A 127,495-nucleotide genomic window follows, 5' to 3' on the forward strand; every position below is an offset into this window, starting at 1 on the left:
CACGTCAGCTGGCACAGAGGACTGGCAGCGGGCGAGGGGGGGGATGTGTGCAGGCTGCTGACCTGCCTGCCTCTGCTTCCTGCCTCTGCCTCCTGCTGCCTCTTCCCCTCTGCCTCCCACAGCCTGCCATGACCCCTTCCCACCTCCTGCAAGCCCTCACAGCCTCCCTGCCCGTGCCTGCTGGCAGTCATGCCCCATCTCATGCTGTTGAGGCAGCTCCCACAGGAGGGGGAGGTGAACTCCGGGAAGGTCTGGGTGCCTCAGGACATCCCTGATGCTCCTTATCCATGGGTCCTTCTGCCGGGGGTCTCCCCATGGTACCCACCTCTGCACACACCACGGCACCCGCTGGTATCACAGAGCAAACAGCCTGGACACCCTGGGCCACATCCTCGGCCTCAGTTCCTGCCAGGCAGGTACAGGACCTCAGGAACTCACGCTCCCACCAGCCCTTCCCCAAACGTGACTCTGCCGTGGTGGTGCCTGGCCCTGCTTCAGCTGCTCCTGGGGCTGGATCCTGCCGTGTCCAGCGGGCTCCAGCTCAGCCGGCCGGTGCCGGACCGCGGCTGTTTGCGGTGTCGCCGCTGTGTTTGCGGTGTCGCCGCCGTGTTTACAGTGCACACAGCCGCCGTTTGCTCCCGGGGGCCGAGCGGTGGCGGTGGGCACGGCATGGGCACAGCGAGCAGCGTGGCTGCTCTCTGCTGGCAGCGCTGGGCAGGCCCTGCCGTGTCCCTGTCCCTGTCCCTGCAGGGTGCTGCGGCTGTGCCCACGTCCTTCCCCCTCCATCCGCTCACACAGAATCCTTCTGAACACCGGCACAGCCCTGGAGCCCTCCCAGCCCTTTCCGTCAGCCCTGACACTGGCAGCCCCTTATTTCCCCACTCTGGATTTGCTCAGCAGTGCCACATCCTTCCCCAGAGCATGTCCCCATATCCTCTTTCCCAGGAGGAGCTGCCAGGGGCTGTGTCACCTCTCCTGCCATGGGCACAGCATCCTTGCACAGATACTGCCACAGCTCTCCCGGGCTGGCTCTGCCACCCCCTCACCAGCGCCTTGCAGAGTGCAGACAGGGCTGTGAGCACACGAACATCCCTGTCCACCCAGGTCACCTGCAGGAGGCAGGTGGGTTCCCGGGTCCCTGGCCCACGTGGGCAGCTGGACGCGGCAGGACACAGCCATACTGGGACCTGTGGGGCTGGCCCTGCTGTTTTGGGATGCTTGTTTTGGGCTTGGCTCCTGTGTATTGGTTTATGGCCAGTTTAAACCAGTTCACAGCTGTTATAAGGTGTGGGATGAGTGGGATCCTGTGAGTGCTGGAGGGGAGCTCACGCCTGTGGCTGCCCGTGCTGGTGGCCATGCGAGCCCACATGGCCGGGACGGGTGGCCCGGCTCTCCGGGCAGCAGACAGCTGCTCACAGCCCAGACTGGAGCGCAGCAACCCCGGAGCTCCCTCCCAGGCTTTCGGCTGCAGCATCTTCCCCTCCAGCACGGCCACAGCGGCCCGGCGAGCCGGTGCCGCCCTGCAGCGGGAGGAGAGGGGGGACATCACCTGCCCGCTGCTCTTCATCCAGCTCAACCAGCTCCTCAGCACCCCGGAGGGGCTCGAGTGGAGGGAGATGGCCAGGTAGGCACACCTGCGAGAGCCAGGCTGCTGGCCCACGCTTTGGGAGCCCAGGGCATGTCCCAGCCTCAGCCCCAAGGCAGGGCTCTGCCCCGCCAGTGCCCAGCTGGGCTAATTTAATTTCATGGCAGAGGGCAGGATGTCAGGCGGGTCAGGCTCAGCGCCCTTCCTCCTGCTCCTCTCTGTTGCCTCTCCAAGGCTGCAGGGGCTGCACCGGGGCTGGGATGTCCCCATGGCACCCCCTCCACCCCCGGCAGGGGCACAGGGACAAGGGCCACGGCAGTCTGGGGACAGCAATGGCTTTTCACCCGGGCTCGGAGTGTGTGTGGGACCGAAGCCGCCGGGCTGCGGCTCTCCCGGCAGCCAGCCCCGCACGCTGCCCCCGGCAGGAGCCCGCAGCGCCGGCCACGCTCTGCCCGGGCAGCGCCCACCCACGGGGACAAAGGGAAGCTCTGTGTGTGCCCCGCGTTGAAATATTTGGCACGGCCCGAGCGTGAAAACATCTCAAGACACTTCTGTTCTGACTCCAGCAAGTGTTGCTAATGGCAGAGCCGCCCCCAGCCCAGCTGGGGGAATGACGGGCTGGGAGCAGCCCTGCAGAGAATGGCAGGGGGTGCCGGGGGGTGACAGATGGGACACGAGCCAGCACCGTGCAATGGCAGCCCAGCAAGGTGAGTGTGTCCTGGGCTGCACCACGGGCAGCAGCCTGAGCAGGGGGTGCTCCCCTGTGCTCTGCTCTGCTCTGGGGAGACCCCCCTGGGGCACCACATCCAGCTCCTGTTGAAGCACATCCAAAGGAAACCATGGAAATGATTCAAAGGCTGGAACAGCTCTGCTATGGAGACAGGATGAGAGAGGTGGGGTGTTGTTTAACCTGGAGAAGTCAAAGCTCAGGGGAGACCTCAGAGCCTCTTCCAGTGCCTATAGGGGTGCAAGAGAGCTGGAGAGGGACTTCGGACAAGGGACTGGAGTGGCAGCACAAGCAGGAATGTCTTCCCACTGCCGGAGATCAGTGTTAGATGGGATATTGGGAAAAAATTCTTCCCTGTGAGGGCGGTGAGGCACAGGGTGCCCAGAGCAGCTGTGGCTGCCCCATCCCTGGAATTGTCCAAGGCCAGGCTGGAGGGGGCTTGGAGCAAACTGGGATAGTGGAAGGTGTCCCTGCCCATGGTGGAGGGCCTGGAATAAGGTGAGTTTTAAAGTCCCTTCAAACCTGAACTATCCTGTCACCTCATTATGAATGGATCAGACCTTGGAGAGGTGAGGTCTGCAGGAATGGTGACATGACCATCTTGTCTGCCTGGCTGCCCCTACACCATGAACCAACTGCAGGCCCCTCTGAGCCACCCAAACCCCTCCCTGCCAGTGCCAGCCCCAGGCTAAGCTCAAAGATAGACCCAGGCTTTAGCTCCCACTGCTGGCACGGGGCCTGCCCTGTCACTGACCCCCTACATCTCCCTGGGCAGGTGGATCAGGTTTGAGGAGAAGGTGGAGGATGGTGGGGAGCGCTGGAGTGCCCCCCATGTCCCAGCTCTGCCCCTGCACAGCCTGTTCCAGCTGAGGACATGCCTGCAGAAGGGGACACTGCTCCTGGATCTGGATGCCACCAGTTTCAAGGAAATAATTGGTACATGAGGAATGCAAAGGTCATCTCCTGGGATGGGCTGGTCACCAGAGAGGGACAGGCCACCAAGAGGTGCCTATAGGACAGCACGATGGGTGACAGCTGGGTACCTGTAGGGGCTCTCTGCTACTCCAGCTAAGGGGACATGGGCAGTGAACCAGGGGCACTCAGAGCTGTCCCTGTCCCTGATGCAGACAAAGCACTTTGTGAGGAAGCAGAGCTGCAGCCTGCACTGAGGGAGCGCCTGGCAGTCCTCCTGCTCCTCCAGCCACAGCACCAGCCCACAAAATCCCTGCTGCAGCTCCTTGCTGAGCTTGGTGTGTCTCCCTGCCGAGGTAGGAACCAGCTGTCCCACCAGGCATCCTCCCACTGCCTCCAGCCTGGGGTTGTGCCCATGCTGGCTGCTCACCTGCACATGGATTTTGCTGCTTCCTCTCTTTCTTTGCAGGGAAAGGCAAAGGCAGGTCCGAGCCCAGAACCCAGGTCTCCAAAACACCTCTTAAGGAGCAGGTACAGCAGCATGGAGCTGGGCTGGGAGCAGCTACTGCATCCTAAATGCCCAGCCACAGCATCCTGAGTGCCCAGCTGCTGCATCCCTTTCCTTTCAGCTCAGGAACAGATTCAAGAAGAAGGTCCCACCGGGGGCTGAGGCAGCCCACGTTGCTGTCGGGGAAGTTGAATTCCTGGAAAAGCCCTTCACTGCCTTCATTCGCCTCAGGCAGGGGGTGTCCCTTGGCTCACTGGCTGAGGTTTCTCTTCCAAGCAGGTAACAGAGCATGGCCGATGGCTCTGTGCCCTCCCCCATCCCTGTCTCCCCATTTTCCCCCACACCAGACAAGGCTTGGCTTGTCCAAAGCGAAGGGAATGGCACCCAGTCCTAGAATCCTCTCACTGCTTCCCCTCCTGCTTCTCCCAGCTCCTTAGGAGCACTGCAGAACGGGCTGAGTGTGGAGCATCTGCTGGGGAGCCTGGAAGGGACACCCCCAGGGTCATTCCCACTGGGCTCTGCATTCCCTGTCCTCAGCTGGCTCTGGATGCTCTCCACCTACTGCCGGCAGCGGGATGCGGGTTTTCAGGAGACTCCTGTCCTCCCGCTGCTCTCCTGAGTGCTGAGATGGGGTGGGCGGAGAGGAGCAGGGCAGGAGGTCCCCATGGTTCCCCCGTGGTCAGGAATGCATCCCCCAAAGCCGTGAGGGGAAATGGACAGTGAAGGTACCCCGGGCAGTGTGCCTGCCTTCAGCTGGGGACTGCCTGTGGAAGTGCGCTGAGGAGGCAGGCGGGGATCAGAGGGACATTGCCACCTCCTGGTCACTCTGCCCAGAGCACCCGGCCCCAGGAGCTGGGAGGAGCAGGACAGACACCCAGCCACCTCTGCTCTCTCCTCCGCGGGAGTTGGGGGTCAAATCCCCGGCAATGCCCCAGGGTCTCGAGGCATACCCTCCTGCCCTGCACTTTCCTGACCGGAGGGCAGGGAGACCTTGCCCCTGCCATCCCTTTGCCCAGGGTGCCCATCCCCTTTGCTGGCCATGCCAGGCTGTCCCACAGGTGCAGCCACTGCCTCAGGGCTGTCTCTCATCCAGATCCATCTCTAGGGTCTTAAGGTTTTTCCATCACCTTGATGCACCAATCCCATGTGGCACCTGTCACCTCTTGTCCCTTTGGAGCCAGCTCCAGAGGCCTCCAGCACCTGGGGGTTCTCTCAAGTCCCACTTGCATGGCCAGAAGAGTTTCCCTGCCCCCTCTGTGGGGGTTTGCTCAGGGTACAGTCACTGGAACTGCTTGATAATCTCAGGCTTTCAGGACTGTAACCATTCCTGCCAGCTTTGGAAAGGTGTGGAGGATTTGTGTGGATTGTCCCTCTGGAGATTTTGTACCATACTCTCAATTTTGGGATTTTACCATATCTTATCAAGGGCTCTGAGCTCTCTTTCCAGTCTCCTCCCATGTCCCCAGAGCCCTGTCAAACCTGCTGCCTGTGCTGCTGGCAAACTCTCCTTCCCTAACACACCAGCATCCTGCCTGCGAGCAACATTGCCAGGAAAACGATGCCACAGACACCTCCAGCTGAGGATTCCTCCTCCTCTGCCCCAAAGACCTGTTCCCCCACACCTCCCAGTCTGATTTCTGCAGGCCCTTGTGATCCAGCCAGGCTCCTGGTGTCCCATGGTCATTGTGAGGTTGCCATGCAGTGGCAGCAGATATTTCACACACGTGTCTTGTGTTCTGTCCCCAACCCCACTTTTAGGGTGGCAGAAGCCCCCAGACCTTCCCAGCCCCCATCCCCACAGTCCCCCCCTGAGAGAGGCATCCCCTGGAGGGCAGAGGGCTGCTCTGGAGATGTCCTCTCTTGCCACAGGTTCCTCTTCATCCTGCTGGGCCCTCCCAGACTGAAAGCCTACCACGAGGTTGGCAGGGCCATGGCCACCCTGCTGACAGATGAGGTGAGCCTGGCACAGCACCCACAGGGTGCTGGGTGCCATCCCACAGGGATGGGATGGGCCTGGAATAGGGACACCAGGACTCCTCTGCAGGCTGCAGTGGAGGGCAGAGGATGGGGCAAGCTGGTGGCACCCCTTGCCCAAGATAAAAAACCAAAAGCTTGGGTGGGTTTGCAGGATGTAGGGCCCCTGTTGTCCTGAAGAGGGTGGGTTTGTTTCCTGGTGATGGCTGCAGGCTGGGAGGAAGTTTCCAAGTGGATGAATGCAGGGACATGGTGGTTAAACTACAGCATCTCCCCACAGCTGTTCCAAAGAGTTGCCCGGCAGGCTGAGCGCCGAGAGGACCTCATGGCAGGGATGGAGGCGTTCCTGGATGAGCTGGTTGTGCTTCCTCCTGGCAAATGGGACCCTGGGGCCCGAATTCCTCCACCGAGCCATCTGCCAGCTCCACGCAGAAGGTGGGCTGGAGGGAGGCACCCCAACCCCTGCCAGCCCCTCTGCAGGCTCCTGCAGGGTCACTTCTGTCTGTGACACTGGAACCTCCATCTCTATGGGATGGAGCTGCCCAGGAGCCAGGGGGTCCTCCCAGCCAAGCCCCTCCACAGGTCCCTGTTTTGGTCCCCCTGCTGTCCCACCTGGCAGTGGGTGGCAAATCCCCTCCAAAGGGAGCTGATGGGAACACTGGGATGCAGCTCTTACATGAGAAATTCAACTTCTGAGCAGGACACCCTAGGCTCTGCCCAGCTCCTCCACTAAAACCAGTCCTGCAAGGGCTGGCTCCAGAGCTTGCCAGAGGAAATCATGGTTGAGTTGGAAAAAAGCTTAGAGGATCATCATCTGCCATATCTCTTTCTTTCCTGATCTTTCTCCTTTCCATTATCAGGGGATACACAGGCCCTGTTTGCACCCCTGTCCTCTCTCCATTCTCCCTTTCCTGTCCCAGTGTCCCCTAAATGCAGCTGGGTCCTGAGGGTCCCAACCTGCAGCCTATTGTCTCAGGCTCTTCTCTGCCACAGGACTGCTGTGGACCCACTGGACCAGCAGCCCCATGGAAATGGGGACATGACAGCAGCTGGGGACAGAGCCAGCCCAGGGCACCCACGCTCTGGGGAGGAGCTGGAGAGGACAGGCAGGTCAGTGTCTGCCAGGGCACTGGGAGGTGCAGCAGGTGCTGCATTTGGGGCAGGTCACTGGTTTCTCATGGGGCCACCATGTCCAAATCCGTCTGGGTTCCTGTACCCAGGGGAAGGGACAATCCCTTGCTGTGGGGATTCTCTGTGGGGTCTGCTCTGACACCTCCCTCCCCACCCCAGGCTTTTTGGGGGGCTGCTGCGAGACATCCAGAGGAAGGCACCGTGGTATGGCAGTGACTTCACCGATGCCCTGCACCCCCAGTGCCTCTCAGCAGTGCTCTACATCTACCTGGCCACAGTCACCAATGCCATCACCTTCGGGGGCATGCTGGGGGATGCAACTGCGAACATGCAGGTCAGTGTGGCCTGGGGGGCCTGGTACCAACCCTGCTCAGCCCAGAGAGCCCCTGGATGCCCAGCTCCTACCAGCATCCCCAGGACATCCTGAGCATTGTCTGAATTCTGCCTCCTTCCCCCGTGGTCCCCAGCACCAACCCTGTATTCTGTGCTGTTGTGGGAGGCAGGCCCACAACCCTCCTCCCTGCCATGTGCCTGGCACCTGGCACCCCTTCCCTGCATTTCAGGGGGTGCTGGAGAGCTTCCTGGGCACAGCCTTTGCTGGTTTCATCTTCTGCCTCTTTTCGGGCCAACCCCTGACCATCCTGAGCAGCACCGGCCCCGTGCTTGTCTTTGAGCGCCTCCTCTTCTCCTTCAGCCAGTGAGTTCAGCGCCAGGGACGGATCCTCAGCCCCTGTGCCCCAGCTGGAGCATGGGCCACCATCTCTCCAGGCAGGGGTCACTGGCAAGGCTTTGAGTCACCCTTTCCCCCAGGGATCACAGCCTGGACTACCTGGAGTTCCGCCTCTGGATTGGGCTCTGGGTGGCTTTTTTTGGAGTGGTGCTGGTGGCCACCGAGGCCAGTCACCTGGTGGGGCACTTCACCCGCTTCACTGAGGAAGGCTTCTGCGCCCTCATCAGCCTCATATTCATCTATGACTCCCTGAAGAAGATGCTGAGCCTGGCAGATGCCTTCCCCATCAACTGGCACTACCGGCTGGACAACGTCACCTCCTACAGCTGCACCTGCAACTTGTCCAGCCCTGGTGAGCCCCAGCAGCCGTGGGCTGGCTGGCTGGGTGGGGAGCAGGAAGCTGCTGCCCCAGGATGCCACTGGGAACCTGTTTCCTGGCTGGAGGAGGCTGTTTAATACCATCCTTGCCTGCGTGACCATATTGCAGCGTCCTCCACTTCCCTCCATAGTCTGTCCATCTATTCCTGAATCAGACAGGGCAGTACATGGATGTAGGACAGCCTTGGCCCATCTCCTGTGCCTCCAGGATGGGGGATGCCAGAGGCTGGAAAGGGGCACCTGGATGGGTTCACTCTGCCATTTCCAGCCCAGTCTGTAAATCAGGGGCTGTTTGCTGGGGCTTGAAGTCATGACCCTGGAAATGAAATGACCCACACTGACCCTGGAAATGGAACCTGCACCATGTGCCAAAAACACCAGTGCTGGCCAGCATGGGATCAATGGTGCCTCTGAGTGGTGCTTTAGCCATGCCCTTCATAGGGACATCCCCCCCTTGGTGCTCCCTGGGCATCAACCAGCCCCAGGGCCTCAGAGGTCCATGGGACCCCATCCAGCACCCTGAGCCCTCAGGAAGAGCCTGAGTACCCGGCCTGATGACAGCATCATCCCAGTCATCCTGATGAAACCAGTACCAATCTGCCCCCTGTCACTTTGCAGGTCACATCTCTGCAGGGAATGACACACTGCTGCCCTCACCCCTGGCCTGGCAGGTACAGCCCCTGCTCCCAGGCTGCTCCCAAGGTGTCCATGTGTGACCCCTCCTCACCACCCATTTTGCCCCTGCAGCCTCCTGCCACCCCAGCAGGGCTGAGCAGGACCCAGTGCCTGGATCTAGGTGGGCATCTCCTGGGCACCAGCTGCCAGTACGTGCCCGATGTCACCCTCATCTCCTTCCTGCTCTTTGGGGGCACCTTCCTCCTCTGCACCGCCCTCAAGCGATTCAGGAGCAGCCGCTACTTCCCCGTGGGGGTGAGCATCTTTCAGCCACCCCAGTGCCATGGCACCTGTCCCACTGCTGTGGGGATGGCTCTGGGTGCTGCACTCTGCCCCCAGTCCTGCCAGCCTGGCCAAGGCCTCTCCCCCTGCAGGTGCGGAAGCTGGTGAGCGACTTCGCCGTCATCCTGGCCATCCTGGCCTCCTGTGCTGTGGATGCTCTCCTGGGCCTGGAGACCCCCAAGCTCCTTGTCCCCAGCGAGCTGAAGGTGCCAGCAGGGTGGGCACAGCACTGTCATGGTGTGGGTTTGTGCCCACCATGGCAGCCACCCCACTGTGCTGTCACTGTCCTTCTCATCCCTGGCTCCAGCCCTACAGGGGCGCAGGCTGCACCCCAGCAATGAGAAAGGGTTGAACACAGCTGATCCCATCCCATGCACTATAAATAACCTGGCTCAGAGCTGCACTGTACAGATCACTCTGGAGCAAGAGCCACAAGCTCAGCTCCAGGCTTGGGCTACTCACCCTGGGTGTGGAGCAGGGCTGGCAGTGCCCCAGAGCAGCCAGGGCTCACCACCACCTCCTTGGGCTCCCCATCATCGCTGCCCAATGCCACCTCTTCCACTTGCTGGCACAGGCACATGCCCAGCTCCTGCCTTGTGGTGCCCAAGAACAACACCCTGCTCTGTCACAGCCAGGTTGTCCTTGTGGGGGGCTGGTGGGTCAGTAATATCCCCAGGGTGAGTGAGGATGCTCTTCCACCTCTGAGATGTGGCATCCCTGGGTGCCTGTAGGGCTCCAGCCTGGGCACCTGGGGCTGGTCCCATCACCCCACTGCACTGCACACCCCACATGTGGGTGGCAGCTGCCATGACCCTTCTGCTCTCCACAGCCCACAAACCCAGCACGGGGCTGGATCGTGTTCCCCTTTGGAGCCAACCCATGGTGGGTGTGCCTGCTGTCTGCAGTGCCTGCAGTCCTTGTCACCATCCTCATTTTCATGGACCAGCAGATCACAGCTGTCATTCTTAACCGCAGGGAGTACAAGCTGCAGGTGAGCAGGGGACAGGGAGAAGGCAGCACCAGCCAGTGAGGGAGGACCCAGGTCCTGGCTGGGGAGAAACCAGGGGAAAGCAGAACCCCAAATGGCCAGGGAAGTGGGAAGATGCCCCCAGCCCTGCTGCCTTTTCCGCTGCAGAAAGGAGCAGGCTTCCACCTGGACCTCCTCTGTGTCTCCCTCCTGATGGTTGTCACCTCTGTCACCGGCCTCCCCTGGTATGTGTCAGCCACTGTCATCTCCCTGGCACACATGGACAGCCTGAGGAAGGAGAGTGCAACCTCAGCCCCTGGAGAGCACCCCGAGTTCCTGGGCATCAGGTGAACAACCAGCCTGAGCTGAACCCTTTCCCTATGGCCATGAAAACTGCACAGAGCAGAGAGCCTGGAGCCAGGAGGGCAGGTAAGGGGTGGGCTCCCAAGGCACCTGTGACACCTGTGACACCTGTGCTGCCACCCACAGGGAGCAGAGGCTGACAGGCTTGGCTGTCTTCATCCTGATGGGAGTCTCTGTCTTCATGGCCCCCGTGCTCAAGGTAGGAAGCCTGGCTGGGGTGGCCATACCCTGCAAGGCTGGAGGCTCCTCACCCTGAGCCCTAGAAGCAGCACAGGAAGCCTGTGTGGCAGGCAGGGAGCTGTGCCCTGTGTGGGTATGGACTGCACCAAGGGCTTGTGTCCAGTGCCACAGGAGGGCTGGCACACAAGGCACTGTGGCTCCATGTCACCTGCCCATCCTCCCCATGTGCACTGGGGTCCTTGTGCTCCCCAAACACACCCCAGCACTGCCTCTCCACACTGCCACGTGGATGATCTGGCTGCTGCTGGCTTTCACCTGCTGCCACTGCCATGCTGGGAAAAACCCCTCCAGTGGCCCTGCATTACCTGTGGGCAGACAGGAGGTCTCTTTTCCTCCACCTCTTTCCTCACCTCCCAAGGTGAGGGAAGATAGAGGGTCCTCCCAGCATCCTCACCTCCCAGCTGGATTTGATGGAAGAACTGTTAGATGGATCAGGAATTGGCTGGATGGGCATGTCCAGAGATTCACAGTCAGTAGCCCAGAGTCCACATGAAAATTAGTAACAAGTGGTGTCTTCCAAGTGGACAAATACTGTTAAATATCTCCATCAAAGACATAGACAACAAGATGGAGCACATTTGCAGATGGCACCAAGCTGAGGTGCAGTGACACCCCTGGGGGCTGAGATGCCATCCAAAGGGACCATGCAGGATGTGGCTCATGTGAACCCCAAGTACTGCTGCCAATAAGGCCAGGCTGGGCTGGAATAAAGGAGGCACAGCCTGTGGACACACACAGAGGTTTTACAGGAGAGGCCTCTGAGCAGGCACAGACCCCAGGACTGCCCTGCTGATGCCCCTCCCCACTGCCTTGCAGCACATCCCTATGCCGGTGCTGTACGGGGTGTTCCTGCACATGGGGGTGACGGCCCTGAACAGCATCCAGGTGAGGGGGGGAGGGCTGCACGGGGAGGGGGTGCTTTGGTTTTGGTGCTTTTGGGTGGGGAGGAGGGGCTGTGCTCAGCAACAGCTGCCACTGCACAGCAGAGCCTGGATTTCAGCTCTCCGCGGTGCACAGAGCTGTCTCCCACCAGGCCCAGGACAAGGAGGGAGAGGAGGGACCTTTCCAGGGCAAAGAAAGGGGAAAAGGAGGCCTCTGGGATGCTGAGCAGCAGGAGAGACTTGTGCACTGCTGGATCAGGTGGTTTGGGAGAAATTGAACCAGTGGATAACACAGACTTGCTCTCAAAGCCACAGGGAACTCCTCACCTGGGAGCTGCAGACAGAGCTGGGACAGGACAATCCTTTGGTTCTGGTGTTGTTGCTCATGTAGCAGTTCTCTTCTTTTCCCAAGAAACCAACAGAGGGGAAAAAAATCCCTATTCCAGAATTATCTACACCACTTTTTCCTCTAAATAGTACAGTTTCCTTGCAATTACCCTGCTCTAGATGACAGGCTGGGAAACTCCCACCCTCCCTCTGCTTGGGAAACCCAGAGTTGTGCTCTGGAGGAGGCTGCAGCAGTTTCCTGTGAAGTAAGGGGGATCAAGGGGCGTCATCTCTCAGTTAACCCTGTGAGGGGCAACTAGACTCCTTTCTGTCCTTTCTAGAGGTCTGCTTGGAAAGTGCTCCCCTGGCCTGGGGTGACAGTGGCCCCATGTCTTGCAGACAAACTCACTGGCCCAGGCATCAGCTGGGGCTCAGCACAGAGGGCAGGAGGGCTGAATGGTGGTGAAACCCCATCCTGCCGGCCCTAATCTCAACAGGGATGGGGTGAGAGCTGCCCAGGTGTGACCCAGCTGCCATCCCCTCCCTGCAGCTCACGGCCCGTGTGCAGCTGCTCCTGATGCCAGCTAAGCACCAGCCAGACCTGGCCTACCTGCGCCACGTGCCCCTGCGGTGGGTGCACCTCTTCACCGCCATCCAGCTGCTCTGCCTGGCCCTGCTCTGGCTCCTCAAGTCCACCGTGGCCGCTATCATTTTCCCAGTGATGGTATGACCCCCCTGGAACCGGCGGCACTGCTTTGGGCTGGCTGCTGCCCACCCTGGGCATCATCGGGCCTGGCACGGTCCTTTGGGAGGGAACATGAGCGGGGGCTTTGCCACCAGCCTTCACCCCCTGCTCTGGGGCTTGGGGCTGTCACCAGGGGCTGAGTGACACTGTAGGGCCGGGGGGGTGACAGGCCAGCGCCCTGGCATCTCCGGGGGTGCCAGAGGTGTGTGACAGAGGGACGCTGGCTGTCCCCCGGCCCCAGCGGTGCTGACCCGAGCCTGGCCCGGCCCCAGCGGTGCTGACCCGAGCCTGGCCCGGCTGCAGCTGCTGGCGCTGGTGGGCATCCGCAAGGGGCTGGAGCGCATCTTCTCCCCGCACGACCTGAGCTGGCTGGACGGGCCCGCGCCGGGAGCGGCGGGGACACAGCCCCGGGAGCGGCCGGAGCAGGGGGGCACAGCCGAGGAGGTCGGTGCTGTCCTGGAAGCCTCGCTCGGCCACAGCCGCCCCGGGGTCGAACCGCTGGCGCGGGGGCGCCCTTGTGGGCGCGGTGCGGGCCCTGTAACCTCTGCTCCCCCCACAGTGCGAGCCGATGCAGCGCCCGGGAGCGCAGATCAATCTGTCCGTGAACTAGGCCGGGCGGGCCGGGGCAGCGGGGCCATCGCTCCGGGCCGGGGCTGCGGCACCGAGACCTCCGGGAGTGGCCGAGACCCCTGAGGGGACCGAGACCCCCGGGCCACGTGGCCGTGCGGTGACGTCACAGTGGGCGTGGCCGCTGGAGCGGAGAGCCAGGGCGCCCAGCCTATGGCGGCCCGCTCCCGTGAGGGGGCGGGGCCATGGGGAAACCGTGCCCTTCGCTTTGATTGGCAGCTCCGTGACCCAATCGCCGCTCGGGACAGGCGGGCGTGTGACGGTGCCTCGCGCTGACGGAGTCCTTCAGATGGGTTCGAAGGGGAGGCGGGTCCAGGGCATTTAGAAGCCAATCGAAAGACGCCAGACGCCGTGCGTTATGAGCGATGTACCTTTTGGCCAATCAAAACCGTGATTCCTGAATGCGCTTTGATCGACAGCTCGCTCGCCCCATTGGCGCCCGCAGCTCCGCCGAGGCAGATGATTGATGTCCCAGAGAGCCAATCATAGCTCGGAAAGTTCAGGAAGCGAGGCCGGGCGAGCGGGGCGGGGCGGCGCACTCTTACCGCCTCGGCGTGCGCTCTCAGGGCAGCATGCTGGGAGCGCGTGACGCGCCCTTGAGTGGCGGGCGCGACGGCCAATAGCGCGCCGCCCTCGGCCGAGCGCGCCCAATAGGCGTGCGCGGAGCGGCGGGGGGGCGGCGCGGCGGCCGCGGCCGGGTAGGGTGTGAGAAGTTAGTGGCGCTGCCGCGGTGCCGTGAGGGGACGGAGACGGCCGGGCCCGGACCAGCGCGATGCTCACGGACGGCACCGCCGCCGCTGCCGCCGACGAGGAGATCGACTCGGTCGCGCCCCGCGCGCCGCCCGCCGCTGCCGAGCCGCCCGCCGCGGCCGGGCCCTCCCCGCTGGGCCTGCGGGCCGTGCGCCTCTTCGGGGAGGCCGGGCCCGGCGGGCCGGGAGGCCCCGGCGCGCCCGCGGCCGGTGAGGCCGCCCTCGACTTCAAGCTGGCGGCCGCCGTGCTGCGGAGCGGGGGCGGCGGCGGCTCCGGCAGCGACGAGGACGAGGTGTCCGAGGTGAGCGATCCTGGCCCGCCCTCCTTCCCCTCCGCCGCTTCCTGACAGGCCCGGCCGGGGCCCGCCCGCCCTCCCGCTCGCCGCGCCGGCCGCACCGCACCCGCTCGTCCCGGGCCTCCCGCCGCCATGGGCGGGTCCCGGCGGCCCCGCACGGCAGCGCGGCCCGCGGCCGGGGAGGAGGCAGCGGCCGCGGGGGTCTCGCCCCGCCGCGCCTCCCGGCGGCCCGGGAAGGGCCGGGGGCGGCCGGGCCCAGTGCGCGCCGCGGCCCCGGAGCGGGGTGAGGATGTGACCCGGCCTCACGGAGCCGCTTCCACCTGGGAGCGGGCTTGGAGGGGGAGGCGAGATCTGCACCCGGCGGAGAACAAAGTGAAGCGTCAGCCCCACTATTGCTGCCCTGCACTCGGGATGCTCAGACACGGATCAATTCCTGTACATATAGCTGTACACACACACGCTTTTATGCAATAGAAATATTTCTTAGCCAACAAAATGGAAGAGGGTAGTCGAGGTGTCTTCCTTTGATCTTCCAAACCTGCGAAGAGGTTTAAAGGGAGGGTGTGGAGGAGGGACGGGGGCCTTATCCCAAGCCAAATGGAGCGTTGTTGGACCTGTAAACTGGCATTTAATGCTGCTTTATGTAGCCTAGGGAGAGAAGGTAAATGAGGGCTTTTATCTGTCATTGCCGTACCAAAGGGTGAATCTTCGTTCCTTAGTAGTCTCTTAGCAAAAGATGGGATCCCAGCTGGATCCCAGCCCTTATATATCTTTAGTGGAAAGCAGGAGAAAGTGGCTGCTCACTGCTTGCAGGCTTTTCCCAGTTCCTCTGGGCTTCTGCAGGAGGAAGAAAACAGCCAAGGTGATACATACCATTTTTAATTTGGAGGGCAAGCCAGTGTACTTAGGATGTGTCCTTGTTCCTTCTGGAGAGATGAAAGGAGAGGAGCCTGCACTCATCCTCCTGTGGCTAAATTTTTTGCCTTCTATTGATGTCCATCTTTTGTCCAGCCCTCCTGAAACCTGAGCCAGGTCTTATCTGAATAAAAAAAAAAGTGATAAAACTGGGGCAGTTCCACATTTGCTCATGACTACCTAAGCTACATTACAAGTGGTGCTAACAGCAGGACATTTAAACTCAGAATCTAATGGTCAGGCAGATGAGCAGTTGTATGTGAACATTCCTGGTGTGATTGATGTCCTGGACATCCATCATCAGTCCCATATGGAATCAGGTGTTCCAGGCCATACCTGTGTGGGGGAGCTGGAAGATCTACCATGGATAGAGCAGGACACAAGTCATCAACGAGTGTCTGCTCTCCAGGAGGTCTTGTATGTCACATTTCAATGTATCTTTGAAGATACAAAGCAGTAGCTACAGAATCTGGGAGATGATGGCAAGTGGGCTGTATCAGGGTGTTGGTGGCTCTTTACAAGGTGAGCAGAGTCCTACTTGGAAAGCTTATCCCTTTTGAACCCACCCCATGATTTAAGGGATGTGAAGATTGGATAACTAGGATGTTTACTAAGCACTCTTTTGACTAATAGCAAGTATTAAGAAAGACAGCCTATTATAAATAATGTGTCTGGGAGGTTGCCATCGAGGTCAAAAAAATAAAGGTTCCCAAACAGCTCCTTAAGTTAAATGATTCATTTAAAAAAACTTGGGGGAAAATTCATTATTTAAAATACAGACTAGAAGAAATTAATTGGAATTAAAAGAGTTGAAGTTTTCCAGCACACATGGAGAGGAGGTGGGCTAATCTCAAAGCTGAAATTGCCTGGGGAGTTCTCCTGTCCTGTGTTTCTGGTTGTGGAGAGTTACCTGGGAAAAGTTGGGTGGGAGGAATGTGCCTAGGCTGGGAGCACCAAGGGGAGAATTTCTTTTTCTTCTTCTTTTTTTTTTTTCCTGAGAGCTAAGGAAGCACCTGTTGTCAGTGGTGGGTGTCTCTCTTTGTTTGGTTTTCTTTTTTGAGCAAAGCAAAGGCAGTTAAGGTGCAGGGATGGAGCAGTGAATTCTTGAACAGCACTGCTTTGAGAAGCCAGTCAGGCACTGTTTGGACTGTGGTCCTGTGCCATGAGTCACTGATTTGGGAGTATGCCTTCAGCTATTACCAGTGGGTGGAATTAGTGAGAACTAAAAGGGAGAATTAAAAATGAAACAAAAAAAAAAGTGAGTTTTTGTCATGCTGCCTTGATCTGTTCTGTCTATTTTTGAGGCCATAAAAATAATGGTACAAAATTCTGTGGACTCTGCTATGTGTCTGCAGTGGTATTTAGGTTTTGTATCCTTGTATTGGTAGAGTTTAATATGCTAAAATAATTGGACTGGTCAAAATGGCAAATTAGTTAGAAAACCATCAGGGAAGTGCAGGACAAGGAGTATAATGAAGCATTTATCTAGAGAATGAAAAGAGCAATATATTTTAACCTTTTTCAAAATATATTGCATTTCTTAGATCAGATCTCCCAGCACTTTCCAGAGGAGAGAAGTGTCCCTATTTTACAGGTGAAGAGGGGGTGCCCCATTTATCCTGGCTTGCAGAACTGGGAGAAAATTGAACCTTTCTGCTTTCCTAGCTCCGTGCCTGCCCATGGCAGTGACCAATCTCTTGGTTGGGAAACCAAGGACTGAAGTGGATCCTGTACAGATGAGTTGTATCAGGTCCACAAGGTGCAATTTGAATGCAGCTGTGCAGAATATTTTCTAGAATTACCAGTTAAAATTATCCCATGCAAATAGAAACAATTGCAAGCTGCAGCACGTCTCTGGGCACGGAGGGCTGAGGCCAGGAGCTCTGTGCTGTTCCTGTGTAAATCTCCCTGCTCTGGGTCTGGGTGCTCAGAGAAGCTTCACCACTGGCTGAGGAATGAGTTGGTTTTAACCTCAGTGCAAATAGTTGCTTAGTTGCCTTCTAAGCTTGATCAGGGTGTGAACACAGCCTGCAACTCGTTTAGAGTGAGATTTTTGGTGTGACTTGAAGTGTATTATTACCACTCCTTGTGAATTTTGCTGGTACTTCCAGCAGTGCCAAAGGCACAAGCGTTGAGCAGCCTCCTCCAGCCTGCCTCTGAGGGCTGTAGGTCAAGGTGAGGGTGTGCTGGGGGGGCAGTGCTCATTACTGCATGTCCATGGGGGCTTTGGTGGCCACACAAAGTGCAGGTTCTCATCAAAAACCCTCCCAGCAGCAAAGTGTGGCAGCAGGAGTGGAGGCAGGTGATCGGTGTGGCTGTGTGGGTGCTCAGGACAGTTTGCTGAGCTGTTGTAAATCAAGCAGCAGAAGCTGGCCCTGCTGACAGAAGTACCAGGGGATCTGGGAGCTCGGTTCAGCCAGTGGCTTTTGGCACTGAGTGTACAAATGTAGCAAATCTCTCCTGTTCTGTAATTCAGGGCTTGGGAGGCCTTCAGTGACAACTGGAGCTCGCCCAGCCCTTGGCTATGGAGTCAGCTCAGCTCGGTTCCCTCTCCTGAGCTGCTCGCCTTACTTAAGCCTGTACCTATTGCATAAGCCTCTGGGGATATTTACATAAAGCATAATTAAAAATCAGACATAACATACCTCCTACAAGCAGTAGGATGAGTAGTTGAATGGCATGCACTCCAGAGCAGTTCAGTACCTGGAGATTTTGGCTGGGGCCCCCTCCCTGCAACCTAAAGTCTCATATTTTTTAAACTAGGTTTGAAATTCAGAGTAAATATTCAGATTACAATTGTTGTCTATTACAGTCATTGCTGCATTGTTAAACCTTCCTAACATGGATCTGCTTTGTAGATGGTGTGCACAATGCAACTTTTGACTTCTGAGGCTAACATAATGCTCAGACACTTTAATTTTCATTGTTTTAGAAACAATGTAAATTTTCAGCATTTAGTAAATTTAGCAGCATTTTCTTTACCATAAGGAATAGAAATTCCTTATGGTAAAGAAAATAGAAAAGGTGGATGCAAGTTCAGGTAGATAGTATTTAGCAGAAAAAGCTTTTCTCTGAAAAATGTAGGTTTCAGTTTAGCAGTTGATGTTTTTCTTTTGTCAGGCTCTTTCAAAGTTGAGAAGGTAAGAGATGGGGAAAAAAAGTAAAATTTTCTTCCAGGAATTATTCAGTGACTAGGAAACATCAAGGGGTAACATGTTCAGGTTTCCAGAAGTGTTGAGGTGACTCTTCAGGATGCACAGAGCTGGTTAGTAGGGTGTTCATTTATTCCCAGTCTGATTAAGCATCTAACTTCCAGAAAAATCATGGTGGGGATCTCAGGAACTTTGCCAGCGTGGTAACCAGGAACAAGCAGCATTTCTGTGTGCATGTATGGTTAATCCTATTCAATAACATTTTACAGTGAGCTCCTTTCTAAGGTTTCTTGCAGAACTTGGGTCTCCCTTTAGTGCAGCTTGACCCATTTGAGTGCATGACCTAAAATAAATGTCAGCAACTGTTTTCTAATGATAGGTGTAGAAAGTAAAGATGTGAAATACTACTGTATGATTACATAAATATGCAGTGCAACCCCTTGGTAAGGAGAGATTTGCCAAATTTAGCAGAACATCTATATTTAGGTACAAATTTGCACATTGGTTTCACCAGTCAACTAGTTACAGTCTGGTGGGGAGTGGGAAGGGTTTGTTTGAGCATTAATGCTGAATCATTAATTCTTGTGTTCTGATTTAAATTGGGGCTGCCCAGCTGCTCCCCCATGGGCTCAGTATTGGGCAGCTCTTCTGTGTCCTTGCCCTGCCTTGGAGGGTGCTGAAATCCAGCTGTAAGCACAGCTGGATGGTGCCATGGGAACATTGTCCTCTGCTCAGGGCTCAGACCATCCCTGCAGTGATCACTTGACAGAAGGGTCAGTGTGGAGGGAAGGGGAGTACACAGGGACTCCTTTTTCTGTGCGTGTGCGGCCTGGCCTTCAAAGTGGGAGCAGCTCCAGGACTGAACTGGGGTTTGTTGGAGTCCACAGTGGGGCTCAGACCCTGCAGGTGAGGAGAGCTTCCATCTTAGTAGGTAATTTTGAGTTCTTGTAACATCTATGATGATTCCTTTAAAATATTAAGCTGTTATTGGAGTAAAAATAATTCTTGGATTTAAAACAGAGCAAGTCTTGACTTACATGGAAGAAGGAACCTTAGGTTTCTTTCCCACTGAAAACTTCATGAAACAGGAAAAATAACTCCTGCATCCTGTTTGAGGAGCTTTGTGGCACTGTTCAGGTGAAGCTCTGAGGCCTCACTCTTGGCAGGGTGCTTTAATTTCTCTCCTGCAGACACTTTCTTCCCTAGCAGCAGCCCATGGGCCATGCAAACCCCAACCAAACCTTGTCCTGGTGGGAATGGCCTTCTGCTGCAATGGGACTGTGAGCAAACCTCAGAAATCAGTCATTTGTGCAAGAACTTCATTAATATAGGAGGTTTTTGCACAGTGCCCGGCCTCAGAGGTTGTCTCAAATAGAAACTTTCTTACTGGTACCTCCAGTGACCTTGGTGTGTGATAAACTAAAGATTACTTTAACTGTGAAATGATACAAATATTTCTTTTTTTGTAGCAACAGACTGCAGTAACAAGGTTGCAGCCTTTGTGCTATAAACCCAAAGCTGCTGCCTCTGACAAAGGGAGGTGCAGGTGAATTAATATTTGGATTTAGGGGTTAATTTAATTAGGATGGCATGCAATAGTCCTTATTATACACAGATATGTATTGTAATAGAACACAGATAGTTTGGTTTTTTTTTTTCCTTAACAAGTAGTTTTCCCTTTTTATTGTCAAAGTGCAGAGGTTTGATTTTGCATAGTTTTGGAGGAATGCTGAGCAAGTGAAATTTATGGAACTGCATTTTACTCTTGCAACTCATTACTTAAGAATTTTTGTCTTATGTAATGTTGATTGTTTAGAAGTTTTATAAAATATTAGAAAATTTTCTTCTTTTTTGCAGTATTGTGTATTTTCTGCTGAAGTGCAGATAGAAAACACTTACTATGATAAAACATAAATAAAAGAATTGGTCCTGTGCTGGATCCTGTTTTTTTCCTGCTTTTTGTGAGATGAGACCCTTTATTCACTTTGGTCCTTCGCTTTCAAGAGGCAACTGATATATTTTTCAAAATTCTTTTCATCTTTAGCTCTTCCAAAGCATCCCAGAATGTGTAAGGGAAGGTGCTGTAGACTGAGGGGTTACTCCCAGTTGAATTATGATGATTTGTTTGTCCAAATGCTGGTGGTGGCTGAGAAGAGACAAATGTGGCCAGGAGAGCTTTTCAAAAGTACCTTCCTGCACACCCACCCTGCAGGAAGAAAATACTCCCAAATAAAAGAAAAATAGGATATTTTATTGAGTGCTGGACAGTGGGCCAACAGAAAGTCATCTCAGATGTTTTTACCATTTCATGTGTTAGCACTAGGTTTTAGCTAGGTGCCTAATTTATTCTCCCTTGCATTCAGTTAAGCATAGGGATTATTAATTAACTAGGATTTTCTTCTAGGAAAATCCCTAAACCTGTTGAACTTTCCCCTTTCCAAAATCATGAATTAAACCAACAGTGTCACATGGCAGGCAGGTAGTAAGTCAGTCACATTTCAAAGCAAGGGAAGAGAGGAGATCAGCATTTGGGGCTGAATGTTCTGCTCCCAAACTGATCCTTGGTCATGGTGGCTGCTGAGCATCACCTCTCTAGAGTATGTACTCCTCCACAGCCTGAAAGGGAGCCAGGGAAAAAGGGAGTTTGGCATTTAGGATTTCTTAGGATAAATCCAACAGCTTAGATAAATATCTCTCTTTTAATTGTTTTTATAAAATAGTTACATTTTTAAGCCCTTGCACTGCCATATCTTGAATTTTCAGTGGTTGTAGCTTAGGCAGGGCTCTGTGATAGTTTCTCTGGAATGAGTAAGTGATGGCTCAGGAGTTGCATTGGGGTTTCTGCTGCTTTGGCAGTGGGACACACAGCCTGAAAGGGACCCAGGGGAAAAGGGGGGCTCATGTGGAAGTTTGGCATTTAGGATTTCTTAGGATAAATCCAACAGCTTAGATAAATGTCTCTGTCATAGTTGTTTTTATCAAATAGTTACATTTTTAAGCCCTTGCACTGCCATATCTTGAATTTTCAGTGGATCACAGCTTAGGCAGGGCTCTGTGATAGTTTCTCTGACATGACTAAGGGATGGCTCAGGAGTTGCACTGGGGTTTCTGCTGCTTTGGCAGTGGGACAGCATGCACAGACCTGTTTATCCAGGCCTTGAAAAGAATTGCTGCCACCAGCTTGGGCTCTGAGAGGGGCAGAAAGGCCAGGGTGATTTTCAGTTTGCTATAAGCCTCTTGATAACTTAATTAGTCGCTTTAAATGCTGAGATTCCTCTGTCTGAAATGTATAGGTTGGCCTGGAAACAGATTATTGAATTACTATTGTATTCAAGTTCCACTTGTATGATTTTTTTTTCTATTTAGGCATTGTCCCCTTGGATTGAAAAGAGATCTTTAAAGGTCATTTCCAAGAAAGTGGCTTAGAATGTTTCCCATCTTGGTTGGGTGTGAGCTTTTACGTCAGTAAACAAATGCATCTATTTATCTTCTGCCTTAAAAGTTGCCTTCACTTTGGTTTAATGCCTGGGATTTAATACTTGAGCAAGGAAAGCCATGGCTAAATTGATGCAACAATTCTGGTTTATATTCTAATAAATCAAATACTGAATTACACCAGCTGTTTTTTGGCTTGAGGTGAGGAAAGAAGAGGGGCTCTTTTTGTGGGAATATTAGATAAAAAACCAGGTGAGGAGGGAATCCTAGAGCCCATGGGAAGATGGAGCACTCAGAACATGATTTAAAGTGGACTGAGATAGAATATGTGAAAATAAGGAGTGCTTAGTGCAAGTGGTGCTTGTTTTAGTCAAGTTTCCTGGTCTCCATTCCAAGGTTTTCTTTGGTATAAAGTCAAGAATTGGCACTTGATTTGCTGGGATTGATGTGAATTTTGAATAAGCTTCGGTTGTCAGTTCCAGTTCTGTCCGTGACAGTTCCTTGCTGCAAAAGATTGGTTTGTACATGGGGAAAATACAGTCATAATTATTTTTGTTTATCAGACATTGAATATGTCTGGCTTAACAGTGTTTTGGGTTATTTCAGTAGTTACTGAGATGAGTAAATCTTTCTTTTCTGCTATACAGAGAAACTTTGTGACATTGCCAGTTGAGAGGAGTCAACATGTGTGTTGTGTGCCTTCATTCTGTGAGGGTTAACAGGGTGCAATCATGTTGCTTATTGTTGTGAAACAGTGCTTTAATAAAAATAAATGGTAGTGATGTGTTTCTGGCAGATCCACAGATCAGACAGCTCTTTCAGAGGCTTGTATAGGGTGTAGTTTGTGCTGTTCAGAACTGCTTCAATGGCATAGTGTCAGTTGTCTTTTTAAGATAGAATTCAGGTAAGTGCTTAAATTGACATGAACCATTTGACAGCTGCTTGTCCAGGAGTGTCTGCTTATGGTTCAGTGTGAGTGCAAGAAAATTGAGAACCAGGATCAGCAATCTCTGGAAAGGATGAGTAGTAGCATAAAACGTTAATTCTGATTTATTGTTTTAGCTGCATGTTTCAAATAACAGCTGTCATTTTGAGAACTGGCTGGTGACTTGGGGTGCCAGGCTTGAGACCCTGTGGTGAAACAGCCATAAAGATGTCAGTCCTTGCTCACTGCCTGCTGCCTCTCCCATCATTTTAGGCAGCTCCTGTGGTAACACATCAAGGACATTAGATGCTGTTCTCATGGCCCACACTGTGTGTGTGAGGGCTTTTCCTTTCCTGCAGCAGCAAATCTTGAGGCTGTGTCCACCTGTATTTACCCTGTATCTATAGCAGCATCTGCAACATGAACCTGTGCTCTGAAATGAGCTCATCACAGCCCAGATCCTGTAGCTGCTTGTTTGGTAATTGTTTAATATCTCTGGGAATAAAGGCTGTCCTTTAGATAATCCTGCCTCCAGTCAGGCAGTCAGCTTCCTGCTGCAATCAGAGCTAAACAGATTTGCACCCCTTCTCTCCCCACCCTCCCACTGTAATGCCCTGCCTGTGGAGCTGCTGCTGCTGCAGGTGTGAGCACTGACAGCTCCACTTAAAGGTGGGGCCATGGGCAGCTTTATGGCCTCACAGGGAGCTGCCATCATCTAATGCCTTTCTGCTCCCAGAAGAATGATCTTCCAGCTTGTCAGACTCCTTTTAAGTCCATGAAATTCATAAAGTGGTAAAAAATTATTTGTTTTCTCCCTTTTTGATGTGTTAGTGTGACAGCTGCCTGACCTGTCACAAGGTGAGCAGTGACTGGAATGATGCTCCAGGTGCTTTATGCTCCCCATTGAGGTGGTGGTGTCCCCCAGCACCCTGTACCCCCCAGGCTGGCAGGGTTCTGTGTCATCACAGCATCCTTGGTGCTGGATAATGCTCTCCTGGTGGCTTTTGTCTTCTTGGGCTGGAACTTTTATTTTTTAATGGAAGAAACTGCCTTCAGAAATGACAGCTCTAGCCAAACAGAGTGGATATGGTTTTATATAATTAATTATGTCTGAATTGATGTTCCCATTGATTCTATGTTGTTTCTAGGTACTGACTCTAGAGTACTTCCCTGAAATGTTTATTTTCTTTCTGTAGCTTTGAAATGCCAAGAAAGGACAGTGTCCTGAGACCCCACTGAAAGGTTTTGTGAAAATACCCACATTAGTGTGTGATTTTTCCTCTTCCTTTACTCCATCTCTTGAAACTGAAATGGCTGTGCAGGAAAGTACCTTAAGCAGGTGCAAAGATGTTTGGCTGGGTTGTCAGGGGAAGAATTGAAAGGTGCATTCTCTGGTAAATCAAAACCAGGATTTTTGTTGGAGTTAAGTCCACACCAAGGGGGTTGTGCTGCACTTAATTGTTGCAGGGAGCATCTGAGAGTGTCGTGTCAGGGACAAAGTCCTTCACTTTACTTTCTCCTTGGAATGATTGTTTGTAATGGTTTTGATAGCTGACATCCTTTATATGTAGAATTTACAGGGATTTGATGTTAAATTTTAAATACAAACTAAAATTCATTCTTAGTGCTACATCCTGTCACTATTCCCCAAAAATTTTAGGGCAGGATTGCAAGTATTAATCCAATATTGGTATTCAGTTTAATAAAGAATATGACAATATAAACTGTTAGAGGTTGGGGTTTTCTGAAAAATCCACAAGAACTTTCTCTGCTGCATTTCTTCTAATGCAGCACTGCACATGCTGTTAATTATGGAGTGAAAATGTCCAAATAGAATTATAGAAGTAATTAGAATGGTTTCCTAACACAAAAGAGAAATCCAGGCAGTCATTTATTTGCATAAAAAATAGGAGTTTAGGAGTCCCAGTCAAGAGCTTGGGTCCTTATTATTTGTAAATACTTCACAAACAGAGCAATGAGTATTGTTACCCCAAAAGAAGTGTTCATAGCTCAGTAGGTTCAAGTTCAAGGAAATAATTTAACAGCACCTTTCTCTTTCCTATCAACACTTTTTGTGAAGATGGCCTTCCCAGGAGCACTAATGTGGCAGAAGTGGAAGGGGAAGGCAGAAGGAGCTGTCTCTGCTGCTGCCCTTGCCTGCAGGAGGAAGAGAGAGCAGTGCTACCTACAGCCCCCCAGGAAGCTTCTCCATCCTGTGCAGCCTGTCAGGAGCAGGCTGTTTGTGAGCAGGTCCAGGCTATTCTGGGCAAAGCACTTTGCAGTAGTGCAACATAAGGGAGCTCAGTTTAGATTTAATATTAGAAATGTGTTGTAACCCTGCACGTCATGTCCAGCTGACCAGAATCACCAGTGTCAGTGGGGATGGTGGTGCTGCAGAGTCCCTGTGCATCCCCTGAGCTGCACAAACTCAGTGCTGGGGGTAACACACAAACCCTGATGGGGCTGAGGCCACATGGCTGCAATGTGGCTGCTCTGGAGGAGGCTCCAGGGCTGTAACTGGATCTGCAGAGCTGCCAGGCTGCTGCAGTCCTTGGCAGCACTTCAGGAGAGGGCCATGGCTGCTGTGGGAGAGCAGGAGGCACTGGGGTGGGTGAGCCCTGCCCTCCTGTCCCCTGCAGCTTCTGGGGTTTGGGCTGGGAAGGTGAAATTGGTTTGGCAGTTAGAATAATGTCTGGAATCCTTGTGTTCCTAATGAGCCTTCCCAAGTAAGATGCTTATTAACTGCCCAAAGCAGCTAGCAAAATAATCCAAAAATAGCACAGTGACTGGTTACTCTATCACTTTGCTGCAGATCTGATTAGGATAGAACAGAGTGCCTAAATTTTGCCACATGAGCAGTGCATTATGTCTTCCAGGAATGCTAATGTGAAATATGCTTGGATTTTTTACTTGCTTGTTTTGATTTTTAATGCAGTTATTTTTTGTTTTAAAAGCCAGATTTGTTTAATATGTTTGCAATAGTTTGATATTTCAAAAAAAATATTATAATACATGATTATTGTAGGTCACTTCCATTCACAAGAGACATCTGATCAATTAGGTAATTTCTCACTCTGCTATTAGTGATAGGATATCCAACTGTTCATTCTCTCTAGCTTTGTCTTAGTGTGTGAGAAATTGCATTGATTTACAGAAATGTCAGACATTCTGACTTGAAAATACATTGAAGTTTATTCTGGGAGACTGGCAGTGGTGCAACTATTTTAACATTTTGCATATGGATTTTCAGTATTTTCACACTCAAGATATATTTTTATTGTGGGTATGTTATTAAGCTCTTATTAAAACTCAAAATAAAACCTAAAAATTGATGCTTAACATGTGCAGTAATAATGAAAGCATCTGCCTTCCTATGATACAAAACTGTGATGAAAGTATTGTATATGAAGCAAGAATTTTTGAGATATTTTAATTGTGCAAAGTCTCTGGAAGTACAGTTGCTGATGTAAAGAAGAGCTGAAAGGCAGGAAGAGTTCATAAGAGTGGTGAAAAGAGCAGACTACACCAGTACTACCCAACTTGTATTCTTAAGTAAAATCTGTGTGTAATTTACTCTAATTAGTAGTGTTTGCACAATCATTGTTAAAAATACAGACTTATTTTGAGGTCCTGTAAGCAAAATGTATTCCCTATTGGGGAGACAGAGGTTCCTTGGAAGCTGAATATTTGAATGGTGAATTAACACTGATTTAGGCTCAAGATGTGGATCGTTGCCTATAAAATCCAGTAAATAGATCCCAGTGAGCTTGTGCTGGCAGCAGTCAGGGAGAAAATGGTCCATATCTTTCCCAAAGTGTCAAAACCATGAAGTTTTAGAATTTGCAGCAGGACAGCTTCTGGCAGGTTGCTGCAAGGCTGCTGTGCTTCCCTTGGCTGAGGAGAGCCCTGAGGCTTGCCAGGAGCCACTGAGTGTTTCTGCAGTGTTTGTTGTTCTCAAGTGCAGTTGCTTCAGTGGGAGGTGACATTTTTACTCCTTTTGGTATGTCCTCAAAAGGGAGGACTGCTGGTAAATGTAGTGGTGTAGCTGACAATGAAAAATGTCCATAAGAATCTAATAAAGTTTCTTGTATCTGGTTCTCAGCTGTATATAATGAATGGTCATGTGGACACAGTGGGAATTTCTGCCCTTCACCAAATCACACAAACATTTTGCAATAGGAATAATATTTCCATCATATTAATGCCTTGTGTAGTCTTATGGGAAAAAAATGAAAAACCCTGAAGTACTCATGTAGGTAAGGGTGAATTTTCCCAGAAATCAGTTTTGCATCAGAACTCATGAAAGCAGAGAGTCCTTAAGCTGGCTATGGACTAACCTGGAATTTGAGTTCTGCTGAGGGGACTCTTACTGTAGGGATACATTTTGCTGTGTAAATAGCTCTTCTTTGTTTGTAGTAAAAATATGTATCACTGGTTTAGGTCACTGATTTTCTTCTTGTTTAATGTTCAACTCTGTTGCAATGACAGTTTGTTATTTTAGGACCGTTGGTTGCACTAACGTAGAAATCTTGCTTCTCTGAGCCCCAAATGAGAGCCTGCTGCCTTACCTTCAATATTTGTGTCTGGCACACAAGATCTGGCTGGCTGGGGTCACAAATATCCACTGAGATGTGAGCCTCATGTTCAGTGTTCCTCAAAAGTCATACTTGCTCGTATTCCCATGATATTCCAATGTGAGCATTTCCCTGGCACCCAGGGCTGGCTGGGACACCAGGGATAGTGTTACAGCCATTTCCATATCAAAAAGGGGAAGAAACGAACGAACCCAAGTTGCTCTTGAATAGCAAAGCTTTGTGCTTCTCCCAGACCCTGTTAACGTTGTTCACACAATGGAGCACTTAATGAATTTGCAGATGGCCTGATTTGATAATTTTTTTTAAAGTATAAATTTTCCTTTTCCAGGGGAAAACGAGGTGGTAGTTTTCTGCTGGGGTGAGAAAAATAGGGGGAAGTATTTTGGGGAAAACTGAAAAAGGGAGATGAGACTGGGATATGAAGTGGGAGAGGGCAGCAGTGGCTGAATAACAGGAATGTCTCATTTCTACAGCAAATCTAAGGCACCGATAGTGTTGGTACAGATAACAGATAACATCTACTTATAAAATAATGTTTTTGTCTTAAAATACTCCTGAAAATAGAGGAAATTATGTCTGAGCTTGGGAGATTCTGAAATGTAGCTGTGCTCTCTTTAGAGTGTGAGTCAGGTATCCTCCTTGTTTACTCTGGCAAGCTGTCATAGAACTGCAGTGTGTTGTGTTGAGTAATTCCATGGGCTTGTGTTTGGAGGTCACGTGGGGCACTGGTGGGACAGCATTATTGCTGCTTGGTTGGAATACCTGCCTGCCTAATCCTGCTGCAGATCTGTTCTTGTCCAGAAAGCAGAGCAGGCTGGGGTAAAGCTGAGTGCCAGCTTGGAAACAGATGTTTTGCTGTTGAGTTTTGGTCAATTCTTGTGTTCCTGCTCAAAATAAATAAAATCTTTGTGCTACCTCTGTTGAAATGACTTTTAAAAGAGAAAAAAAAGGCATCTGGTGAAAACATTCCATCTTTCCCTGGCACTCAGATAGGTCCAGCTGTACCACAATCATTACTGGTGGCTTTTATTAATAACATGGTAGATGAGCTTCTGGTGACAAAGATGTTACAGCCTGCTTGGGTGGTTAACTGTGCAAACATGCATAATAACACTTATTCTGTATTTTATCTGAGTTGAGTGTTTTAAATTGTAATTTTTGCAATTTTTTTATGCAGGGTTTTTGTATTTTGTTACTTTAATTACCTCTTCAATCAGTTGACCAGATGTTTTTTGTAGTTTTGTTCTTGGCAGTTAAAACACAATTAGTACAGTTAGATTATTTTAGTGGGATTTTTTGGGGTAGTATTCTAGATTTACTTTAAAGCTTCAAAAATGGTAAAATTGGTTTTTCTAACTTTGCAAACAGGTCGAATCATTTATTTTGGACCAAGAAGATCTTGATAACCCAGTGCTCAAAACCACATCGGAGCTGTTCTTATCGAGTGCTGCTGAAGGTGCAGACTTGAGAACTGTGGATCCAGAAACACAAGCAAGACTTGAAGCCTTACTGGAGGCAGCAGGTACTTCCCTTGTCTAGTTCTTTTTCTGAACCTTTTTGTACACAGAGCTGGCAGCACATAAATTTTGACACTAGTGAAATGTTCAGGAGTCTGGAAATTTCCCATGATGAGCAGATCATGGAAAAGAAGCTCATAACTCCTGCAAGGGTTGCAGGTTGCTTAGTGCACTCTTTCTGTACATACAGAGTTAGAAAAATTAATTTGAATTAATTGGTATTTCATATAATTGAGATTACATGTTACAAGAGGGAGAATTAATAGTGAGAGAATAGAGGGAAGTAGACTTGCTAAAATGGCTTTTTTTCCTGCTGCTTTGGTCAATATATAATTATTAATTCATTACTCCAGAAATTTACAGGTAAAATACTTTTTTCTCTGATTTTACTTTCACAAAAGCATTTTTGCATTCTGTAGTTCTGAGGTATCACTGTTGGAAAATACATATTAAACATTCCTGGTTTGGAACAGACCTGATGAACATAGTTGTTTCTACATTTATTAGCTTAAGAGTGAAAGCTGGACTAATTCAAATCCTCCTACAATTTGTGACTGGGATATTTGTAATGGATTTGGAAATTATTTGTTAGTTTCAAAATTCCAAGGACAAAAAGATATAAAAGCCCTGCTTTGAACCAAGTCACATTTGATCATCATGGGTGTACACTCAGATTTGTAGTGGTGTGCTGAAATTGGAGTTTTCCCACCTTACTTTGGAACACTTAAGGAGCTACATAAAATAGCACTTATTTGCAGGTGTGTAGATGCTAAACTGTGTACAGTCTTAAAGGAGAATTTTATTCTAAAGAAGCAAAAGGGGCAGAGATTTGGGATCTGGGTTCTCTTCGCATTTTGTATTTGAAAAAAACTCAGCTTAGAACACAGCACAGCTTTTGTCAGCAGGAAGTTGCAGCAGCCTATCTGCTGTCACTCTTGAGGACCAAACTTTGTTTTGTGGGGAAGACAGGCTGTTCCTGGGATGCTACATGCACTGAGGGAATTTGAATAATTTACTCCCTTTAAAGCACTTTGAAAAATGCAAATCAGTTCCTCTCATGTACCTGGTGGCTGCTGTGTCCCAAAGCCCATTTTTGGCTTTATAAATTGCTGGTGTTATGGGGCAGTGCTGGGGCTGCAGTGCTCACAGGGATCTCACAGTATTTGGCATATCCAGGAGGTGCCTTTGCTGCTTGTAGCACCTGTGAGAATGCTGAACTCAGATTTCTAAGCACTAGTTTGGTATTTGTCCCCAGGATTACATAATTTGTTTTTTAGCTGAGGTTTCCATGTCTTGGTTTTCCCCAAGTACATGAGCAGAGAGGAAGGAATCTGGAAAGAAGAGCAAATTAAAAAGGAGCATTTTTGTTTGAGGCCTTCATCTCCCTCTCTAGAAAGACTGGACAAAATTAATGCCACTTGATGAATGTGTGAGATCAGAAGAGTGAAAATACTCTGGGGAAAGTTCTCTAGTTAAGCTATACTTGTATTTCCCACTCCATTGGAGTACTAAAAATAACAGGCTAACCTAAAGAAGATGCTGTGAATCTGGTAGTTCATTAATAAAAGCAATAATTTGACAGTGATCAAAAAATAAGTTAGTGGTTTTTGGGAGATGTTCTAATATCTTCACTGGGTTTATCTGGCTGGTTTGGCTGAAAATACCCTTTTTAACCCTGAGTGAGCTTCTAGGCTTCCATCATGACAGCCTAGTATTGAACCTTTGTATTCTTTTGCAATTTGGCAAAAGCAAGTGATTTCTGCTGTTCTTTTAGCTACAGTTCAGTCCTCAGCATTAAGGATAGCTTGGAAAAGTAGGAGGCAGAACTATGGCTCAAACACATTTAAAGCCCTGTCTGTAGTTTCCAGGCCTTGGTTGTAATGATCCCCCTGTGAGGGGCTTGATTCCACCTTACAGCCTAGAAAAAAATCAATTTTGTGTTCAGTGTCTGGATTTCTTAGGGTTTCTCACGTGCCAGGTTTGTGGATGTGTCATTAGGATCCTAATGAGTGTGACTTGCAGAACAAGTTTTGCTCATTCATCTTGAATCCTTTAATGCTCCAATCTCACATGGCCCTGTTGTTTATTAGCTCAGGAAGGTGAGTTCTAGCAACTGCAGCCATGTGGGATATTGTTCTTCAAAGTACTTGTGCAGAAGTGCTTTTCAGCCATTGTGTACTGTGGGATTTGTAGGGGCTGTGTTTTGTTTGTGAGGAGCTGTCCTGATTTGAGAGCTGCTGCACAAGAAGTCAGAGGTTATTTGAACTGCTGCAAGATGTTTCTGTAGGTTGTATTTACCCACCAGGAGAGTGCTGGATATTTTTTCACTGGCTTGTTTGACTTGCTTACTCTGTTTCAAGGATTGTGGATGTTGAAGGTGAGAGCCTTAAGCCAAATTTCCAGCAAGAGGGTTGTGTCTCACCCCCCTTGGCATAGCAGCAATTACACACATGTACATATCCATGTGCACCCAAAGATTCTTGTTTTTCTCTAAAAACCTGCCTGATTAGCTTCAATTTAGACAACCATACTTTATTCTATGAAAAAACAGGCACTTTATTAATGAACAACTACCTTTAAACGGCTGTCAGTGTTTGTATTATTTCACAAAAAGTAGTTCTACAATCTGAAGGCCAAGAGACCATTGTAAATATCAGTTGTTTCCACCTTCAGAAACTGAAGATAAATTAAAACAACTGAATTGTGTTGTGTGGCAAGTTTTAACCTAAACAAAGTCTTGTATATCTTCCTTCAGTTTAACTCCTATTAGTAGAGAAGGCATTTATAGGTAAAATAACCTATGGAATGAGAACCATCCTGCTTGGAGGATGTTTCCATTTTTCAAGCTGCAATTAAACAGATTATTAGTATTCTGAGAGTGGAGTCCTGTTCTGCACTAGAAACATTTCTCTCCACTGTTAATTAGGGTACTGTGGATTTCTTAAAATAATATTTCAGCTCTGAAGAGTCGTGATTCTTGTGTGGATCTTCAGAAAGAAAGTGTCAAATGCCCTTTTTAGGGGCAGAATTTGACAGCTGGAGATGAGAGCTCTTTGCTACTGGGAATGAATAGTTTGAGTGTTGAAAGCTCTTGTTCTTCTTGGTGAGTTCTTTGTGGGTCCTCAAGATGTGTTGGTGAAAGGGCAAAGTGGGATAATTCCAACAGGTTAAACCAGTTTCATTTTCTGTTCCCAACTTGTATTGGCATCAGGAAGGGGAAATGACTCTCTTGTGTTGTGCAGTGTCTTTCTGCAGGTTGTTTTTTGAGGATAGAGAAAGGTGTTGGTTCAGGCACATGGCCAAATAAAAATCCTGGGTCCCCATTTGGTGTATTCTGCAGCAAAAGCACAGATTTCTATAGAAAGTTGTGAAATGTCAAAATGTTAATCCCTGCAGTTAAAATACCCTGTTGATAGTGTTTCAGCATGGCTTGGCTGAGTTTTCTGGGAAGTGAAATAGAGTGTTACTGAACTGCTTTTTGACTTGAGGAAATAGCTTGAGTGCCTGTGTCCCTTCCAGCAGAGATTTTAAGTGTGTTCCTTCTCAATCTGAATGTTGAAACACTCTGACAATGAAGCATCAAAAAAAAAAGATGCAGAAGAAAGTGGTAAAGAAACTTCAGCTGCCTTTGGGGGACATGATGTTCCTTTATCTACACAGGGAGTAGTTCTGCAAGCAGTGAGTTCTTCAGGACTCCCACTATTGTTTGCAAAAAGGCTTGTGAGGAAAATATTTAGAGAGGGAAAATGTTGAGCCAAAGGTTTGTTTAATGAAACATGTGAATAGTCCATTTTTATGTTCAAGCAGTGAGCAGTTATCCTTCTTTTCTGATGAAATACTGTATTAAAGGTAGCTGGAGACCCTCACAAATGGTTTGGTGTTTTTGGGACTTTTAGGGATTAATTGTAGTGTAAATGGTGAAAGAGAACTCGAGTTCTAACAATGTTTTTGTTTATACCTGTGAATTTCAGTAGTTCATTCAGCCATGATGGCCTGATACTGCTCTTTGGAAAAGCTGCTAGGGTGGTGGGGGGAATAGGTTGTGTATTTTGGAACTGGGAAAGGCAAAAAGTGGAAATGATCACCTGCATTGCAGAAATACAGAACACAGATCATAATATGAATGAGCCCAGATGAAATCTGCCTGCTTTAGGATCAACTGAAAGGTTAGAGTAGATTCAGCAATGGTGGAATTGAGTGCTTTCCCCTGTATATTTATATTTCTATTTACTCACTTGCCAACCTATTGACCAAACCTGCCTTTTTTTCTCTCTTGTGATGTGATCTAACCCATTCATTATTCACTAACAACAGGGGTTACCAGGGAGTGAGCTGTGGTCTAAAAGAACAGTGCCAGAGAGGCACAGCTTGCTTTCATCCTGCATCTGAGGGAATCCTCAGAAAGTGACAGAGACTGGGCTAGAAATTCTTTGATCATGTTCTTTGATTCATATTTATGATGAATAAGATTCATGTGTGAACTTGGTGTTTCTTTTCTTGGGGCTGATGAGTAACTAAGCTGTGATTTAAATGAGGGTGGGCATTAGAAACTTAATGTCTGAAGGGTTGTCCAAGCTCCACTTGAAGTTATAGAAGTGGGGATGTGCAAGAAACAGATTCCTGTTTGTCATTTTATTGGTTGCACCTCTGTGCTTGTGGAATACAGCAAAGGCATATCTAGATCTGTATTGGTGTTTTGAATTAAAGAAAGAGAAGCAGGGTCTTTTTTGGGGGAGGGGAATCAAAGAGGATTGCTGGAATTTGAGCAAAGATGTAACTTTATTGTAAAAACATTGCAAAATCAAGTTTGAAGTGTATTTAACCTCCTTCAACATGGCCAAAATCTTACCTTAGTCCAGTTATTGTGACTGATTGTAAACCAAGAAAGGCTTTTCACCATAATTTGGTCTGATCTGAAATACTTGGTGTTACATGGGCATGGGATACAGACCAAATAAGGGAAACAGTTTTCACTAGGACAGTTTGAACAGGCTCCACTGTAGGTGTTTCTGTAGAGATCAAAGCAGCCCTGCCACTGAAATCACCCCTGCCTTGTTCACTGCAAAGCTTCTGCCTTTTGAGATACTGGCACATTACAATGATTTACTCATTTTCTTTCCTCATCATCTAAAGATTCCTTCAGGGAAGGAATATATGGTATGTGAAACACAGACATTTGTTGTGCTTTTGAGTAAGTTGGATAAACTCAATTGAGTGCATGTAATTGAATTATTAATATTATATCTCTCTGAGATTTTGCATGATTTAAGTATTTTTTCTATTCTAGTAGGCTTTTAGATTAGAAAAAGTCTAGTCTAATCCTGCTCTTAGTCAAATTAACTTCCATGCTTTGACAGTGTGTTAAATGTAGCAGCTTCATATTTTTTAGCTGTTTTCCAGATGGATTTTGCTGTGAAGAACAAACTCATTGTCATAACACTTAAATTGCTGCCTTTAGATATCAGATGGCTGTTACCTTACCAGCACTGAAAGCTTTACTTCTGGAATTCTTTGGCAAAGATGATTTTAACCTTTCTTCAGAGGGGATGGGGAGTGGGAAGAGATGAGACAAAAACTTACCAGTTTTATTTTGTGAAGTATAAAAATTGACTAGGGTTCTCCTCAATCTCTCAAGTTGCCTACATAATTATATATATCTGTGTAAGTATGTCAGAGGTAGTCATAAGTAATCAGTAAATTCTTCATGATTGTACCATAAAAAGTTTGTGCAATCCTCCTTTTAACAAGATTTTTTTCAGTTCTGAATATAGTTTTTATTAACTTCTCCTTTCTGTTTCCCTTCTGCTGTATTTTATTTTTCATGCAAGCTGGATTCTTCTGTAAGGTGAAACACCCTTTGCTCTCTAGTTCCAATATGGGAAACAAATTATTGCTGCTTAAAAACTTTTTTCCATTCAGTATTGATTTCAGGACTTCTTCTTATATTAGTACTTGGAGTAGCTTCAGCCAAAAGGAATGTGGGGAGAGTTTGGGCAGGAGAAAAGCAGCAGTGCTTTACTGCCAATCCTGTGTAGTGCAGAGTTCTCTTTGCTCTGTGTCTCTGCCTCCTCTCAGCAGGTGGATGTGGTGCTGTCCTTGGCATGCTGGGAGGGAGGGAAGCAGAGATTGGAGCTGTGGGAAATGAAGCAGTTTCTGCTTTTGGAAGTTGGAGTTCACCAGAGAGTGACTCTTCTGAAATGTGTCAGGAGAGAGTGAGGAGGTAGACAAGCCTCAATTTCTTGTATCTTCTGCAAGAAGAGTCTTAGTAGTTTATTTAAAAAACCTCAATTACACTGACTTGAAATCTGCGTTTGCTTTTTTTTATTGTCTGCATTTGTCAGTCATGTAGTTTCCTTAGCACATGGTGATAAAATCACAGTTTAGAAGTGTTCAAAAGAGAGTTTGAATATTGGCTGGATGCTTTGAGGTGTGCAGATGATTGGATCTGAATCAGTTTTTCAGATTTCCCTTTTTGGCTTTTTTTTTAATGTTCTGTATCTTAATATTCAAACATGGTGGCAGTAACCAGTGCCAGGCACTTGCTCCATACTGGACTAACTGGTAGGTCAGGTCAGGAGTGTGGATGTGGAGCCACACCTCCTGGAGCTGGGGAAGTGTCCTGTGGGGAGTCACTGCAGTGGAGCAGGGCTGATTGCTGCCAAAACACTCTGGGTCATGTGCTGGGTCTGGGGACACCTCCTGGGGTGGGCTGTGACACATCTGTCTGTAACACTTCTGGCAGTTCTGTAATCCTAGCAAATATTTGGGGTCTTTTAAAGTGTCAGAAGTAACTGAGATTTACTGAGTCGTCAGTCACAGTGGTCACAAGGGTTGCAGGATGAAGAGAGAGGCGAGAATGTTGACCTCATTCTCAGAAGGCTTGATTTATTATTTTGTGATACATATTACATTATAACTATACTAAAAAGAAATAGTTGGTTCTCAGGTTCTCAGAAGCTAGCTAAGCTAAGAATAGAAAAGGAATGAGTAACAAAGGTCTGTGTCCCAGCAGAGAGTGAGACCCAGCTCTGCCGTGAGTGGTCAGTAAATCCAAACATCCACCCGAGACCAATCACGCATCCACCTGTTGCATTCCACAGCAGCAGATAACCATTGGTTACACTTTGTTGCTGAAACTTCTCAGCTTCAGCAGGAAAAATCTTAACCAAAAGATTTTAATAAAAAGATGTCTGTGACAGTCGTCAATACTTTGCAGTGTAACACATAAATTGGTTGATTTTTTAAAACTGTTTGCTCAACTTTGACAAAATGTTACTGTTGTATGTTCAGGAAGTAATTATAAGCAAGTTTCTAAGAAAACAAATGGTAATAAAGTATATACATAGCACAAATGATTAAGTCCTGCTTATTTATAGAAAGTCAAGCTAGTTTTCATGAGATTAATGCAAAACAAAATATGTGAAATATACTGCCACTTACCTTTGATTCTACTTATGGAAACAAGTGGCTTTTTTTACAGTGAGGTATGAGCATCTTACTTTCCTGCTATAAATTATTTTGTGCTGTTTCACAGGCCTTACTTTGAAAGCTAGAACTTAAATCTCTAAATTTAAAATGAGCTGTAATATATTAAACATCTTGCACAAAAAGACAGGTTATATTCTTTGTGGATATGAATTATTTAAATACTTGAAGATTCAATACATACTAGGATATGATAAAAAAATATTGCATTGCATAAAGTTATCCTGGTTATATTCATCAGGAAAGTAGTTGCAGTGGGAGCAAAATGCACAGTGCAGATCTTCTGGGACTTTTCCCCCTGTGTAATAAAACTTGCCTCCAAACCAAGAATTGTTAACTTGTCATTTAGGCATCACCTTTCTCTGAAATTCTGCACAGCTTCTTAAAAGTTTTTCAAAACTTTGGCTGAAAAAAAATCTCTGTAGATTCAGTTTTATCTTCTTCTCTGCCTTCTCCTCAGGCAGATTCAGCTGTGCTTGTGCCATTCCTGCTGGGTGGCTTTAGGAACTGGTTAGACAGAGAATCTCCAGTGCTGGAAGCTCGAGAGCATGCCAAGCCCACTGCAGTCCTTGGCATCAGAAGGTTTTTTGGATTGCCAGTCCTGAGTTTTATGTACTGAAATCTGTAACTCAAGGGTGAAGGGAACACTGAGCTGCTTCCTTTGGAAGAGCTTTGTGAGGGAAGGAAGAAATATGGAATAAAGCAGTGAGTGGTTTTTGGTGGTTCTGACTCTTGTTTAATGCAGCTCATGTTCAGTGCTCCAGTGCAGCCATCCTTAGAGCTGATTTGCAGACTGATATCACCCTCAGTTTTTGATTGTTTTTCTAAATAGCAGCCAGCCTTTCTCTGCCCTTAACTCATGTTCTTCAGACTTTCATCTGTTCTTGTTCTCTCTGGAGTCTCTGTATGTGATCTCTGCTCTTCATAACTTTTTGCCCCAAATGAGTGGTGTTCCTGAAGCTGAACTCTATTGATGCATGGAGGGAGGAGTGTTATTTCATCTGTCCTGCAAGCTGTGTTTTGTTTATACATCTCCATTTGTTGTCTGCCTTTTGCCTTTGGTTTGCAAGCTGAATTTGTCTTTAAATCTACCACTACTTTTCTGAAGAGCTATAACAAATTAGTCCATATTTGTGCATTTGATTATTCCTGTGTGTGCAGTTGACTATTCCTGTGTATGTCTGTGTATGTATTTTTTTTCTGACATTTTTCAACACATTCTGTGTTGAATGTGTCCTTTAAAAAAAACCTTCTCAACTCAGAATCATTATAAAGGCTAAAATTGTGTCTTTGCTTTCAAAGAATTAGTTGGCTTTTGAGTAGCAAGAATGTTCTAACCAATCTGGCCTGACTTCCAGCTGGCTTTGTCTAAAACCAAGGAAGCAGCATGTTTTGGAAGTCTCTGGAGGGAAAGTAGGAATATTTGCTAATGAGAAAAGGATAAACTTGCACTGTGGCTGTGCTTTTGGCTATCAGCCTTCACTTAGAGCAAGAGCACCCAGTACCTGATTCTCCCCAGCAACAGACACACAGCAAGAGATAGAACAATTTTATTCTAGTCTTTACACACATTAAGAGCAAAGACCTGGGGGTAATAGTGAAAGAAGTTTGCTGTGGTAGAACCTTAATTGGCTGGACTTTTCCATTCTCACTGTTGGAAGCAGCTCCCTCCATTGGATTCCTGCTTGTTGCAGTTTCTCTGTGCACTTCCCAGTGCTCTGAAGAAGCCCAGTAGAACTTGCTCTGTGTGGTGCCACATGTTGGATTCTGTGACCTCAGATGAACAAAATATCCCATTTGAAGCACCAAAGCTTCAGAGACATGGAGTAGGTGAAAAATGCATCCCTTCCCTTTTGTTTTTAAAACTGCAAGAGGATGCTGCAAAAAATAAATAGATGGGATGACCTCCCTGGGATGTTCTTGTAGAGGGGTGTTAGCAGTAGATGGGTGTGTTCTTTCTTCAAGTTGGGTCAATATTGGGTAAAGTTGGGTAAAATAAATTCCATATTTTCTTTCTAAAGACTGTAGTATCCTGATTTTTGGTAGTTTGATACTCCAATCTACTGTGAATTCTTGAAGGTTTTCCTTTCAGGATCTTTTGTTATGCAGCATGTATGTAATGACAGCAGTACACTGAAAGGCTGTGGATTATTTTAGGCAGAGGAGAGGGTTTCATGAAGAGTTTCTCAAATGTTCAGTTTGAGACATCAATTTACACACTAGTCTGTGCTATACACCATTAGTGTGGTGATTGTTGTTTTTAAGAAGTGGTGCACTTGATCACTCTCTGAAAATACTCAGTGTTTTGGCTTGCTCTGCCATACATAATTAGCATAAACTAGGGGCTAAAACTCTGTGGGCTTCTTTGTTAGCTCAGTGATTTTACTGGCACTCAATTTGCTCTTAGATCTTTGCTTGAAAATGTAATAGCATTTTAAAGTGTCTTTATATCCAGTCAGTCACTGGGTACTGTACTGAGTCAGAGTTGCTTTGTGGTTCAGGAAGGCAGTTGCAGCCCATTGGGGCTCAGTTTGCCCCTGACTGCCACAGACTTTGAGAAGAGTTCAAGTGGGCTGTTTGTCTATAAATAGCACTCCAAGGTTACTTGAGTTCTTGCCTTCCTGCATCTCTGTTGTGCAGGGGGGGTCATATCCTGGAGTCAGTCTCCACAGGGGTGTGATACTTTCCCTTCCTTTAGGTTACTCAAAAAGCAAATCTGCTGTCTACCCCTTGTCCCACTAAATAGGTGGGAGTGTCTGTAAGGTAATTGTTTTCAAGGGACAGAAGCCCTAAAGAGGATGAGACATGAAATACTGAGCTGTGAAATCAATAACAGTTCTGTGCTCCTTTTCTCAGTGTGAATATTTTTTCTGTTGATATTTCTCAGGGATATGTGAGGTTTTCTTTGCTCCCTATCCTCCCACAGTGGGCAGTGCCATTTCCACGTTCCTCCTTCCCTTGTTAGTAGCAGTCTTAGCTCTTTGACATGTATCTTTCAGATTCTTGGAGCCAAGCAATTGTCACACTTGAAATGAGGAAACATTTCTCTCTGATAAGCCATGAAAGGAAGAACCAGGAAATTAAGAATAATTGCCAACCATTAGCTGTGATATTTTTCTGTAAAATAATTAAATAATTGGTACATCTTTCCACATTTATGACACAAAGTAAAAATGTGTAGCTTTCTTTACAGAGGTCATAAGTTCTGCTTCTGGATCATTTAGCAAGTTGCATCACTTGCAAGTTTGCATCACTTCCATAAATGCATCCCATGCAAAACCAGGACAGCACCTTTGTAGCTGTATGGGTAAATATTGTATGCACTACAATCTTAGCTTAAATTCCCCAGGAGTGACTTAGGGGTTTAAAACTACTTCATATAAGCACCCAGAAGCGATCAGATTCTTCCTTCTCTTCCTTGCCATAGAGGAGTGTCTGAGCTGATGTCCAAAGCTCAGAATTTGAGCAGAGCTGTGATTCTGGCAGGGCACTGGCTGGGTGACAGCAGCTCCCTGTGCTCAGTGCAGGGATGGACTGGAGTGCTCTGGGATGTGCTGGGTTATGCTGGGATGTGCTGGAGTGCTCTGGGGATGTGCTGAGGTGCAGTGGGATTCTCTGGAGTGCTCTGGGATGTGCACTGGGGTGGGCTGGGATATGCTGGGTTATGCTGGGATGTGCTGGAGTGCTCTGGGGATGTGCTGAGGTGCAGTGGGATTCTCTGGAGTGCTCTGGGATGTGCACTGGGGTGGGCTGGGATATGCTGGGTTATGCTGGGATGTGCTGGAGTGCTCTGGGGATGTGCTGAGGTGCAGTGGGATTCTCTGGAGTGCTCTGGGATGTGCACTGGGGTGGGCTGGGATGCTCTGAGGTGCACTGGGATATGCTGGAGTGCACTGGGATGCTCTGGAGCCTGCTGGGATGTGCTGGGGTGCACTGGGATGTGCTGGGATGCTCTGGAGCATGCTGGGGTGCGCTGGGATATGCTGGGGTGCAGTGGGATTCTCTGGGGTACGCTGGGATGTGCTGGGGTGCTCTGGGATGCACTAGGGTGCACTGGGATGTGCTGAGGTGCTCTGGGATGTGCTGGGGTGCTTTGGGATGTGCTGGGGTGCAGTGGGGTGCTTTGGGATGTGCTGGGGTGCACTGGGATGCTCTGGTATGTGTGCTGGGGTGCTCTGGGATGTGTGCTGGGGTGCTCTGGAGTGTTCTGGGGCGCACTGGGGATGCTCTGGAGTGTTCTGGGGTGCACTGGGGGTGTTCTGGAGTGTGCTGGGGTGCCCTGGGATGCTCTGGAGTGTGCTGGGGTGCACTAGGAACCTCTGGGATTCTCTGGAGTGCACTGGGATATGCTGGGATGCACTAGGATTCTCTGGGGTGCACTGGGATGTGTGCTGGGATGCTCTGGGGTGCACTGGGGTGCTCTGGGATGTGTGTGCTCACACTGCTGGGCAGGCTGGGGGCAGGTGACTGGCCTGCTCAGGGATGTGCTGACTCTGCTGTTTAACTGTGTCCTGTTCACAGCCAGACAAAGGCAGGCGAACAATTCCGGCCGTGGCTGAGGTTTTCCCTTAGCTAATCACAGCCAGGCTGGTGAGCAGCACACAACCAGAACAGCATTTGTTTTAAGTGTATAAGTATAAAATGGAGTTGAATACTCTCTGGTGTGGAAGGTGTGGAGGGTTTGTGGCAGGAGAAGATAACAAGGAAGGGAGGACTGATAAGGGAAAAGGCATTGGGCACCCCAAGTAGTTTTCTGTGGTTTTGCTGCTGTGGCAAATGATTCTGGGTGTGTATTGCTGGCTTTTATCTGTGTTAAGGGTGAAAAAAAAATCCCTGACTTGGTCATTCAAAAAAATTTTAAACAAAGTGCTAAGCTCGTATTTTAACTGTGATATCCAGTGTAACTCCCATTTAATCCCAGCAAAGCACCAAAACAAATTCAGATTTTTCAGAGTCACGTAGATAAACCACTGTTTAATCCCATTCTTTTCCTTTATAATTTGAATTAAAGTTATTACTGTGTTTTAAATACCTTTCTCAAATCTTATATTTTCTTGCAAACAAAAACAAGTTGGGAAGAAGGTCTTAGTTGCCAGTGGGCAAGAGTGCTTTTTCTATTAAAAAAATAAAAACCAAACCACAACAAACCAGGCTGGTGGAAATAGTTATTGTCAGACAGAACTGGCAGTTGATTTCACTGTAATATTGCTTCTGTCCTGATTGCAGTTGTGCTTTAAAACACAAGGTAAGCCAAGAGTCAGAGTTCCTCCCAGATGGTCCCCCACAGTGAGATGGGTGGAAAAGCTGTTTGCTACTGAAGAACATCTGTAATCATGACACCAGAGTAATTCATGATGCTTCCATACAAACTACATGCAATATGTGTGGGATCAAAGTGCCTTTGTTTGAGTGATCAGCACGATTTTCTGCACATATGTGATGAGTGTGTCTGGAAATCCTCTTCCTGTAAGGGGTCAGCAGTCTTGGGGCTTGCATCTGGGAACTTGTTGCCTTGTAGTAAGGCAAATGTTTCTCTGATAGAGATTTAATAGAAAAGAAAAACAAACTTTAAAAAGTGAAAGGTTACATTTCTTTATAAAGATCCTGGATTAGGGAGCAAACATTTGGAACAAACATTGTGGATGAGTGACAGGAAGGTGTGTGAGGTGGGTGGGATGGTTTGGTGGCTGTTTGCTGTCCTAGTCAGGCAGTAATCTGCTGTTCCTTCCTGCATGGTTTTCTCTCCTCTCGCCAGTTCTGGTGCTGCCTAGAAAGACCTTTTGCTGGTCAGATTATCCTGGGTTGAGAGAAAACTCCTCCTCTTTTCCCCAGTGTGAGGGCAGTGGGGGAAACATGGGGAGAGGAGGAGCACAAACTCATCCTTCTGGAAGTGGCCAAGTGTTAGATTGGCACAAAAAAGCTCATGTCATTTTAGCTTTAGAAAAGTGTTCATACCTGGGAGAAAATGGATGCCTAATGAAAGCCTGGAAAAATCAAACTGACAGAAAAATTGAGAGTTCTGCTGTAGCAAAGTCTGGCATGGTCAGGATTTTAAATAAGATGAAGAGGTAGTTATGTGGATAAATTTTCTGGTGTTATTCTGTCCTATTTGACCTCTCATATGTTAACAAATCTCTGCTAAGAGGTTTAAACCAATCTTTTATTTCAATGTTCTAATTCAAAATATGTCTGGTATTTCATATCTGTCAAATAACTATATTCTTCCTTGCATTCTGAAAACAAAGGAATGGGGTGGATTGGGTTGGCAGAGAGAAATTAAATGAAATTTCAGACTATTTGGGAAGATTGGGATTTTTCTAGAAACATCTGTAAGTCTATGCAAAGCTGGTTTTCATTGCTGAATTTGCTTACTGGGTTTCCAAGCTTAACTAAAAATGGAAATTGGTGGCTGAGGTAGTGAATTCCCTGATTAGGTCACCCTTATTGAAGTGACGTGAGACTAAATTGAAATCTAAATTTATAAATTGATACTTAATGAATCTAATTTCTCAAAAGAAATGTTAATGAATATTGACTAGTTAATCAAGGATTTGTGTTTGTGTGGAATCTAAAATTAGCTTTCAGAATGTGAGATATTTAAGCACACTAATGTAAAAAGGAGATGATCTCAAAAAGGAACCCTTGCCATCAAAATGTTACTGAAATATCAGTAAGAACTAACTGTAGCTGCAGAAGTGCTTCCTGGCTTTTGATTTTGGAAAAGGAAAATCTCAGTGCTACAGCTGGCATGCTGGAAAGAGGAGAGAATGTGGTGGAGATTGCTGGCTCCTGTTCCCACAAGTGCATTGAAAGAGATGCAAGTGTAATATTAAATAGAGTTTGTAGTGTCAAGTAAGTGAAAAATGGGAGCTGGAATTAGGAGAAGTTTTCTCCCAAGCTGTGTGTATGTTGGAATGGCCTTTCAGGGGTTTTTTTTCAGGCATTCCCTTTCACTTGTGAATATTGTGGGTGATTTCCTATTATGTTGAAGAGAGTGGATTTGTGAAGAAGGGATATTTTGAGATAAGGACTATGAAATAGAGTCCAGCATAATAAATTTCTGCTTTTGCCAGAAAATGCTTGGCAGATGATCTGAATATGATTTTTCAGATTGCACTGAAAATGTCATTTTTGAGCATCACAGTTTGCTGTCAGGAGTATGATTTATAGCAATTGAGAACTCAGCTGCTCTTAAATCTATGGGGAACTGTGATGGTGACACATGAAATATTGCAAAATGCTAATTAATAAAATTTTAAAAAATCCCCTCAAGCTGTAGCTCTTAATTTCATGCTAAATGAATTTTATTTAGCATGTCCAAATACTAATTGGGAAGAAGAAAAATGAAAATTGCAGCCAGTGAGTTCTGTTTGTGCCATGCACTTGGTAAGACAGGAAAATAGTTTTTTAGTGAAAATTTCTATCACCTGTATATAAAATTATATTTTTTTGAGAGAAGTGCCCATACAGCAGGGCTGGTGGAGGTACACGATGAGTTTTCATTGCCCTGAGCTGAGCTGAAATCAGACCATAACTGTGATTTTCAGTGGTAGTGATTCCAAAGGGGTGTGCTTGGCTTGGAAAGACTGAAACCTCAGTGTAGTTTTTGTAGTGTTTTAGAAAACAAAGCTAAAATAATCCCTACCATATCAAACTGGGAATAGTAGTGTTGAAATGGCCTACTGAAAAATGGAGAAGCATTCTGGATAATGCTTTTCTCCAAAAAAAATAGCCAAAAATCCCAAATGGGATTGCTCAGTCTGTACTCTCACATTTTCCTTATACTACAAGTAGACTTTCCTTGTAATTCTAATGTTCTTTAGCTTAGTGTGAACTAGTTTTTTTTTAACAACACTTCATATGAAAGTTTTTAGAGCATATGAATTTTAGAAGATGAGTGCACTAGAATGAATTATTAGTATTTTCTAATTTCTTTACCTGAAGAGCACTACTCAATATGTGGTTTTTGCCTTGAGGACTTTAGCCTGAGCAATCGGCATACAATAAGCTACATGTAAATATTAAAATATATTCAAAAAATTGTAAATATATTTATGTCCCTCATTCTGATGCTGCAAATTAGGTATCTTAATGCAGTGGAACTTGCAAATGACTGTTCCTTTGGATTTGCTTTGCTTTGGACTGCTCTTCACAAGCAAAGGAGGGATGCTTTTCTTTGGTTTACTGGCTGTGGAACTGATCTAATATGAAATTTGTGTTTGGGAAGATGTTTAGATATCATCAGAGAGGAGCCAAGTGCACATTTTTGTTGTTCACACAGGCAGTGTGTAACTTTGCCACCTGAGACCTTAGAGAGCAGCCTGTGTTCAGTTCTGCTTGTTGCCTTCTGGTAGCAGCTGGGTGATGTGCTGGAGTTGAGACTGTTCTGGTGGGGTCACTGCTTGTTGGCACGAGGCTTTGCACAGTCTAGAACTTCTCAGTTCCTCTGAATGGAGATTCCAGTAAAGAACCTAAACCAAAGTTCCCCCCCCCTCTCCTTCCTGGAACCCTATTCACCTTGTTTGAGGTGCTGCTTGTACACCAGGCTGATTAGAGCAGATTCCTGACATTGTTAGAAAGATAAGAGACACATTTCTGGGCCATGGTTCTCATTTTGTACTTCTTTGGGCCTTTTAAAGCTGTCCACATTTCCATCACAACATGTCTTTGGGCTGTGTAAGCCCTTAAGGACCCCCAGCTCATTGTGTACAAACTGAAGCTGACTTTGGGATGAACATGAGGGCAGAAATTGGACATGTTACAGTAAATGTCCTCCAGTGTGTGTTAGAACATGCAGTGTGCTGGAACTGACAGGGGAAGCACACCATCACCACTGAGTCTGCAGGGCTTTGTGAGGATTATTTGACATTGTCTCTTGGGTATGTTGATGTTCTTGGAGCAGTCTCCTTTGTTGTTCAAAGTGTATGTTAACACCAGCTGTGTCCTATGAGGGACTTAACTGTGTTTTCCAAAGGCACAAACCTGTTGGTGTTTCCTTTCTTTTTTTCTTTTTGAGGCAATATCTGTATCTCTGACTAATCAAATTCAGATCACACTGAGAAATCACCAGCTCATTTCAGGTTACCTTAAAACTTGGTAGTTCCAAGGTGGGAATACCCCGATGAGTGTGAGAGTCAACAAGGAAATGGGAGTGTTGGATGTAGGAGCTTAGGTGTGTATCTGATGAGCAAACTTTTCCCTTGAAAGGTGAGTTCCTTGTTCTAATACACCTTTGTAATCAACTCCAGGCTAATTTAAATAGTTCAGTCGTATAGCATTAAGGTGTGGAACATCTGGCATTATCTGGCCCCATTTCAGTCATTGACTTTTCCATTGTTGGGTAGTGCTGCTGGCCTTGTTCCTGTGGGGTTTGTGAGCAGCTGGCACGTGGCTCCAGCAGCAGGTGCTCAGATAGAGCTGCCCACCACAGAAGATGTGAAGATGTGTCTGGCATTTCTCATCTGAAGATGTGCAGGCTTTGCCCTGCAGAGGGTAAAGCAGGAACATCACAGCACAAGTGAAAGTCTCTCCACTCTCTATTCTTCCACTTGTCTGTTGTTCAGGAATATCCTTAAACAGTGACTTTCAGGGCCTCTGTTCTTAGGCTGTTAGAAGGCACAGGCTTTGCAGTGATTCTGTCCAAGCTATTTTTGAGTTCACCTTTTTGGTCTTTGCATGGCAGCTTATGTTGGATGAAGGCACTTCCTTTTGGCTTGCTTAAGAACATACTCTTCATCATTTTAGTGTTAAGCTGTAACCTTGCATTAGAACCATCACCCTCTCCATACAATTAATGGCTGTGGACTGTTCTCAATAAAAAACAACAGGTCCCACATTCTCTTTTCATTTAAACCTGCAACAGTGATCAGTCCATGAAAAGATGGAAAGGATGGCCTGTGTGTAATATTCCAGGAAGTACAGAATGTCAGACCTTCAGATAGTGTCAGATCAGTAGCATGTTAGAGAGACTGTAATAATGTGAGAAATTGTGGTCACTCTTGCACAAGAGTGTGTGGAATGGTCCTGAGGATGCTTTCAGTATTTGTTGGATGGGAGGAAGCAAGAAGAATTTTGGCCAAGATCCTGCACATAAATCAGACTGCTGGAGTCCCTGTGTGTGTGAGAGTGACACAAGAACAAGTGGTTTGGGCACAAAATGAAGTAAATTAGAGATTAAAAGACACATGAGCATTACAGCACTGAGATTCTGGCATAGTCATCCTAAATCATAGCAAAATAAAAACTTCAGATTGTTATTATATACTAAATTATTGAGTATAATGTGCAAAAGGGAGGTGAATGAATGTGTGTCTGCAGTGGTAATTCTTGTAGTCTGTCTCCCTTTGACTCCAGCTAGCCAAACAAATGTCAGCTCTGATGCTTTCTGTGGCTGTTGATTAGTTTTGGCAATATAAAAATATGAAATTAAGAGCTGGGGATGGTACCTGGGTTGAGTTCTAGCTGGTGAGGTAAATAAAAGGCACCTTCCACTTACCCTCTGAAAGGCCTTGATGTGATTATAGCTCATTTTTGGGACAAAATCTGAAACAGGAGTGAGCTGTAAATGTGCTCTGATTGTCCAGAAGGAAGAGCCAGGGACCTGTGGTTGCTGAGTCCTCCAGGAGGCCACCTGGAAATCCATGAAAAAAAAGAATAGGAGAGCTGTAGTGGGTCAAGTTTGTCTGTCTGAACCAGGCACAGAAGATCTGGAGGTGTTTAAAAAAAAGACTGGATATTGCACTTGGTGCCATGGTTTAATTGAGGAGTTGGAGCATGGATTGGACCCAATGATCTTTAAGGTCTCTTCCAACCCAGTGATTCTGTGAATTCTGTGAATTTGTGGTGTGACTTCTGCCTTCAGAAATCCCAGATATGAATGCCACAACAAATTTTAAAACAGAGGAAATATCAAGCGTAGGTCCTGCTTGTCCAGGCAACCTGTCAGTTCTGCTGCCTTGGTGGGCTGAAATGATGGAGATACCCAGTGTAGTAGCTGCAGATAGCCAGGTCATGTGGGCTTTTGGGTTATGTGGGGTTTTCATGGTGGAGTTTTGGTAGTTCTTTGGGTTGGTTTCTTTTGGCTGGACTTGGTATTTTCCACTTCTTTTGTCAACAGCAATGCTGTTAACAGCTCCTTCAGTTAGAGCTTTTTAAAGTGGAGGGAAGCTGCAGTTGTGTTGCTCCTTGTAAGCTAAATCTGTGCATTTTTAGCCTTTGCTCAGGGGTCCTGTGGGTTTCTCTGGAGTACTTTTCCATGTTGTTTACCACGGTGTTCAGCTCTGGTTGCAGCAGTCCCAGATGAGGCCTCAGTGCTGAGTTGTGAAGACTTAATTCTTTGTGTTTCCTTCAGCAGTGCTTTATGTACACTGCAATGCAGCGAGAGCCAGCACTGCCACCAGAAATAGCTCTGTAAACATCTCAGCAGTTACTCTGGGAGCCACTGGGGTAGCAGAGCTGTGGAAAAGCTGCCACTTTCTTGGTGTATTTGGTACTAAATGGATGTCCTGACCCAGTTTTGCAGTGACTGTCCCCCACTGTCCCACCTGCAGAGATGACAGGACTTCAACCCCTTCACACCACCAGCAAATCCAGTTCACATGGATACATAAGGCATGAGCTGTGCCATTTGAGGCTTGTTTATTAACTTTGCTATATTTAACAGTGATGGCCATGGGGATGGTGGCCTTGACAGTTTGGAGGTGGAAGGGGTCGTGTGGCCAGTGGCTTCCAAGAGTCCATGGCCCCTCATTTTTGTGCTCTGATTGCTCTTGCTCTGGACTAGCCAGGCTTCCAACACAGACAGTTGGATGTGTGATTTCTGATTTCATTGCAGAGTGGGCAATCAGTTATGAATTGGTTTTTGTAGCCCCTTGACAGTGCTGAAGGGATCCAGATGTGGGATGTTGGAGCTAGGGAAGGGGTGCACAAGTCTCTAATGCAGCTGATTGAACCTCCATTGCTCATTTCCATCAGCTGCACCCCAGGGGAGGTGTCTGTCTGTCTGTCTCAATGGCAGGAGAGGGATTCTCCATCATGTCCAGCACCACGTCCCAGTGCTGCCAGCCAGCACTTGCAGCACTGCACAACTGTGCAGGAAAAGGTCACAGTGTGCCTGGTGTGTGCTGGCATAAAGAGATTTAGGGTGGAGAGATTTGGTAAGTATTGATTCTGACATTATTGAGAAGCAAATTGGATGTTCTCAAACTGTGGAAATACGTTGTCTGAAGACAATGTTCAAACTTAAAACACGATTTATTGTGTAATAATTCCAAGCTGGGTTGTGGGAAATCAAACATTTACATTTACATTGTAGTGTAAATCAAGCCTGCAGAGAGATGCACATACCAAATAGCAAATCTTCTGAGGGATAAGGTGCCTTGTTTCCAGAGGTTTCTATCTAATTTGACCCTTTTTAACAGCTAAGGAATTGAAGAGTTACTGATTCATGACTGGTGAATGTGGCTGATCTATAAACCAGTAAACATTCGTTTTTTGTAGCACATGAAATTGATTGATTCATGTTTGAGTTTTTTTGTGGGTGGCCGGGAGGTGTTTGTGCTGTTTGTGCATTTGTACCTGAAGATACAAGCCCTGCCCACACTGCAGAGTTTGTTTCCACATGTTAAACTATGAGGAGTAAAACCTGTGTGAAGTAAAACTTGAGCAAAGAAATTGTTATAAAAAAAGAAACTGTTAAGAAAGTTCCTTGAATCTAAGCATTTCTACTGTGTTATGTCTGTGAAGGAGAGGCATCAATTTCAAGTATACTTAGAATATTTGAAATTTCATTTTCTTACTTTTGTTCCTGTAGCTAGAGCAGGGCCATTCAGAGTGGTAAATTGGTGCAATTTAAACTAATAAATGTTTAAGTTTTTCCTACTCTTAAAAATAATATATATTAGAACTCAGTCTGTGTTGTTTTGGGTGGGAAAAGTGTTTTAAGTTGAAAAATTCTTCATATTCAGAAAATATTAAATTACATCTGAGCTTCTTTTAAGTTCTTCAAAGGTATGACTTGAGACTTCAGAACAAGTAACAAAGCTGCCAATTGAAAGATATAGGGTTTTAACTGCTATATTATAGTTAATTAAATATTCAGGTCTTGGGCAAGAGTTAGCAGATAGTTTAGTTTAGTTTTAAGCAGCTAATTATCTGGCATGTTTGCAAATGATTTTTAACTAATAGTGCATGTGGCTGAACTCTAAACTAGTGTCTTTGCATTTCTTTTGTGTGACTCTCATACTAACCTGACTGATGACCGATGGTGCACTGAAGGAATTGGTAAATTGTCCACTGCCGATGGCAAAGCCTTCGCAGATCCCGAGGTTCTCCGGAGACTGACGTCGTCCGTCAGCTGCGCGCTGGACGAGGCGGCCGCCGCGCTGACGCGCATGAGGGCCGAGAACAACCACAACAACGGACAGGTGGACAAGTACGTGCTGGGCACCCTGCTTCTGCAGCTAAATCCAATTATTGTACTGACTGACTGCCCCTGGTTCTACAGCTGTGGGGTTTTATTTCAGATCCAGTTCATTGTACATACTGGCTGCCCCTGGTTCTACAGCTGTGGGGTTTTATTTCAGATGCAGTTACCTGTATGTACTGACCACCCTGGTTCCCCAGCTGTGGAATAGGATTTGATTTCAAATTCAATTAATTGTATGTACTGACCACCCGTAGTTCCCCAACTACAGAATGAGATTTTATTTCAAATTCAGTTAATTGTACGTCCTGAGCACCCCTGGTTCCCCAACTATGGGATTTTATTTGAAATCCAGTTCTATCTACATGTGGACTACCCCCATTCCCCAACTACAGAATGGGACTTTATTTCAAATTCAGTTGATTGTATGTCCTGAGCACCCCTAGTTCCTCAGCTATAGAATGGAATTTTATTTCAAATTCAGTTAATTTTACATACTGACCACCACTTGTTCCCCAGATAAGGAATTTTGTTTCAAATTCAGTTAATAGTACATACTGAGCACCCCTAGTTCTTTAACTATGGAATGGGATTTTATTTCAAATCTAGTTAGTTGTACATACTGACCACCCCTGGTTCTCCAATTATGAGATTTTATTTCAGATTCAGTTAGTTGTATGTACTGAGCACCCCTGGTTCTCCAACTATGAGATTTTATTTCAAATTCACTTAATTGTACATACTGACCACCCCTAGTTCCTTAGCTACGGAATGGGATTTTATTTCAAGTCCAGTTAGTTGTACATACTGAGCACCCTGGTTCTCCAGCTATGGGATTTTATTTCAAATTCACTTAACTGTACATACTGACCACCTCTGGTTCCCCAGCTGTGGAATTTTATTTCAAATCCAGTTATATGTGCGTACTGACCACCCCCATTCCCCAACTATGGAATGGGATTTTATTTCAAATTCAGTTAATTTTACATACTGACCAACCCCAGTTCCCCAGCTATGGAATGGGATTTTTTTTTCAAATTCAGTTAATTGTACATACTGAGCACCCCTAGTTCCTTAACTATGGAATGGGATTTTATTTCAAATCCAGTTAGTTGTACGTACTGACCACCCCTGGTTCTCCAATTATGAGATTTTATTTCAAATTCAGTTAATTGTATGTAATGATCACCCCTGGTTCCCCAACTATAGAATGGAATTTTATTTCAAATTCAATTAATTTTACATACTGACTACCCCTAGTTACCTAAATAAGGAATTTTATTTCTAATCCAGTTCTATGTATGTACTGACCACCCCTAGTTCCTCGGCTATAGAATGGGATTTTATTTCAAATTCAATTAATTTTATGTACTGACCACCACTGGTTCCTCAAATAAGGAATTTTATTTCAAATTGAGTTAATTGTATGTACTGACCACCTCCAGTTCCCCAACTATGGAATGGGATTTGTTTTCAAATTCAGTTAATTGTACATACTGACCACCCCAGTACCCCAGCTATGGAATGGGATTTTATTTCAAATTCAGGTAATTTAATAGTTAGTACTTAGTAATGGAGCTGTTCTGCTGCTAGCAGAAGCAGATTGCATCTCAAGGTGTAACTACTGTCCCATCAGGTTATTCACTTCACTGGATAAGAGGAAAGTACGAAAAATGTTACTTTCTAACATGATGCTCTCTGTACCAGAGAGCTGAGTTCTTATTCAAGAAAGTTCAACTTCTTAGCTGTAGAAAAGTAGGTGATTGCTCTCTTAATTGCAGAAGTTTTCTGGTTGGAGTATTCACATTAGTGGTCTCTGTGATACTTGGCTGCTGACTTTTTGGCTTTGTCTGCAGTAGGAATTTGCCTTGGCACCTGCAGTCAGCAGTTAGTCATGGTCACAGCCTCTGTGTCTCTGGCATTCCCTGAAGGGGGAATAGCATCAGAGAGGTTTGCTCCTGTCTTGCAAACACCACAAAAACCAGTTTTAAGCACTCCCCTCTGAATCTGGTCTGTATGAGAGCTTATTACAAGTTAGCAACTGATGAGAAGTGTCTATCTCCATTTCACCCATGGAAATATTGTGTACGTATATAGATAAACTTAAAATACATATATATAAGGTGTATTTTCAAGTAAAGCCCAGCACTGAAGCCCAGACTCTTTACTGAAAGGCTTCCTCCTTGCCTAGGAAAGCTGCCCAGGTGTTGCAGGTGTGTTTTGAGCTGACTGGTCCCTGTTTTGCAGTCGCAGTTTGGCAGAGGCGTGCTCCGATGGGGATGTAAACGCTGTCCGCAAGCTGCTGGATGAGGGACGGAGCGTGAATGAACACACTGAAGAGGGGGAGAGTCTGCTTTGCTTGGCCTGCTCAGCAGGGTATTATGAATTGGCACAAGTAAGTAACAATTATAGTTAGAACTAAACATTTGTGAAGCGTTTTCTGAGGGGCTTCTTTGATGGGTAAACATTTAAGCTATTGTGGTTATTATAATATTTTATTATTTCAACAGAATATCAGTGCATGCAGCTTATTGTGGGTTTCTAGTTATTGTTTGGGTTTCTTTAAGGGAAAATGCAGTCACAGATGCTTTAGGTTGAAGGGACTTGTCTGAGGAATGAATCCTGTGTTTTGTGATGTATCTACTTTTCTGGCATTGTTCTAGATGCAGTCCAGCTGTTCTGCCAAGCAAGAGTATCTAAAATAGCAGCAAACCCAAATACTACAACTGGTTACCTTCTAAAAGCTCATGTCTCAGTCACACAATCCTTTTTCTGTATCACATTTATATCAACAGTGCATTAATTTCTGTTAATTTTGAGCTATATTGTTTCTGTATCTAAGGGCAACTGCTTTGAAATGTTTAGGTGATAGTTCTCAGAAATGCATTCTGATGCCAAAACACAGGGCAGGGAGACAACTTCTCACCTGTGTGCTTGACCTGGTCGTTATTGCAGGTGACATTTTCTGTACTGTCATTCTGGTCAGTAAATTGCCCTGTGACTTGTGAAAATGTCCATATTTCACTAGAACTTAGATATGAACAAATGCAGAAACTCAGGATTTTCTGCAGCAGAGCCCAATGCAGGCAGTAACTGTGCATGGTCCTGGGGGTGGCACTGGGCTGTGAGGGACTGTGGCAGCTGGCTGGGGAACCAGTCTCACTAAAACCAAAAGGTTGGTGTTGCAATTTGCTCATTGTAGTAATTTTTTTCCCCAGGTGCTTCTAGCCATGCACGCCAACGTTGAAGACCGAGGGAATAAAGGGGACATCACTCCCTTGATGGCAGCTGCCAGTGGAGGCTACGTGGATATTGTTAAACTCCTCCTTGTCCATTGTGCAGATGTCAATGCACAGTCCTCCACAGGTAACTGGGGAGCAGCACAGTTAGTAAGGCTGGCACATAAGGCACACAGCTCTTCTGAACATCTGTGTTTTTGTCTAACGCTTTCATTCACAAGAAAACGTGACAGGAACTGTTAGGAATAGACCAGATCTGCAGTGAATGTGTTTGGAGTCTTAACTGGCCATTATTAAATATGGGTTTTAATATAAATTCTAATGGAAAGCACTGTTCCTGCAAAAAACACTCTGGTGTTAGAGAACAAGAAAAATGAAGTTTGTCTCTTGTCATTGGTATAATGCAAAATTACCCAGGAAGATGACCATGGGACACATCCCATCAACACCAGTTATTTCTGTCTGTCCTTTTTACTAAAGAGGAGTTAAAATTGAGTGCATTGCATGTTCTCTGTATTGCTGGTTCTTGAGCACAGCTTAACTGACCTCCTGACAGCATTAACCTGCAGTTGGACTCTGTTATTAAGATAGAATTTAAACAAATTTTCAAACAAGTCACGTGTCCAAACTATAAGATACTCTTTTATCTTTCTGTTTAGCCATTTTAAGCTAAGTTACCTTAAAATTGACTGTAGCATTTAAAACATGAGCCATATGTGAGTGTCTGTCACTTACAGTACCAGAGTTTTAAATAATAAATTTATTCTCAGCCAGCAGTAGAAGATTTTCAAGGAATTACAGGATACAATCTCAGGCAAAAACAAAAAGAAAGACAAAACAAAAAATCAACCCCAACTCTACAGTAACAATTACTTATTGATCTTTTTGTGCATGTTTATTTGATCTAATTTTGCTAAAGTAGGAAACATAACAGTCAAACTGAAAAAATCAACTTTCATGTTACAGTCATTTTGGGTTTTATAACAGGCCTGGAATGATGGGCTGGAGGAACATTGCTGTGAGGTGAAAAGCTGCTGCTGGTGATGTCCTTGGGTTTGTTGGAGCTGTTAACACTGATCTCCTTCCTGTGTTGGGGGTGGGTGATGGAAGGGCTCTCATGCAACCTCTCCTCTGCAGGGAACACAGCTCTCACCTACGCCTGTGCCGGGGGCTTTGTGGACGTGGTGAAGGTGCTACTGAAAGCTGGTGCTAACATAGAAGACCACAATGAGAATGGACATACCCCCCTGATGGAAGCAGCCAGTGCAGGGCATGTGGAGGTTGCAAGAGTATTGCTGGAATATGGTGCAGGAATCAACACTCACTCCAACGAGTTCAAAGAAAGTGCACTTACACTCGCATGCTATAAAGGTATTGTCTCTTGCCTTGTTTTGTAGAATTGTTTAAATTTGTTTGCTTGGATTTATCTGACTAAAACTTTCAGCAATACTTTGAATGTCTTCCTAAGAGTTTTGTAAAACTGGATTTTGGTTTTAAGCTCAGTGTCACTAAATGTTCCTCTGTGGTGTAGTGGTATTAATTCTGTATTTGTGTCCAGATGTGGTGGACGTGTTTGACATGTTGCAGATGAAAACTTGTAACTGGCTGTGTCCAAACTTGTGCCTTGACACACCACCATTCTCTCCTCCCACCCACTGCCACATCCCCTATTTCATTCCCAGTTCCCTCACCAAGTGTCTGTGAATTCTGAAAACATCTCTGTTGGTTCTTCAGAAAATGCAGAGTTGGAATGTGTGTTTCTGTAATATCTGATGGGGAGACAAGGCCTCCATTATTACTGGATTCTTTTCTTTCAGTGTAATTTGGGAGAATGCTATGAATTCTTAAGTGTGATGAACTTTTAGGGACTTTTGACATAATTTCTTTTGCTATTTAAAGCTTCTATGTAAAGTAACAGAGTTCAGTGGTAATCCACTGTGCTTCTATGGTTTGCTCTCCAACCATTGTTTTTCTACAAATAGAAAAGAAGGATGTGGATTATTGTCATAGTATCTTTAGGCTTTCCCTCTGTGGTTAAGATTGAGGATACATACTATGTATAACCCATCTGGGGAATTGCATCTGGATTTGTCATGGATTTCCTACAGCATGTGGTAGTTCCTTACAGACAAATGCCAGTAATAGTGCCCCTGAATGTGTTGAAGAGTCATTCCTGTTTCTTTTGACCCAGAACCTGATTGAGTCATGGAATGTAAAACCTTGAATCACAAGGATGTCCTGTATTATCTTTCACAAAATGATTGATTGTTTTCTTGTCAGTTTATGTAAGACTAAGTCTTCCCACAGAGAAGAATGCTCATCAAGAGGCTAAAAACTTAAAAGGGACAATTTCTAAAATGACAGAAACTGTAATAGAGTTTAAATCAAGTTTTGGTTAAGCTCAGTAGAAGCTTTTAAAAATAATGTCAGATAATATGATATAATGTGTGTATCTTAGCTCTCAGAAATATGTCTGTGGGTGTTATTAAAAAGCTTAAAGTTAAGTTCAGACCTACATGGACCCATCCCTAAAAGATAATTCCCCCAGTTGTATGCTGCCTTGGAACTCTTAAATGATCTGTCACTGTACAGTTTCATAGGGAATAAGCACAGTTTTGTAGCTTTTACTCACAAGGAAAGGTTCTTGTGTAAACTTGAATTAGACAGGTCTGTCTCCATCTCACAGCTGAGCAATATCTTTGGGAAAGACTTTCTGAAGGCTGCTGACTCATTTGCATTGGTATTTTTTAAGGAGTACTTTAAAAAGCTGTTTGCCAATGGTAACTTGTGAAGATTCTAACAGCAAACTGTGAAAATCTGAATTATTTCATTAGATGTATTGTCTGTACTACTAAAAGTTGATGATGTGGAATGCTTATTTATTTTATCTGTTTCATTTGAAGGCCATTTAGATATGGTTCGTTTTTTGCTTGAAGCTGGAGCTGATCAAGAGCACAAAACTGATGAGATGCACACGGCGCTGATGGAGGCCTGCATGGTAAATACTTTTGTTTGTGCTGCTCCCTCCTCAGGGAGAGAGGAATGCAAGAGGTGATAAAATAGAGTGAGCCTTGGATGACAAGCTGTCTGGGGGCTGCAAGTGAATTTGTGTGTTGTTATTGTAAAAAAAGTGCTTACTGCAGCTCCCACCAGCTTTCTCACTCTAACTGCTCACAAAGGAAAAATGCTCCAATTTTTGGGGGGATGATGTGGTGTTTTAAATGCTCCCTGTGTGAAGTTTAGGGTGACTAATCTGCAGTGCAGTGATGTAGTACAAATCACTAGTTTGGGGTTTTGTTTTGGGTTTTTTTTTAGTGTTTTTATAAATAAGGTCTCTCAGTGTGTTGTGGAATGAGCCTTCCAAAAGTGCACTGAGCTGGATGATTCATGCATTACAATTGTCTGTTCATCACTGCCGGAAGTGTTTTGCATGGAGAGATGACTTGCTCTCTTCTAGGTTTCTGTAAATGAGATTGTGAGGTTTTACTTTAGACCTACCATTTTATTTTGAAAAATAATGTAGTTCTTAGTTCTCTAGCAACTGTCCACATAATTCAATGCAGCCATTGAGGAAAAACTTCCCTATCCAAGAGCATCATCTTAATAAAGAGTGTGCTATTGTGTCAAAGCATTTCTGTATAGACCTTGGATGAACTTTTCTCTCTTCTTCAATCTGGGGGACTTCTTTGAAGAAAGAACAGGGTTCTTGTTTCCATGGGAAGCACAGCAAAAAGAGGGAAACAGATTTTTCTCCCAGTAGCCTGTAATCCTTGGAAGATAGGCTGCAGTGTTCCTCCAGTGTGCTGAGAGCTGAAGGATCAAGTGTTCTTTCAGTGCAGTTGTGAGGTGATGATGCAAGAGACCAAGGTCAGGGTGTAGCTGGGGAGCTGTGTCCAAGTCCTCCACAGTGAGCTGGTAATTGAATCCTTGAATAGCCTTCCCTGGAGGAGAGCCTGGTGCCAGTAAGGGATTCAGATGGACAGTGGGTGCATGCTGTCACCTAAAGGAGATTGCACCACAACTGCAGACTAAAGGTTAATCAACCCCACTGTTCTCTTTAGGTTGGGTTTTTTTTGTTTGCTTTTTCTTGGTTTCCTGGTGAAACAATCCAAGGACTGGCTTAATTCTGAGGCTGTGAAACAGCTCACTTGGGAGACAGAGTTGTGAGGTTTGTCTGTGTATTTTCAAGTCTTAGGTGTTTCAGACTAGGTGTTCTGACATTACAGAGTGTGTATTGACATTTGAAAGCAGCAGAAAGGAAGATGAGCCTTTGAAGTCCCAACTCCATAACAAGGAATTTGTTTTTTGTTATCATTCAGCTGCACCCTTGCACAAGGGAGCTGTTCCACCAAATTGTTGTGACTGTTCCCAGTGTTCATCTCTTTCCATCTAAGGAATGCAGCAGGTACAGGTTGCTGAGATGTCTGGTCTCTGATCACCAGTTCTTTTGTAAGTGTCTCAGAGTTTGTTTTGGTCAGGACAGTGCCACACTTGGGGTAATGCCTCTAATGAGGTGGCTGTTGGCTTTTAGGTTTCTCAACCTCTGAGAACAACAGCCTGTGTTTAATGTGCACCCCTGATTGCCGTCCAGCTCAGGTTAACCTGCTTCATGTCAGCTTAAGCTTTCCTCTTTTGCCAGTGTTGTGGCTCTCTACCAAACTACACCTTTGGTCAAATGCAGATTTTAGGTACTTGGTCTATTACAAGTAGCTGAGAGGTTTAACAGTACTTCTTTGAGAAGCTGACAGATACATCTATGTGCTTAGATTGGTAAGGACTCGGACTGCTCTGGCAATGCTAATTTTCTTGTTCTATGGCTTCACACCTGGGCGTTTTTCAGTCACCTTTAAGAGTTTTTCCAAGTCCTCTCTCCTCTTCTTACCTGCCTTATTGTTACCCACTTGGGTTTCTCTTGCAGGTATCTTTCCCAAGGTCTAGAATTTGCCAATTGAGGCTTTTTTGGTTTGTAGAAGTCATGAATCAACTACTACTACAAATAATAAGAAAATCTTTTTTTCTGTTGCTTATTTTGGGGTTTATTCATGGAGTGGGTTTGTTACTTATGGCACTTGTTTGCTATCTATAGTATGTTGTGTCCCAAAGATTGTGCTGCAAATTAAGTCTTGTTCCATAATTCTTTTTCCCTCAAGAAATAGAGCTAGATATATGTTGGTGTTTCTTTTTACCTCATGCATTTAAACCTGACTTAGATATAAGTCTTAGATATAAGTTCCACCTAGATATAGGTGGAAACCTCAATGTTGGTTAGGTCCAAGTATTAGCATTAAACCATGATAAATAAAAAAGCCCTGTCTTTGTAGGCTCATTTTCAGGCCTGGTGCAGTAATGGTTGCAATACAGCATGAGGTGACTCCAGCTGTGACTCCTGGTTGTCCTTTTTGCAGGACGGGCACGTGGAGGTGGCACGGCTGCTGTTGGACAGCGGTGCCCAGGTGAACATGCCCGCGGATTCCTTTGAGTCCCCGCTCACTCTGGCTGCCTGTGGCGGGCACGTGGAGCTGGCAGCGCTTCTGATCGAGCGAGGAGCCAACCTGGAGGAGGTCAATGATGAGGGTTACACACCTCTGATGGAAGCTGCCCGGGAAGGCCACGAAGAGATGGTGGCCTTGCTGCTGGCACAAGGTGAGATCCCGTGGCCATGGAAGCTCAGAAGGACACCGTGTGATCCGTGGCCAGCAGGTGTCCTGTGCACATTGCTCTGATACTGCTGTACCCACAGAGCAGAGCTCAAACACCCAAACTGCTGTGGGGGTGATGAGCATTCACCTCCCCTGCCAGTGTCAGTAATGGATGTTTTGTTTCCCAGGGGCAAATATTAACGCACAGACAGAGGAAACGCAGGAAACAGCCCTGACCCTGGCCTGCTGTGGAGGCTTCTCTGAAGTTGCTGACTTCCTTATTAAGGCAGGAGCTGATATAGAGCTTGGTTGCTCAACACCTTTGATGGAAGCTGCTCAAGAGGGTCATCTTGAACTGGTGAAATACTTGCTGGCAGCAGGTATGTGTTCAGAGCAAGTGATTTAACCCACAGATACCATGGACTTGATGTGTTTTGTATGATTTGGAACATCCCTGGGTTTTTGATAGTGGCAGTGTTCTAACAAGAAACAGTATCCTCTGATAGTTTAGCAAGAAGGAAGAAGCATGTTGCACCTCAGTATTGCTTGATACTGGTAACAGAGGAAAGTGCCTCCTGGAGCACGTGATCCTGTTCCATATCTAGAAAGCATCCACATTCATTAGAAACACTGTTTCCAGCTATCTGCATCTAGGACAGAATTTTAATACAGATAATGCTTGGTTTTGCTTGCTACTCCAGCTTTGACTAAGCCTGGTTATCTGCATTCAGTCTCCCTGAATAACCAGTTCTTTAGGAGTGATGTGCTGGGAAGTAGTGTGCAAGACAGATTCTGGAATGTGCTGAATTTCTGTGATGAATGAGCTTTACTGCTACATTACACAGTAGTAAAAATTAAATCTTGCTGGAGTTTGGGCTAAAATGATGCTTCACTGATAATCTTTCAGTTTATAAACTTGGTAGAGTCTAAAGTATTCTCCTTAAAACAATAAAGAAAAAGGAGCTGTATTTGGGATATCTTCCTTGTTGTGGAAGGTGATTTATTTGTATGCTCTAAGAATAAGCATAAAATTGGCTGGATTTGTAATTTTAGAAAGTGCAGCTCCCTGCACATCGAGGGACAGTAACAACTGTGCCACTTGGTGCAGTGACACCAGCATGTGACACCTGTCACCAGCTCCCTTGGAACGCTCACTGCCTGCACTTCACTGCTGATAGTGTAGGAAGTTGATTAAGGAGCCTTGTTTTGGCATCAGGGAGTCTCTAATTATACCTCACACCTTAAAAATAAGAAAATGGCTAATCACATTGGCATTTCTTTTTTCTAAGAATAATGTGTTATGTATCAAGAGATGTGTAGTTTTCAGAGAGCTGGTGTATATGAAGTTAGACAAATTATTTCAAAAAAAGGGTTTTAAAGCAAGTGATTTTAAAGAGCAGGAAAGAAGGGAGATTTGTGGAAGTGTATGGTTTTGCTGTATTTATACTAATTCAGTGATGTGCATTTTGTCTGGTCTCCCTTGGCATACAGCTCTGAGTCAAATGGACAGTCTGCAAAACTGTCTGGATTCCCTTTTGATGTAACAACTGAAATCCTTGCTGTAGAGGGACTGTAAGAATAAGCAAGCACATAAGTTTAACTGCTTGGGTTGTCAGTCATGCTTTTTCCAAGCCTTACCACCTCTCCTTGGAGTGTTTTCACTATGAGAGCAATCTTTGCCATGAGAGCAGTGCTCTTGGACTGTGGAGGCTGTTGGTCAGTAGGATATAGCTGCTGTCAGAGATTTTTGTGTTTATCTGATGTGAAATACTTGATAAGGACCCATCCAATATGAAAAACCTGTTGTGTTTGTAGGAGCCAATGTTCATGCCACTACAGCAACAGGAGATACAGCTTTGACCTACGCCTGTGAAAATGGACACACAGATGTGGCAGATGTGTTGCTTCAGGCTGGTGCTGATCTGGTAAGAGTTCTCCTGCATTTGTGGGCAAAGTGCTTTGGTTTCAAACTGTAAGGCCAAGCCTGTGTGCTTAGAGAACAGAGTGATGAGCTTAGGAATAGTGATTCATATATGGCTCTGTAAAGAGGGATGAAAGAAATTTTTATTAGAGCTGCATATTCTGTTTGGTCTAGAAAATAAAAGTTCTTATGGGTAATCTGCTCTGAATTTAAAATGTTTTAGTAGTAGGAACTCCTGCTTCTGTTTGTCAGTGTTGGTCTCTGAACATTTTTAGTCTCTTAACTTGTGCATACTACTACACAAAACCCCAAACAAAGCAATGTCTTCTAAATGATCAGCATAAAATCTGATCTCCTTTCTTTCTTCTAACTCTTGGGTTTAGCACATTGCTTTCCCCATTTTTATTTCTGTAATGTAAACTAAGTTGTTGGGAGACCCAAAATGGCCTCTTCATCAGCTACAGAGATATAACTTATTTGACTTATAATTAGTGAAAACAATTGATACTTTACTCTTCCAAAGGTGTTGAGGAGCCTTATGTCAAGCAGGAAAAATTGTTATTTTGCTTGCCTAGGAGGATTACTCTCCTTTTTTTTCCCCCCCTATGTACTCACTGCTCTGTGTTTTATTTTGCTTGGGGGATGGGTTGGGGTTTTGTTTGGATATTATGAAATTTTTATTCCTTCTAAAAAACTAAGAAAGCCAGGAAAATTTCTCATTGAACCTGATAAATCAGCATGCTAATGAAGTTGCTTAAATTTCAGTCATTAATGAAGGTTTTTGAGTTTTATTCAGAAATATAAATAAACTAATGCTGTAATTTGGAATAATATTTACAGTATTCTTTGAGACTTTACTCTTTTTTTTAGGGCTTATTAATTCTTCTGCAGTAATATCAGTAATGTTCTGCTTAACTTCTTCTTATCAGGGAGGAAAATCATATTTTTGGGGGGATTATGGGATTTTAGCAGGGTTATTGGATGGGATGATCTTGGAAAGTTCTCTTCAACCCAGATCATTCTGTAATTATTTTATGAAAAGTGATCCCCATAGAGTTTTGTCAGAATTGGGGGTGACTATTACCAGCACATCTCAGCACAAACTGGTGGTGTTCTGGTGAGTGCAAACAGGAACTGATGCTTCTCAGGGACTCGTCCTCTGGCCTAGATATCAAATATGTCATTCAGTTCAGGAACCAGTGGAGATCTTGAGAGCTCTGTCATTCAAAGCAATGTGGCTTTGTAAACACCAGGAGAATTTAAAAAAATTATGACTGGGATGAACTTTCTTCAGTTAGGGGTTAATTTTTCCTTAAAGCTCTGCAGTGACAAATAGTGCTAGAAATGAGCAGTGTTAGAGTGCTCATCTGTCTGCTGGAGAACTGCTCAATCCTTTCTATTCCATGGATTTGTCTCCCTGTGACTAATTGTTCATGAAGTCTGGCATGTTAACAATTCTTCTGTGCTTTTCTGATGCCCTTCTTCAAGGGATCTTTTCCATGTCCTTACAGAGTTAGCCTGTCAAAATCTGTAGCAAAACTAGCTGGCAGGCCTGCACCTTTTCTTGTTAATGTATGCATCTTGAAATCAACTTGCATTTGCCAAATGTACGAATGACTGAATCTGAGGCACATCTGAAGCCTTCAGCCTGTGATCCCATCTGTGCCATAGTTACATTCTAGTTCCCCCATCCCCTCCAGGAGCAGGGACTTCCAGGGTCTCAGCTTGAGCTGCTACCACTGGATCAAATGTAAATTTTACTTGTTTGCAACTTTTATGGGAACAGAACAGCTAGTTTAGATTTTGTGATCTATGTGAGTAAAGGTTTGGAGATTGGAACTCTGAAATACAGATTGATAAAAGCATTTTTTGAAAGCAGAAATATGGTTTAGTAACTTCAGGAAAAAATATCCAGCATTTCAGTAAAACATCTATTTACCAATGTGGCAAGGATTGTTTAATGTCAAAGGCGAAAGGATAATTTTTCCTAGAATATTTTTTTTCTTTCCTATTTCTTCTTAATGTCTTTCCCAGCAGTTACCTTCATCTCAAGGGTTGTGTAAGGTAAGATGTGGAGGTGCATAAATGTTCCCACAAGAATCAGGTTAGGGACTGTAAATCTCACAATGAGCATTGGTGATATTTAATGAGAGGTGATATCCTGCTTTTAAGCTGCTTACCTTTCAATAAACTAAAAGGACCATTCTGAATGCCTGTTCCCTCTGGATGTAGAGTCACACCTGGATTAAAGGAGATTCTGGTGTCCCTTTTGAAGGCTGCTCTGCTCCTGACAAGATGGTTGCATCTTTGTCTGTTTCAGTGTAGCTGCAAACAAAAGAGAGATTTTCTCTTTTGGACAGTGAGATCATCTCGGCTTTTCTCAGCTGGGAAATACTGAAGATAGTTTTAAATTGGGCTTTTTTATCCCAATTTAACCTGAATCCTCTTGCAGCTGTGCTACACTGGAGTGATAGAATTTATCTTTCTCCTACAAGATTTATGGGAGCTTTTATGCAGAAGTGAAGAGATGGAAGAGAACCCATGAGGACACCTTCATCCTTGTATTTTTCTCATTTTACACTGTCAAGGTCTCCCCAAACCTCTTCAGTACTTGTTAAGATTCCACATCTTGCTTTGCTTGGAAGACTGAAACTGACTGCCTGGCATCCACATAATTCTAATTGTAAAAAACCCCAGCATGCCAGACTACCTCTTAATTCTTCTCCTATGATGCAATGCTTTTGCAAACATGTTTCTGTCATGGCAGGGATCAGTGTTTTGCCTTCAGGTGATAGCATCCCTCACACTAATGTGACTCCTAAATTAAAAACTCCCTTTCCTTGATGTGTGTGACAGACTGTGGGTTTGTGCATTGTGGATGAGACACCATTTAAACATCTACAAAAGCAGCCAGTCTTCTGGAATTTGAATTCACAACTCTGGGGGTTGCTGTGTTGCTGTTACAGTGAGGAATCTGAGGTGCTGTTATGTTTTTCCATACTGGTTTTTGAACCATCAGGAGAAGGTCAGGGATTTCTGGCTCTTTTAGACTTGGCCCTTAGTCTTGTGTAGATAAATATGGTAGGACAAGTGAAGCTCATTTTTGTAGTCAACACTTTCTGTTTGTTGCACTCTCTGGATGGTGCAAAGTACAATGAAATTCTTTGTTTTTCCAGTAGTGAACAAAAGTCCATCTTGTCTGTAACAAAGATGCTGTGTCTGACCTTTGTGCTCTCTTTGTGGATCTGAATGGTTCATGGTAGGAGTGTGAACTCATGAGAGCTTCATTGCTTGGTCTTACCATTGTTCTTGCCTGCCTCATGCCAACAAACCAGTTTTCAGCTGGTGGATCTCATCCAATTTAGGTTCATGTTCCAGGTCTTCATGACCAGGAAAGAAACCTTTGTTTGTAGAATAAGAGCTGTGAGTTCTTCTTTCTCCTTCTGCAGGACAAGCAGGAGGACTTTAAGAGGACAATTTTGGAGGGCATAGAGCCAGGCAGGCATCAGGTGAGGTTGGCCTTTGATGCTTGGAAGCTGCAGCCTCAGGATGCTTGCTAAGGACAAGGCATCAGTCTCTTCAAAGATCTAGTGTGCAGATCTTTGTCTAGCACTCCCTGTGCAGACTAGATGGGGCTTGTTCTTGTTCTGTGTTTTCCCTCCTACTAGGTTTTCTAAAACTGGTTTTGAAAAACAATATTCCAACCTTCCCAAATGCAGCAGGTTGTCTCACTGATACCAGCCCTCTTAAATCTGTCTCCTCTCAGGTCTTCCATTTTTAGGTGTCTACTTTAAACTAGAGGCCTAGTTGAGTTTTCAGGAAGGTTATTTGGGGCAGGTAGGTTGGTGACTGCTGGAATGAGTTCAGTCTTGAAAATCAGCAATGTTAGGGACTGTAACTTTTTGCAACAAAAGCTTTCTCTAAATCATTTTGTTCAGAATAATAATTAGATTTCTTTTAAATATTCACTGTTGTCATGGATGAGGGAGACTTGTTAAAGAACTGAAAACTTGGAGCTTTACTTTGAAAATACAGATTTTCTTATTAAACATTTAAATAACATGTGACATTGAGAAAAAAAAAATCACAATAACTATCCTAGTGATTAATATAACCGTGAATATTTGTGAACCAAGAAGAATTGTATGTGGGGAAAGCCCTTATGTAGCTGATCTTGGACTTGCCTAAACCAGAGAACTCAAAAGGAAGAACTAAAAAACACCAATCATTGTCATAAGATGCTCCTGATGACTCTGCTCTGCTCTGCTCTTGGAAGTATTGATTTGTCTAGAAAGGAAATAATTATTGCTGACAGGAATCTCATCTCCTTGAGTCCCAGTGGAAAAGGTGCAGACTAAATCCTGCCTGATTTGGGTAGTGCTCTCACTTTCCCCTCCCTTCCTGTTACCCAAAGCCACAGAAAATTCTCCCAGGGTGTATTTGTATCCCAGCAGAATTAGCAGGAGGACACATCACCCAGGGGTCTAGAGAATGGCTTTCCAGATGTGGCAGAGGTGTTCTCCTTTCTTCCTCTTCCTGATTGTACTAATTCCCACATTCCTCAGGGCTGCAGCAGTGACAGGAGGGGATGCTGTGGTGAGCCCTAGAGGCAAGGGGATTGTGTTAGGAGACAATTTACTGGGTTTGGATATTGCAAAATAAACATCGGTGTGCACTTCATATAAATAAAAGAAAAAAACAAATTGTAAAGGTAATGAGGATGCTTTGGGACAACTTTCATTTTCCCTGTCCTGATTTTGATTAATTATCTAATGCAGCTGAAAAAGAGATAGATATAGAGATATATCCATAGAGAGAATCTTTGAAATTTATGATTATTCTAGGTAAAGACAGGATGTGAGGAGACAAAGGCACTGCACTCTCAGCCTCTTATTTTGGCTTGTCCTAGATGTCTTCCCTTAAAGCTTGAGTTGATGGTGTTTGATAGCGATTATTAGGGCTATAGAGAGTGCTGAAGTCAGAATGAATTTAATCTTAAAATAAAACATGTGTTTCTATCTTCCAATGTGAAAAATACCATCAGAATGCCATAAGTTTTGAAGATCTGCAGCAGGTGGGCACCCAAATGGTTGTGTTTGGCTGGACTGATGGTGTGCTTGGTGCTGCAAGGATTGGAAGTGTGTAGTAGCTGAGGATCAAGCTCTGCCTGCTTGGGGAGGTGACAGTTGGTTAAACTGGGCAGAATCCCTGCACTGCATTTCAATGAGGAACCTCCTGGCGTCCGTGTTGGAGACTTCCAACAGTGAAGTCTGTTAGGAAGGCAGAATGTTGCAAATAATTATTCCTAACTGCCAGTTATCTGCTACATCTCAGTGCAATACAGGATGCTTTCCACTACCTTGAATATAGCTAAGGTGGCCTAAAATAAATTTTGCATCTTGCCATCAGTAAGGATTTCGAGCTGGGTGTTAAATAGTTCAGCAGCAGTGCCCAGGTCCTGCTCAGAGCAGGGTGGTGGTCAGGAATTCTTTGCACCCACAGCTGGTGGAACCAGGGGTTTGCTGTGCTTCAGGCACACAACAGCGTCTGGCTTTTTAGGATCTCTTGGCAGTGGCTGAGGAAGGAAAATCTATGCCAAATACCAGAGTAAGCATCAGGACTTAAGGGCACACCACTAATTCTTACAATCATGGGACCACATGTTAACATAATTACCTTTACGTGTCCTGCAAATGTTTCTGCCATGCATACAGTCCAAAAGCAGATATTTATTGACAGCTAAGCAGTCATTGCCCTGCAAGGAGAATCTATTAATTTTTTTTTTTCTTAAAAGTGACATCAGTAGTAAGTCTGTAAGGTTTGCCGTGCCTGTGTGTGCTTGTGTGTTTTACTGCTGAGTGAGCAAAGAAATCAGAGCTCTAATGTGGGATTTAGCCATGTGTTAAAGCAGTGGTGGACAGTAACACAGAGCTCTTCTGAAGGCTGAGGAGCAGAGCAGGAGAGGGGCAATAGAACCTCTTAGAGTGAAGGATGAGTTTGGACTGGGGGCCAGTCTCCAACAGAAGATCCAGTCAAGAAGTTTCTTCTTGAAGTGTATGAACAGAAAACTAACTTAACATGCAGCTTGCAACTAGAGCAAGCCATATGTCAAAGGACATATGCAGAGTTTTCACGAATACAGGAACTATGAAGGAAGGAGTTGAGTTGTTCTGTCAAATCTCGTCTGTCTGACTGTGTTTGCAAGTAGCCATGTCACCCACTGTCAGTACTAAATGTTACCTTTCACTATCAGGTATACATGGAATTGCAAAGTAAAGAGTGAATTTAGAGCTTGGATTCACAGATATCTGATTAAAAACCACACATTTCTATTATTGATCAGACTGAATGTTTTTTAAATAGGATAATATTGAATATAGAGAGCACATACAAACACTCCCAGGAAGATTATGTTCTCTCCCCTTGTTCTTTGGGAGGGTTGATATCATTGCTCAGCATTCTTTGTGGTATTGATCATGTCTACATAGCAGGCACATTGTCTAGCTCTGTAGCTGCTCTAATACAGTTGTATTCAACCACATCTTTGCAGTATTCAGACTTTTTTAATTAGAAAATTGTTCTTGATGCTTGTTCCCTTTTTGTTGGTTTGTATCATCCTTTTCTCAGCTTTCTGCTTTATTCTCCAATCCTCTTAGAGACTTTTGTGAGCTGCAGTGATTTGTCTCATTTTTATTCCTGGTCCTGTTCAGTATATTTTATAAATGTTGTGTGCACTCAAGGCATTATTGCAGTTTTGAAGTCTGGCAGCACATGGCAGCTCTCTGAACTGTGGCACTGCAGTTCATGGTTATTGTGAGCTTCCTGATACTGGGTGACATTTGTGTTAAATCTTCCACCTTTTCTCTGGAGGAAGCAAAGTCTTATTCTTCTCATGTTCGTTACACATTTGAGCACTAAAATAAAAAGGGGGTTGTAAGGTTTGATTCCAGTATGGATGTGGTCCTAATCCTTTTTAACAGTGTGATTTAGTATTTGAGGTAACATGAAAATTGGCACCAGTCAGTTTACATTTATTACAGGCTGCTTGTGAGAGAGATCTTCTGCTCAGATGGGTAATTCTGGTCCCATCACAAGATACTTCAGAAGCTGAAACAATGGTACAATTTTTGCCCATTTATACATCTTTTATTTCTTCTCTAGGAGCACGAATCTGAAGGTGGGAGAACCCCACTGATGAAGGCTGCACGAGCTGGTCACTTATGCACCGTGCAATTCCTTATTAGCAAAGGTAAATGCTTGTTTGCATAACTAATTAAAAACTTTAAATGCCACTTTATAATGCCACATGTTTGTGACCCATATTTAAAATTATTCTGGTTATATGTATATGAGCATTTGTCAATCCCCTAAGGGTTTTTTGAATTTCATGTAGTTCATGATAGAATGAATCACAAAATATTTTGCTAGTTACTCTTCTTACTCTGTTATATAGATTAGATTTGAAGTACAGCAGATATTTTCAGTTTCTTAAAGAAAGGATTTCCTCCTTCAGAAAAGCACATCAAGTACTGTCTGAAACAGTAGCAACTGCACCACATAGTGATGCTGCTCAGAGAGAACATTTGGAATTGTGCTTCTTACACCATGTGTTCCCTCACTTAACACTTCCAAGCCCACTGTTGCTGTTGCAACTGCCTTGTCTTTACAAGGTGAGGAGGAGGAGGATGTGTGGAAGCCAATCAGTTAGTCAAAATCCCTTGTGCTCTTTCCCTAGAAGTGTGTAGGAAGTAATTGGATTACAAGAGTAAAGTTTGTCTCTGTTCCACAGAATACTGCACTTGTTGATACTTTCTTTTAGAAAGAATTTCTTTGTGTTTAATTCTAAGCTCTTCTCTTACTAGGTGCCAATGTGAACAGGGCTACAGCCAACAATGATCACACAGTGGTGTCCTTGGCCTGTGCTGGAGGTCACCTGGCCGTGGTTGAGCTTCTCCTGGCTCACGGGGCAGATCCAACTCATCGGCTCAAGGTATTCACTGGCAGCTCTCCTGTCCAGAGCTTCTCAAAGAGCCACCTGGCTGATTTATCAAGTAGTAAATTTAAGTCATAGAGTTATTACATGGGGAGCAAAACTCATCTTCTTGCCTTTTGTTTCCAAAATCTCACTTCAGGATGGCTCAACAATGCTCATTGAAGCTGCCAAGGGAGGACACACAAATGTTGTTTCTTACCTGCTGGATTACCCAAACAATGTTCTGTCGGTTCCTGCAGCAGACCTGTCCCAGCTCACACCTCCATCTCAGGATCAGTCTCAGGTAAGGCACAAGGAGTCTTTTTTAAACAGCACCATCAGTGTTGGGAAGAAACACTTGCATAGTCATTAATTTCAAAATTACTGTAGACAGTGGAAGAAATTTTAAAAACCCTGCACACATGAGAATGATAGAGTGAGAGAATTGCTTGGTGCTACTTGCAGAGATCTGAAGAACACATGAGCTTTATTCCCTTTTGCTCCTGGACAGGATAGTCCCAAACATAGGATTTCAAAAGGATGTTGTTTCTTTGCTGCCTTTGCTTGGTATTTTGGCTGAAGAGTTCTAAAGCCTTGTGGTAGTACCCCTCTGTTCTGGTTCAGGACACCCTCACAGGGTATTAGTGATTCTGTTTGTTGTATAAAAGATAATATATTGTCTAAATTCAGAATTCTGCAGTCTGAAGAGGCAGCTCCAGGGGAGTTAGCTGATTAAAAGCCTAAAGGAATTCACAGTTTTCCAGCTAACACAGCCTGGGATCCTGCACAGAGTAGCACAGTTAACTTTGACATACTGTCCCCAGTAAAAAAACAAAGGTCAGGTCATACCGAGAGGTAGCATAGAATACACAGTTTGGGAAGAGTGAGCAGAGTATGCTGCAGTTCTGAGCCTGTGTATTAACCCTTGAAGAGCTGCTCTGGCAGGTGTTTGTACCTGAGTGTGTCTGTGTCTCTGTTTGAAGGTTCCCCGTGTCCCGGTGCATACGCTCGCCATGGTTGTACCTCCCCAGGAGCCTGACAGGACCCCTCAAGAGAACTCCCCACCTCTCCTGGGAGTGGTGAAAGGTCAGTATGCAGCCACTCAGAGAATATATGTGGTTTGGAAATGGATAGACTGGGGATCATTTTATTAGAGCTTATGCATAGTGTAGTCCATTCCATCAGTTCTTGAACACCTCTAATGAAGTATAACTTAAACCTATTTTATATAGTTCATAGTTTTTTCCTTATTTTCTTGCATTCTACAGTATAGCAACACTAGTTGTTCTAACCTTATTGTGCTTATTCTAATTTATTAGAATTACACTTATTCAATTTTTTGTGGAAGAAAATGCTTGTGCTAACTGCTCTAGTGCAGACAGATAAAACAGCTAATGTACTCCAGGTGTGGTGCACTTTTGAATATTGTACATTGGTCTTCTAGAATAGTTGCAGCTATTATCCATTAACTTGATGCACCAACTTTTTTCTGTTCCATCAGTAACAATGCAAACATGTTGGCACCATAAATACCAGTGCAGATCTACTTACAGGAGAGTTTTTGTTGTGTTAGTAATAGTTCTCTTGTGAGTAATCCTAACATCAGAGTTTTTGCTTTGAACATGGTCAAACTGATTGGTTAAAACTCCTTGTAGTTATTAAATTGCAATTAGAGGGTTTGTTTCCAGCTGTGGATTCTGTAACAAAATCTTCACATCTGCTAAATCAGCTCAGAAAGAGAAGCAGATTCTCAAGTGCAAAGTTACAAACTGCAGCTCCTAATGATCTACAGTTTTGGATGGGGATCTTAAGCATTGCAGTGTCCAAAGCTCTGTTAGCTAGATCTGCTGAAATCCTTTGTTTGAGGAAGCACCAAGCACTTCCAGAGCAAACAAACAAACAGAAACCCCTTGGGGGCACAAATAAAGAGAGAAAAACATTATGTACCTGCTGGTGTCTGAACGTGCAGCTGTGCCCCTCTCCATGCATTTGCCATGTGTGTGACCTCTCAGATGCACTTGGTGTCTCATTTCCTAGGATGTGCAACACTTGGTATTTTGGATTTCAGAAAAACAAATACCAAACAAATGAAAACAATATACAACTTGTGCTTCAAATAACCCTCCAAAAAGCTGTATACCAGTATGTGTGCCCTTCCAGTTCAATGCCTGTTAGCACTGTGGAGTGGGAGTGTTCTGGGAGCACATTTTGTGGTGCATGGGAATCAGTAAGGGATTAGTTAATGCTGAGTCAGAAGACTGAACTTAAAAGCTGAAAGTTTCGTTTTATTTAATCCAATTATGAAAAGCAAATAGTTGACTGTAGTTTAGAAACAGCTCTCATTACAAACACCTTATTGCCAAAGTCAGCACATCCTTAGGTGTGTTTTTTACAGTACTGTGATGCTGGGGCTGGCACAGGGAGATCTCATTGTTCACAGGGGTTCAGGACATGCTTCATGCATGTCAGCAAAACTCATCTGTGCTGTGTTGTAGCAATCCCAAACCTGTCATCAGGTTGATGAAGCATTCCAAAAACTGTGCAAAGCTCTTGTTTCTCTCAGATCTTTAGGGAGAAAATGATATTTTTGTGCTAAACTCTGTGTGCTCATTGCAGTGCAGAGTCAGTGTGCTGTGCTGAGCTGCCATTTGTGACTTGTTACACATACAGGGCTTTAATTCACCAGACCTTCATCACTGAACTTCTTGGGAGGGGAGGGGCAAAAGAGGGAGTGAGTTGAGGTGTTTGTTATTTCCAAGGCAGCAGAGCAGTCAAGTTCTTGCATAACAAAATTGTTTATCTGGGGCAGAACAATTACTTGCCTTCAATCAGAAGTAGCCCCTGAGTTTTTGTATAAACTGTGAACTACTGGGAGGCAGGAGAGCAGTACCTTGCCTCCTTATCCTTAGCACTGTGAGATTCTTTTATAGACCTGTGTGAGTTTTGCAAGAAATGCAATGGTGACACTGTTTTCTGAAGAGTTCTTGGCAGATCAAATGTAAAACTTGAGGACATTTAAGTGTTCCTATTACAATTAAGATGTGACGTGAGATTTTCAAGAGGAATTTTATGGTCTAATTTTGAATTTTATTATTATTCTTCAGTAAAGCATGGAGGCACATGGAATCATTACCATTTGAATAATTACTTTGGCAAAGGATTTAATATCAATGTTTAGCAACTGAAAGGAGAAACATTTCAGAGGCAACAGTGTATCTGGAGAGGCTCAGATAAAGCTGACACACCAAGATGATAACTTGGAAAGAACTGAAGAAAAATCAGGTGAAAAAAGGAGCAGAATTAATTATGGAATTGACCAGACCTCAGCTCCTCCTTGCTTAGGAAGGATTGTTCTCAGTGCACTACATTGAGCACATTGTGTCCATGTAAAAAGTCCTAGTTCAGATCCTTTTGCTTCCATGGGGAGAGGCAGGAGATCCCTTCCTTGGTGCATTCTGCCCTTGCTGAGCAGGGCCAGGATTGCTCAGCAGCAGCTGTGGTGCAGCAGCTCAGCACAAGGAGCTTTTTGGGTACAGAACCCAAATGTGCTGTGTCCACAGGCCCAGGGCTGTGTCCAGTGCAGGAGCTGCAGCTCCTGTGGCTCTGACTGCTTCCCTGGGACAGGGGATGGAGCCCAGCCCAGGGAACAGTCCAAGGGAATGCTGCTGGATTTCTTCAGGAAACCAGCTGCTGATAATCCCCTCTACTTTGTGAATGGTTCCTGCCGAGCCTTGTGCAGGGCTGGAACACACAGCATGCTCTAGATCATCATCAAATATGCTGGGACAGCAAGGGATGCTCAGGGAGCCTGTGGAAAGCAGCAGGGTTGTTTTCTTAGTCAAAATATTTTTACTAACATCAGCTGGTTTTAAACGTGTCAAAGTTCAAAGCAGTCTGGTTTTGGAGAAGGAGGTGTCAGGTTTTCAGTAATTTTTTCTCTAGATTTGTTTTATTTCATCCTTTGAAACTGTGCTTACAGGCCTTTAGTGAGTATTTAGAACCTGTCAACATGCTGTCATTAGACTTTTCTAGTGTCATTTTTAAGTGGGCAATAGCTTGCAGTGGTTCTCATTGGAGGTGCATGGTTTTTTTAGAATTACACAAAACCAAATAGATTTATTCAGGTGAAAGCTGCCCACATTTGCTTTTGATCCCTGTGAAGGAGACCAGAGTTCCCCTAAGACTGAGTGGTACTTTTGGAATCTCTAAGCTTTCTCACCTAGATATTCAATATATGGTATTTCCTGGATCCTCATGCTAAATCTAACAATCTGATGGTGTGGAGAAGGGAAGAAAAACTCTATGTAACTTAAATAGATACAAATTCAATATTTTTTTTTTTAAATCTGATATCTGACTTCTATGCCTAATACTGAGTTATATATCCCAGCAGAGATCTCATGCATTGTGTGATTTAATAAAAATAGAGCCCAGGTTAACAGTAAAAGTAGGAAGTTATGTGACTTCCATGGAGGTAAAAACATTTGTAAGGCAAATTGATATTCCTGCTTTTCCAGCTTTTGCATTCTGATTTTTACCAGATATTTCTACTGCACAGTCCCAGCTGCCTGTTCATTGTTTAATGTACTCCAACATCTGATCAATTCTTGCCATTTCCTTCTGGAAACTTCCTGCCTGGGTCAGCAGCTAGCCCAGGTATCTGGGATGAGTTCCCAAGGGAGATTTCACCAGCCATGCCTCCTGACTTCTGAACTTTACTAATTCTTTCTTTGGAGGCTGAAATCCTTTTTTCTGCAAATCCTCAGCAGTGCAGGCAGGCGATATGACACCCAGACATGTGTAGGTCCCCCGGAGCACAAATGTGTAACAATCTTTTCACAGTGGTTTGTGAAATGCTGCTCCTTTGAAGCTTCAGTCACCTGCTTGCAACCAACTAATTCAATTACATCTCAGCAATTTTCCAGTTACATACCATGAACCCACCAGAGGAAACTTGGGAAGAAGATTTAAGATTAGAGAGTAACTCAAATTTTAGAACGGCTGAAAATTCAGCTTGGCTTGGTTTCAGCTGTGCAGCCATTGCCTGTTGGATAGCATTGCACCTATTCCCTGAAATTTTCCATAGAAACACCTGCAGGAGGGATAAAGAGTGGCAAAATTATTCCATGGTTCCAGGAGGGATAGTATGAACATACTCAAACTCATCATTCAGCCTTCTGCCAATTAACCTCTTCTTTATAAAGAAGAATTCAGTATGTATTAAAAACCATGAGGCAGATTAATTTTCTTGGGAAATGAGGGCTTATTTTTTTTCCAAATTAGCAAGATTATGTAATATTGTACTTTGCATTTGTGTGTGTATGGAGCAACTGATTGTTTCTCCAGGTTCTTAAAGATGAGTTTCTTTTTGATACAAATAATAGTTCAACACAGAATTTTCATGAAAATTCAATATTGAGTTCATTTTATTCATGTTGATGAGGCTGGTGAGTTTTAATTGCAGGCTGCAAATTGAACTCTCAACTTCTGAGTGAAATCAGGTTTACAAAAAGAAACCTCAAGCGCAAGAACAACAGACAAGCAATTCTGTTACAGAGCACACAAATGGCATGGTGATTCATACAGATTTATATAACAGGGTCTCCAGCACAGAAGATGTATTTGAATGTACAGATGTGTATCATACAACTGAATTTTTTCTTACTGTTATTTTTTTATGCTGGAAAAAATCTTTTGGACTTCACTGTTTGGATTTAGATCCACACTTTTTTTTCATTTGATAATGACAATAGAAATTAAGGAGCTGTTAACGAATTTTGTCTAATAAGGTTAGAATTTTGAGAATAAGCATTTTGTCTAATAAAATATAAAGTCTAATACAATTGAAAGGCATGTAAATTAGTTCTTTCCTGGGAGAAGTGACATCCTGTGGATTATAAATCACAGCTAGAAGAGCAACTTCCTTGAGAATCATAACCACTCGTAAGGAAATCCAGTATCAGACTTGTTTGTTGGCAGCAACTGTATAAATACTGAATGTGTTCTAAGGAAATGCAAATTAGAAGAGTTCAATTGCTTGTGAAAGCCACCTGAGGACTACAGAACTGAAAGGTATTTTTGCAGATTCTTGCTCACAGTGTTTAGGGACTTTAAATGTTATTTGCAGCCAGAAGCATTCAAAGCTGGTCATGGTGTCCTCTCTGCTTAAGAGACCAGGAATGATTCCTGCAAGGGACTCTTTGGGGTGAGGGGGCTGTTGCAACTCAGCTCTGTGGGAGATGATTTTAGTGGATGGGAGCAGTACAGGAAATTGCCATAGGAAACAGCTGTCAGTGCCTGGGGAGAAGTGGGGATCAGAGGAGTGCATGGGAAGCTGTGTTTGGCAGAGTAGGTTTTACCCTGAGGCATGAATGTTGGTCACAAACCTGGCTGAAGATCTCTGCAGGAGTTGTGGTGAAGGCTGTGTTGGACAGGGTAGGAACCAGAGTATGTGGGAATGTGGAAATGCAAATAGAAGAGCAATTGGTGATACTGTTCACAAAATAATTGGGGAATCAGTCCCTCCTTTACTCTGTGGCTTTCCTAGCATGCCCAGAACCACTCTGGGCTTGCTGATCAATTTTTTTCCTGTAACCATGGTACTGGATGGCAGGTGGTATCTGTGTGGCAACATCTGGATTTCAGTCATCTTCAGTCTAAATAACTTACTTTCATATCAAACAAGTCTCCTAAAAGGGATGAAAATAGTTGCTTTAGAGGCCAGATTAACAATTTAATGTTGCTAGGTGTAATTTTGGTAGTAGGTTGATTGTGTAGATGGCTGATGCTGCCCCCAAAAGATAAATGTACAAAATAAATTTTTTTTAAAAATTGACATGACTATGATCTGGCCTGTGATTGAATTAAGTCCTACTGAATTTATGTATTTCAAAAGTGGAAGTGTAAAGTGTGTGTTCATAATTACGTACTAAAATGGACACAGTATTTTTCAGGATTTTGTAATATAGAGGAGATTTGGATAAACCAGGAAATGCTACTTTTTAGTACATCCAATATTTGCATATTCAAAGCTACCAACAGTGTAACTTCTTCACTTCTGCTTTGATCTGACTCTTCTGGTGAGCATGTCAGGTTTAGCAGATATTTCTTCCTACCCCTCATCCTCTACCAATACCTTCAGTTACAGCTTGCAAATGTTTTCTGGCATAGAAAGGGTGATCTGGAACCTGAAAAGTGGCCCTGCTATCTAATTAGCAGCTGATTAATGTAAATTTCTGTACCTTTTCTGGAACTTGAGAGTCCAGCTGGTCTCCTAACACCAGTCCTCAGAAACTGTCTCACTTTTGTGATGATTGCTGCTTGGAGCTGCTGTGTGAGCCCAGCCCAGCTCTCCAGGTGGGGTTTGTGCTTCTGCTCTTTCCTTCCTCTGGTGCTCCTTGAAAAGCTTTCCCATGACAGGTTTGTTTTCTCCCCAGCTCAGACTTGATTGAGAGGACAACATTGATACTTTATTATTTGGGAGAGTCTTTGAACTTTAGCTTTTCTTTCCTGTAGTGATAGAAAGTGTCCAGATCTGCTGGGCTGTGGGAATGCCTTGTGTGAGGATGGGAATGATAAACACAGGACCCTTAGGGGTGACAGTGAGCAGGACAGAGGGTCCCCACCTCAGCTGAAGGCAGGGTTCATTTGCACTTTGGTTACTGTAGCAGTGCAGCACAGCTTCCTTTAAAAACAAGGATATAGACAAGCCTTGCGGAGATTTCTGATGAGTGCAAATTGAGTGCAAATGTATTTCTCAAGAGTGGTCTCACAAACCTGTAAATTCCACTTGTTAAAATGAAAGGATAACCCCTGAGTGCATGGCAAAGCCAAAGAGGTTAGAGCAGGCTTGAGCTAAAGAGCCACAAGCCAGCCCAGAGCCAGGGATTGCTGAACTTCCCCAAATTCCTTTTTGTGTGCTGAGAAAGTGCCTGGGGACTCAGTCCTGGTTCGGAGACAAAGTAACAGTGGTGGAGAGAGGGGCTCAGAGCTGCACAGAGGATGGAGCTGCACAAGGAGCATCCTGAAGGGTGGCCCCAGGGGCTGTGGGATGCTGGGCTGTTTCCTGGGGTTTTTTAAGGGTGGCTGTGGGATTCTGGGCTGTTTCCTGGGATTAGTAAGATTCTTGTTGTTTCTCATATAATTAGATATGGTTTGCTCTCCCAGGAGTCTGCTGAAGGTATGCTGTACAGAGTTGGTCCAATTCTATTTTCATATTTGTTCTTTCTCTTTATAAGAGAAAAATCTCACCTTTGTTTGGTTTACAGTTAATTCCTCAAAAAAAGATTCATTTCAAAGTGAGGTGTATGTGACTCTTGTTTTGACAGCAATGCAAAGAGAAGTTATTTGTGAGTTAGTGTATTGGTGAAGGATAGCCCAGAGAGAAATAAATCTGTGTTTCAGGAAGCTTCATCCTTCCAGGGCTGGTGGCTGATCCATGGCTTAGTTCTTGCATCCAGACTTTCACTTAACTGCATAATGTTTAGGTAATTTTATTAAACCATGGCTCAAATTGTACATCATTTTAGTTCCCCTTTTAATGATTAATTATGTGAGTCTACTTTGTAAAACTTCAAGTCTTCTTTCCCTTTTTTTTTTTTTTTTTTTTTTTTGAAGGCTCCATATATCAGTGCTTGGGTAAAGCAAACTTTCTATTAGTGCAGAAAATTAATCAGGCTAAAACTTTCACATTTGTAATTAAAGTCTGACGCTGAAGTAATAAGTAAAATTTCAGCGCTTAATAGATTCCTTTCAGTTAGATGTGTCTAGAGTGTCCCAGATGTGGCTTTTAGGAAAGCAGCCATGGGTTGCTTGAGGACAGTCAGTAATTGGGGCAGGGCTGTCCAGGTTTGGTGGGCCTTGGTGAAGGTGATTTTTAAAGTCTTTATAATGAACAGAATTGTTCATTTGTTACTAGAAGGGGAAGTGAGCATGTTGTTAGTTTGGTCCCAGAATTTTTAAAAAGGTGCTAAAACTTCACTCTCCACTTGAAAGCACGAAGTTTGCAGTGGCAGGTTCTGCTTGTAATGTCAAGGTGAATGCTACAATGTTTGGAGAAATCCTATTTCAAAGTATCATCTTACTGTCAGGTTAGTCTGCTCTCAACCATAGAGTCTTTCTGCTCCTAACCTTGCTGTTGGAAGTCAGCCTCTGGAAAATACTCTTATTTAAGCTCTGCACACACAGAAGAACTTTGGGAACTCAGTAGATCATGTAAATGTCCTTCCTGTTCTAGCTGATTCCCCTTCCCAAGTGCATTGTCACCCATGTCAGAAATTGTCAAGGTTCCTTGTAAGATTGAAGTAGCTGTGCTCAAAGGGATCATGTGAGGATCAATATTGAAAATTCCATCTATCTGCTTTCTTGTCTTAACATGGAGTGTAGGGTTTGCCTTTCTGTGCTTTGACAGATGTGCAGTGTTAGTTGTAAAGATTTTTTTTTCATTTTATTTTTTTATTATTATTATTTTTGGTGGGTGAGAGGGGAGGTTTGGGGTATCTTCAGCATGGCATTTTTTCAAACATTTTTCATGTGCTTAGGTGCATCCAAGCAGAAGTCAAGTTCCCTGCAGGTAGCAGATAAGGACCTACTGCCACCTTTTCACCCATACCAGCCTTTGGAATGCATAGTAGAAGAGACTGAAGGCAAGCTGAATGAACTTGGACAGAGAATTAGTGCTATTGAAAAAGCACAACTTAAATCATTGGAATTAATTCAAGGTGAACCTTTAAATAAAGATAAGATTGAAGAACTTAAAAAGAACAGAGAAGAACAAGTACAGAAGAAGAAGAAAATATTGAAGGAGCTGCAGAAGGTGGAAAGGCAGTTGCAGATGAAAACCCAACAGCAGTTTACCAAAGAATATTTGGAGACCAAAGGTCAGACAGACACACCACCTGCCCTGCAGCAGCAGTGCTCACTTACAGGGGTCTTCCCAGAAGTGGAAGCTGATAAGGGTCTGCCAGAGGATAACTTTTCAGGGTTACCTCAGGTTGACACAATCTTGTCTAAAGATGATGAGCAACACCAGTCTCCACCACCTGCTGAACAAATAGAGTTTGTCCCTATCCAGCCTTTGCCAGCACCGCAATGTAATTTTTCTGGTAACTTAGGTTATAATGGGACAGAGTCTCTTGAACTTCAGAAAGCATTAGGGAATCAGCAGAATGTAGGACAGCAGCAGCAGATTGCTGGGCAGGGGCTCTTAGTTCAAGAACCAGACGGATTAATGGTTGCCACTCCTGCACAGACGCTTACCGACACTCTTGATGACCTAATAGCAGGTGGGTTAAGAAATATACCTATTTTTGCATTAATTTGTGTGCTCAGTTTCCCTCTCTCTCCTTCCCTCCAAATACGTCTTGGGGTTTTCCAGTTTGGGAATACTTGCTTAAGAATAAAGTTCCTGATTAGTGCTATTAATCCTAACAGTGACTTCCAATTCTAACATGATACTTTTAAATATCTTTTTTTCCAAAGTGCAAAACTTCCTGTACTGGACACCTGTTTTAGCCCCTTTGGCCTCATCTTTTTCTGTGCTTCTTTAAAAAGCCTCATCATGAGTAATTAGTAGTGCCCATTCGGAAACCCAAAAGCATGACAGAATTATATCTTCTGTAGAATTTTCTGTGCAGGCCTATCAGTGACTTTCTTCAATGTGGTAGCCATCTCTAGAAAAAGCCAAATTGTTGTCACTTTTATGGACAAACACCTCCCTGTCCTTGCTGCTGGAGCTTAAGGGACACGGCCTGGAATCCACGCACAACCCCTCCGTTCTGTGATGGCTTGTGTTTGCAGAATCCCTGCTAAACCCTGGGTGTTGTACAGGAATATCTGCTGGTTAGATGTTCCACATGGCAAAAACGTGTCCTGTTAGCTGGATGAAAAGCAAAACCCCCAACATCCTTCCACGTGTTGGCACGGTGTGAAGAGGAATGGGAGTGCCCACACATCGGGCTGTGTGAGTGCCCTTGTGCAGACACAGGGATCACTTTGGGTCACTTCATTTCCTGGACTTGACTAGGATTGAGGTTTGCTGCTGGAGGTATGTAGGATATAGCCAGTGTTGTTTGGTCTGTAGTTTTTTTTTTATTAATTCAGTGTTTTTCAACTTTTCTTTGTACCTTGTGCCTGTACCCCTGCCCATTATTTTCCTGTCTGTCTCCCCCTGCCCCTTTGTAGTCACTGCCGTGTCCTCTGATGTCAAGGCTGTAGAAGTGTGCAGTGAGATCTTTGAGCCATTCCTGGAAGCCTTTGGAATGGTAATTGCATCAAGCTCATGCCAGTCAAGAGTACTTGTGACTTTGCCCAGGGTTGGTGGAGCAGTTGGGGTGGTTGTAGCAGCTTCTGTCCTTCCCTCACTGTAATTCCAGTTGTTTCATTTTATACAGCATCAATTTTAGCTCCTCCTGTTCTGAGCCTCCCTCCCTGCTCTGTGGTGCTTTTTAGAATACCTAGCCAACATTAAAACATTCTCAATTGTTATTACTCAAAATTTTAATACTGGAGTGTATAATGAGGAAAATTTGAATGGCTAACACAAAACATAATCAACAAGGGATTAATCTTTGGAGTAGTTGCTGTTGGTGAGAGTTGAAGGTGTCTGGCACAAGGCCATGGAGTCTGTACCCTCTTGTGGTCAGCAGCTCATTCTGCAGCCACAAACTCAGTGTCCTCACCGTGAAAAGTGCTGCAGTCCAGCTGAGTGTGAGAACTGTGCTGTAGGAAAAAAGATTGCAAGCAGCCAGAAAAACTGTATCTTAAAAATAATTATAAAAAGTTGAATAGGCATTGGTTTGCTTTCTGAAAACAGCTACTGGTTTTGCTAAGTAGTTAAAGACATTTTTTGCTAAGACATGAGATTTACTTATTTCAGAAATCACTACAAATAGCACCATCTTCTGCATTAGAAATGACATTTACAGAAATGCAACTTGAGGAGTCTTTAGTTATTGAGTTCCAGAGGCTTCTGCAAAAAGTAGTATATTTTCTTCTGAAATTCATTAGTCTCTTTCACTTCCCTCCAGAAAAAATTGTCAGAAGATAGATATCTTTCTCACTTTGTACATCCAGACTGTGTAAAAGTGATCTCCATGTAAATTATAATCCTACTATATATCAGATTTATAGCTATGTAAAAACAAATGGTAAATTTATCTACTCATACTCTGAACTCTTTGATCCATATGTGAAATACATTTTTCTGACAAACTTACCCTATAGTCCTTAATTTTATAAAGAATTTTTGAGCAGTAAAAGCTGTTACAAGATCTGTTTTTACATGCCCACTACAGATACCAGGTAAAATGGTGCAGGGGCTTGTACCTGGGTTTTAGGGAGCTTGTGTCCTCACTCAGGGTGTCATTGAGGGCTCCCCTTGATCCCACTGCTGAAGCTGCAGTGATGTCAGTGAGTGACTCTGGGTTTGGCAGAGGGATGAGCATTTATGTTCCTTCTGAGTATTTCAGTTTGGGTAGGAACTGCTTCAGAAGAACAGAAATTATTTTTCCCTCTGCCCTGAAATACCTTTTACTGTTGCCCTTAGCAGTGGTGATATCCAGAGGAGGCCACGGAGATGCTCCAAGGGCTGGAGCCCCTCTGCTCTGGACCAGGCTGGGAGAGCTGGGGGTGCTCACCTGGAGAGGGAAGGCTCAGGGGAGACCTCAGACTCATTCCAGAGCCTAAAGGGGCTCCAGGAGAAGGACCTGGGACAAGGCATGGAGGGACAGGACACAGGGAATGGCTTCCACTGCCAGAGGGCAGGGATGGATGGGATGTTGGGAAGAAATTCCTCCCTGTGAGGGTGATGAGGCCCTGAGGTTGCCCAGAGCAGCTGTGGCTGCCCCTGGATCCCTGGCAGTGTCCAAGGACAGACTGGATGGGGCTTGGAGGAACCTGGGCTGGTGGAAGGTGTCCCTGCCATGGCAGGGGGTGGAATGAGATGAGCCTTAAGGTTCCTTCCAACCCAAACCATTCTGGGATTCTGTGATGTGGGAGGCAAATCTTTCCAAGTCTCAGCTGGGACCAGTTGTAAGGGAGAATTTCAATTTCTATGAAGCTACAAATTTGTATTTTGCTGACCAACTTAACAGTGACAATATACATAAATGGAGTATTATCTTACAGTTGTGCTGGCAGGATGTGTCAGCTGTGAGGTGTTTAGGTGGTGAATGTCAAGGTGCAAAGTGGCAGTGAGTCATGGCACACATCCCCTCTTCTGTAAAACTACACAGAAGTAACCAAGTACCTTATGGAAAGTCAGCTAAAACCTAAAAATGAAGCAACTCTTTCCACTCCAGAATGTTTTGCTTGTAATGGAGTTTTGATGTGCTGCTGCAGAAGTCTTGCACCCAATAGTACATTAAAGATGTGACTTACTACAGTCAAAATTCTAATCAGGTTTACAAAAGAGACAGACTTGGTGCAGTTTAGAGTGGGAAACCAATCAATTAATTTGGAACACAGATATCATTTTCATTACTCATTTATCTATCTGGTTTCTTGAAGCCTCTTGTCTTGCATATTTGGTGTTTCATTTCAGTTCACCTTCTGCATTTTCAATTGCAAATTTCTTAGTTGTAGTATCTGAATTGAGGCTGTTTGCTGGTTTAGGGTATTAAAGATGAGGAACTTTTCTGTGTTGCTGGGGTTTGTCTCTAGCTGGAATATTTTTGTTTCTCTTTGTTTTGCTCAGCTGGTATTTTTAGTCAAGAGACTGTGTGTGCTTTTCTGTCCCACTCTCGTCCTGTGAGCTGATGTTTCCAAACTGAAATTTCAGGTGTGTTCTGAGAATCTTTGTTGTTTGGTTCTGATATTCTGGTTGTAGTTGATGATACAGAATTATGATATTTTAAGGTAAGGATTTGGAAGGTGACATCTGAGTTACTGTATTGAGGATTGGAGTAAAACTGGTTACTGGGACAATCTGCAGTGAGGAATGAATGGTGAGCCATGAAAGGAGCTGCAGTTACAACATGCCACAGCCTCTGCAGTAGCAGGTCACTGAGCAGCTGCCTGGACAGGCTGAAAGACTGCTCAGGCTTGAAAAAGGATGATTTTCTCTGTCCTGAAAATCCCAGTTCCTTTGAGGAAAGAGGAACTGAAATCTAAGTCCAGTATTTCTGTATGCCAGTGTCATGACAGCAGTTGGGTAGCCACAGTTTCAGCCTGCAGCTGAAATCTCATCCAGAGCTGCTTGCTCCAGGTACTGTCAATGCTCCAGAGTTGTATTTGGATAAAATACCAAGTTCTTGCTTTCTTTTGTTTTACTCATGTTTCCTTTGATATTTTTAATGACTTTGAAAATAGTCATCCATGTCTTTAAAGACCAGCATTCAGCTTCCCACTCATACAAACACAGATCCTTTGAAACTTTGGAAACCCTTTGCAGGGCATAGGAAACCTGGATTTTGTCATGTGTAGGGTAATTTTTTTTTCTATAAGGAAATCTTTTGAATATTGAAGTCTATGGACATGTCTAAAACCTCTGTCACAAAATTGGTATTTCCCTGGAGTCAAGGGCAAGCAGTGCCAGTGCTGCTTTCTCTGCTAAGCTGTGGTACCACAGACATTCCCTGTTAATGCCATGGTGGAACCATTTCTGCAAGGTCATTTTCAAGTTTAAAATCTGGATTTTGCTGTGTAACTAGAGCTGGGATAAATCAGCCCCATGAAACTGTAGGCAGAAGTTCCCAGGCTTTTTTTGCTCCACAGACCACAAATTATGCTGCTGCTCCATGGGTCCAGCTTGAGTCCACACTGAGGAAATAAAAAATAGCATTTTGAAAAATCTGCCATTTTGTAAGCTCAGTAGTTTTACAGGGGGTGATTAATTGGTGAGTGTTGCAGGAATATTTGTTGGATTTTATTTTAAACCATATTTTAGAGTATCAGTGCAGGGTTTATTTTCATTTCTACTGCCTTTGGTGTTCTCTCTCGTGTTTAATGTTATAACTGTGCACATGAAGTGTGTAATGCACACTTGTATACTTCAAACACAAGATGAAAATCTAAAGTATGCAAGAAATACTTTGAAATTTTCAGTCATGATTGTGAAATACAGAGAATTTGTGGAACCTGTGACAGCAACACTGAATATATCACTTTAAAACCCTTAAATTTGCTCCAGTGGAGTCACTCTGCACACCCTGCTCTGCATGCACAGCACATGCATGTGGTTTTATGTGTACCTGTAGTTGCAAGAGCTGAAAAAATTGAGCCAGTGTCTTCCATGAGGAAGGACCAGCTTGATTTAACATAAATCCTTAACAGGGTGATATGGTATTTTGGAAGGAGTCCAAACTGTAGAAATCCAGTTATTTCAGTGCACTGAGCAAGAAAACAATCATATTGCATTAATTAATGCTCATTTGCTGCTGTGAGTGATAATCCATAGTGAGCTTTTGTATTTGAAACTTTTAATTCAAATCTGGTTTGCTCATGAAGGTTGTAACAAGAATTCAGATCTGGTACTTCATTGCCTAAACGTGGTGACCACATGTTAATGCTGATTTTACCTATGCAAGGAGAAGTGTTTGCTTAGAAAATTCAACTGAAAATGGAACTGCCCCAAATTTCAGGGAGCCCCCTGCCATGTTTGCAGAGCCCAGTGGAAGTGACCCACCTTGCTGTGCTTCAGTCTGTGTTTCCTTTGTCAGGCTCTGGCAGCTCTGTAGGCTGCATTAGTGGTGTTAACGGTCATGTTGGGGCTTTTGCTCTGACTTTTCCATCTGCACCATTTTCCTGTGAGTAATTGCTGGTGTGTAATCTATCAATTAAATGAGGAAGGTTGAGCTGATTTGCAAAATTTTTTCTCTATGTCATACACAGGTTTGAGTTCATCCTTCATCTTCCCTTAGCACTTGGACAAAAGCAAAATGCTGCTGCTGCTTGTTTCCTACCTGTAGATGTTAGTGTTTTCTTTTAGTTGCTTCTTCCAGGAATGCTGCAAAGTACTGTGTGGTTTGGAATGACTAAAGCTCACCAGGTGTTCCAGCTGATGAGGCTACACAATAGAGACGTTTGGCAATCCAGCAGTGACAATCCTTGTGAAATCCAGCTGCTCTATCAGCAGGGATTACTGAAGCTAAAGCACACACCGAGTCTGTGTAGGTGTGTTACACCTTCCTGGCAGGGAATCCCAGCTGATTACAGGGATCCAGCCTCCACTTGGACTCTCATCAGGTTACAGAGACAGGCAGGAGTTCTGGCCCTGCAGTAGATATCCTCTGCTTGTTGATTTAAAACTAGGTGAAAAAAGTCTGATTCTCAATTATTAATTTTTTTAGTAATTGTTTAAAAAAAAAAAAAAGTTGCATTCCTTGTGTCCCTGTGCAATGCTGGATCTTCAGGATGACATCTTTTACAGGCTGTGCATCAATCAGAATAAATTTTAGGGAGCACAGACAGTTTTCAGCTTTCTTATTTTTGTTGACTGCCCCCTCCTGTCTGCTTCCCTTCCACTTTCCTGGGTTGGTTTAACTCTAAGACATGATTAATAGTGTGAGTTGCTGTCAGTCATCTTGCTCTGCAAACTTTCTCTGGAGGCTAAGTGTGCACTAACCTTTATGTGAAAAAATTTGGGATTGCAGAAGAAGACTACATTTTTGAACATTAGGTTTGTGTGTTAGTGATAAATAATTTGCCTGCTTAAACTGAGCATATGATTGAACTCTTTTTAACAGTGAAGGTTACAATTAGAAAAGGGTAACTAATCACCTTCATAATTCACACTTGTAATGCATACAGACTAATTAATAAAATTATTTTCTAACTTATCACAGTTTGGAGACGATGCTTACACTGTTTAACTGCCACAAAGCTGCTTTTTGTTTTTAGGAACATTCAGTTTGCTTCCCCCGTTACTATTCTGATATTAGACCATTGCAGTTTTACGGAACTTAATATTTTTCATATAAAATGAGACATTGCTAAGAGTGGATTAATAACCTGCTGTTCATTTTCAGCTGTGAATAGCAGAGTGCCCAGTGGCTCCACCAGCTCCTCGCACGCTACCGAGTCCCCGACGCCCGAGCCCTGCCCGCAGGCAGGCAGCAATGTGCCCCCGCAGTCCGTGCTCCCCATGTACCCGTCAGTGGACATTGATGCACATGTGAGTAATCCAGCTAAGCTGGGAGGGGATTGGCTTGGAAAAAAAAAAGTTGTCTTTATTTTTTGTTTCTGAATATCTGCTGCTTTTTCTTTCCTGTGCGTGAAGACTGAAAGCAATCACGACACTGCGCTGACCCTGGCGTGTGCGGGAGGGCACGAGGAGCTCGTGTCTGTGCTGATCGCCCGTGGTGCCAATATTGAACACAGAGACAAGAAGGGTGAGTGAAAGCCAAAACACAATTTGACCTTGAACTAAAGCTTGAAACAACGAATTTCAAAATGTGAGCTGAATTCTTGCACTTCACATAGTGACATTGGTCATACAAAGCCATTGAGCTTCTGTCTGCACCTGAGTGGGATCTTGAGCAGATTTGTGGAACATGAGGCTCTTCTGTCCTTACAACTCACCCTCTACAAATGACCTCAGCAAGCTGGATAGAGGAGCTGATGGGGGTAACCAGCCCATCTTGGCTGTCAGAGCTGAATGGTGGCAGTTGTCAGGTTGGGTATCATTGTTTTCAGGAACAGAGTTCAGCAAAATCTTAGATCTTTTAGAGCTGAGAGAACAAAAGCACCATGCCACCTGTGTTGGAGCTCACATTGACCACTGGCAATCAGCAACACTGACTGCCAGTGTCAGTGGTCACTGGTTGGAGCTTAATTTAACCATAATTATGCAGAAAGCTATGACTTCTCCAAGGAGAGGAGTTGGTCAGAACTTTATCCAAACTGATCACTGCAAGCACTGTTTAAATTTCTTTTGAACAGCCTTTGGCTGGAATCAGAGCCTTGGTGTGACAGGGTCAGAAGAGGGTTGGGAAAGGCTCTGAGATTGTGGCACCCAGCAGGAAACCCCCAGTCTGAGGAAGCCATATGATCAATAGAAGTCATTGTGAATCAACCCATTTGTGCATTTCTGCTCCTTAATAATACTTTTGAAATACTCAAGGTTGCTTTTTAATACAATCTCTTGTTACTAGGTTTTACACCCTTGATTCTGGCTGCAACTGCTGGACATGTTGGTGTGGTGGAAATTCTTCTGGACAAAGGTGGGGATATAGAAGCGCAGTCGGAGCGCACGAAGGATACTCCGCTCTCCTTGGCATGCTCCGGTGGACGCCAGGAGGTACAGACACATCCTCATAGGATTGTTACTTGCAGATGGGGGCTTTTTTGTACAGGGTTGAGTTTATTCTGTTGTTGATACATCTTTTTTTCTGGAAGGTTTATCACCTGTTTCATTATAGCTAATTTAAGGCTTTTTCTGCCTCCAAGAAAGGAAGAAGAAATTTAAGTCTTTATTCTTCGCTCCTTTGCCTATCCCAGTTTTGTTAGTTAATGGTCACAGTCACTTGTGATAATTTGTGGTCTTTCTTCAGTCATTATATCCTCACATAGTAAGTACTTCTGTAAGGGAGGCAGATATTTATTGAATAACTTTATTCACTGAGCACTTCCCTTATCCATCTTCCCTGTTCTCAAACCTGAAACAGCCAGTGCAGGTACACAAGGGCAGAAGCTGGGATTTTGTGTGGGCAGTACATGGCTTTAGTGATAATGCACAGGGCTGATAAGTGCAGATGCAATGCAGGACACATTGTACCCATCTTTTAAGGATGTTTCAGAGTTCTGTCAGGTTTGTGTGTTTATTGTTGTCCAAATAAGATTTGTGAAATCCTTCCTATTTCACTCATGTGCATAGTACCTTAGAAAATGGCATGGGGATGGCCAAGAGCTCTGTAGTAGATTAATATAAGGATTTAAATAGTTGGCCAAAATTGGAAAGTTTCCATTTGACTTTTGAATTGCAGATCTTTAACAGTAAAATTGCTTCTCATAAAAAAGGCAAGATCAGCACGGCCTGTAGTAGTAGCATTATATATTGAACAGCTGAAGTCTTCTGTTCTTCCACTTTATTTTTTTTCTTTATGCCAGAATCTGCCTCTTATGTTTTTGGCTTAGCAAGGAGCGTTTTTTCTGGCTTGTTTGGAAATCACCTAACTTATGTTAATAGTAAATTGAGGCCCACTGGAGTACATTACCAAAATGGTTGAGTTTTCTCCCATTTTATTTCTCAACTTCTGATAGAGGAGTCCTTCCTCATCCTTCTTCCATTAACATCGGTCCCTCTGATTTTTACCACTTTTTTTTTGCATAGTTCATATAATAGAGATGACCAAACTTGGCTCAAGTGTCATTTGAATTCAAGTTGTGAGATGATTTTTTCTGAAAGAGATGCTCAAACATTGTGAGACATTATGGGAATGGGGTAGATCTATTGTTTGCAAACTTAAGATTTCCAGGAAGAGCTTCACTTTAAAGCCTTGCAGTTTTATTTAGGTAAAATAACCTTTCTGGCAGACAAGTGCTCAGCTGCTGTGGTCATGGGCTGTGGGGGCTGGACAGAGATAGGGAAAAGTCAAGCACAAGAGGGTGGAGATTTTCCTATGGAATCCTGTCTGTTGACAAAGGATACTGGTAGCACATTGGAAAGTCTGTGATAACATCCCCTCACTCCCTGGATAACAGCAGAGGCCACAATATGTCTGTTAATACTTGTCCTGTCTTTTCAGGTTGTTGATTTGCTGTTGGCTCGGGGAGCAAACAAAGAACACAGGAATGTGTCTGATTACACGCCGTTGAGCCTTGCTGCATCTGGTGGCTATGTTAATATCATCAAGATTCTTCTCAATGCTGGGGCAGAAATTAATTCCAGGTAATGTACCATGTGAGCAGCTGAGCTTGAGTGTGGCACAGGCACTCCCTGTTGGCTCCATCCTGAGGCACAGGTTGGAATCTCAGGTGTTTTCAGACCTCCTTGCAACAGTGTTTTTACTCTGATGACATCTTCCATGTTCATGTTTAGTGCTTTTAAATCCTTTAACTATCACAAACTTTATCTGACTTATACCTAAATTTTAAGGGATTATAGTTTGCAGAGTTCTTTCCCTTTTCCACCATTCTGAGGTCTGAAAGTCAAATGATTTCCAAATAGAATGATGTCAAGAAAGCAGCCAAGGGCTCAGGGCAGCTCAGTGTGTTTGAAGATGTCTTCTTCAAGCAGAGGAACAAATTTACACAGCAGTGTCTCTTAAGCCTGCTCTGTGTTAGTTTAAGAAAACTTACATGTATTCTAACACTAGATAGAGCAAGAGAACTCTTAACTAGGGAAAGTTAAAGCTGTGCTAGAAGCATGTTTTTCTTTGGAAAAATCAGATGTAGCTTAAGGCTTACGTCTGCTTCGGCCATCAGAATGTGTAACAGCTGAAATACCTTTTCTTGGTTTATAAATTGCAATTGTCTATTGCATATAGTCCCTGTGGTGGTTTCTCCTAATCAATTAAAAATGCTGCTATTTTAGGTCAGTCCCTATATTTTTAGTGTAGGTAATATGTTCCTTTCTGACTTACAACAAACCATTTTGTCCCTCTTGGACACACTTATATTTCCCAGAGCTTTTCTTCTACCATGGACACTGCAATTTGTTTCTTTCCCCCAGGACTGGCAGCAAGCTGGGGATTTCTCCTCTGATGTTGGCTGCCATGAATGGCCACGTCCCTGCCGTGAAGCTGCTGCTTGATATGGGCTCTGACATTAACGCCCAGATCGAGACCAACCGCAACACTGCCCTCACCCTGGCCTGCTTCCAGGGCCGGGCAGAGGTGGTCAGCCTGCTGCTGGACAGGAAGGCCAATGTGGAGCACAGGGCAAAGGTAAGTGGGGGACTTGCCTTTCCTTATGATTTATTGCCTCTGAGTCATCAAGTTTCTTCAAGTTTTCCTGTAACTTTGAGTTTCTCTGGGTTCAGAGGAGTTATTACATCAGAGGGCTTAAATGTTCTGAAATGAGTGTGGTTTCTTATAAAAAATAAAAAAAAGCATCAGTGATGATGTATTTTTTTTTTTTGCATTAGGGAAAAGCTGACTGGTCTTTCTGAGTTTATAATGAAACTTAGATTGACTCTTGTCTAGACTTTTTTCAGGTTTTAACTTGACGTGATACTCAGTAACAGAACAGATACAGATATTTTTACATGCAAGTGAAGTCTAGGCAGGAAGAGAATAGTGTTGCTTGTGATTCTCAAATAGAACAGACTTCTTGTCTACAACCAAAGTAGTGCAGTCAAACTTTGTAAAGCTTTTACGTTGCTGTAGAACCCGTGGCTTCAGTACTGTGACCTTCTGTGCCTCTGAAATGCTCCACAGGTCCCATCCTTTGGTGCTCTGGGACAGCTTTGTGTCTCCTGCCATAAAGCAAGCTTAAAGCTTGTGTAGACAGCCAGACTGATTTCCCCAGCACAAAGGAATTTTTGGTAACTCCTAAGGCTGCTGAAATAATTGCTGTGTCTGTCTACCCCGCCTGCTTCTGGAATGACTGTGGCTGGAGAAAAGGGGATATGGATAAAAGCCAGCTCTCAAATGGTCAGTTGGGCATGTTAGCAGCTGGTGTAAGTTTTTTTAACAGTCTGACCTGGCAACTAAGTTGGGCCCAGATCAGTCTCAGTGCCAAGGGAGGCTAGAGAAAAGCTGTAAAGCCAGTTTCTGAGTATTTTTGTAGAAACACTTGTGTCTTCATTTGAATCTGTTCTAACCTCTGTTGTAGAGATCTTGTTATAAACTTTGCATTTGCTGTTGAGACAGGTATCTGGTGGTGCTTAGTCAACAGTTTGCTTGGGTTTGTATAAATCAAAGCCCAAGAGTGTTTGGGTTTTGGGTTGGTTTTGTTTGGTTGGTTTGTGTGTGGGTGTTTTGTTTTGTTGTTGGGGTTTTTTTGGTTGGGTTTTTGGGGTCTTTTTTGAGGAAGAGACTGCTTTAAGTTAGGTTCCTAAACTAAATATAAGCAGCTAAATAAAAATCTGATTTCCCTTTGTAGGAATCATTTATGTCTTATCTGAACTATGTTATGCAGATTTCACAGAGTAACTCGTTCTCTTTGTGCAGACTGGTCTCACACCTCTGATGGAAGCAGCTTCAGGAGGCTATGCAGAGGTTGGAAGGGTTCTCCTTGATAAAGGAGCAGATGTGAATGCCCCACCTGTGCCTTCCTCAAGAGATACAGCTCTAACGATTGCAGCAGATAAGGGTCACTACAAGTTCTGCGAGCTCCTCATTAACCGGTAATCATTTCTGCTCATTAAGTGTTTAAGGCCAGAGTGGGTGGGGCTCTGAGCAACCTGATCTCCTGGGTGGCTTCCCTGCCCATGATAAGAGGGTTGGAACAAGATGAGCTTTCAGGTCCCTTCAACCCAAAGCAGTTATAGCTAATGATTAGTGGCACATTTGTTCTGTATTCCTCTGTGGCAAGGGTGCTCTTGTTCACATACCTCATGCACCTGAGAGCAAAGGAAATGGAAAGTTTTGAAAATAGGGTGTTAAATCTGTTCCCTACTCTGCAGTGTTATCCTGGAATATCTTGCCATTGCAGTGTTAATTAAGCCAGGCAGGCAGCTGGGACCAGAGGCAGGCAGGCAGTGTCTGGCTTGGACAGCTTGTTTGTGTATGGATCCAGCAACTCCCACATGAGCATTTCCTCACTGTCACTTGGGGAGCAAAGCCTGGAAGTAGCCCTTGAGCTTTTCAAGCATAACCCAGTGTGCTGCTAGAATCTCAAGGGGCTGCTTTGTCCTGTGGGTAGTCACCACACTGATCATTTAAAGGTGGCTGGTTGCATTAGGTGACATGAAATGAGTGTTCATTTCTGTCAGGGAGGTTTCAATATTTCCCTTGTCACTACTCTGCAGATGAAACAGCAAATTTCAGGGGCAGAATTTCTCATATCTTGCCATTGTATTTTAGTTATTAAAGTTCTATATCCAGTGGTACTGTGATATTTGTGATAGTCTGTACTCTGTTTTGTGATTTTGCTCTCTGACTTGCACCTTTACTCACGCCACGTCTCTGGGTTGTGCTTTCAGAGGGGCACACATCGACGTTCGCAACAAGAAAGGAAACACGCCGCTGTGGCTGGCAGCCAATGGGGGGCACTACGACGTGGTGCAGCTGCTTGTGCAGGCAGGGGCAGATGTGGATGCTGCAGATAACAGGAAAATCACCCCTCTGATGTCAGCATTCCGCAAGGTAGGACACCAACTTCTTGTATGTTTTCAAAACTGTGCCACTTGTTTGGTTTTGAGTCTGACTGCTTGGGTTTGGAAGACTCAAATACAACATGACAAAATTGCTACTTTGATAAAATACCTGCTTCAAAGTCATAGTTACTGTACTTCACAAAAATCCAGTTCTTGAGAGCTAAAAAACTTTGTTCCATGAATGATGTTAGCTTTAAAATTTCCAGCTGTACACTGTGCAAAAGCTTTGACTGTTAGAGATTTCCGTATTTCTGCAGTCTGTACTGCTCGTTTCAGTCCTGCTTTGGAGGTGAACACAATACCAGTCTGCAATAAGCTGTCCTGATTCCTTTGTCCTTCTCTCATTCTGTTCCTAATATGTTGTGATGGGACCCTGTGTAGTCAGCTCTTCTGTCACCCACTGCCTTTTCTTCTTGGCAGGAAGAGCATTGCTTTGGGATGGTTCCATCAGTTGTGGTTCCATCAGTTGTGGTGTTGGATGCAAGGAGCATAGGCAGAGGAATTTATTAACTGTAGCTGCTTTGCCTTTAACAAAGGAGCAAATAACTGTGCAGCTTTTTTTACAAACAAAAATGCTGAGCTTGCCCCTATTTTGACACCGCCTTGCTTTCACATAACTTCAGAAGCAACAGTTGGGTGCTGTGTGTGGTTGCACAGTGTACCCTGGGAGCAGAGGAATGTGCTTGCCAGGATAACATTCAGGTGGCTCAGTTTCCTGATCTTGGCCTGTAATTGAACAGTCTAAGTCAGCTCCATGGGGTGAGGGGCAAGAGAGTAGATTGGGTGACAGATGGTATCTAAAGAGGGTTGTCTTGTGTCTTGGTTGTTACTAAAATCATGAAGATCTGCCTTTTGTATTTTAAAATAAAAAGTAACTTGTGGAAGAACTTGTCTTTGCCACCTTGAAGCAGAGCAGTGGCTGTGCTGTCAGCACTGAGCAAGCAGGAGCTGCCCTTCTTCCCAAACAGCATCTTACTTGCTTATTTTCAGTGTTTTGCGTTGAACTTAGAGATACCAGACTTCTATTTTGATGATGAATGTTGAGAATTGTATACAAAAGATTAGAATTTTCTTTGGTGTTCCAGGGGCATGTGAAAGTAGTTCAGTTCCTGGTGAAAGAAGTGAACCAGTTTCCTTCAGACATTGAGTGCATGCGCTACATCGCCACCATCACGGACAAGGTGAGTGGGACTTGGGGACAAGACCCTGCTTGAATTTCCAGCAAAAATATCCCTGGAAAATTCTTAAGTATTCAAACACTGAATGTACATTTTTGCTCACATACATCTGATTTGGAGATTTGTGCATCTCTCCTTTTTAATATAGCACTTAAAAAGTAAATCAGCATTAGATCCTATTTTGTGAATAGTTTGTATGTTTGTGAATACAGGGGTGTAGCTACATTCCTCTTCACAAAGAAAAGCAAGGCACAATTCTTCCCAAGAATATTTCTGGGATTCACATTCTCTGAACTTCAGAGAAAGAAGAAAACACAATTCTTATTATTTACTGTGCTTGTGTTTGTGCAAAAGTAGAATGCAACATGGAGATTGTTTACCCAAAGTGATGGTGTTTTGTTTCCTTGGCCTATCAGGGTCAAGAGAGTCTGTGTGTGTTTGTGTCAGGACTGTCGGGTGACAGTCATGAGATTCAGTGCAGTGTGTGTGCATTTGTGTAAAGGGTTGAGTGCTTGGCAGATTCAGTTTTAGATGTATGGAATAATATAGTATAATAAAGCAATTAATTCGCTTTCTAGTATCCATGGAGTCAGATACATCATTCTCTCCCCTTGTCAGGGCCATCACAGCATTGCTGTGCAGGGGAGCTAATCTCATTGTAGAGCAAGCTTGTTTTTTACAGTGGTAGTAAGACAAGTTTGCATTTCAGGACCTGTTGAAAAAGTGTCACCAGTGTGTGGAGACAATTGTGAAAGCTAAAGACCAACAGGCTGCAGAAGCCAATAAAAATGCAACTATACTGCTGAAGGAGCTAGACCTGGAGAAAGTGAGTAGATGATTGCTGTCATGTAGCAATGTTTGAGCTGTGTGTGAATCTCTAGGCTGCATTTAATGCTTCTTGGGGCAGTCAGTCTTCATGCTCTGGCTGTGTCTGTGTTCCTTCCCCTAATGTATTATCCAAGTGAGGCACATACTGAGGGGGGCAAACCAGAACTGATTTCTGCTTCCTCCACTTCATTGTCCTTTTTGGGAAAGCCTGGACTTAGCAATAGCTTCTTAGGCAGTGGCTCTCTGGGATCACCTCAGCACAGAGGTTGTGTGAGTAAGGGAGGTCTCCAGTCTCATGGTGTATTTCTGTGGGTACAAATAAGGTCCATAAGCATTTTATGGACTTCTGCTCAGGGGAGTTGAGCAGATAGTGGAGGAAATCCCTTCTCCCTTTGCTGAGAATACTGTAAATTATTCTAAAGTAACACATTCTAGAGTGGGCTCTCTTAATAGAGGTTCTTACAGTTTTTGACAAGTTGCACATTGGTTTATTAAATTTTCCAGGTTGTGGACTTGTTGAGCACACATCAGTTGCTGTGCACAAACAGTGCAGCAGATGACTGATTCCATATATTTAAAAAAAAAGGTTTAAATTAAAGCCATTGAGTACTGGCTTTTGAATCAAAAATGTGGACATCACACCAAAATTATTACTGAGCTTATTAAATGTTTGAGAAAGGACTGAGAGGATGAGACATTTTTCTGGTCTTCCATTAAAACTGTTGGGTTTTTTTAATACTTCTGGGTTGGTTATTACTTTGTTATCATTCCTTAGAAGTTTTGGGACCAGCTAGTCCTGTTGTTGCATAAGCTCTGTCCAGTTTCTGTGTAATGATTCAGTATGTGCCAAAGTCATTCTAGTTCATTGTGCTCTCTCCTTTCTCCTTCCCCCCAGATTTCTAGGGAAAATCTGAATTATAAGTAAAATTTAGTCTGTGTGAAATGTTTAAATATGGATTCTTTTCTCCTATATAGTCAAGAGAGGAGAGCAGAAAACAAGCTCTTGCAGCCAAAAGGGAGAAAAGAAAGGAAAAGAGAAAGAAGAAGAAAGAGGAACAAAAAAGAAAACAAGAGGAAGATGAAGAAAACAAGCCTAAGGAAACTCTGGAGCTACAAGAAGATGATGATGAAGAAGAAAATGATGATGAAGGTAAACAAGTGTTTCTATGAGCAATGTAGTTGTGGGGGTGCCACCTTTCTAACCATGAAAGTAAAGGAAATCTGAAAGCTGGTCTCATATTTGACATTGTTGCATGGCTGCTGCCTGACAAAACTCCTTTGCTCATTTTTTCACCCCCTACTTTGTTTGCAAAAGTCTTTCACTCTTGGAGGATTTACAGCTGAATTTGGTGCTAGTCTGACATCTCAGCAAGGAACATAACATCAGCTGTGGTGTATTCAGTGAGGGCACTGAGTTCTCTCTTTTGTGGGTTCTGATGGTGTATAAACTGCTTTTTTTTCAGTGGAGCAAGAAGTTCCTATAGAGCCTCCAAGTGCAACTACTACAACTACAATTGGAATTTCTGCAACTTCAACTACCTTCACAAATGCCTTTGGGAAGAAGAGAGCTAATGTGGTGACTACCCCGAGCACAAACAGAAAAAATAAGAAAAATAAAACAAAAGAGACTCCTCAGAATATGCAGATAATTTTGCCAGATCAGCATATATCTCTAGCACAGCAAAAAGCAGATAAAAATAAAATAAATGGAGAGCCAAGAGGTGGTGGTGCAAGTGGGAACAGTGATTCAGATAACCTGGATAGCACAGACTGCAACAGTGAAAGCAGCAGTGGAGGGAAAAGCCAGGAGCTGAACTTCACCATGGACACGAACTCCTCGGAGCGGCGCTATGCCTCCCTGCTCATCCCCTCTCAGGAAGATAAAAACAGCACCTCAGCTTCCAAAACACCCACCAGGTGAGACTGCTCTGCTCCTGCCCTGCTGTTTCACAAGGTTCCACCCATGCCAGTGTCAATGTTCTGTAGCTTAAGCTCTCACTAACTGTACATTCCCAGAGCCTAGAGAGACTGAAGCTGCTTTATTTGCAAAGCTATGCTAAGCTTATTGAACACAAACTCTTTAAAATCTTGTTAGAACAAGATTTTTTGGCATTGTTGGCCAGTTTTTAATACTACTTGAGTGAAATGGCCTTTTCTCTCTGCATTTTTTAAGCATCCATGTTGCATTGTTAGCTTTGTTAAAATAGATCTTAAAGTGAATATGCTGGGAATTTAATAAGGAAGTACCAGCTTTACTAATCATCCACACACAGAAGTGGTTTTGTTGCCTTTTTTTTGTTTTCTGTTTCATCATTAACTCGTTTGACTTGCAATCTCTTTCTTTTAAGGAGAGAAGAAGATGACTCTGAGCATTTCACCTGCCAGGTGGATGGCCAGTTTGATATAACCTTGTCAAGCCAGAGGTGAGAGTCAGAGGAGCTCAGGGAATGTAGGGGCCACGTGAATGCTTCAAAGGGTCATTCAGGGAATGTGCTGATAACTTCTACACCACTTTCTGAAGAGGTCATTGGTCTGAATCAGGAAGCTTAGATCCCATGTGGGTCTGTAGTCCTTGGTTTTACATCTAAGTAATACAAGTCTGATCCCCCACAGTTTTGTTTTCTCTTTCCATTTTCTGCACTAAAGGAGGTTGATCTGCAGGACACTGGGCTGACAGAGAGGGCAGCTTCAAAAAGAACACAGACATTGTGGCATCAAGGAGGGTAGTGAGACAGGGCTGTTGTCAGACTGATTGGGACACTTGTCTGGGAGTGGGAAGAGAGGATATTTTTGGTTTTCCTCTTTTTCCCCAGATTCAGGTTAGATGCAGAATGAGTGATTCACCAACCCTTGTGGTTAGAGGGTGTGTGTTTTGGGCTCCCATTAGGAGTGTTAAAAATTGGAATTTGTCTCTGTTCTGTTCTTTGAACATAGATTATTTCTGCCTTGGACCTTTCATCCCAGGTTTGCTGCAAGAGCCTTAGGGTCCTGTGCAGTTCACTGCAGCAGGACAAGCTAAATGCATCCTTCTGACTCTTGTTAGAGGTGATTTTTCTGGAAACAGTTCATGTTACTAGTCTTAAGCTGCAGGAATGTAAACTGTATGCTGTCATTTTATTCTGTAATTTGTAATTTATTCTGAATTTCTATTCTCAGACTTGATGGTGAAGGTCATTCGAATTCTTTGTCGACTACTTATAAGTCTGTTTCCCTGCCTCTGAGCTCTCCAAATGTAAAGCTGAATCTGACCAGTCCAAAAAGAGGCCAGAAAAGAGAAGAAGGCTGGAAAGAAGTGGTTAGAAGGTAAAGACTTTAATATTATACTTTAAAACTGTCTGTGAGCTTTTTAGCTTGTAAATTATTCTCAAATACAGAATGTCCAGCAAGATTATATAACTGAAGAATTAATGTATAGGAAAATTTGTCCTGCTTGCTCTTGCAGTGCTGGGAAAACCAACTGCAGCCCTAATTTGTAGTAGCTCCTCACTAACTTAATGTGAACATGACGTTACCTTGTATTTGGCATCAGAAAATAAAGACAACCTGTGACTTTAGTGGAATACAAGATGTGGGGACAAGATAAAAGGGGAAGGGAGCAGAGGGCAGTGAAAAGCCCTACAGCAGATGATTGCCCATGAACTAAAGGCAGAATGGATGTGAGTGGAGGAGAGGCAAATGATCCCTTCAAGGCCAAAATTCCCTGTACTTTGGGCAGTGACCTTGATCACTGATTCAGTGGAAAATTGTCTTACCTGACAGTGAGTGCAGTGAGATTTAAAGTTTTACTGTGAAGCAATCTTTTCTTTTGAAAATGTACTGGGTTTTACTGTATGGCCATTAACACCCCAGTATCCCTAAACTTTATCTTGTCTACTGCTTGGAACTAGAATGATCATCTGGCTTTGAGGGTTTTTTTGTTCTCTTTATCAAAAAGGAATACAGTACAAACATACCATAGGAATACCATGCAAAGGAATACAGCACAAAAAGTTAGATGCTTTGGGTGCACATAGGAAACCCTCCTGCTTTTGTGTTCTGCACTGGCAATGACAAGATGTGCTCATTTTGGAGAATTTTAGGTTCTTTGCAAAGAACATAATTGTATAGAGGGCTTGGTACATTTGGATTAGTGGAAGCCACAGAGTGTTCTTAATAAAGGTTAAAAAGGCAGTTTAATATGAAAATTTATGTTTGAACTCTCAGAGCTGGTTTGGTTTCTGCCTTTTGATGGGGTCACCAATGAGGCTCTCCACAGTGACGTGGCCTTGCTGGGTGTGTGGTGACAGCCTGGTCCCCACCTGGGGAGTGGTGCAGGCAGGAACCCCTCAGACAGCCCTGACCCCCCTGACCTGGGGCTGCTCCTGCTCTCCTGGGGCTCTCAAGTCTCCTTGGCTCAGCCCAAGTGTTCACATGGGTGTTGCCTGCTCCTGTGTTGGCCTTGGCAGTGTTGTAGACATGCATCCAGAACCTGCCCTCTCTTTCCTGAGTAATGCCCTAAGGAACATCCCACTCAGGGTTCTGCACTGGTGTTTGCTGTGCTCTGACTGATGGAAGCATGTCCTGCCAAAGAGCATTGTTGGTGACTGTGGATGTGTGGGTGCAGTGCCCAGGAGCTCCCTCTGCTAAAGCCTCTCCTGCCCTCAACAAGAATTCTTCCCTCTCCCTGTGAGTGACCCCCAGCTAGAAGGGATGTCTGTCAAAGTAACCAATGCAAACATCCCTTGTGCCCCTGACAGGCAAGTGGGCAGAGTTTTGAAAGACCCTCCCCCCAGCAACAGTCTGCAGCCAACACCAATTGAGCAATTCCAGCTGCAGAGAGGAGGGCGCTGCTGCTCCGGAGCCAAAAGGTACTTTGGGGACACTTAGAGAAGTGAAAACTTACCAGCCTTGGGAGGGAGGGAGGGAAACAGCTATGGGTGATGGGTGGGAGGGACTGGACACTGGTGTGGGCTCTCCTGGAAGAGAAATGCCTCCTTGAGTGGCTGTCAGAGGTCCCCATGGGCTGGGGTGGAAGCAGACCAAGGGGCAGTCAGGAACCCTGTGAGCAATACAGGTGATCTTCAAACTTAGGTGAGCATGGAGCTCTGGTTTGGGGAGGGAGTAGCTGTGATGTCTGTCTTGAGAAGGGAGCCTTGGAAGTGGAGGTGGGAAAGAAAACCCAAAGCATTGAAACAGCCTTGGGATAGAGCTGGTGCATGCACTGGGGGTTCTGGGGATGGGCAGGGTTGTAATGTGCTGTCCTGGCAGGAATGGGGGAAAGAAAAAACACCTCGGCAACATGAGGTGTTGCTTTAGAACATTTCTGTGTGTTTAGATGTTTACAATTAAACAGGTTTCCTCTAAGTCCTGTTAAGTGACAAACAATTCCCTGAGAATCAAGTTACTTCCAAGTTTCCAAGCCTGGAATGGCTAGGTGAAGCTGGCAGCCTTTCCACAGGGTGGATGGGACCTGTGGGTGCTGTGATTTCTGAAACCCCTTTGAATCCCCTCTGGTTGTTCAGCATTGAGCCAGTGCACATCAGTAGCAAGCCTGAAAGCAGCTTATGGATGCAAGAGGTCCAACACACCTTAAGGTCTGGGGACAGTGGTGGCCCAAAGATCTCAGCTGAGATCTGTGTGTGTGCAGAGCTTGTGTTCAGACACTTCCATAAACCGTGTGCTTGCTCTGACCCTCCAGTACCATGTGAATCAGGAAAACCTTGAACTGACTGAGCTTGGTGGGAGCATTGTGGCCTGACAGTCAGCCTGCCCCTGCAAGTCCATGCTGCCATCACAGGGGCTTCCAGCAGCTCCCTAAATCACAGCACTGCACACCTTTTATTGGTGTTTATTGGTGACACTGCACTTCCAGGTCTTGAGATCTGAAAGAGGTAGATACCAAAAGGTTGTGGATGCAGGTGGTACCACAAATCTGATCACTGGAAAGCCATCTTCTCCTTGCTATAAACAGTCCAAGTACCCAAGCCATGGGCTTTTATATTTGAAACAGTGCTGCTTGTCTAAATTCAGGTTGGTAAGCTGAGGATTTGTCTCACTTTGGAGAGGTACCCAAGATAAGATAAAACCTAGAAAGGATTCTGAAGTAGTGTGAGGCTCATATATCTGTGTTACAGTAGTGGTGGGATAAATGCTGCTGGAGAATCCTTGTCAGGTACTGAGGATGCTGAGTTGAGTGGGGGACTTTGAGAGAGGCTCCAAAGGGTGAAGAAAGGATCAGCAGAAAACCACTTACTGCCCTTAAGAATATTACTTCAGCCACTGTCAGAGGGGTTTTGTCTGTCTTTGAAGTTTGAATGCATTTCACAGATTTCTGATCTTTGTGATATAGGTCAAAGAAATTATCAGTCCCAGCTTCTGTCGTATCTAGAATAATGGGAAGAGGTGGGTGCAACATCACAGCAATTCAAGATGTCACTGGTGCCCACATTGATGTGGATAAGCAAAAAGATAAGAATGGAGAGAGAATGATCACTATAAGGTACAGTATCTCAAAATGAAAGTCTTGAGTTACTCCACAGTGTCATTTGTTGAAAAGCTTGTTTGCTTTCTAAGGCAGGATCTATTTAGCTTCTGTCTTCTACAATAGCACATACATTCCTGCTGCCAGGATATGCTGACAGTCAACTTCAAAGATAATCCTTAAGATACACAGAAGTAAAGAAATAACTTACTGCAGTAAATTTACAATAGAGTTACAGATCAGAATAAGGTTGAAGCTACAGAACATTGCACAAAGTGGGGTTTCCTTTTGCAGGAGATAAATCTGTTTGTGTTTAACCTAGGGGTGGTACAGAGTCCACGCGATACGCAGTGCAACTCATCAATGCCCTTATTCAAGATCCTGCCAAGGAACTGGAAGACTTGATTCCTAAAACTCATATAAGAACCCCTGCTTCGAGTAGCAAATCAATCCATGCAAACTTTTCATCTGGAGTCAGCACTGCGACTGCTTCCAACAAGAACTCCTTTCCTCTGGGAGCGCCGCCCCTGGTCACGTCGCAGTCATCGACACTCTCGACTTTCCAGCCTCCCAACAAATTAAACAAGAATGTCCCGGCCAACGTGCGCTCGTCTTTTCCGGTGTCTCTTCCTCTCGCTTATTCTCACCCTCATTTTGCCTTGCTGGCTGCCCAAACTATGCAACAGATCCGGCACCCTCGCTTACCTATGGCCCAGTTTGGAGGAACCTTTTCACCTTCACCAAACACTTGGGGACCATTCCCAGTGAGACCAGTTAACCCTGGCAGCACGAACAGCTCTCCAAAGCATAACAGCTCGAGTCGTGTGGGTGCTCAGAATGGCAACGCTCTGCAGACGGAGTCTCCTGGGTTAGCCACGTCCACTTGTCCCGTTACCGCCTCGTCTGCAGCTGCTTCCGCGCAGCCTCTGTGTGTGACCAGTAACAGGACTCCCTCCTCGGTCAGGAAGCAGCTCTTTGCCTGCGTCCCCAAGACGAGCGCTGCAGCAACGGCCATCTCAACTGTGACGAGCACCTGTAGCACTCTGCCCTCAGCTTCCTCTGCCCCCACAAACAACGGGCAAGTGCCCACAGCGTTTCTGCCATCTACTGCTCCGCCGGCGCAGCATTCTGCCCTGAAGGCAGACTCCTTCTCGGCTGTCTCTGCACCCAAGGAGAAGGTGCCCACCCCCGAGCAGCCTCCCACGAGCACGTGCCCGCCGGTTTCGGTCTCCAGCAGTTGCAGCGCGTCAGCCAGCAGCAGCTCTGCGGGCACCGACACGCGCCCGGCCGGCAGCCCCGCTCCGCCCAGCGGCGCGCAGGAGGAGGCTCTGCCAACCAGCATGGCCGAGATCAGCCCTTCCATGTCGATGCCTTTTTCATCCAGCTCAGAAACTGCTCCTTTAAGCTTAGCATCGCCCAGGTCAGTTGTTGCAGATAATCAGGACAACAGTAACTTACCTCAAGTAGCTGTACCAGCACCTCGAGTTACTCACAGGATGCAGTCCAGAGGTTCTTTCTATTCAGTGGTACCAAATGCAAACCTCCATCAAGATCCTCAGTCTATTTTTGTTACGAATCAAGTTCCTTTAACACCTTCTCAAGGTCCACCTGCTGCAGTGCAGCTTTCGTCAGCCATGAACGTTATGAACGGTTCTCAGATGCACATCAACCCAGCAAACAAATCATTGCCTCCTGCCTTTGGGCCAGCAACGCTCTTCAATCACTTTAGTAGTCTTTTTGATAGCAACCAGGTGCCAGCTAACCAAGCATGGGGAGATTGTCCACTCTCTACCCGAGCAGCAGCTGACCCATCTTTCACTGTTCAGTCTACCTTTCTGAATAACTCTGTGCTAGGACATGTGGAAAACGTTCATCCCGACAACTCCAAGGCTCCTGGTTTCAGGCCACCTTCCCAGCGGGTTTCAACTAGTCCTGTAGGTAAGTCATTCAGATCATGTCCTGGACAAAATCATTTCTTCAGCCATTGCACTTTGATCATCATACTGATGGAGAAATAGTCTACAAATGAGAGCTGGAGAATCCTCATGCAATGAGGATGGCCTGTTGTTTTCAAGTGCTCTTTAAAACGTTGATGATTTTTTTTTTCTTCAGATCTTCTAGGCTATTAGGAGTTGGGAAGATTGCAGATGTTGCATTGCTTGTCCTCTGTGTGAGACAGGAATGCTCCTACCTGCTTGTAGTGTAGCATCAATTTTAGGTTTTGGGTTGGAATGGAGCACAGTGTGGGGTGACACCAAAGCTGAGGACTCCTGCAGGTTCCAGCTGCAGCAGTGACTGTGTGCAGGTGCTCCATATTGTATGTGAGACTCCAGCTTGGCTCAGTGAGGGGAAACTCTCTGTGCCTTTTGGTCCTTGATATGGCTCTGGGATTTTAATAAGCTTACTTTGTGTAGCTTATTGGTGTGCTACTGTGTGGGGTGTTCTATTCAGCAGTTCAGTATAGCAGTACCAGCACATCTGGATTTGTTTGAAATGGGTTATGAGCACTGACATTGAGCTCCCTGCCCTTGCTGTGCTCTGCCTGCAGGATTTTTATCTACTCAGTGTTCAAACTATGTTGCAGACAACCAGCTGCACCCATTAGGGTGAAGGGACCCTCAAGAGATCCCTTCTGTGCCACCCCTTTGTGTTTGCCATGATGGCTGAGCCGTGCCCTGGAGCTGGGTATCTGAAGTTATCCTTGCCCACACAGAGTGTGTTGGGTGTTTGGGCTAAAGTTTCAGGACTTCAGCTGGGACAAGTCAAGTAGTTTGACTTTCAGAATAAAGGAGAAGGGAGCATTTGGAAGATGTGATGGTAAGGAAAGAAGATCTTCAGCATTCCCTTTCAGTTGCTTGACAGATGTGCAGGACTTCTGCAAACCAGGACACTTCTCTCTTACTGGCTGTAACCACAAACCTGGGGTGTTTGCTGTGACTGTACTTTTCTCAGTTGTTAGATTGGGGTTGTACTGCTCTGCACAGCAAGGGTACACCTAGAACTCTGTGCCACATCCAGCCTTAGTGCAGTAAGCAGAATTAGATGTGTCAGATGAAGTAACTGGACCTTGTTCATCAGAGGCTGTTAATAAAGAGCTGCCAGACCCCCAGCAGGCTCCAGGACCACTTGACAGTGGCTCAGCTTTTCCTCTGCAGTGCTCTGAACTGGGGTTGGCTGTTGCTAAAATAATTCCTGGGAAAGGAAGCATGGCAAATGGGATCTGCTGATTTCCCTGACGATGGCATCCTGCATGTGCAAACATGGGTGACAGGGACTTCCCACAGCCACAAAGTATTTTACTGTTCCCTTATGTTAAGATCATCTGTTGTAATGGGGGAAAATCTCTTGTATTTCTACTTTAGATATCCTTTTATACTTTATATATCCTTAAGTGGCTGTAAGTATTTGAAAAACAGTGTAAATCTGTTTTGCCATTGGAAAGGTTGGGTAGATAGCCAAGGAAAACTCACACAGTTGACTTTGGGAGAGATATGTGTGAAGTTCTCAACTGAAGCTCAAAAATATTTGGACAGAACACACTTTTCCTGAGTTAGGATTTGATTAGGATATTGCAAAGTGAAGAAAACCTGCAAATAGGGAGTGTGCTGCTAAAATTGTTGGGCAGGAGGTCACTGATTAGTCAGGTCCTTAGTTGATTCATTCAATGTCATTTTACTTCCTGCTGTTTCTGATCACCTTTGTTTCAGAATCCTGATGTCCCAGGAGCAGGGGGTTAAGGGAGCTTGAGGATGTTTGGACGATGTGATAGAGAGGAAAGGAGTGATGAGATTTCTCTGTTGCCTTCCCTCAGAGCTAAGTGTGCCCTGCCCACCCCTCTCATTCCCCAGTTTGTCCCAGGGGAATGGACCTTGCCCTTGGCTCAGCCTGGGGTTGGCAGAGCTGGGGACTCCCAGCTGTTTGCACAGGGCTTGGTGACAGGGTTCAGGAGCTTTAGAGAAGGGAGACAAGGGCTGGTCACTGCTCCTGCTCTGCCCAGCAGCAGCACAGAGGACAGGAGCAGCCAGGGCCTGGCAATTCTGGGTGGTCAGAGGGGTTGGGAGCAGCCTCAGAGCAGGTGGACACCCATCCTTGGTCTCAGGTGGGGGAGGGACACCTGAGGGAGCAGAGGTTTGCATTTTATGCCTTTCTTACACAGTTGGCCTATGGCAAGTTTTTCCACAAATCAGCATTTCTAAGGGATCACCTCTTAAATGATTTTGTGAAGATTTAATATAGTTTAATAAATCTGAACCAGCTTTTTCTTAACAAGTTCTCACCTCAGGGTGGAGTTCAGGTAGTCTGCTTTTCCTGTTCATGGGTGAGCTCAGCTGCAGCTGGAGTTTTCTCTGATTCACCAGTTCCTTTAAGGCACAGATCTCTCTGCAGATCTCACTGCTGTGGATCCATTCTGGAAATGGCCTGTTTGTCTCACATTTTTAGGTCTCTTGTCCTGGCAGTTTGCAGTTGAGGGCAGGCTTAGCCCAGCCATGAGAGGAGGCTGTGGAGAAGACCAAAATTAATCTGCTTGTTACTTCTGTCCTCTGCATGTTAAGGAGTTTGAGACCTTGCTTCTTAAAAGGGGTCGCAAACTTGAAACATGCCAGCATAGGAAGCAGCACATGAGTATGGAGCTGCATGAAATAGTTGGACTCTGTTTCACACAGAGTGACCAAGTGTTGTGGCCCTTTCTCTTAAATGTGCAGGTGATGTTGTAGTAACCAACATCTACCTGAGGTCTTTGATAAACTGAATTTTGAGCAGAGTTTGTGTGAGATCAATATACTTCCCTCAAAATCTCAGTTAAGCATTCAGAGCACAATGAGGAGTTTGAGTTCATAGCCCAGGTAAGTGTAGAATATGGTATTGCAGAAGATTTTTGTATTAGAAAACCTGATTTTTTTGGTAAGTACACAAATAGAAAGCTTGTTATTGATAAGTTATCAACTTATTTGATTAAGTTACTGTTCAGAATAATGATTTTTAATATCAAGCAAAGTTTTTCATCCACTTTTATGAAAGACAAGATAAAGTTAAAAAGTCTTCTTTGTGACCTGACTCCTGGATTTGTGCATCTCTGGCTGTCACACTCCCTTCAGCCCATGGAGCATATCCAGCAGTGCTGAAGTGGTCCTGACTGTCCAGTCATTGCACTTTACAGGCTATGTACCCAAAATCTGTGTACCCATCAGCCTCCTGAGCCATCAGAAGACAGCAGGGTGTCCCTCTCCTGCAGGAGAGCTGCTTTTGTCCCAATCCCTGCCTTGTTCTCTGTCTGGGAGCCCAGCAGCGCCCAGGGTGGCAGCACCTCTGTTACCCCTTTGTCTGGGGCAGATCCTGTGTGGTTTCCCAGGCAGCTGGCAGTCTGTGGTTTGGTGTGTGGTGGAATTGGTTCCCAGGGGGGCTTTTGGCTGCCAGGTTTGTGGACAGAGGGTGCCCAGAGTGTGCAGTCAGTGGCTCCACAGCTGCCCGGGGAGGGCCTGGGCTGCAAGTGCTGCTGTCAGCTGAGGCCTGAGCTCTGTGCTGGAGCCAGGCTGCAACTCCTGACAGACTCAGCTCAGCCACACTGCAGCCACAGGCACTGGCATCCTCCTCAGAGCATGGAGTTTGTGCTGTCCTCCCATGCTGGGGGTCCCTCATGTTCCAGCAGCAGGGGGATGTGTTTCTCCTTGGCTGTAAGGAAGACTTCTCAATATAACCTTTGGACTAGTGAGAAAAAAACCTCCTTTAACTCCAACAAATCGTTTCTGTCCATGTGAGCAGGTTGGATCTGGCACTTCTGGAAGGAATAAATCAGGTTGACTGGGTTGATCATACTGGGGGAAAAGACCTGGCTTTCAGGAACTGTCCAGGCACTGCAAGGTGCCCCTCTAGTTTCTGACCTAAGGTACTGCCTGGCAGCACTGCTGTTTGTGGTGGGGTGTGTGTAGACATAACCTTCAACCTCACTCTGCAGCAACATAGGCTGGTCCTGGTTGTGGTCATTTTGAAATGTTTAAATGGTTTTGAAACTAATCTTGTTTAATAGGCCCTTGAAACTAAACCCTAAACTCAGGTGAACATATGGCCATGCCCATTTCTGCTTTCAGGTACTAACGTGTGATAAGAGCTTTTACAGCATTTTGGAAAAGTACTTAAAAGCTTTGGCTTATAAAAAAACTGTAATTCACCCTTACTAGTAATTTTTGTGGGACTTTGAGCTCTTTCTCCAGGTGTCTCTTCCTCTCACATGTCCCTGGAGGAAGCAGCCCCCTCCCCTGTGGTCCTGTGCCACGCCAGCCCTGTCTCTGTGGCCACAGCATGACTGATCTCTCCATGAAGGTGCCTCTGGGATGGCAAAGCCCATCCTGCACAGAACTGCTTCCCTGGTGCTGGATTCCCCTGGGACTTTCACAGAGCCCTGGATCCCTGTTGCATTTGGGTGGCTTTTTGTAAGCAAAGATCGTGGCCACTCCCAGCTTTCCTGCTTTGCCCTCCCTGCTAAGATCATTTTCTTTCAGTGACCAAAGGGATGGCTGTTTTTGTTAAAACTTGAGGCCAAACCAGAGAGCCTCCAGAAATGGTTTCTAAGGGAGAATCATGCACCTTACCATGTGCAGATGCCCCCAACGGTGATGAGATGCTTTAATTATATTTGGAGCACTAGTTTTCTCTGGTGCTTTGAAGCAGGTTCCCAAAGAGAGATATTTAATCAAATTTATGTTTATTTCAGGCTTACCCTCTCTAGATCCATCCAACAGCTCTACAACTTCTTCTTCAGGTCCTTTGACAGGCTTTTCAGCAAACATACAAGGAGCACGGGTTTACCTTCAAGGGCCAGCGCCTGTTGGGACTCCCAGCTTTAACAGACAGCATTTTTCACCACATCCTTGGACAAGCGCAACAAATTCATGTAGGAACTTCATGGGTCTGTCTTAGTTAACTATAAATTCATAGCTATTGTCTTTAGTAGATTTCTAACTTGAGGGGAACTTACCCAGTAATGCACAAAATGCTTTCCAATTGCTTTTAGCAGCTGTGAGGATGGTGTGCAAATCCCAAGCTGTGCTATTTTGTGGGGTTTTTCCCATGCCACTAGTTCTGGTAGCATTACTAAAGGTGTATTTGGGCAGAAAAATGAGTTATTGTAGGCTCTTGAGAGGAGAGAGAAATGAAGCTGTGGGGGAGTGGAGGTGATTACACCAAGCTAAAGATGCCCCTCTAAGTAGTATGAGTGCAATATTAGGTGAAAATGTCATGTTTGCCATGGTTTGAAGTTATACTTGCCTTTTTTCTTTTTTTTTTTTTTAATTGGGATCTGTAATTATACTTAAAATGTTCCAAAATCTCTAAGCATCATCCAAGGTAACAGTGGGTTTTCCTCCTAATGGAAAGAACATGGAAGTAGCTTTACAGAAAATATGGGTCTTTGATTCAGAACCTTAGCTGAAGAGGTTTTTCATGTCACTGCATGCAACTTCATTGCCACTCTGAGTTTAAGAACCAAAATGTTTAAATGAGTGCTCAAAGGAAGTTGGATTTCCCAAGGAGAGTCAGTGACACTTCTGAACTTGGCGGGACTTTATGCTCTTGGGTCACACCTGTGGCTTTGGGAAGCTGTCTGATTTCTCTTCTGCTGCAAGTGGTGGATACCAAAACCAGGCTGCTTAGATATTTATGGTATTTTGGCTGATGTTTTCACCTCTTCCTGAAACTCTTCCATGTTTCTTAGTCTTTCTTGTAATTAATTTAGATACACCGCTATGTCATGAGAATATTATGATTCTGATGGCTGAAAGCATTTGTGTTATAATGTGGATTTTAGAGTTCAAATAATTTCTTTGAAAACTTGAATACTTGCCAAAAAAAGCCTTTAAAACATTTTATCATTTACTTTGAGATAATATTGGGGAAATAAGTGGGATGGCATTTACGCTTGCTACTTTGTGTATCATTAAGCAAGAGAAATACTCTCTTCAGCAGGTGAATCTCCTATCCCATCAGTTTCCTCAGGATCATCTTCACCCCTCTCAGCTGCTTCTGCCCCTGCTAACTTGGGCCAGCCAAAATCGGGTAACACCAACCCCGACAGGAAGGTGCCACCTCCCATCGGGACCGAGCGCTTGGCCAGGATCCGCCAGGGCGGCTCCGTCACCCCCACGCCCCTGGGCACCAACTTCACCGCGCCCGTGGGCCACAGCGGCATCTGGTCCTTCGGCGTCAACAGCGTGTCCGGTGAGTCTGCTGCTCACACACCGCAGGGCCCCGAGGGATGTGTCTGGAAGGAGGGTTGGAGAGGAGGAGTAAAGCTCCACAGTCTGTGCTCCCTTGTGGAACATCCTCAGGGAGAGCTGCTGGCAGTGGTGGGAGAGCACAGGCCGATGGAAACGCTGTGGTTTGTCCTCGTGGTGCTAGTGGTTCTCACCTGCCTGGATCAAGGCATTTGTGAGCCTGAAATGATGCAGAGACCTCGTACAGAGTCCTCTGAATGATCCAGAGCTTAGAGTAAACAGTTGCTATCTGTTCAGAGGACTGTTTCTAGGCCTGACTGTTGGCTCTCTCTGCTCCTACAGCCACCCTCCCCATGTCCCTCACCAGAGCTCTCTTGTCCCCTCAGGGCCTGCCCATCTCCATGTTTCTCTCTTGTTTTCCCCTCACATTTTGCAGTGTCAGCTGAGGTGCAGCTGATGCACCCAGGGACACAGAGCTGTAGATGCTGGTTTTTTCACTGATTTCCTCATGACTCTTGAACAGTATGGGATAACTTCTGTTCCAGGCAGCCTTGGTTCCCAAAGAATGACTTTGAAACAGCTGAAGGTTTACGTTCAGCTTCCTGGTAGTTGGATTTTGTGGAAAGGAGGAGGTGCAGCATTTGAGGTGTAGAGTGTTTCCATTGGTAACTTTCAATACAAACGTTTGAGTCCTGCATTTGTTATATGCTTCAGTGAAGCCCTCCACACTTTGGTTAACTCATGTCTCAGCATTGCTGTGTGTTTTTAAGAAAAGCTTGTATGTGCTTACAGGTAGTGTTGGGAGCTCTGTTGGATTTTAGCCATTTTGCAGTGGACATGTGGAACTCACAGTTTGTGGTAGTCCCCATCTTCTCCACCCTTGTCTGGATAGCTGAGATCCCTCTGTGGCTGTGTGTTTTCAGGGTGCCTTTGGGTGGCCTTAGGTGTGTGCAGCTGCTGAATTCTGCTCGAGTGTCTGCAGTGAGTTTCATCAGCCATTTTTCATCTCTTTGCAGAAGGCTTGTCGGGTTGGTCTCAGCCTGTCATGGGAAGTCATCCAATGCATCAGCAGCTGTCAGACCCGGGCACGTTTTCTCAGCATCAGCCAATGGAAAGAGATGATTCTGGAATAGTGGCTCCCTCGAATATTTTCCACCAACCTATGCCAAATAGTTTTGTGGATTTTTCTAAAGTAAGTTACAGAGAGTTGGATTTATGAAATAGCCAGGGCCTGACTTTATTGTTCACCTGTTCTGCCTGTTTACCCTGTGTGTGTGTGCCTCTGCTGCCATTGCTTGTTACCCCAGTCCTTTCATCCCAGAACTGACCAGAAAAGGTGTCCAAGCCTGGAGGCAGATCTAAACAAAGCCAGCGTTTGTAGGTTGCAGATATTCTCTGGTCAGTAGTTGAAGGCCTTCATCACTCTCCAGTGTTTCATCCCTCAGAAGCTCAGTCTCCTGGAAATGTTTCACAAAGCTTGCCCAGCTCCTGAGGGTGATTACAAGTTTGCTTAATGCTTCCAGCACAAATCATGGCCACAATGCCCCAAACCTTCCTTAGGGAAGTGGCAGGAGGAGAGGACTCCCAGCATGTGTCAGGAAGAGCCATAGCATGTGGTCTTGGCATCTGCATGGCAAGGCAGAGCCATTCACAACTAGGAAAAGAATTCTCCTAATTGCAGAGAGCTGCTCTATAACTTGCTCTTTCTGAATAGGCAGAATTATTTTAGATGGGCATTAGGAATTAGAGATCTTCAACCCAGTCTGGTCAGCTCAGTGCAGCCCTGTGTGCACTATGGCTGTCCTGTGCTGCAGAGAGGAGGGAACACTGAGGTCACAGTGCTCAGCTGCTGGCCTGGCTTTGTGGGCATACCTGAAAACTCTGAGTGTGCTGCAGCCTCTGCTTAGGTGTAAGTTCAGAGAAATGGCTAAGCTGGCTGGAATCTCCAGCTCTGAAATCACTGTGTTCCACATTCTGCCCCAGTGTTCCCTGGCAGTGCTGAGATTGCTGCCAGTACTGGAATGGAGGAGACCTGGGTCTGTCTGCTCCTACAGCCACCCTCCCCATGTCCCTCACCAGAGCTCTCTTGTCCCCTCAGGGCCTGCCCATCTCCATGTACGGCGGCACTCTGATACCCTCGCACCCTCAGCTGGCAGATGGCCCAGGAGGGCCCCTCTTTAACGGGCTCCATACTCCAGATCCTGCCTGGAATCCCATGATCAAAGTTGTCCAGAACTCAACAGAATGTACTGATGCTCAGCAGGTAGTGTGGCTGTCTTCTCCCACCTGTGCTTTCCTGGGGCTTTGTGTGGTGCTGTGAGACCCAGTTTTGGCTGGGTGACACGTTTGGTTTTTTCAGTTCTTTGAACCTAGGATTGAGGTTGTTTGCATGACTTTTCCCTACTCTGTGTGTGTGTGTGTGTGTGTGCATGTGTTCATAAAATATCCATGGTGCTATTGATACCAAACCTTCCAGGTAAAACAAGCAGCATTTCAAGACTGCTCAGCCAGGTAATGGACTGGTACAAGTGAGAGGGTTTATTTCCATCCTCAGCACCTTGCAGGTTGTCAGTCAGACCTTGGCCAGAGCTGAAGAGCTCCTGCCTTTGGACAGTCTGGTTGTATTTTGAGGGAAGCCTTATGCTCGCCCTCAGTGGTAAAACACTGTTAAAGGAACCTTTATTTGTTTTTATAATAGATTTGTCTTTTTATTTCTTGCTGTAGATTTGGCCTGGCACCTGGGCACCTCACATTGGAAACATGCATCTCAAGTACGTCAACTGATTTAAGGGGGTCTGTCCTTTTTTAGCCTGGTTTGGGAATCTTTATGACCTTCAAGAACCCTGGGGATTTTTTTCATGTGCCTAATTAAGCAATTTTCTGTGGGCTGTAACAATGGAATCTCGATTGCCCGTTGTATAAGAACAAATTGACTTACCTATACAAACTGATTCTGTTCTCCAGTTAGTTTAGCCACTTCAAACTTAAAAATCAGACAAAACTAGTGCTTTTTGGCTGAACACTACCGAATGCTCCTTGTATGCAGCAGAGAACTAGCTGATGACATGATTTTGACCTTTTAGGGTGGTAAATACCTGTATAATTGTTTACAGACTTACAAGGAAAAGCTGAGTAAATTTCATGTCGTATAGTGGCTCTACTTTATGTAGCCTGTACTAATGTGAAATATTTACCTGAATACTCAATAAAAGGCAAACAGCATTTATAGGTTGTGTGTGAGAATTTTGGAAAGGGCTGTATGTTACTGTCCCCAGCAGCTGCTGCCATGCTGGGTGACAAATCTCCCCAGGGTCACGTCCTGAGCATGTGGGTGCAGTCAGGTTTGGGAGGGTTTGGAGCCACAGGGGTCTGCAGAGTCCTTGCCCCTGCCCCTTGTGAGCCTTTTATTGGTGTGAACCTGCTTCTGTGTTATGGTCTTTTCCTTCTGGATTAGTTCTGCTGCTTCTGGCACTTCTGGCAGGTGTCACCTGAGAGATGAGGTTTTGCTCAGGGCTGCAAAGAAGGGCTGACAACAGTGACAGGTGAATGCAGGGTTGTGCACCTGTCCAGAAGCAGATCTTAGAAAAGTGCTTCCCATTAGAGGAAGATGTAGTAGGTCCAGTTGTAAGCTTCTTGTAATGCTGTGAATCTGCTAAGAGCTCCTCAGGCCCTTGCTGTGAGGAAGAAGAGGATTTTTGCACGCTGCTTAAGATGAATGTTAGCTCCTGACCCAGTTCTCTACTTTCTGCACTTGGACTGTGCTTAGTTCTATTTTTACTCCAAAGCAATGCAGTAACTACATGGAATCCATTCCTTAAGCAGGAAACTCCAGTGCACATAGTGTCTAATCCAATGGATCAGTCTCAGACCAGGTGGAGACTTCACCTTCTTCCACCTTATCCAGACAAATCCTTACATGCAGCAGCAGACTTCCCCAATAAAACTATGGTTTTCAGAAGTACTGAAAACCCAAAGTGCACAAGCAGTGTCTACATACCAGAGGCAAATCAACCTCAGAAGCACTACTGGATGGTATATTCAGATATTTTTCTTGGTGTTTGAGGATGAAATGCAAAAAAAAATTGAACTGCTGCTGCCTCAGTGGTAGTGCCAACCCAAAGGGGACACACAGAATAAGTCACAGAAAGGTTTGTGTTGAAGTGGCCTTAAGGTTCACCCAGTCTGATGCCCTGACATGGGCAGGGGACACGTGTCAGCAGCAGCTGTATTGGAAACCAGCAGTGTTGTGCAGTAAGTGTGTGCTCTCTGGGCAGGGTGCCCACTTCTGTGTGTTCCTTGGCTGCAGCAAGCAGTGCCACCTCCTCCTGCTCCATCCTGGGGAGCCACTGTGTGCCCATCCTGGAGGGCTGCAGCTCCAGGGTGGGTGGCACAGTGTGCTCCATGACACCAGGGGGCATGACCCAGGATGGGGGTTGGGCTGGGGCTGTCCCTGGAACAGCCTTGGCCACCCCAGCCCTGCCAAAGAGGCAGCTCTTTGCTGCACAGGTCCCTTGCTGGGCTCTTCCCTGCACAGCTCCTTCCCTGAGGACATGGGCACTTGCTCTGGGCTCCAGATCCAAGTGGCCCCAGCAGCCTCCACTAAAGTGGAAAGGGGAATCCCCAAGTTTTGTAGGAAGATCCTGCTCAAAGTTCAGACCATTACTGCCCTGTGGTTACAGGAGGGCACAGGCAGAGGCAGGGCCTTGTGCTTTTGGTGGCAATGCCAGGGGGCTGGTGAGTGCAGTGCTGGTCCCTCAGGGCAGGCTGCCTGGATCCAGAGAGAGCGTGGGGGTAACAATGCCAGAGTCTGTGCCCACTTGAGTTCACCAGCCCTGGGTGGCAGGGCTCCCCCAGACCTGTCCTCCTTCCCCCTTCTGACCCCCTGGGTCAGCCACTGAGCAGGTCTTTCCTTTGCTGTCTGTCCTCAGGGAAGCATGTGCCTCATTCCTGAGCTGGCCATGTTTGGGTTGAGGCACAGGTGCCCACCCTGTGGGCACTGGCTCTGTGCCTTCAGTTAAGCTGCTCTGGCCCAGCTCTGTGGTGTGGACCTGTGGCAGGTGTGGGCTGTGTGAGATGTTTGCAGTGCCCAGCAGGAGCTCTGGCCTCACTGGCACCTCAGGCAGCAGCTCTGGGCTCCTGGAACCCTGGGCTGCACCCTCTGCCAGAGCCTGGCAGGGAGCTGGTGCTGGGCTGCAGGGAGGGATGGGCAGGGGACAGCAGGGCCACAGTTGTGGCACACTGGCTGGTGCCATCTCAGGTGTTGCTGGCAGGCAGTTGGAGCATGGGGAGGAGGCAGCGTGTGCCCCGGGTGGACACTGCACACCCAGCAGGCTGGGGGAGGAGATGCCCCATGGAACCCAGCTTTGTCCTCCTGCAGGGAGCAGCAGGTGGCTGGCTGAGACAATGGGAACGTGTCCCTAAGGTGGGATACCCAGCTCTTGCTGCTCCACCCTGGAACAGGGCACCACACAAAGCTGTTGCTGCCTGGCCAGCAGGCTGGGCCTCTCTCTGTGCCCCAGGACTGGCCCTGCCCTCCAGGCAGCACAGGGCTGACCTGTGTTGGCCACCATGGGGTAGCCCTTGGGAGGCTGGACCCCCTTGTGCTGCATCCTGCAGAGCTCCGGGAGCCTGAAGGGGAGGAATAATGTGGGGAATGGCTGCTGAGCAGGATGGGTGTCACAGGCTGCCTTGTGGGAAGCCAGACATGGTGGCTCCAGAGCCAGATGTGTCCATGAGCCGTGGCCAAGCACTGGGTCCCACCCCTGCTGTGGGCTGAGGGGCTCAGGGCGGGGGTGGCCGGGCCAGCAGTGCCTGACAGCCCCCTGCTTTTGGCAGGTACCCGCATCATCTGCGACCGCAAGTTCCTGCTGGAGTGCAAGAGTTCACCCGCGGCCAGGACCCCTCCCTGCTGCCTGCCCCAGACCCCCGGTGTCACATCCCTGGCCCAGTCCAGCCTCGCCAAGCTGGAGGAGCTCAAGGAGCAGAATGAGAGCAAAGAGGCCATGCCAGGTGAGCAGCCCAGGGCCACGGCCCTGCCCATGGACCGCCTGCCTGGGGCAAGGCGACATCCCAACCTGGCCCAGTTCCAGCTCCTGCTCCCTTTGCCTGCCCTTGTCTGCCGAGCCAGCCCCATCCTAACCCTGCTCCTGTATCCATCCATGCCCTTGCAGATCAAGACCGGTTTGAGATGGACATCTGAGTTTCCATCTCCTCGTCTCCAGGCCATGGCTGGGCCTGTTCCTGGGCCTCGTGGAGGTGCTGGCACCGTGACCAGCTGGCTGCAGCCCTCTCTGATGCTGGGGATGGACGTGTGACACCTCAGGCTCTAGCACAAGTGGCTGGTGCAATTGCCTAGGAGCTCATGCTTGATCAATAAACACCGTGAAACCCCTGTGCTAACGTGGTGTGTGTCTTTGTCAGGGCTCAGCGGGGTCCTTGCACCCAGGGAGGGGAGGTGAGCAGCACCAGGAGGGTGCAGAGGGTGACCCTGCAGGTGGTGAGGGGCTGGGTGTCTGTTCTCAGCTGTGGTGGAGGCAGGTGCTGAGGCCATCCCATGAACATGGGGAGAACAGCACAGTTAACATCTGACCAGGCATGTGTCTGTCCCTGGACCTCCCTGAGGTCACCCAGGTCTCTTGGGTTCCAGACTCTGAGCTGTGCCCAGATAGGGAGCCAGGGCTGTGGCTGCAGCACAGACCCTGCTCATGCCAAGGGCTGTTGGCACATCGGCCTCTGCAGCCAGCCCAGACCCCTCCTGCAGCAGGGCTGGGCCCTGGGGCTGCTGCAGGCCCCCCACTGCCATGTGAGGGACCAAGGTTTGAGACACACAGTGCAGCAGGGACACACAGTACTGCCTGCTCCACGCAGATGTTGAATTCTTCCCCTGACATGGCCAAGCCTGATGAAGCAGCCATGGCCTCACCCAGCACTCCCATCTCCTGCTGACCCTGGGAGCCCCAGGACCTGTCAGTGCCAGAACCCTCAGGCAGACTGTGGGGAGGGGGCAGGTTGGTGCTGTTTATTAAACATAATGAATCGCCACTAAAATGTCGCAATGATTAAAATCCCCTTTTCCTGGATGAGGATTGGGAGGCAGAGGGGGTGCCCAGACTCCCTCCAGCAGCAGGGGCCTGTTCCTGCCGGTGGCCCTGGGTAGGGGCTGCCCCGCTCACAGTCCACAGCCCCGTCCCTGCCGTCAGGGCTCCTCCTGCTCCGGCTCGGTCGGGGGCTCAGTCACGGGCTCAGTCCCGGGCTCGGTGTCAGCGCTGCCGTCCGTCTGTCCGTCTCCGGTGGGCAGGTCCCGCATCTCAGCGATGAGGCGCTTGACGCCCACCATCCACTGGCTCACCTCGTTCACGTGGTCCACCATAAGCGAGCGGTGGATCTCATCAGCTGCGTCCCAGTGCTGCTGCTGAAGCTCTGCCAGGACAGGGGACAGCCCATCAGGGGTGCAGGAAACACCGTCTCGTGGGTGCCTCTGCCCCAGGGCCCACTGCTGGTGCGGCCGCAGCCCCCTTCACCCCATACCTTGCACCAGGAGGTTCATCCTCTTCCTCACTGGTGCCGACAGCTTCCCCTGAGCCCACGCGTCCTCCAGCACTGTCAGCCGCCGCCCGATGTCATTGCACACTTGTTTCTGGAAGCAGAGATGAGCTGGGAGTGAGGGGATGTGCCCCCGCCAGCTCTGGGGAGTCCCGGGCAGGGGCGGCTCCGTTCCCCCCTCAGGTCTCCTGGCAAGCGGCAGCCCCTGCCTGGCTGCCCCGGCTGCCGTCCCGCCGGCACCGCGGCTCAGGGCGGCGGGAGGGGCCGCAGCCTCACCTGCACCGTGGCCCGGCAGGAGTCCAGGGCTGCCCGCAGCGGGGCAAGGACGGTGTCGGCAGACACGCTGCACTCCTCCTGCTCCGGGCCCGCCGCGCTGGGCCGGCCCTCAGCCCGCGGGGCAGCGCCGGCAGAGCCCTGCGGGGGCGGCCCCAGCGCCCGGGGCGGCGGCGCTGCGGGGTCGGCGGGGGCGCTGGGCGGGCCCGGGGGGGCACCTGCAGGGCAGAGGCGCCGAGCCCGTCAGCTCGGAGCCGGCTGGCACCGGGCCCCGCACACGGGGGACCCCGAGCCCCGGCTCCGCCGCCCCCAGCACCGCGGCTGCGAGAGCCGGGCCGCGGGTCCCGGCGGGCTCGGCCGGGCCTGGCAGGGCAGGGTGAGGGGCTGTGGGGCCCCGCGGTGCTGACCTGGGGGTGCCCCCGCGGGCGGAGGGGGGGCCCGGCGGGTGAGCGGGGTCCGGCGGGAGCCCCCGGCCTGCGCCTGCAGCCCGTACGAGAACTGGGGGGGGTCGTTCCAGCCGCGCTCCTGGTTCCCTGCAGCAGGGAAGAGCGCCGTGAGACCGGAGGAGACCGAGAAGCCCCCGCGCCAGGCGGGACCCCCCGGCACGTCCCTCCCGGCGCTCCCCGCACCCGGGACGGCCCCGGCGTTCCCCACGCACGGAGCCCGGCGGAGCCGATCCCCAGTCGCGGCCCCCCCCGGGCAGACCCGCGGTATCCCGGGACCGGGAGCCCCCCCCGCACCGGAAGTGCCGCGCGCGCCCCGCGCCCCCTCACCCGGCTTCACGTAGGACTCCGCCATCCCGCCACGTCACACCCGGCCCCGCCCCTTCCGGCCCGTGAGGCGGGGATGGGCGGGAGGGGCGGGGCCGGACCTGTCCCCGCCCCGCCGGGGGCCGCGCTCGGGGCCGGGGCCGGGCCGGGGTCGGGGTTGGGGCCGGGAGCTCCTCCCTGGCGGCTCCGGCCCCGGCCCCGGCCCCGGCCCGGCCCGCTACGGGCTGTGCAGGAGGGCCCGGCGGAGGCGGAACACCTCCAAGAAGGAGAAGAGTCCCCGCTTGCGGGTGCCGGCCCCCGCCCCGCCGCCGCCCCCCCCCGCCTTGGCCGCCCCGCGGGCAGCGTCCCCCGCGGCCGCCGGCCCGGCCCGGCCCCTCCCGGCTGCGCTCTTCGCCTTCGCCCCCGGCGCGGCGGCCACGAGGCACTTCTGGTACTGCACCTGCGGGGACACGAGAGGCAGCGCGGGGCACTCGGCACCGGGGACAGCCCGGCCTCCCCGGGGCGGGGCGTGCCCGGCCGCGGTGCCGCCGGTGCTCACCATGCAGGCGGCCTGCACCGCCTCCGAGATGGTGCCGGCGTCGGGCTCGCACCAGAAGGCCGCGCACTGGAAGCGTCGCCCCGTGTCCACGATGAGCGCGAAGGTGTGCGCGTCCCGGCCCACCCCCAGGAAGGTCACGTACCGCACCTGGCACTCCCAGATGTGCGCCGCCTCCTCGGGCTCCTGCGGGGACCCCGCGGGCCCATCCAGCCCTGGCCCGGGCAGCCCCGCCGCCCCCCAGGGCCGCTCTGCCGGGGACAGCGCCGTGCCCGCTCCGGCCGCGGCCCCCTGCCCCCTCCCCACCTGCGCCGGGTGCACCCTCATGGCCGTGTCCGACACGTAGATGAGAGAGGGCGTCCAGTTCTCCCGCCCAGGGCGCCTCGTCAGCTTCTCGATGGCCTCGTTCAACACATCCATCCCTGGGGAGAGGGACACCCCATCCCATCGGCCTCGGCTGCGGGCGAGGGCCGGGCAGGAGCTGCCCAACACCAGGGCACGGCCGCCCCGTGGCAGGGAGGGGCTTCCTCAGCATCCCCAGCGCGCTTACCCATGGCCCTGGGCACGGGCAGGCTGCCGATGTACAGCGCCTCGTAGGTCTGCATCGACTGCCTCACCGCTTCTAGGATATCCACTGCCAGGACGGGAGAGTGTGTCCTCCGCTGTGTCCCCAGCATCCCCAAGGACTCCGGGGAAAGAGCCGGACAAGCCAGAGGGCTCTGGCTCACGGGCGGACTGTGGGAAAGGGGAGCAGCCGGCAGTGCTGGGGGTCGGTACCTTGCAGCGGCAGGTCCTCGGCGGAGATGGGCTCCAGCGTGGCGGCGCGGGGCAGCCTGCTGCTCGCTACAGCTCGCTCGGCCACGATCTGCAAGAGACGGGGATCCCGGAGCCTCCCCTCACCCCCGAGATCTCCGGCCGTGCTCACACCCTCCGGGGTTCCTGCATCCCACCTTGGAGCACATCTCATGCAGAGCCTTGGCGATGCCCTTGGCAGGCACATTGCAGTGGAAGACGTGACACTTGAGGACGCAGGTGTCCTTGTCGCTGGCCACGAAGGCGAAGTCTCTGCATGGCCACGAGCAAGGCAGTGAGATCCTGACAGAGGCAGCCCCCCGCCTGTACCACCCCCCAGCCCTGTGCCCCCTTACCTGTCCCTGCAGCCGTGGTGGCAGTGGGAGGGAGGAGAGGGGACAGGTCACTGCTGAGGTGCCTCCCCCAGGTGGGCAGAGCCACCCCCTGGCCCTAGCTGTGCCCTGGCCCCTGGCACCTGCCGTTGTCGCAGCCAACGCCCCAGACACGGATGTTGAGGATGGGCTGGCGGTGGATGAGGCTGCGGTCCAGGGGGTCCACCAGGCTCATGGTGTCCTTCTTCAGAATCATCACTAGGTCCTGGCCCTGCAGAGGGGCAGTGGTTCCCTCAGCCTGGCAGACAGTCCCTGTGTAGGCAAACCCCTTCCCCAGCAGCCTGCTCTGCCCCAGCTGTGGGGTCAGCCCTGCCCTTCCCAGTTACTGTTCCCTTGTGTGGGGACCCACCCAGGCACCCTGGCAGTGTTCCCAAGGAACAGCCCTGTCACACCCCCCTGCTCCGCACCTGGGACCATCGGATGGATGCCCTCTGTAGAGAGTTGACTCTACCACCTGCTCCCCTTCTCAGCACGGTCCAGCCTCAGCAGCAGCGGCCTTGGGGTGGGACCCTGCCTGGCAGCACCATCCCAGGCTCTTACCTCGCCCTGGTTGTCCGCAGAGCCCTGGCCCTTGCTGTTGGAGAGCTGCTGGATGCAGTTGTTGACGGCGATGCTGCTCTTGCCAGGTGCCAGGTCCTCCTCGGGGATCTCCACCCAGCCCAGAGAGCGCACAGCAAAGCACTGAGCAGGGACACGAGGGGCTTCAGTGCTCCTGGCACGGCCGTCTCTGTCCTGCACACCTCACCATGCCATAGTGGTCACCCTGCCCTGGCTCCCATCCACGTCCCTGCCAGCTGCCACCCTCCTCCTCCTCTGCCAGCGCAGCCCACGATGCGGCAGTGAAGCTGGCGGGTGCAGTACCTTGGAGCCGGGCTCTGCGCTGTGCTGGAAGTCATCTCCATGCCAGGACAGGGAGTGCCTGCAGAGGGACAGGGCAGTGAGGGGAAGCTCCCTCTGTGTGCTCCTGGGGCACCCAGGGAAGCATCAGGATGGCCTGGAACCAGCAGACCCCCATGCCACCAGCTGGAAAGCATCCCATGGGGGTGCCCAGCGTGGTTCTGTTGGTTTCAGCATGGGGGGCTGCTCTGGGGGGAGCACCAGGGCCCAGCGCTGCTCAGGGATCAATGGCAGCTCACAGACAAGGCAGCAGAGCACAAGGACAACCCTACCTCCGGGACAGCGAAGCCATGGGGCTGGGAATGGGCCGGTCCTTCCCCGAGTGCTTCGCTGCAGGGCCCTGGCATTCCTGGAGAGAAGAGGAAAGGGGTGAGAGCTGCAAGAGAGGCAGTCAGGAGGCACCAGGTAGGAGTCCTCCCTCCCAGGACTCAGAAGCAACAAGCTTGTGAGTATCCTGAGTAGTTGAGTCCAGCTAGGATGAGCTCCAGGATGGGACCTGCTGAAGCCTTTCAAAGGGCTCAACCCCCAGATGGGCTGAGCAGGACTTGAGGGTCACACAGACAGGGAGCTCCAAGGGGAGGCTGGACCAGTCGTGCCCAGAGGGTCCTTCAGCAGGATTCTGCCAGGGGTGGAATCCAACACCAGCCCTCACACCCCTGCCCACATTCCCTACCCTTCCATGGAGAGTGTCATCTCCATCAGCCTCCGTGTGCCCTCCTGGGCCGGTGCTGCGTGCAGGGTGCTGCCACTGTGTTGTGCCTGTTGGCACATGCCAGTAATAGGTACCCAGAGAGTCACAGATTTTCCTCCAGCCTGGGGGGAGGTCAGGGTCTGTCTCCAGGCTCTGGTCGCTCCAGAGGTTGTCTGTGCAGAGAGGGAGTGTGAGATACAGGGTAGGGAGAAAGATCCCGCAGTTGCCTTGAGGAGCCAAGAGCTTTGTCCAGCAGCAGAAGGGTCCTGCAGTGGCCTCTGGCTGCATGGGCCAGGAGAGGAGGCTGGCAAGGGAACGTGGCACGGCGCCAGCGAGGCTGCAGCAGTGGCAGACCCCAGTGCAGGGCACTGCCTCGCTGCTCCCGTGGGGACAGCGGAACCCCGGCAGGGCACAGAGAGCAGGAGCAGCCTGGGCCTGCCAGGCGGGAACCCTGCGGGGCACCAGGCTCAGGCTTGGCCCGCGGCTGCCAGCCCAGTGTTCCCCTGCCCTCGGCCGGGAGAGGGGCCGGGACACACACGGGGGTCCGGGCAGAGGAGGGTGCCCCGGGGGCTGCAGCCGGAGGGTGCGATCGCCGCTGCCCCGCACCCCAGCCCTGCGCGGGCACCGACTCGAGCCGGTGGCGCAGCACGGCCGGAGCGAGCCCGGGCCGCGGGGGCGGCGCGCTCCGACCGGCCGGGCTGTGGGGCCGGGCGGGGCTCCCGGGGCGGGGAGGGTGGGGGCGCTCCGGGGCTGGGGAGACACAGAGGTGGATACGGAGGTGCCCCCGAAGCGGGTGGGCTCCCGGCGACCTTGGCGGGGCGGGAGCGGCGGGGCCGGGCCGGGCCGGACACCGCGGGCCCCGATCAGCACCGCGGACAGCGCCGGGCGCGGCCGCCGCTCCCACCCTCGGGGCCCGGCCCCGTAACTCGGTATCGGCCCCACAGCCCGGCCCCACAACCCGACCCCGGCCCCGCAGCCCGACCCCGGCTCAGAACCCGACTCGAGCCCCACATCCCGGCACCAGCCCCACAACTCATCCCCGGTCCCGCAACCCGCCCCCGAGCCCGCAGGCTGTGCCCTGCCCGCCGTGCCCGCCGTGCCCACCGTCGCAGTTGACCAGGACGATGGCCAGCATGTAATCCTTGCCCAGCATGGCCCCGCCGCCCGCCCGGCGCGGCGCCCCCGCCGCCGCCTGCCCAGGCCCGGAGCCGCGGCGGCTGCGGCGGGAGGGGCGGGACCGGGGCGGGCCGGGGCGGGGGCTGCAGAGAGCCGGGGGGGCGCGGGGGATGGCCCGGACGGAGCTGGGGAAGGGCGGGCACGGCCGGGGCCCTTGGGGTGTGTCTGTCTCGGGGCAGAGGTGGGATCCGGAGGAGGGAAGGGGATTTTGGGGCCGGAAAGGTTTCTGGTGCGACAGACAGCAGAGCCAGGGCAGCCCCTTGTGCTCTCAGGTTCGTTCAGTTTCCCTCCACTCGCTCTTAGGGTTCCTCAATTCCCTTCCCTGTCCCCACAGATCACCATCATTCCTCTCCACCCACGCTTATCCCATGTTCATTGTCCATTCATGGCCAGGTCTGTGTCCAGCCTCCATCAGCCAGTGCTGAAGGCACCCAAATGTCCGTGCTGGCTACCTTCACCAGTTATCTTCCCCTTCTCACCAGGGGCCAAGAGCTTTGCATCTCCAATTTGAGACTTCTTTCCATTCTGTCTTGGCTAATGATCAGCACACAGGAGCAGAAGTTCTGGAGACATTTGTTGTACACCTGAATTCCCCATGAAGCTCCCTGAGTACTGCTCAGGAAAAAGTCCTTCCAAGCTACAGGTGCCTGATGAAATATTCCAAGATAGGTTGCTATAGGTGGCTTCTCCAGACAGTCCTTCATGGCCTCTCCACCTTTTCTTCTTCAGAGCAGTTTTTGGATGTGCAGAATTAATTTTCCATGCTTGGTCCCTCTCTTTCTTTGCTTGGCCTCATTCATGCATTCCATGAGTAACATGCCCCTGATTTTGTGAGACACCCTCCTCTCCTTTATGCATTCTAATCTTGCTCACCTGGCCAGAGAACAGAACCAGCTCCACAATCCAGTTTTTCAGTTGTCCACAATAATTTTTGTCTCCTGGTGGTGGTGGTTGCTTTTTCACATACAGGTTTTTCCTCCTGCATCTGTCCAAGCTAGTCAGATTTCTAACACTCCATTCAAGCTCTGTGTCCTTGGGACATTATTTACCTAACCAAACCCAACCCCACACAGCAGGGCAGGGGAGGCTCGTGGCTCCCTGTGTTCAGATGTGTCTGAGGGGTTACAGGTCCCACCTTGACTTCTGCTTTCCCCAGACTTCCACCTTTTCCAGTTCCCTACCAGGACCAAGTCTATTATGGTGTTGGTATTGCTCTGGTGTCCTCTGCTGCACATCTCTCCTTTTCCTTTTCTCAACACACGTTTCACTTTCAAAAACCACACTCAGCTCATCAGACAGGAGGCAAGAACCCCAACACAAACTGTCCTCATCCTCCTCTGGCTCATCCAAGCCCACCAAGGTGAAGGCAACTCTCTCCTGGCAATGTCACGAAGCTTAAGGGTGATGATGGCCCTGGTGGTATCGGAGCAAGGGAGGAGAATTTGGGGATGGTGCAGAGCAGAACCCATGGATTGTATGGAATGGCATATGGGATGTTCCATCGGAAGGGGAAAGGGAGGGACCAGGGGAGGAGAAGCAGAGGAAGGCAGAAAGAAAAGAGAGAAAATGTTCTGGTGGTGTGTGGGCAGTGGTAGCTTTGCTTGCCAGCCTCAGCAGCATGTTCCAGCACTGCAGGCTGTCCTAGACCCTCATTAAATCATCTTTCTTCTGTGCACTGCTGCTCCCTGTTCAGAGAGTGGGGAACATTCTGGTGGTTCACAAGGGAAAAAGGATAAGGAAGGTGTAAGGATAAGGACAAGGAAAGCCTATACCCATTATACTTTTCAGGGAAAGGTGTGAGACATCTTGTAACTCTACAACTCATCATTTTCTGGTGTTGGCCCTGAAGAGTGAGAGATCTGGGCTTGGTTTGGTTTGGTTTGTGCCTGAAGTAGAAGTACAGTGGTAAGTGTCATTTTTGGTGCTGGGTTAGAACCCAAAACTCTTCTTCTGGCCCGAATGATGAAATCCTGGAGAAGGGGAATAAGATTCGTCCTCGTAAAGATTGAATTTGATCTTCCTAGTACAAACACCAGCTAGATCTCTTCACAATATAAGGGGGATCTCTCAGCCCCTCTGACACCTCCCTCAAAAAGATAAAAAACCACTCACATGCTTCCTTGGAGCAGCCTGGGGTCTCAGATCTGTCAGCTGCAGATCAAAAGTCTCCTAAAGAGGCTCATTACATGAAACACTCCACAGCTCATTACAAGAAACAGTCCACCACTGCAATCAGATCAGGATCTCAGCAGATCCAGCTCAGTTTTACCCAAGATAACAAAATAGATAACTTGACTCCCAGCCAGATCTTTTGTATATGCCATATTTCCAGGGGATAAACATACAAGGTTTCTCTCTGCACTGCTCCTGAGAAAAAAGACAGAATTCCCTTCAAAGAAAATATCCACTTTCCATCAGGTAATTTTTCTGGTGCATGTCTTACTCTGGAGAAGGATGTTTCTGATGTAGCAAATCAATGATTTTCAGGTTATGAAAACCCTTCATAAAGAATCAAGTGAAATATTAGTAACAATTCTGCTTTTCCACTGCCTTCCTCTCAGCTATTGGAAACCCAAGACCATGCTATGCAGCCCAGACTCAGTTATCTGTAGTTATCAAATATCCCTGTCCCAACACCCTGCCTGGCAGAAAAAACCACAGTTTAAGCTGTTTCTGTGCTTCCACCATCACTTATTTCCACCTCGGTTGTGCAAGTCAAGCAGAGACAAAAGGAAGAGGCCACAAGATGAACTAAGACAGGTCCAAGTCAACCCCCTAAAGAAAAAAATCCCAGGGTATCACGTTTGAAACTGTAATTCCAATAAGCCTTTTTGGTTTTTTTTCTGTTTTAGTGCCTGGTTCCTGTAAACAGCACTGGTTTGCAGAGCTGCTGTGAGCTGTTGGCACCATGGATTTAATTGGAACATGCAGTTCCATCCCATAGCCCACAGAGCTCTCTGGAGCACTGCCTCTTCTCTAAGTTTTTTAAAGAAATGCTGTTAATATCCTCTGCTCATTTCACACCTCTCCTATGATGCAGAGTGCAGAATATCCATAGTTTTGACTTCTCAAGCTGCTTCACACACACTCAGATAACACATTTAAATTTGCTGTCACTCACTCCTAACCCATCTCAGCAAGCCTGGGGGTGGGGACTGAGGATGAGGAAATCCATCCCTGCCAGTTTGAGGCGCACACACTCTGCAACACAAACAATTCATGTGAGGAACTTCTCAAAGGAACCTAAAATCAGCAGCTAAAATGTTGAGTGTTATTGAAGCAAATGCTGCTCTTGGCTTCATCTAATTTCTTGGAGACAGTTCTGATGCTTCCACCTCAGGCCCCAGACAGCTTTGGGTTAGTGCAGAAATCAGTCAGAGCTCTGCAGCTCTTCAACCACTGCATCAGCAGTGTCCACTGGCTGCTTTCCTTTGCTAATTCCCAGGATTCCTTCTAGACATGTGACATTATATCAAGAAGTTCTAAGCATGTTTTGACTGCTTTAAACTAAAATCTAAATGACCTCCCTTGCAGCAGTACTGCTCTCTTATTAATTAGTTCCAGCACCTCATAGTTATGATGAGAAAAGTCTTGAGGTACATGCTAAAAAGCATCACAAAGAAACACATAAACCTTAAGTGGTATAAATTTATGGGGGAAATGTTGCATCAGCATCAAACTTCCACTTCAGAAATATCTTTTGTCTTCATTTAAATTAGATAAAAAATAGTGCCTGGTGTTATTACTTAGCATTTTAATAAGAGCACTATTTAATTTTCTAAGTTGAAGACCATGCAATATACTTCTATTCAGCAGTTTATGAAGAGGAAGCTCCACTGGCCTTATTTTTATTTTTAAGGTAAAACACAGATTATCACCTACATTTCTGCATGTTTAAGCATTTGAACAGTTAATCAGCCCACTGAGGCAATGCCTGAAATCACTGAAGTTTCATATTTTGTATTGCACTAGGTTTGTTCTTTTTTCTTTGGTTATTTCCAGAGGCATCAAACAACAACAAAAAATCCGGGTTTCTTTTCATTTTAATGATGAAAGTAGATGCTTCATTTACTAAAAAGGTTCAGTTCACATTTACTATCTGTGCTCCCAGTTTTAACCCTGCTGGAAGCTTTTATTTCAACAGCCTAATGCTGACATGCACAACCTTTAGAAAAGTGTAACTGCAAACAGAAATTTAATGTCTAAAAATGTAATTAAACATTCCAAATGGAAAAGATCAGCAAAGGTGTTTTTCAATGCTCTTCTTTGCCCTTTTTATCAGGCATTAAGGTTGAAAAGCACCTCCAAAAATCATTGAGTCCAACCTGTGACCAATCACCACCTTGTCAACCAGACTGGAGCACTGAGTGCTGGGTGCAGGTGTTTTGTGCACAGTTCCAGAGATGGTGATTTCACCCTTGCCCTGGGCAGCCTGTTCCAGCGCTTATCCATCCTTTCCATGAAGAAATTCCTCCTGATGTCCAACCTGAACCTCCTCTGGTGCAGCTTGAGGCTATTTTCTCTCATCCTGTCCCTTGTTCCCTGGGAGAAGAGTCTGATCTCCCCCCTCCTCTCAGGGAGTTGAAGACAGCAGGAAGGTCCCCGAGTCTTCTTTTCTCCAATCTGAGCACCCCCAGCTCCCTCAGAGGACTGACACTGCAGACCCTTCCCCAGCTCCATTTCTTTCTCTGGACATACAACAGCCCCTCAAAGTCTTTCTTGCTGTGACAGGTTCAGAACTGCATGCAGCACTGCCGGTGTGGTCTCACCCAGGGCAGAGAGGAATTCACTGGCCTGGTCCTGCTGGGCACACTACAGATGCCCGTGGCCTCCTGACCCTCTGGGGCACATGTGCCTCATGTTCAGCCACTGTGAGCCAGCACTGCCAGGGCCTTTTCCATCAGGGCAGCTTTCCATTCCCTCTGCCCCGAGCCTGTGCATGCACTGTTCCCATGCACTGCCTCACCTCGCCTTTCAACCACTTCCTCAATTGCCTTATGTACCTTGTCCCTCCATTGATTATGGTTCACTTGCCTTCTCCTCCCTACCCCTTCCTTGCCTTACAAAGCTCTCACTTGCCTCGTCCACCACGCCCTTCCCTTCCCTTCCCTTCCCTTCCCTTCCCTTCCCTTCCCTTCCCTTCCCTTCCCATCCCATCCCATGCCTTGATTTCCTTCCCTTGCCTCGCTGTGCCAATCCCTCCCTTGCCAGCCTGTTCCATGCCTTGTTTATCTGATCCTTCCTGGCCCCGCCCGGGGGTACCCGGCCCCACGGGAAGGGCTCCCGGCCTCGCCCTCCGGCCCTCGCCGCCCCTCCCGAGCACCCCCGGCTCCCCTCGGCCGCTCCCCACAGACCCCAAGCCCCGCCCATTCGGACTGAGGCAGCGCCCGGCCCCGCCAATCCCGGCCCGTCTTTCTCCGCCTCGTCCAATCAGGACCGCCCTTTCAATCCGCCCGCCTTCCCGCCAAACTCTGCCCGCTCAGCCGCGGCCCCGCCCCTCAGGCAGGCCCCGCCTTCCCGTTCGCCTGAGGCGCCGCTCCGGCCTCGCTGCGGCAGCCCACGGCTGGTGCTTCTGGGGCCCGGGAAGGGCCGGCGGGGGCTCCCCGTTCAGGTCCCGGCTGGGAGCTCGCCCCGGGGAAGGAGGGGACGGCTGGGAGCGGGCGGGGCCAGCTCCCCGTGCGGCGGAGGCAGGGCCTGAGGGGAGAGCGGAGCTCGGGGAAATGAACGGGGCGGGGACAAGCGGGCCGGGACTGGCTGGGCAGAGCATGCCCTGTGGCTGTGATTGGCTGAGCCGGGCCGCGCTATGGCTGTGATTGGCTGGGCCGGGTCGCGCTGTACCGACCGGAGGGTATAAATAGCGTGCACAGGTAAGCGCCACTGCCAATGCAGCAGCGCATACGTAAGTGGAGGTGGGAGCTGCAGCACCGGCCCATGGCAACCTTAGAACCCTTCATAGAGCTCCCATCGGGGCATAGGGCAAGGGAGAGGTTGGCAAGGTCTGAAGGCCATGCATACTCCTTCCTTGCCTTAATTTTCCTTCCCTTGCCTTGTTCTGCTTCTGCCTCCTTGTTTTACCTTTTCCTAGCCCTTTCTTACCTTGCTTTCCCTGCCATTCCTCTGTCTTGTCCTTCCCACACAAAAGATGTATTGTTTCTTTATTCATGTCTAACCATTGTTTAGGGAGCCACAGGTTTAAAAACTGATCTGTTTTAGGGACATCAGGCAAAACGTGTGGCTCAGCA

At 46.8% G+C, this 127,495-nt stretch overlaps 4 protein-coding genes across 9 annotated transcripts; 2 read left to right on the forward strand and 2 right to left on the reverse strand.

The window, feature by feature from the left end:
• The first annotated feature begins 1,355 nt into the window (after nucleotides 1-1,355).
• Nucleotides 1,356-13,118, forward strand: SLC4A9 (solute carrier family 4 member 9). Its single transcript, XM_054288274.1, has 21 exons — nucleotides 1,356-1,624; nucleotides 3,088-3,248; nucleotides 3,440-3,580; nucleotides 3,694-3,755; nucleotides 3,854-4,011; nucleotides 5,602-5,686; nucleotides 5,987-6,141; nucleotides 6,700-6,816; nucleotides 6,997-7,171; nucleotides 7,401-7,534; nucleotides 7,648-7,919; nucleotides 8,564-8,616; nucleotides 8,693-8,875; nucleotides 8,995-9,108; nucleotides 9,732-9,893; nucleotides 10,038-10,216; nucleotides 10,359-10,431; nucleotides 11,289-11,357; nucleotides 12,231-12,404; nucleotides 12,729-12,942; nucleotides 12,985-13,118. The coding sequence occupies exons 1-21, from the start codon at nucleotides 1,356-1,358 to the stop codon at nucleotides 13,116-13,118; spliced, it is 3,084 nt and encodes a 1,027-aa protein (XP_054144249.1).
• Nucleotides 13,119-13,824: 706 nt separating this feature from the next.
• Nucleotides 13,825-114,440, forward strand: ANKHD1 (ankyrin repeat and KH domain containing 1). 6 transcript variants are annotated; one of them, XM_054287636.1, is made up of 38 exons: nucleotides 13,825-14,103; nucleotides 28,488-28,641; nucleotides 49,397-49,553; nucleotides 51,792-51,939; nucleotides 52,763-52,910; nucleotides 53,921-54,154; nucleotides 55,687-55,781; nucleotides 58,189-58,426; nucleotides 58,611-58,802; nucleotides 60,238-60,347; nucleotides 67,505-67,592; nucleotides 68,206-68,333; nucleotides 68,476-68,619; nucleotides 69,299-69,401; nucleotides 77,855-78,598; nucleotides 85,280-85,425; nucleotides 85,531-85,642; nucleotides 86,405-86,550; nucleotides 87,998-88,140; nucleotides 88,924-89,137; nucleotides 90,365-90,540; nucleotides 91,339-91,501; nucleotides 92,598-92,693; nucleotides 93,400-93,516; nucleotides 94,494-94,668; nucleotides 94,982-95,435; nucleotides 95,867-95,941; nucleotides 96,675-96,821; nucleotides 98,255-98,365; nucleotides 99,847-99,996; nucleotides 100,301-101,916; nucleotides 106,688-106,867; nucleotides 107,935-108,189; nucleotides 109,202-109,377; nucleotides 110,284-110,448; nucleotides 110,910-110,956; nucleotides 114,021-114,194; nucleotides 114,356-114,440. In XM_054287636.1, exons 1-37 carry the CDS (start codon nucleotides 13,825-13,827, stop codon nucleotides 114,172-114,174), a joined length of 7,980 nt encoding a protein of 2,659 aa, XP_054143611.1. In that variant the 3' UTR covers nucleotides 114,175-114,194; nucleotides 114,356-114,440. The 6 variants fall into 6 exon arrangements, with proteins under 6 accessions (XP_054143611.1, XP_054143612.1, XP_054143615.1 ...); XM_054287637.1 differs by having other exon boundaries at nucleotides 107,938-108,189; XM_054287640.1 differs by lacking the exon at nucleotides 106,688-106,867.
• Nucleotides 114,441-115,182: 742 nt separating this feature from the next.
• Nucleotides 115,183-116,855, reverse strand: SRA1 (steroid receptor RNA activator 1). The gene is made up of 5 exons (XM_054287642.1): nucleotides 116,774-116,855; nucleotides 116,408-116,533; nucleotides 116,004-116,218; nucleotides 115,713-115,821; nucleotides 115,183-115,604 (listed from the first exon to the last, which is right to left on the reverse strand). Exons 1-5 carry the CDS (start codon nucleotides 116,796-116,798, stop codon nucleotides 115,381-115,383), a joined length of 699 nt encoding a protein of 232 aa, XP_054143617.1. The 5' UTR covers nucleotides 116,799-116,855; the 3' UTR covers nucleotides 115,183-115,380.
• A 74-nt stretch (nucleotides 116,856-116,929) lies between these two features.
• Nucleotides 116,930-121,264, reverse strand: APBB3 (amyloid beta precursor protein binding family B member 3). Its single transcript, XM_054287918.1, has 12 exons — nucleotides 121,182-121,264; nucleotides 120,060-120,250; nucleotides 119,659-119,735; nucleotides 119,351-119,408; nucleotides 119,030-119,170; nucleotides 118,573-118,700; nucleotides 118,454-118,459; nucleotides 118,256-118,370; nucleotides 118,083-118,170; nucleotides 117,856-117,939; nucleotides 117,309-117,727; nucleotides 116,930-117,209 (listed from the first exon to the last, which is right to left on the reverse strand). The coding sequence occupies exons 1-12, from the start codon at nucleotides 121,228-121,230 to the stop codon at nucleotides 116,988-116,990; spliced, it is 1,578 nt and encodes a 525-aa protein (XP_054143893.1). The 5' UTR covers nucleotides 121,231-121,264; the 3' UTR covers nucleotides 116,930-116,987.
• Nucleotides 121,265-127,495: the final 6,231 nt, after the last annotated feature.

The sequence above is a fragment of the Melozone crissalis genome, unplaced genomic scaffold, assembly GCF_028551555.1.
Source record: "Melozone crissalis strain CALT ecotype California unplaced genomic scaffold, PUWL_Pcris_2 ptg000061l_1, whole genome shotgun sequence".
NCBI lineage: Eukaryota > Metazoa > Chordata > Aves > Passeriformes > Passerellidae > Melozone > Melozone crissalis.

What these genes read in the sequence shown, in the direction of transcription:
- ANKHD1 (XM_054287636.1), top strand. Translation starts at nt 13,825, where the DNA reads ATGCTCACGGACGGCACCGCCGCCGCTGCCGCCGACGAGGAGATCGAC. An exon ending in ACGAGGACGAGGTGTCCGAG is followed by an intron (nt 14,104 to 28,487) that starts GTGAGCGATCCT and finishes CTTTGCAAACAG; the next exon opens with GTCGAATCATTTATTTTGGA. An exon ending in TGATGTCAGCATTCCGCAAG is followed by an intron (nt 91,502 to 92,597) that starts GTAGGACACCAA and finishes TTGGTGTTCCAG; the next exon opens with GGGCATGTGAAAGTAGTTCA.
- APBB3 (XM_054287918.1), bottom strand. Translation starts at nt 121,230, where the DNA reads ATGCTGGGCAAGGATTACATGCTGGCCATCGTCCTGGTCAACTGCGAC. An exon ending in ATGACACTCTCCATGGAAGG is followed by an intron (nt 119,736 to 120,059) that starts GTAGGGAATGTG and finishes TCTTCTCTCCAG; the next exon opens with GAATGCCAGGGCCCTGCAGC. An exon ending in GCCCGTGCCCAGGGCCATGG is followed by an intron (nt 117,728 to 117,855) that starts GTAAGCGCGCTG and finishes CCCTCTCCCCAG; the next exon opens with GGATGGATGTGTTGAACGAG.
- SRA1 (XM_054287642.1), bottom strand. Translation starts at nt 116,798, where the DNA reads ATGGCGGAGTCCTACGTGAAGCCGG. An exon ending in GCCCGCGGGGGCACCCCCAG is followed by an intron (nt 116,219 to 116,407) that starts GTCAGCACCGCG and finishes TCTGCCCTGCAG; the next exon opens with GTGCCCCCCCGGGCCCGCCC. An exon ending in CCTGCCGGGCCACGGTGCAG is followed by an intron (nt 115,822 to 116,003) that starts GTGAGGCTGCGG and finishes CTCTGCTTCCAG; the next exon opens with AAACAAGTGTGCAATGACAT.
- SLC4A9 (XM_054288274.1), top strand. Translation starts at nt 1,356, where the DNA reads ATGCGAGCCCACATGGCCGGGACGGGTGGCCCGGCTCTCCGGGCAGCA. An exon ending in CTCCTCTTCTCCTTCAGCCA is followed by an intron (nt 7,535 to 7,647) that starts GTGAGTTCAGCG and finishes CCTTTCCCCCAG; the next exon opens with GGATCACAGCCTGGACTACC. An exon ending in GCCGCTACTTCCCCGTGGGG is followed by an intron (nt 8,876 to 8,994) that starts GTGAGCATCTTT and finishes CTCCCCCTGCAG; the next exon opens with GTGCGGAAGCTGGTGAGCGA.